The 144179-nt window shown below is 38.3% G+C and overlaps 1 protein-coding gene and 1 long non-coding RNA gene across 3 annotated transcripts; both read left to right on the top strand.

Annotated features, from left to right (window-relative positions):
- Positions 1-31767: 31767 nt before the first annotated feature.
- On the top strand, positions 31768-135580 carry oprl1 (opiate receptor-like 1). 2 transcript variants are annotated; one of them, XM_044352388.1, is made up of 6 exons: positions 31768-32425; positions 40403-40615; positions 105148-105235; positions 105946-106128; positions 107640-107730; positions 134886-135580. In XM_044352388.1, exons 2-6 carry the CDS (start codon positions 40410-40412, stop codon positions 135431-135433), a joined length of 1116 nt encoding a protein of 371 aa, XP_044208323.1. In that variant the 5' UTR covers positions 31768-32425; positions 40403-40409; the 3' UTR covers positions 135434-135580. The 2 variants fall into 2 exon arrangements, with proteins under 2 accessions (XP_044208323.1, XP_044208322.1); XM_044352387.1 differs by having other exon boundaries at positions 40372-40615.
- Positions 68509-72323, top strand: LOC122982815. Its single transcript, XR_006403540.1, has 4 exons — positions 68509-68952; positions 69478-69650; positions 70985-71047; positions 71345-72323. It is a non-coding gene; the product is annotated as an uncharacterized LOC122982815 (long non-coding RNA).
- Positions 135581-144179: the final 8599 nt, after the last annotated feature.

Raw genomic sequence — 144179 nt, 5'->3', positions numbered from 1 at the left:
CTACGTTACAGCTTGTGACGTGACATATGTACAATACTTTCTGCTAACAAAGTTATGGTTTTGTTTGCTGTTGCCATGATGACAAAGGTTGTGTAGCTTTAAGAAAGCACTAATTACATTTCAAGTGATAATTTAACCCAAACTATGATCTTTCCCTAACCCTAACCAAGTGATTTTTGTGCCTAAACTTAACCAGACCAGACCTTGATGTCACACCATAAAACATTTTTATTTTTAACAGTGATTTTATGCTCCTATTTTAGAAAACAGCATATTATACTATTATGGGTTTTTCAGAGAAAGCAATTATGGGTCGCTCTGGAGTGCAGGTATAATCGACCTATGTGGTTGTTTAATTATGAGGATGTGTTGGAGTGAATGCCATACTGTGGCAAAAAGCTTTTTGGAGGATGTCAAACATTTTTGTCATTCTGTCTCAGCGTGTCAGTCTTTTTCTCATTACTCTTTTATCTCTGTTATTAACTCACACATTCTTCCACTCTTACTCTTCCAGTTTTCATTTGGTGAGAGACACTGTCCATTACTGTTTGTGTGTTTTTCTGCCTTTTTGCTCATTCACCTTCAGAGTGCTTATTCTTAATTCAACTCAATTCATATCAGTTACTTTAGTGGCAAAACTTTATCAAAGACAACAATGGCGAGGTAGATGAGTATGTAATTTTCTTTCTTACTGTTACTCTCTTCTTTGTGAATCCTAATCTTCTCCGTCTTTTTATTTCTTTTGCCATGATGTTGCCTAAATGCTAATAATTCAACAGTCATAGTTGCTGTTCTCTTGAGAGTTGTAAATTAGGATACAACAGGAAGAACAGAAAACATAATACAGTTTAAATGGAAAATACACTTTTTTCCTATTCTTTTATCCTTGTGTTCTCTACTCCTCTTCATTCTCTGCAATGTAACACCGCCTCCAACCCTCATAGATGTACAGCTGGCAGTGTCTATTTTCAGGAGTGTTACGGACATTTGGGGATATGATGGTGTGGTGTTTTAATAACCCTGCTTGTCAGAATCAATCCAAATCTCATCAGACCGAATGAAAAGTGACGGGGAGACGGAGGGAACCAAGAGCTTGTTTACAGCTGTCTGGGAGCTGTCCAAAACAATTGGCTAAACTGTCCCGGGTCAGTTTTCACCTCATTACGTCTCCTTCTCTCTCAGATCTTTCTCTCTCTGTCTGTCTGTATGAATGCTCATGTTGCTCATTGTCATTTATGCCGGATTGTTTCTGGCCTCATTTTATCTTTTCTTTGATGTGCTGGAGCCAATAGCTAATTGAGCTGATCAGAATGTTTTTGTTGTTATGCTAAAGAGAAGGCTAAAAAAAGTATTACAAAAGAAAAAAAAGACATCTTAGAAATGGAAGTGAATAGCATTATATGAATTGGATTGACTTATATTGTGGAGAGACCCAATTTAATACCCATGTTCAGTAGAGCACACCATGAGAGACAACAAAAGGTCTGCTAGCTTTCTTTTACATAAACACTAACACAACCTGCTGCAATAGGCTCCCACTTACAGAGTACATTATTAACACCCTTTAGAATTAATAAAGTACTCTCTCTACAACCCGACAGACCTGGCAATCCCTGGCTTCCCATTTGACTCATCCTCTACTAGGGGTGTGCCCGAATACAAATATGTTATTCGGCAAAACACAAATAGTGGGGTTTTTTTTAAACAAATATTTGTTTCATACAAATATTTTAAGAATTATTTGTTTTTGTGAAGAAAAAAACAAACAAATACCAGCATGCAGGTCAGTTACATCGCTATCTGAGTCTCTGTCCTCTGCTCCACTGTTACGTCTATCAGCAGGTCAGGGAGTCACATCCACCTGCTACATGACGCACATTTAATAAAAACAAAAACAGGATTTTTAAGCCTCTTTCTGCTTTGGTTTGAATACAAATACAAATAATTTTGCTGCCTCAACACATACAGATACAAGTACAAATACTGGGCCCTCTGCACATCCCTATCTTCCACATTGAGATAGTCCACATCAGAAATACATTGGTCTTTTTAAAAAATGGTTAATATGACTTAAGGAGCACGATGTTGTTATAAAGCCACAACACATTTTAAGGAGGAAGTTGGGGTGTCTGATGTTGACAAACAATCATATCCTAACATAACCAAGTAGTTTTAGTTACCTAACTTAATCAAACCTTAACCACTCATATGAGAACCAATGTGGCATAGAGAGTAGACATCTTTCCACAACCATTACAAATCACTGTTAAAAAATAATTATGTTTTATGTCTGGTTAGGCTCAAAAACCAATTGGTTAGGGTTTGGGAAAGATCATGGTTTGGTTTAAAATGATCACTCGAAACGTGGTGTGGGTTAAAGTTACCACTTCCTTAAAATTTGTCGTCATGGTAACAGTAAACAACAGAACGATCAGTTACGTTTTTTAAAAACTGTCCTAGTGGTTGTAAACGTGACAGTCACGGTTGGAAACAGGAAGCGAACAGCAGTCTCTTGCAGTTAAGTCCACTTTTTGCCATCTATTTATCTCGCCATCCACCCAACCCGCCTCCTCCTAATATGGAAATTTGTCACCTAATATAGACGTCATCTGAACTGCATCACTTCTCCGGTATAATTACTGTGGCCGCTAGATGGCTTCTGTTCCTCAAACATAACTACAGGTTGTTTTTGGCTACTGAAATTATGTCCTATATTGTCATTTTTCTTGGGAAGAGTGGCTGGTTTGAAACGATTTTCTCATATTTTGTTCTCTTTCTATAAATCGTCTTTCATTTCTTTAATGTTTAGACTCATGGGACCAACAAAAACACTACCCACTTTCTCTCTCTCTCTCTCCTTTTAACATAATCCCATTTGAGTTGCAATAACAATAAAATGCTCTTATATTGTCCTATTTCTGACTTCATCTTCCAGTAAAACACTCCTGCTCTCTGATTCCCTCTTCATTATTCTCCATTCCTGAATTGCAGTGGCAATAAAACGGTCTCCCAGTTTACTCTGTCTTTCGATCTCTGACAAATGTTGTTCCGACTCACCTCTCACTGCAGCATTGTGTTTTCAACAACAGAAATTGTTTCACTTATTTCCTATGTCCTTAACGGCAATAGAAGAATAGAGTACTTTATCTTTAAGAACATCTTTTTCTGTCCACAACAGTACTGAAAGGTACAAGTCAAGTAGCTATTCTTTTTTGTCAAAAAATTACATATCTTTAAAGTACAAAATGGGGAAAAAGCATTCTCCGTCGACCTGTCTTGTTCTCACTGTCTAGTTATTGAAGTGATAACAGCAATTATGTCTTTTTCTTCTCCCTGTCTGCTGATATCTAAGTGTAATGGCTAGAAAATACTTCTCTTTTTCTCCTCTCTTGCTGAGCTGCAAGAGCAATAACATACCTCCAATATTCTCTCCCTCTCTATAATTCCCTCCATCAGTAGTTCTGCATCACCCTCCCACATGGGTAGCAGCACAAGTTATCACTTCAAAGATGAAATATACCTGGGGACTGAGTGTGTACCCTGACCAAAACAAGGCTCTCTTTTTTTTTTTTCCTTTCTTAAATATAGTCTAGTTACATTTAGTTTGAATCAGGTGGGACACAACTTTTTTCCTGCATGACAGCTTGTATGTTGGAGGTTTATGAAGACAGTCAGCTGTGTCCAAATCCTTTAAACAAACACAGATATTGCAAAGTGAAGTTGCACTTGAAGTGAGATACACACTGGCCACTTCACATCAAATAGCATAGCAATTCAAAACATAGAAGATCACTGCTTGTCACCAAGTCACTCCCATCATTCAACACTCCCAACTTTAGTCTTCCAGATCTATCCAAATAGAAGTACAGATGTGGCCGAAAATATTGGTACCCTTCCACCTTTTTTTTAAAAAAAACAAAAAAACCTATACTTTCTCTGTTTCTGTTTCTCCACTCCTCCACTGGTAGTTCGGCCCACTCTTCTAGAGCAAACTGCTCCAGTTCTGTCAGGTTTGATGGGTGCTGTCTCCCAACTGCAAGTTTCAGCTCTGTCCACAAATGTTCAATGGGATTCAGATCAGGACTCATAGCAGGCCACTTCAGAACAGTCCAACATATTCTTCTCATCCACTCTTGAGTGCTTTTTGATGTATGTTTGGGGTCATTATCCTTCTGGAAGACCCATGACCTGTGACTAAGACACAGCTTTCTGACACAGGGCTGTATGTTTTGCTCCAAAATACCTTTACAGTCTTCTGAATTCATTGTGTCCTGCACAGATTCAAGGCACCCAGTGCCTGAGGCAGCAAAGCAACCCCAAAACATCACTGAGCCTCCTTCATCTTTCACAGTAGACATGGTGTTCTTTTCTTTGAAGGCGTCATTTTTTCTTCTGTAAATATAGGGTTGGTGTGATTTACCAAAAAACTGTAATTTTGTTTCATCTGTCCAAAGCACATTCTCCCAGAAGGACTGTGGCTTGTCAACATGCATTTTGGCAAAGTCCAGTCTGGCTTTTTTGTGTCTCCCTCTTAGAAGTAATGTCTTCCTTGGTCCTCTAACATGGAGCCCATTTTCATTCAGACAGCGATGGATAGTGCGACTTGAAACTATTGTACCTTGAACTTGAAGATCAGCTTGGATCTGTATTGAAGTTTTCCTTGGTTCTTTCTCATCTATTCAAGCAATCCTTCCATTCAATCTTGGGCCAACTTTCCTCTTGCAACCATGTCCAAAGATGTTGGCTACAGTTCTACGGGTCTTAAACTTCTTAATAAAATTGGCAACAGTGATCACAAGAACATCAAGCTCTTTGGAGATGGTCTTGTAACCTTTACGCTAGCTATTACCTTTTTTCTAATGTCTTCAGACCACTCTCTAGTTTTCCTTCTGTTTTCCATGTTCAATGTGATGCACACAGTGGCACAAAACAGAAGAGTGAATAATTTTCCTTTTAAAACTGTCTACATGAATGATTACAAGATTGAAAACACCTGTGATGCTAATTAAAACACAGTAGTCTGCTTAAAGTATCACTACAGATAAATTATTTCTTACAACTTCTAAAGGGTACCAATAATTTTGTCCAGACTATTTTAGAGTGTCTTTGTAGAATAAGCATGAATTCAGTTATTTTCACAACTTTTTTGTTTTTTATCCACTGCTTGAAAATCACAAGTTTTATATCAGAAGAAGCAAAGATGAAAAGTTAGCATGAGAAAATGCATCTTTGTCAATTGAGTGAGTCTCAGTTGACATCTCCGATTATCGATTAATCTGCCTATTATTCAGTAGTCAGAAAACACTGAAAAATGCTCATTATGATTTCAAGAGTCCAAGGTGTCATCTTCAAATCCTCACATTAAAAAAAAAATGAACATAATGTTTGGTAGTTTTACTTGAAAAATGACTGAAACACACACACGCACACACACACACACACACACACACACACAGGAATTCCATGTGAAAATAATATAAATGCTAGAATGAGGTCACCTTTGGTGACAGTTTGTTGTTTGTTGCTTTCCAAATTCATCAACACTTTCTGGAAGAACTTCTTGGGGATAGTTCAGGTAGAGTGTGTAAATCACTCCAAAAATCATGGCACATCCAAAGGAAATACTTCGCAGCTCACATAGCAGTTCCACACCCTCAATCACCACTCCAGCATCCTCTGGCTTGTCCTCTTCATAAGCGCCTTCTTTGCAAATCATGTAAAGCCCCACGATGGTCTTTGCAAGCTCTTTCTCAGCTTCCTCACTGTTGATATTCTAATGGCAAAAAACAATTGACCATTTTGAAATAAAGAAAACACTGCAGGTTTAATACTGAAATCTCACAGTAAAATGTTTATACTATCCAGTTACTCCTTGATGAGAGTGTTGCTGTCCTCATTAAAAGGACGACACACACACACTTCTAAGGACACAGTCCCTCTTGAGGTCAGTGTCCTCACTCTGCAGAAGAAGGCATATTAAATATTACGAGTTTCAACCTTTCAAGACATTTTCCAGGACATTGTTCATAACCCTCTTATTCTCACCACAGTGGTTATTTTATTGACACTTGACTAAAGAAGCAGCAGCATGTTGATGTACAAGGTATCCTTCTCTGTTTGAGCTATCAGATTTGAGAAACCTGCAGCAAAAATTGGTATTATCTAGTCGTCCTAGTAGGAGCATTGCAACAAAACACATACTGGGCAAAAAAATGTTGCACACTTGTAATTTAGAATGTAGGATATCCCCACTCTTAGCTCAGGGTGTAACCCTGTGAGGGACCAAAACTCGGGAGAGACTCAGCAACCAAACATTTCTCTGTTTAGGAGTGGCTGAGATTGACAATAAAATGAGGATAGCTGGTCCACCTTAAAAGTCAGCCCGGTCAGGTTAGGCTAACCATTGTTGCTAACTTCACGGCGAACCTCCTTCACTTTTCCAGTAGTTGGTTAAACAGCAGATGAGACTTGGTCTTGAGAAGCTGCAGCATTTATTAACTGACATACTGTAGCTTGTGCTGTACATTTACTGCCAGATTGACGACTTACTGCTAACTTTTTTCTCTGCTCTGCTCGCATTCACCTTCACTTTTCTGCTGCTCGCTCTCTCCTCTCACTCATCCACACACTTGCTGTGCATACAGATTACGCACTGCCCTATTCCTATTAGCAGCTTACTACTCATATAACAGTATCTTTCATGTAGATGTTCTCTTCATACATCCATGGTAGATGCCCTTTGAAGAATGAAGAGTGGGAGGATTTTGGGATCTGATGCACTAGTCGATGACTCAAAATAATTCTAAGATAATGTAGGGTGTTATCATGCTTGCACAGTGTGCAAATGAAAATCATTAGTAGCCCATTGATATTAATGATTATGTGAAATTTTAGCAGCAGTGCTCGTAATTCTGAATTACTATAGAGGAGTGAGTATAATTGAGTTTAGAACAAGGTAAACGCATAAAACTTCACATGTACTCCCCTAAATTGAGAGGTTGCTTATACAAGATGTAAGCTAGTTTGTTGTTTGATGTTATGATGTTGTACCTGAAAGTAATGGAAAAATGTTACAAGGTTTGTTTCCAGCCAGGATGAGATATAGCTGGCTGCTTTAATCACATTTTTAAAAAGGAGGAGACAACTCTTAGTTGGACTCAGTGCTCTCATCATTTCATGTGACATCATAGGCTATTCTGTAAAATGACAAAAGGCTGAAATACTTTCAGTGAAAGGTATGATGCAGCAGAGTAATATGGTTTAGTTAATACAGACTGAATCAATGCCATATGTACTTACTTTGATTATGAGGTTGCCTGGAAAAGCTACTCAGTCTAATGTTGCTGTGCCCGAAAATAATGGAAAAACAATGTCACAAGGTTAATTTCTGGCCAAGAGGAGAAGTAGCCAGCTATGCGACAGGAATGGGTAGAGAGAGTTCTTCAAGTTGGCCTTGGTTATCTCTTCCTTTTATGTAAGTTCATAGGCTCCATGATAAAAGGTGTAAAGGCAGTGAGGGTGTGAAGCAGCAGACTTCAGTGGACCCACATGAGGAATTTGAGTTTTAACTAACAAACTAAGCTGATGTTACAGGTCCTGAATGAAGCACTGGGCCCCAACTGGTGCAACACATTTATTTATAGGGGGGGTTACCTGTGCAAAACAGTGGTCAGCAATGCTCATCATCTCTTCATGGCACTAGCTCTGTCTCTGACCTCTGAACTTCACTGTATATACTTGAGCTTAGAGTCCTGCTTTACACATACACTCAATGGACTTATTTTAATCATCTAATACAAAATACTACCAACATTTACATATTTAAGATGCACATTAACATCCTCTACACAACACAGAAAGAACACTGAACTGTCTCGTATTCAGTTAACTTATTCAAAACATCACATTACACATTAAACTCTATTTACAGGATGACCTAGCCAGTCTAACTAGCCCTGTTACCCCTTATATCTGCTGGCTAGGAAATACAGTAAACCTAGCTTTCCAGCCTATATTTCTACAGGCTTACATGTGTTACTTGGCTGGCTAACTGCCTGTATTCTAGCAATATTCCTACTTTTAAACACAAGAAATAGTAAAATGCTATTAACTAGGGATGTCAATTTCCGTTAATTTTGCTTTTGATAGACCGACACCCATTAACCGGTAACTAACCAGTTAATTTTTTAATGAATTAACTAATCGTTAGCATGATTTGCTTACACCTCCAGCACATACATACACACATCCCAGCCCCACATGTACATTTAAATTCTCATTGTATCCAACCCCAAGCCAATCTTCAGTGCCCATAACACATAATAGTTTACTGTGTTTTGTCACTGTAGCAGTTCTTAACTGTGCAAAACATTCAACACAGTGGTCAATCTCGTGGCACTAGCTAAATCTCTCACATCTGAACTTCACTGTATGCTGCGAAAGCAATGCATGTTGACAGCTTAACTCAGAGCGCCCTCACTGCTAACTAACATAACATTATCTTCTAAAAATGTAATACCAGTAAATTCTCAGATACTTGCTAACCTAAATTCACCAACCTCTCAAAATATAAATGCCTATAAATCCTGTCTTTATGAGTTGACAAGGGCATTGATATGGATTATCGGATACCGAGGACCAAAGAACACAATAGTTCCCAAATTTGGGAAAAGCAAGCTGCATTTCTTGAACGCATTTTAACAAGCCTTTGAAATGATACAGACTTTGTGACGTTAGGACACAGCCTGCCCAGAAATGTGGACTTAAAGAATCAGCACTTAATGGAGACACGTTTATTATCTGGTTTACTTTGATCCCTCAAGGCCTGTCCATGGTGCATCACGGCCACAGCATCTCTCCATTGCAAAAACCATTAAACACAGCAAAGTTCAATCACCTCGCCAAGGTATCCACACAGACAGCTGATGCCATTTTATGTTTGTGTGCTTGTGCGCCATCAGTTTGAATGTTGAGGCATCCCAGACAAATTTAGCACGCATGCAGAAGAAACAAGCTGCGTCTCCAGGCTGCAGGCCCTCTGACAATTAGTCTGTCTTCACTCCACTCTCTGCTCTGTCTTCTCTCTGTCTGTGCTTCCTGTCTCCACCTCGTTTGTCTTTTGCTCCCATTTTATCTATTTCAGTGCCTTTTCCTGGGGCAGACAGACATTATAATCTTTAGTCTATTTTTCTATTTCTCTGTCTATTTCACTGCAAACAAATGAGATCATTGTTCAAAAAGGCTGAAGGACTGTTTCTCCATGCATTTCACACTATTATCCACCAGGTGGGAAATATGCTCGATTACTTTATATGTGTTTCCAAACCAACATAGTTTCTAGATATGACAGATGGTGGAAGGATTGAAAGACTGAAGGTGAAAAGACCATTCCAACATGTTTAACCTCCTCAGAAAACTAAAAGTGATGACAGAGGTAAGATGGTGAAGTTACACCTGTACAACAGAAAGTCACCACGTAGCATATACTTGCACTGTAATTACATAAAATATTCTGTATCTTTACATGATGTCTTACAAAAGCCTACAACATCACAGTCCCACAGCAAACCCTCTGGATGCATACTTGTTACATGTCTCTGATGCAATGTATTAAAAGTGACTGGTAAATATCTTTATTTTTGCTAAAGGCAGCGGTGTTCACCGGATCCTGTACCATAACTGTATAACTAAGTGTTCATCCCTTTGTAAAACAATCTATATTTGTAACTTCTCTTGAATCTTTTATTATAATGATTATTTTACTTTTTTTTTAGGCCTATGTATAGTAGTGGAATGCCTTTTTGTGTCACTCGGCTTGCTCCTCCTTGCTGACGATGATACATGTCCAGACAAGAGATTAAGCCCAGTCTCAGAATAAAATTCCCTTTTGACTATATTTATAATTCCGTTCACTACATATGTCATGGATTTAAATATAACTATATTGAACTTTATGCAGCTTCAAATGATCCTACTGTTTTCCAAATCAATTATTAAGTGATTCTGCAGGAATAATTAAGAGATTAACATGAACCTCCAAGGAGGCAAGCTGAACTTTACTGAGGCCCGTTTAAAGGATAAGGCTGGCACTTTTCTATAGTTTTCTTACTGTCAACAAATTTCATGTGCAGAACCAAACCAACAATGAAGTGATCTACTTACAAGTATTGTGTGTGTGTATCCAAAGCCCGATATATCTTATTCCTCTGTAGACCTCCATTGCTGTCCATTAAAAACCGCACCACGACTCACTGACATGACCACATTACGGTCACATTAGTTTGTTTAGAAATGACTCGGAAGACTAAAACAGCGATCACGTTTCAGTCTCGGAATAGTAGTTTGGAGGAATTTTACAGAGGAATTAAGCTTTACCAGGCCTTCGATACACATACAATACTTGTAAGAAGGATCAATTAAATGTTGATTTGGTTCTGATATGTGGACAATAAGAAAAATATAGAAAATTGCCAGCCATATCCTTTAACAGCACTGTTCAAAAGCAACGTGAGGTGAATTTAGCTTGTTTTATTAAAAGCACTTTATAAACTTAACTACCTCAAATTATAACTGTATTTATTTCTGTCCAACTAATATTTCTCAGCTAACCAGTTATCAGACAGTTCTCTACAGAGTGTCTCCCTCTCTCTCGCCTTGGTTAATGCTGTTTTTTTTCCCTCCCTCATGAATAATTTATACTGAACCAAGTCACTGCAGCGCAATATATTAAAAATGGCATGTAGGCTACAGTGGGTCCTTAGCAGCAGTGCACTGGCAGCTGAGGAGGCGAATAAATCCGTACCCTGCTATCAAAGTCCAACACATCCTCATAATTAAACGACCAAATACAGGAGGTCGATTGTACCAGGCACTCCAGAGCAACCCATAGGAGCCTTTTCTAATATGCCACCTCTATCGGCAGCTTTCCAAAACCGTTACAAATCACTGTTAAAAGATGATTATGTTTTATCATGTGACAACGCTGTGCTTAAGGTGCTTAAGGTTTAGGCACAAAAACCACTTGGTTAAGGTTAGGGAAAGATTGTGGTTTGAATTAAAATTATCACTTTGAAAGTGGTGTGGGTTAAAATTACTACTTTACCTTATAGTTAGGCAACCTTCGTCATCACGACAATTGTAGTTATGGTCTTAAAAAAAATTGTCCCAACTTGCGGTTGGAAACTGGAAGGGAACAGCGGTCTCCTGCAGCTAAGTCTACTTTTTGCCATCTATCTATCTAGTCATCCACTGAATCCACCACCTCCAAATATTGAAATTTGTCACCTGATATAGACATCATCTGATGTGTCACTTCTGCGGTCATAATTGCTATCGCCACTAGATGGCGTCTGTCACACAAACATAACCATAGGTCGTTTTTGGCTACTGAATTTACGACCTATACTGTCGTTTTTCTTGGGAGGACGGGCTGCAAAGTCAATTGTAATTAAGCTGATGGGTGGATGCCACTAAACTCAGTCTATTACACCAAATGGCCCACGTCCTACAGAACTGCATGACTTGTTTTAAATGTTTATCATCGTTTATTACACCATCATCTTTAATATTGCCATAATATAAACTGGCATATGCACTGCCAATTTAAGCATTTACATTTTGGCAGGGCAACAACCATAAATACAACAGACTCAGGTGTAACAGATATGAAATGTGACATTCATGAAGTCAATTCTCTTGAGATTTTACATCTTGTCAGCCTGTGGCAGAAAATGTATTTTCCTGCCTTTGTCCCCTTGGTCTGTTTCCTGTCCCTACACACTTGTCACTCATGTTGATGAAGTGTCATCCAGCCTCACACTGAGGTAACTTGTGTTTGTAAAGCCTCTACGGATGTTCAGGAAGCAGTTGATCTGCGGTTTGTGAATAAAATGAGCAGGGCTACTGCTTATGTTTACTGTGGTTTTGAATATTTTACTTTGCTCTTCTTTCTTCCCTTTGTGATATTTTGTTGACTTGGCTTTAGCTACTGATGGCATCTCTGTTCTATCATCCCTATTATCACTGTAAAGACAAAGTATTCAAAAATGGGATTTTTGGCGCGACACAGACTTACAACCTAAGAATATATATTTTTTATTCTTTGATATTATAATGTACAAAATAGCATATTTGGATATTCATAGCCCAAGGAGGGAACATCCTACATTATTTTCCACTTGCTAATGGGATGTTACAGATTTGATCTGTTCAAAGTATACTTTTTCAACTGTATAAATGTCCTTGAGCAAGGAACTGCATCTCTGCATACCCCACGTAATCACTTGTAACAACAATATAATATGCCAATTACAAGTAAATACAAACAAATACATGGAAAACCACACCAATGGCATCTACAGGCTGTTGTATTCTTTATACTTCACAGTATGGTGTTGGACAAAATCCACTACTCTTAGAGCCTTACCAACAGTAGGGCTTAAAATTAAACTTGGTCCTAAAGGGACAAATGTGCAACAAGGGAGAGTGACATTGAAATGAACAAGGCTCATCCTCGGTAAATTTGAATACGACCCTAGAGGAAAGCATATAGTGGATAATTAAAAGGGTCTGTCCTGTGAGCATGAATGTTTTCAATAAATTTCATCACAGTCTGACCAGCAGATATTTATTGTGTACTGGTCAAACTTTTGACCTGATAAAAGGTCAGTGGTTCACCAAAAATGCCAGGATTCATCCTCTGAGGACCATGAACATCAGTAGCAAAAAGTCTAGTGAATAGTTTCATTGTCATAGACTAAAGTGTTGGGAAATCTTTACTGTGACTATACAGGTGGTCACCAAAGTCATTGTAAATTATCATCTGGGCACTATGAATATTTTCATAACAGTACTACAGCAAGAAAGTCAAAAAATATGCCAGTATTTTTCAATGTTACCAAATCAAATGATGAAATGACTTGTTATATTGTCATGTTCTTTCAGTAGTCTTCAGCAGTGAGGTCTATGACTTGTATCAGTGACCAGTAGGAGTCAGTGGCCTCTCCCTGGTTTTGTTTCAGTTTCAGAAGATCCTCCAAAGACTGACAGACTGACTGATGAGGTCTGCCTCCTCTGAGCAGGCCTGTGGCTGACACAGCCAAACACTTCCTCAGCCAGTGAAATGGAGTGGAAACAGATCAGACAGGCTGTGTTGTTCTGCCAACCACGATCCATTTAACACACAACATTCAGCCTTGGGATGTGATTTTTTTTCCTTAAAGAGAAAAAAATCTCCTTAGTGGTGGAAATAATTCCTGTTTCAAGGATCTTGCTAAAATTTGAAACAAATAAAAAGTTCTGTGTGCATCCTATGGTAGGGTAATACAACTGTAATGTCAGTAGATGCGTATATTCTCTTCATCTTTTGCACTTGACACTCTTCTTATATTTAACACATCATTCTTTCATGATTTCTTCATGCACTGTGAGGCTACAATTAGACTATCTGCTAAGATGTTCCCTGTAGCTGTTTGTACCCAATGAAGTCTGTGGTCCATCGTCAAGAGATTAACGGCTGAGCTGATGAGGTCTTGAAGCTCCAATGAGAAAGATGTAAAAGTCCAACCATTATCACCCCGAATCATTAAGAGATGCTGCAACATCAGTACAGTACCATCCCTAAACATACAGGTTAGTAGCTGGGTATGCCAGAGGGGCTATCTCTTCAAGTTTTCATTTAGTTAATGGTAATAATATTACAATAATGTTATCCTGGCAACACAAAAACACAAACAGTCAGATGATGACACAGTTTCAACTCTTCCCCAGCCAGTACTGAATGCAGACTGAGAGCAGCCTAATCAGACTAACATTAGCCCTTCTTTTATGAGCAAAGAATCTGTTGATGGAGTATCAACAGAAGCATCAGCCACAGCTACTCCTGTAGCAGCCGGCTACAATGTTGACAGTAATGTTGGTCAAGTGAAGAGCGTGACTGCTGGTCTGAGGAGCAAATGCTATTTTTGCTCCTAACAATCTCCTCTCAATTTAGCATGTTAGAAAACTCACGCTGGAGCCATTTCTAAGTAACTGTGTTATGAATTTTTAAACCAATTTGTGTGGTAATCATCAGCAATATCTCATATTATCTTTTATACCCGTAGAAATTGATTGATTTTCTGATACCTGCAATACACAGACAAGTGTGAAAAAGGGGAGTGCCAGCACTTATTTTTCTCCACTTCATGCATTTGTATTTTGTATTCACGTTTGATTGTCAGCATTTAAATCTTGTGGCAATGATGTCCTCAAGAACCACCAAATGTCCCGAGGAAAGATCTTTTTGAAGATTTAAAACCTACCAATTATGGGTTATTCCTTTGGTGTAGACTCACAAAAAAACATTTGCTGACTGTGCAGTGAAAGTTTCATCCCATCCAAAAATAATTACATTTCATTTAATATCTACATATAGTTTCAGTTCCAAATTCAATGGGTCAGATCCTTTGAACTTCAGAAAGTAACTATTAGTTACAAATGCTCTTTATTTTTGCCCCTAGAATTTTGGGCTTCTGTTATGGTTTTGTTGAAGTTTTTTTTACTAGTAAATCAAAAGCATCTGCATCATTTAGAAGTGCATGAACACTCTTGTGATTGCAAATCGCCAATGAAAGTAGAGAATGTGGAGGTATTGAACTGTGAACGAGCTGCAGGGACCAAACCTCAAACTAGCATGTGGTCTAGTGAGGCTGGGAAAGAGGGCTGATTACACCGAAGAGATAAAGGTATAATCGGTGAATGAAAGCTAAAGGAGGGCTGTTTATGCAGCTGGATTATAAATGGGTTCTACAGCAACCACCACTCATATCGTGCAACTTTCATGCTTGGCTGTGGAGCTGTGGAAATCGCAAATAGTAATTCATTTGTTCTACAATTATTCATCAAATTAGACTGATCCACGCTGTTTTTTGGAGACCATATTAGCAAGAAATAAAGAATCTCTTTTACAATCACTTGTAAATGTGTCTTTCCTCAGTATACTGCAGCTAATCAGTCATACCTTTTATACTGAAAAAAGTGTGAGTTGTACTTGACATTTTTGATTTTCAAGGTTTGTGAGGCATTCAGGACGTGTCTGTCAATTTCTGTATTGTCTCTTTACAGTGATTGTTGTAGAGAACTCACAAAGACTACACTGGTACTGTAAATAACAAAGATTCACTCCTTCAGCGAATGCCCACATAGAAGCAAAATGGTTCACACTTATGGATTCTTTATGGATTTATTCCATATTAACAACAAACATAGTTTCTTTGTATTGTAAAGGAATAAATACACATAACACATGTAAATTTATATAACACATGACAAATCAAACATTTAAAAGCTCTCAAATTTGAGTGTCCAAAGTATTGTCAGCAAAATGTATATGTGTATCCAGGGAAGAAACACTTATTGGACTATACTGGTATTGATACATTAGCATGTTTGTATTTTAAAGTTGCAGCTAGTTTGACATTCATTTTAACTCGTGCTTTATATACTGTTTAAATTATAATGTATCATCTGTATCATATTTCATTAGCTGGTCATGTGTATGCAAAATCTTTATCTGCAAAGCAATTGTCAATTACAGTATGTGCAAGAGTAAATAGTACAGTTTTGCCTTTGAAATGTAATGAGGGAAAAGTATAAAGCTCTACGTTTGGTGCAAATACCTAAAAATTGTACTTAACTATGGTATTTGCAAAGGTTGATACTTGAGTAAATATACCAATACTGCTTTCCAGATGAGTGAATGACTGAATGAATATTTATTTTATTCAAGTATAAGACACTATTTTTACCTACAGAGGCAAGAAGAACAGAACAAAAAGAAAACAAGTCAATACATGGTTGTGTATACATATGTGTCAAACACACTGTATCAAATATAACTTAACAAATGAAACGGTCAACTTTCTTGTACGTTGATGACGGATACATCTACATAAAACTGGTTCCCATTAAAGTAACGGAGCCCATATCACCTTTGCTCTGCCTGCACCTGTTGCCAGCATTTTAGAGCCTGTTGAGTCCAGAGGAGTGACAGCTGAAGCAACGAGGTGTTTCCCCTCTGAGAGAACCTGTGGCTGACAGACAAACACCTCCTCAGCAAGCATAATGAGGTGGAAGCAGGTAGGACGGACAGCCTTTCTTGGTTTTTTGTCCCATGAGGCAAACTTTGTTTTACCACTGTGTTGTCCATTCAGATTTATTTGGCCCAGCAGGTTCCTGATGTCAGGACATGGGATGAAATTACAGCCCAAAAGTAGACTCAGGTGTGTTCTTTGTTTAGATGATTAGTTTATATATACCAGAGTTCTGGTATTCCATTCCACTGAATTTCAATTGCAAGATCTGGTACGTTTACATACCACATGAGTCATATGGGGGTAGAAGACTTGCTGAAGGAGGAGTGTTTCTTTGAGTTTACCTTAAATCTGACTTCAAGATGTGTACCTTTGAGCATTATTTTGCGACAACACAACTAGTTTGGAGACAATCCTAGTACAGTAAGCAGCTTACACAATTGTAATGTGAAAACTGGAAGCCTCCAGTGCACATACACTGAGAATAGACAAAAAAATCAAAGCTGGCATAATGAGGGGTCTTCTTTCTGGCAACATTGCCAGTTCTCTGTTTAAAAGGGGCTACTTACTTAGGAGATATCTTGTGTCCAGCAGTTAGACTTTTGAAGAGTAAAACATTGCACATATATATATATATATATATATATATATATATATATATATGTGTGTGTGTGTGTGTGTGTGTGTGTGTGTGTCACATATAGTTATTCACAGCAGAGTCGTTTTATATATTTTACAACATGTATGGAGGGGATTTTTAATTATGGAAGCTTCTAGACCAATAAAGAGTAATTATCTACTGTTAATAAGTGACCATTAGTGCATACAGCACATTGATGATTGTCTGTCATATATGGACTTTAGCTTAGATCCAGCTCAGACAGAGAGAGTGACATTGATGTATGAGTCTGATGTAAAACAATTCACAGCCGCCAGATTTAGACTACATTTTACACTACGGAGCACTACCTGTCTTCTTATTAACATCGGCCTGTTTCACAGACAAAGGGGCTTCATACTGCAGATCAAATATCAAGAACACAGAAAATTCAAAGCAGCAGGTCTGGGTCTGAAAGGTTTTATTTCTCCTTCTTTCACTTTGGTATTAACCTAAATTTAAATTCCGCAATGCTTGTCCATCCCTGTGGGCATCACTTCACACTGCCTTAACTCAAGAGTATTATGAAGAAGGAATTCATTCATCCCCACTGCAATTAGTTTACTTAATTTGCCCATGAAATGATACAGCGTCTACCGCCTGTAGAAGCAGTTTGTGTTTAGCACTGGAGACCGCTGTAATTGCACTATGAATGTGAATCGGAGGCTAATTATGCTCTGTATATGGTTTGCATGAGTGGTAGACAGATTACATTACTCAGAGTGGACATAAATTATATAGATTGAAATGTACAGTATAAACAGCCATGTATACACTAATGGGACGTAGAGAAGGGCTATTATATTGATGAGAACAGGACTTCATTATCTCATCATTTCAAGGCAGCAAACTGTGTTTTTGTTGTAAGGATGTAACAAAAAATTGTTTTCTGGAATCACAGCAGTTCACAACTGTTTCTGCTCCTCTATGTTAGAAAGACAAGTAGCTTAAATTGCATCAGCCAGCACAATATTAGAGGCTCATTTGTCATAGAACAATGGTTCCCAACTGGTTGGGCACAGCCTGGTAATCTGCAACATAGGTTATCTTCATATTAACAAGAAATAAATAAATACGTAAATAAAAATAGACAAGGAGATGAAGCAACAAGGAAAACAGTATGAGTAAGTATGAAAATAAACTTCAATTGTGTTAATTTAAAATGACTACTTGTTTTAATGTAAATGTAATATAACAAGCCGGTCCACCTTGAGAACACTTTTATTCTCTTTATCATTTTTATCAATTGATTGTCTTGTTCCTCTTATTATTAGACATACTATTATCAAACCTACCTCCAATCATTTTATACGATTACACTAAACTAAACATTCATATACTACTATGCATATCAAGCATCAGAATATCTAGGACACGGGTTTGATATTGTTATTAGATAGATAGATAGATAGATATGTACATAGAGATTGTACTAATGAAGCAATAAAAGTATATAATATATAATAAAATACACAGTGTGCAATTTGCAATATGTGACTTGTATTATCTAAAAATGTAAAATGAAAAAAAAAATACATCTATGAATATAAACATATATACATATGCATACCTAAATGTACATGTATAAAAATGTGTACACCCATATACAGATAAATACACGGCATACAATATTATACTGTACATACACCACAGTAATTATTTATGCGCATTAAACATTAAACATGTGGGAGCTGACAGATAGGATTTCCTGCAGCATTCAGTTCTGCACTATGGTGGGATCAGCCTGTGACTGTTGGTGCTCTGCCGAACCTCCTCCAGGGCATGAAGTGGGTGTGTGGGATTGTTCATTATTGAGTTCAGCTTTGAGAGCATTCTCACCTCTCCCACCTGCTGAATCGTATCCAGTTCAGTCTCAATGATGGAGCGATGGAGCTCACTTTCCTGATCAGTTCGTTAATTCTGCTCCTGCCTGCTGTGTGAGCACCCTCCCTCCAGCACACTACACCGAAGAACAGAGCACTGGCCACCACAGTCTGGTAGGAGGTGCACAGTAGAGACCTGCAGATGTTAAAGGATCTCTTTGACTTTGCCATTTTTTGTACAGTGCCTCCATGTGGGTGGTCCAGGCCAGCTTGTTGTCCAGCTGTACTCCAAGATATCTGTAGCTAGAGACAAGTTCCACCTCAGTACCCTGAATGGTAACTGGAACTGGTTTGGGCCTGTTCCTCCTAAAATCCACAACCATCTCAGTCTTTGAGATGTTGAGCTGTAGATGGTTGTGGTTGCACCAATCCACAAAGTCCCTAATGATGCCCCTGCACTCTTCCATCCTCCACATCCTCCCTCGATACAACTAACAACTGCTGAGTCATCCAGAAATTTCTGAAGAAAGCAGTTTTCTGAGTTATATTGGAAGTCTGACGTGTACAGGGTAAACAGGAATGGGGACACGACATTTCCTTGTAGGGCCCCTGTGCTGCCAGGACTTTTCCAGAGACACAGTTCTGTAGGTGCATGTACTGTGGTCTGCAGGTCAGATAGTCCATGACCCAAGAGACTAGTGCTGACTCCACCTGCATCCTCCTCATCTTCTCCCCTGGCAGCCCTGACTGGATTGTACTGAAGGCACTAGAAAAATAATTCTCACAGTTGCACCAAAGCTGTCCAGATGTGCATGGAACCTCTGGAAGATGTAGATGAGGGCATCATCCACACCTATGTTAGCCTAGTATGTAAACTATAGAGGATCCATGTACGTACTCACCCTGGGCCTAATGTGAGAGAGAACCAGTCTCTCCAGGGTCTTCATGATATGTGAGGTGAGGGCTACAGGCCTGTAGTCATTGGAGTCAGTAGGACGTCTCTTTTTGGGAACAAGGACCAAGCAGCATGTTTTCCACAGTGTGAAAATCTTCTGTAGATGCAGGCACAGGTTGAATAAGTGTGTAAGAATTCCACACAGCTGTCTGGACCAGGTCTTCAGCAGCCTGGGGCTAACTCCATCAGGTCCAACCACTTTTCTGCTTCAGTTTGTCCAGTTCCCTCCTGACCTGAGATGAGTGAAGTGTCATAGGTGAGGTTATAGATGAGATGGGAGGAGTATGAGCCACAGGCAACAGACAAGGTGGGGTGGAGCTGTCAAATGTGTTAAAAAAAAATAGATTTAGGTCATCAGCCAGGTCCTGATCTACATCAAGCAGAGATCCTTCCCTCTGCTCTAGGCCTGTGATCTTCCTCATGTCAGTCCAGACCTGTTTCACTCCTTCCTGCTGCAGCTGTTGTGCTTGTAGGCTTGTTTTCTCTCCTTGCTCTTCACCTTCAGAAGGCTTTCAGGTTGCTGGTAAGCGAAGGTTTATTGTTAGGAAAACACTGAATTTCTTTGCTGGGTATGTCATTATTAACACAGAAATTGACACAGTGACGCAATCTGTAAGTCCTTCAATATCCTCCCCATATGACTCACAGAAAATATCTCAATAGTCTGTTGATTCCAGGCAGCACTGCAGAGACTCCTTTGCCTCCTGGGACCAGCATTTCAAAGTTCTGGTGGTGACATGTATTGTTTTAACAACTAGGGTGTAGGTGGGAGAAGGATGAACCAGGCTGTGGTCTGATCCACTGAGGGGGGACTGTGCAGTGTCTTGTACACTAGCATACAAAAGGTCCAGAGTCTTATCTCCCCTGGTTGCGCAATCGACAAGCTGTTCAATTTTACAAGTTTGTTCAAAGCTTGGTGAGTACTTCTGCATATGTGGAAAAATGTCAAATGAAGCCTTTTGTGGCACCAGAGGGAGCTTCACAAAATCTGATAAACAGCCTGAACTGGCATCTTATCTTATAATATAGACAGGAACCTTCTGTTTAACAGAATTCACTGTTATAATAGTGGTTTGAGGGGAAAATGTATTTTGTTGCAGTGCCGTGATTGGCCACTGACACACATTGGCAACAAGGCTGACTGTCCACACGCTCTCTTAATATATCAATTACAGAAACCCTCAACATAAATTCCCCCAGGTGAGGTTGGTGGAACAGAGGCTATAGCGCGAAAAAAACGCAGGACTTCAGCTGTCTATAATAATCTTGAAGCCAGCAACCACTGGTCACCACTGCAACTTTAGTCCTGCAGTAGCTGGCTTTATAAAGGAACTCCACACATTTTTTAACTACTAAATTTAGATTTAAAAATCTTCTTTTTTTTTAAGCATTATCAACTAATTTCTTGTTGACATGTGATGCTATATGGTGATTGTAGTATGCACATGTTGTGTGAAAAAACAAATTTTTCTGCTCAAAATGATGACATAATAGCTAAGCCTCATAGGTATAAGACACTCACAACAACGACAGGAGAGGCTCTCGTAATAGCGCTGCTGTTTGATATTGGCATTATAATTTGACATTCAGGCATAAAAGATGAAAAAAAAAATATTTCGAGTTACATACAGAGCTTCTGGCTGCCTGTTTCATCTAATGAAATGACATGTCTGCTTGGAATACACCTTGTTACTTATGTGTGTTTTCACATGTTGAGTGATTCTGTAATTATTCCACAGGACTGACAAACTCATAAAAACAGAAGCAGCTGGTTCTGGCTCTTTGTCTCTGCAGCTCTTACCTTGCAGTCTGATTATTATATCTTGAACAATCTGCCTGCACGCTGCCTGCAACCGGTGACTCAGGTTAGTTAAACACTACACTACTTTACCTCTCTCCTTCTCTGTATCCTCCTCTCTTTATGATGCTTCTCTTTCTTCTTCTTTGCCTCTCTGTCCCTCTCTCTATGCTCCAGGTTACACTAAATAATTCATCAAAACACTAACTACATGTGTAAACACATAAACAACCCTAACCTGCCCCACTCGCTCTCTACCTCCCACTAAGGCTGAACGTTAGTGCCCCCTATGGCCAGTACAAGAAAACACCAGCAGGTTTGACAACTCCTTCTCCACCTCCCTGCCACTTTTACACACGAGTGCCTGTTGGTGTGTTTTTCAGGAGACAGGACAACAGTGCTGCAGCCAGAATGCATGAATCCCTCATCAGGTTTCACAGGGTACTTTGGAAATGTCCTCGAGCAAGGCACTGAACCCCCTCTTCTTATTACTCTTATTAATCTTACTGGTTGTACTTAATATGTTGGTTTTTGAAAAGCACTCTACAAATAAAGAGTGCCATCATTATATTCTTGAAGATCAAACTCCGAAGACTGATCTGATATTTTAATGTGTTAACAGAAGAGTACTAAATCCATTTTGACATTTACACGCAGAGGTAAATGTCATCAATATTCGATCTGTCTCTTTTTCAGAAAACTGGCCAAAGAAGATACTCCTGAAATAAAAATGTAGACCTACATATTAAATAAAGGCACCTATAGTCAAGCTATAGTGATCTATAATACACACCTCAAGCACTGAATCCTGTATACGCTGAGCAAGACCAGAGCTGAACATAATACCTGTTCATGGTGTGAGTTACTCTGGTGCTAAAATATCTAAAATAAAAAGGCAAAATGTTTTATTCCGGCTTCATGAAATGATACCTGATCGATGAGACTCCTCGAGGGCACAGAAGAAAATATCAGTGGCAAATACAAGGATATGAGAACCATTTTTTACACTTTTATTTCAACTTTTGTGTAACCTGGGAGGCTGCGTGAATCTTTGATGCAATAAAAATGAATCAAAAATAAACCAAGCAAGATGATAATGAGCAAAATACCAAGTTTTCAGTTTCAGCTAAAATGTCATTTATTTCATTCAGAGGATAAAGCAGAAATCCCCAGGGGTGAACGGTAAATCTAAGGGCAAACGCAGGGTGCCGAGGAGAGTATCATTAATCTAGATATTCCCAATAGAAGTGTGTTTTCACAGCAAAACTGGCCAAAGAACGTGCACGTTGATACTCTTAAATCTCTTCAAATATGTCTGATTAGACTACCCAGTCTAGTCTACCAGTCTACCTAGAATTTTTATGCTTATTAGCATACAAAAATGAGACATCCATTACAGACCATTTACAAGCTCTGAGCAATAAAATAGAAGAAATTCCATTTGTGAGGTGAAGGAACCACTGTTTTCTCCCACAAAAAGCCTTCTATAAAGAACATTATGAGTTCCCATCAAAGTTATGACCTACTGTATATCTTAAAACCTTTGTCTCTGTTTTTAAGGAATAAAAATCACATGTGCTTTTGAAAAATGGTCTGCTGAATCTCAGGCAACCATCTTTTCACCAAAAATGGACAAACGGTGAGTAACATTTGTGTCCCGTCACAGAATCTGCTGGCGGGATGTTCTGCCAAGAATTACAATACTGTCTAGGTGAAGTGTCCTATAAAGCTAAAGCCTGAGCTCCTGCTTTTGATGCATGAACACACTACTTTTTAAGCATTATGACTGATTGCTAGCAGGCCCAGAGGTTCCCACTTTACATTTTTTGCTGCTTTCCTGTTGTCTTTCATTTTCATTAAGTCCAACATTTAATAGTTTTGTTTAAACTACTATTTAGTGTGTGCTAATTACAGTATAATCAAAAGTAGCATATAAAGATACATGATAAATCATTTTTATATTGAAATAACAATTTGAAAGAGTACATTTTTTACATCACAAGAGCAACAATTTTTACATAGTTTGTGTAATTAAAGTCAAGTCATTTTTATTAATATAGCCCAATATCACAAATCACACATTTGCCTCAGCTGGCTTTACAATCTGTACAGCAATACAACACCCTCTATCCAAATGTTGTAATAAGCTGTAGAAAGTGAAAGTTTAAGCCAGTGACTGTTGATTTCACTGGCTATAATGACAACTTCTTCTATGTTTTTATGCTCCCTTGCTGCAAAAGTATTTCCTCTTGATGAAATCTGAACTTTGGGCAGTAAATGTACTGACCTTTGTGTAAAATATTCAAGATAAACTCTCTTCAATTCCCTTAAATTATTCATCCCTTGCAACATCTTTGCAAAATAAACATATAAAGGCTGAGTCTCAATTTTTTACCTTAAGGCACAACCTGTGTCTAGCCTTATAGCCTTAAGCCTTCCTTGTCGATATTTACAATTTTTTGTCTGCTGCCATTCTGCTGAGTAGATTTATCAAGTATCCTTGTAGTTCTCTGTTGAAGGCTACTCCAACAGAAGTGAGGGTTAAGGAGAAAATGAGATTAATCCAAAATGACTTTGGAGCTTTATGCACTCCAGCTGTAGATGCAGCTGTTCTTTAGGCTTCAAGTCAAGTCATCACAAATTTGACTCATGGGGCCTCAATTTTGGCACATTTCTTCAATCATTCGTCATCATTCAAATAACAAGAACTTTATAAAGGAACTGCACTTTGCCATCTTCCACTTTTCATGAGCCCTTCTGCTCATCCATCTGGTTTAGTTTGACTAATCGATGAAGAAAAGTGCCAACAAAACAAAATGTGTTCATCAATTTTCCCAATTGATGAAAGCTGGGGCATGGAAGCATGGAGGAGGCTATGCTGTAGGAATGCTACCTTTCTGCTTTTGATGTAAAGTATCTAGATATATGAATGATCAGGTCAGAATCTGTTTTCAAAATTAAGCCATGGTGAAGAGCAGAGTTTACAACTTTTTTTTTTTTTCTGAGTGAGTCTGAGCTGATGCATTTTAGATTTTAGGAAGAAGAGAGACAAAATGGAACTGAATAAGTGCCACACGGGATGCACTCAGTGTCACGCAGAGATAATGTTTCCAACAACCTTGAGCTTCTGTGAAAGCAGCTTTCATTTCTTTCTTTGGTTTCATATTAATAACATTGGAAAAAAAAATGTCTACTTGATCCTACGTGTAACCTCAGCCTCAACCTGCCACTTAGAATACACTGGCTATTTTACAAAGCAATAATGAAAGTGAATTCATCTGACTTTTGTGTGGAGGATGTTTATGTGATTATTTTGCTGTAAATATGGTCATAGATAAGAAAAATACAAACACAAGCAGCAAAATCTTGAGGACCAGTTCAATAGATGGAGCTGTTAAATAGTCCAAAACCTTTTTAAGATGCGATTTTATCCTAATATATGACATTCCTGACAAAAAATGGCAACTACAGACGTAGATGGGGAGGACTACATATCTACCCTCAATGAGGACAATTCAAGAAAGTCATAATATCTATATCCAAGAGTTAAGCAACCCTTTGTTCCTACTGCTATCACTGGGTCTTAACAGCCTTAACCATCTGTGCAATCAGTAATGACAGCAACAGACACTGTTGCATCAGATTTCAGCTCAAAAATGTACGAATGTATTTGAGAAGTTGACATTTCAAATAACGAATGAGAAAAAGTAGTGAAAATCCTACTACTATAGTTTGTTTCAGGGTTTGTTGGAGCCTCTGGAAGTCTCCCACGGGGCAGCTTTCAAGAGCTGGCCAATCAGAACAGAGTGGGCGTGTTCAGACCAAAACCAGCACTGCTTAAAAAAACACACCCCTGCCACTCATTTGAATGGGGTGGAGGGGTCATCCGGCAAAAAGTTGAAATGGGCTCAACTATTGCCACAATGCAATCCGACATCATCCAACAAGGGCAGCGTTGGCCAATCAAATACATGCAAGCGCACATTCCTGGTGGATAACGTTTGTAACGTGGACACCATATTCAACTGTTTACCTCGAGATGGTTGCAATGAAAGATAGAACTTTTACTGCTGTGATAACTTTCCAGAAAAATCCTGTCTGTGAGTAAAACAAACTGCCTTGCAGTGTTTTGGCTTTTGATAAGTGCTTAAATGCATTAATCTGTAGCTCCAACTCGACTTCCTGGATCATGTTTCATTAGGTGATCACCACGCAATGCGTGTCGGTTAGATTTGTGTCCGACTTGATCCCGACTTGCTCTGACGTCATGCACACGAGGACAACGATAACCTCACGAGATCAAGGCGGCCGCAGTTTTTAGAGCCAGGCGCCACAGCTTCTCTCCATCGAGACCTCAGGGCATGATGGGAAACGCCTGGCTGTCACCTGATTGGCTCAGGTGTTTGATCAACAACATGACGTTTTATCTCCGTTTGTTTGTTTGTTTTTAGAGAGAGGCTGAACTGAGAGGTTGTGTAAAGGGTCAGTATAAGATAAATAACAATAATAATAATAAGTTTTTTTAGTATAGCACCTTTCACAGAAATAAAATTCACAAAGTGTCTCACAGGGATAAAAGTTAAAATTAAGACCTCAAAAACATTGCCACAAATTAAAGTTAACAAAACAAAACACAGGCAGCAGGTTACCTCAAGAAGAAACAAACAAACGAACAATCACTTCACAACACACTCAACTCAAGATGACACAAAAGCCAATTTAAAAAGATAAGTCTTCAGTTGTTTTTTAAAAGCATCTATGGAGAATGCAGACCGAATATGTAAAGGAACAGAGTTCCATAGTGTTGGAGCCACATTTGCAAAGGCACAATCACCTTTAGTTTTCAGCTGAGAGCGAGGGACAACCAGTAGGTCCTGGTCAGAAGACCTAAGTGACCTACTGGTGATATAGGGATGGATAAGATTATTGATTTACTCAGGTGTCTGCCCATGCAGGGCTCTATATGTGATAACAAGAACCTTAAAATGAATCCTAAAACGGATGGGAAGCCAATGCAAAGAACTTAAAATAGATGTAATGTGAGTCATCCTGCTGGACCTGGTTAACAGCCTTGCAGCAGCATTTTGGTCCATTTGTAGACGGTTCAGAGATGATTTGCTGTGTGAAGATGGAATTACAATAGTCCAAGCGGGATGATATGAAAGCCTGAATGACCATTTCATTTAAATAAGGAGTCGTTTGAACTTTAAAACATGCAAAAATATTCCAGCAGAGCCCCAGATTTAAACTATAGACCTGGAAATGTGCATCATATTTCCCCTTTAAATAATTTATTTGATTTATCTTGTTGAGCACTATTTGAAATACACCATCAAACTTGTTTCATGGTCTTGATTTTTCTTCTTAAGATATTCCATCTACTTTTCAGCAGCGAGATAATAAGAATAAGGCCTAAAGAGTAGATTACATGGTTGTCACTCTAATACATAGCAATGTGTCTCTAAGGACTGCAATCCTAGTCAGAAAAGTATTTTTGAGGAGTAGGTTTCAGCATCAGTTTGTGTCTCCTCTCCTTAGCAATCTATAAAAACTGCCTGAACTCTTTGAATTTGATTGCAAAGCTGATTGGACAACAGCTCTCAACTCTTTATTATTATTATTATTATTTATCTGTGTTGCATAGTTTTTTTTGGATCTACTGGTAGTGCATGTTCTGTGTTTGCCATTCAGGGCGGTGACCACAGCCACTACTAACGTCACATGCACAGGAATGGTCTGTCCAAACTTTTGACATATATGCATATAAACCCAATGCCGCCAGTACAGAATGATAAATCCATTATTCATACTCATATGACAATATAAGGAATTCTCAGGGGAGAAGCTGGGATAACATGTGAGTCCAGGTCAGCAGAGGTCCATCTGCTCCGGGGGAAGTGTGTTTAATGAGTCCTCTGTGGTCTCCTGGTTCCTTGAGCCTTTGGAGCCTTTAGGTAGCAACGATAAATAAACGACATTATAGAACACAAAAAACAATTCCCACCGGCGTTTCTGTTACTTCAGTATCTTTATCATCTTTATCTGGGGAGTTTGCTGAGTGTATATATATATATATATATATATATATATATATATATATATATATATATATATATATATGCTCTTTTTCAGTCACTTATTTCATAATCACACACAAACACATTTTACAGCAGCTACAGTGTTCACAAGAGTTCATCGATTTAGGTCATTGTGTAAAATAAGCATTGTTTATTAGTAATTCCACCCAAACTGTGACATTATGGATTTATAATAATACCGTATTTATCTAACAGGACATAGTTCACTGTCAAAAGGTGTTTGTAACAGCTTTTAGAAAACTACTAATTTGTATCTTTAATGTGCAATTTGTCATTTTTGGTCTCTCTGAGCTAATGAATATCTACTTTTTCTTTATTGTTCTGATTCTGTAATGCTCACTAATGCTACTGATGCAGGCCAAGAAATAGATCTGCCTTGAGTCTTGTTATTGGCCTAAAGTCCTTTTTGTTGTTGTTGTTTTGTTAGTTTTCTTTTTCTTGGAACTGTTAAAAGGCATCTGCAGTTAACTGTATCTTTGTCATGTGTCATTGCACATTATGATAGACCTTTTCAAAAAAAAATTTGAGCATGACATCACATGCAAGAGTCAGTGGACGGCTGGAGTGATCATGTGTGCTTGTCAGCTGTGTTCAATTCGTGCTCCTTTCAGACTGTCAAGACTTTAAACAATCTGTGTAGAAGCTGGTCTTCATATTTAGGATGTCTGATCCTTTGTAGCTTTCAATAATCTTCAGACCACCTTTATATTTAGTGATGTTTCATAATTACCTGTCATTTCACTATACATAAAACTGCTTCAGCCATCGCCAAAGTAACGTATGCTCTAAACTGAAGCTGTAAAAACAATGAAAAATGACTAAGCCATGCTAGTGCCACACACACACACACACACACACACACACACACACACAGGTTAGGTCTGGAAGCAATCTTCCACGATAAAAATTATCATCATCTACAGACATAATCTAGTATTTCAAGCACAGGTAAATTGAAAAAAAAAAGACATTTCTAGGGAATCACCCTGGTTTCCAAAAACTAATTTGGAGGCAGTTGGTACAGAACACAGAGAGCTTGCAGTATGTGTGTAAACAGATAAGCGCTTTATATTACTGTGTCTCAGCCAGAACCTGGTTGTTTTTGTGATCTGAAGGACTCAAATGAACCAATCTGATGCCAGACAGAGAACCCAGCAGAGAGACCCATGGAGTCCTGAGTTTACTGCTTGACCAGGCATCAAACGGACACAGTTACAGCCAGAAAACCACTAATTTAAGACTCGCCAACACACACACACACACACACACAATAGTTCATTAGCTGCAATTTGGCTGATTGGATCAGCTCAGGTCACAAAAACAACATATGACTTTGGCTGTTGAAGAAAAAAGTCCACTTTAAATCACTGTGACAGTGTTGAAAACACTGCTGACCTTTTCCCGGGTTCATTTTCTTGTTTGGTTATTTTTCTTTTCCAGTGAAAAGGTGCTGTGCGTTCTGTAAAAATGTCTGAGAGATCTGTTTGATGTCAACTGTGTACTGTACGTGTGTGGCTGCCATTACAACCTAATGCTTTGATTTTTTACTGATATATAAGTGTATTTAAGTGTTGAGAAGATGACTCACAAATGTAGTCATTGCTATCACTCTTTACTCTGCTATAGTTGTAATATGATCACTGTAACTTGTTCAGATTTTGATAAAAAATGATTATTGTATTGCATAATATGTAGTGCATTTTTCCACTGTGAAACCTGAAACAGCATATTCTTTTTTTCCTAATGTTACTGCAGTGCAGCTTCTACAAAACCAATCTGTTTCTGTCAAGGAGGAGTTCAGTAATGTTTCTCACCAGGATCTATAACAGGCTGAGGTACTGCATGGTTTGTTTTATAATCTGGAGATTCAACAGTTTCCTTGTGCTGCGGTGGACAGCTGTTTTTGAACCTGGGGCAATTTGCACATATTGCTCACATGCAGATCCCAAATGCTGCCATCATTAAATCTCACAAATGATTGTTGTTTGTTTATTGTAGGTAAGTTTCAAGCTCATGCATGAATCACAAGTATGTAATATTTGTTTTGAACAGTACAGTGTGTCAAAGTAAACATGGGAGGAAATAATCTCTTTGTATTTGGTGAAATGGTTAGCTGAACACGAATTATATTTTGGATTGATATTCTTATCTTCATGCAATGAATATTCAAAACACAAAAATAACTCTACTTATTACAGCCTCATCTGCCAATTAATACTTTATTTATGATTTAAGACAAGGCAAAAACAATTTTGTTGTTCATTGTATGCTGCAGTTTTCTCCTGGCCATTTCCAGCTGACTTCACTGAGTTCACTTTTGTTCAACTTCAACCACTGAATTTTCACCACTGGCCAAAAGAAACACTGATGAATTTAGAAATACAGAAGTCCTTATTCTAGCACTACAATGTCACACAACCGGAGTATAAACCACACGTGGTTGCTCTGCTTAAAAGGCCTATTTATTTATCACCCACATCAGAGCCATGACATCACCTTTTTTGGCCTATGTACTGGAACATTTCCCCTGACAGAAAGCTAATGTGACCATACCTTGTTAATGGGAGGTCATGAGTTGACAGGAAGAGGTTGTATCACTCTATGATCATGTGTTTATGTCACCCTCTTTAGATGTTTGACTGCAGGTTCTGCTTTATCATCCTTCAGGATCAAACTAAGAAAACACGGATGACACACAGTATAAACACACATGTATATACAAACGGTTACACTGAACACTGTAGCCTATAGTGACACAATGTATGTAGGTTCAGGGCGCACAAACATGCACAGAGCAGTTCGTCTTTCTGATCCAAATGCGCATACAAGATGGGATAGGGGGCTTCTTGTCACATGGGTAAGTTGTCCCATTGTTAATATTTTCACCGTCAAAGGGCGCTACTTAAAAGTGGAATACTAGTTTTGTGCATCTACTTGGTCAGGGAAGGATTTACCATTTTTCACCTTCAAAGTAAAAAAAAAAAAATTGAACTTGACATTTTTGGTAATAATCTTCTTCGAGTTATAAATCTTCACAAGTATTCACCCTACCACCTGATGTGATGCTAAGGGCAGTGAGGCAGGTGAAGTTGGCAAATAAATCAATCAGGAGTACAGCGTAGGATTATAACGTTAACTACCATACGCTGGCTCGATACTGCAAGACATTCACTGCAGCTGAAACAGAAAGTCATACAGCCATCCCAACTACGGTGGTTGGGTATAAATCTCCACGGCAGGTTTTTAGCCCCAGACTTGGAGCTGCGGCTTGAGCAGGACCTCTATTTTGGTTTGTCGCCAACTGAAGTGAGAAAGCTAGCATATGACTTTGCGGTGGCACGGGAACTCCGGTTTCCACCAGCCTGGGCTGAAAAAGAATAAGCCAGCAGCGAGTGGTTTACATGCTGCTTAAAGTGGCACCCTACATTCCCTCTTAGAAAGCCAGAGGCAACTAGTCTTGCCAGGGCAAGTGCTTTTAACAGCGTAATTTAGGTGTGCCAGAACTGCGATTCCGATGATGAGTCTGACTAGTAAGATTTGAGATTTCTTTGTTTTATTTGAAATGATTTTCCAATTGTTGTAGTTGGGGCTGATTTAAAAGCCACGTTCCTATACTGATTCAAGTTCAAAGATTAATCAATCTTTTTTTCTGTAGAAAAACAACAACAATGAACTGGTTCTTGTTTTATTTGTTACAAAATCCAGTGTAACGTCTTACCCCACATAGTGTGACAGCTTACCTGCTGATGGGGAAACGTGTCAAATGTACCGCCAAGCGGCTGCTGCCAGGGCTGAGAAATGAAGCCAGTGTGGAAGTGCCAAAAACTGCAGTTCCTTGAATGACCACTTGAGGCTCCAAAAGCGAGTCAGTCCCCATAGACCCCCATGTTAAAATGCCCAACTTTACAGCGGAAATAAACATGTTTACAGCCTGGTACAAACAACGGTTTTGGTCTCGGTAGCTAATTTCCACTTTCATGACAACTGTACGGGGCATGATTTTTTTTTATAACTCACGCATTTAAATTTTATGAAGGCATAAAGTTATGCTTAATGAAAAACATGGCTGCTTTGAGTAACAGGTCCGCTAGCCGCTAGGTGGCTTGTTTCAGCCATTCGGCCTGCCTCTTTGCCCATTTTCGATTGGCTGGGAGTTAGGCAGCGTCACACACTGCCAAGATGGCGATGGTCGGAGCTGCTCACTTTGAGCTTCAAAACTGCTCTTCAGAAACCAACAGGTGACGTCATGGTAACTACGTCCATATTTTTATACAGTCTATGGTACACACTCATTGTTTTAATGTCTATAACTCTGTACTGAAATAAGATATGAAAATGAAGTGAACACAAAATACATGCCTGAGACTTTGTTCTTTCATCTGGTATGCAACTTTAACAATCTGATGTATTGACCCCAAGATATATAAAAGGGTGTGAAAAGTGTGACAAGATGCCCCGGTCTCCCCTACTATAGTGCGGAGATGGAGAAGAGAGGAGGAGGGGGTGGGGTGGGGGGGTGTTGAGCCCTCATCGATCTGTCCGAGAGAGAGAGAGAGAGAGAGGGAGGGAGAGGGAGAGAGAGTCAAGAAAAGAGTGGAAGAAAGCGCAGCGCCTGGCTGCATCTTTATCCCAGCAGACCCCTCCCCTCTCTCTCTCTCTCTCTCTCTCACACACACACACACACCTCTCTCTCTTTCCCTCTCTCTCTCTCCTCTCTCTCTCTGTCTGTCTCTCCGTCTGCCTGCCAGCTGATGATGACTGGAGGTGAAGCCGTTTTTTCTCTCCCCTCGTCATCCCGGGGAAACCTGGACGGACGGACGGACTGACGGCGGTTTTGGATTTTTGGCTACTTCTTGGTGATGACAGCGGGAGGAAACAGCGAATTTAAAGAAAACACACCAAAACCGAGAGAAAGAGGGGACAGAACCCAGCACAGTGCACAGTAACGCAGAGAGAAACATAACAACTTCCAGTGTCCTCAGGGCGGTCTGCGGGGTGCTTTGGAGCTGTTGACACCGGAAAGGTAGGATGTTGCACAGCCGGCTGCAACAATATAAAAACAAATACAACATTTATTCACATCTTCATATATGTGCATATGCATCTGTATTCTGGACCACCACGGTGCGCACTGCGTGTGAAAACGCGCCTCTGTCCGTCTGCAGTCTGTCACTGTGTTTATGTTGAGCTGCTTCAGCTGGAAGGTTGCCATAACCCACTGTATAGATAGCTCACTGATGGTGGCGGCGCACGGCGCGTGCGTGACGTACTTATTTTAAAGTGTTATATTTGCGTCGGTTTACGGTGCACATATGTGTTTGCGGTGCGGTGTGTGGTGTTTGTGTTTGTAACACTTGTTTCACCTTGTGGTGCGTTTAAGTGACGGTTACATGTAAGAGAGAGGAGGATGTTTGGTGCATTTAACTGTGTTTAATTAAAACACCTGCTCTGATTGAGGTGCATCAGTGTCTACTTTTGTAAGTGTGTGTGGGAGCTTCTTGCGTTTTCTTTCAACACTTTGTCATGGTGTCTCTACTGCAAAAGCGTGTGTGTTTGTCTGATTGAGTGACTGTAACAGTTACTGCTGAGGTACTTTGCAGTAGATCCGTTTGGAAGTGTGTTAATGACAAAAATGCGCATGAAACAAATTCAAGAGCACTTTTGGGAGGTTACACACGTCAGTAAAGTACAGAAGTTGTGAGAGATCTTGTTTGAGATTTGGAGAAGTTCAGAAAATGATGCTTGGTAACAATTTTTGATTAACAGGTTTCAACAGGACACATGTGTATCTTAGTTATCAGTCTCAAATTTATTTCACAGTCAACTTGTATGTTTGTGGATGAAACCTCCTGTGGTGTTTCACAGGGTGGAGTTAGATGACTGTTTACTTCCAGGTCAAACCCACTGCAGTTTGTTTTGCTGACAGGTGAACTTCGCATGTGAGGGGTAAAGAAAGCAGCTTTGAAGATAGCGAGGAAAGAATAACTTGCACAAACAATTCACAATCTTCTGTCCTCACGGCTATTCTCCTGATTCTGACCTGACTTATGGATGCGTCCCTGCATCCTCAAGTCATGACTTACAGATGAATATGTGCTTAAGTTTGTTTTGAGCTTTTTCTACAGTCATCAATAAACTTCTGTAGAGTTGCAGTATAGTTTAGCTTTATTAGAAGCATTACAGCGAACTGTCTTCTAAATAATCATAATATGGTCCCAAACTCTTATTGGAAGAAATGCAGGAGGTCTGTCTTTGATTTACAAAAACAAAAAGGAGAAACAAACAAAAAAAAACCCTCTATATACAGCCAAATCAAGTCACAGTTTTAGCCACTTAGCCTCTTTAACTAATAAATTTGGCTAAGTGATCGATCGATAGGTTAGATCTCAACAATCTCAAATTAAAATCCACTTACTTGCTTGTTCCAAAGCTTGTGACCAATTCACACAGCCTTCATCTGCAGATGGAGTTTACTCAGTTGTCATGAAGGTGCAGATATTCAAACTTCCCATTACTCTGAGCCAAGATTAAAAGTTGAGCTTTTTCACAGATGGTATTATGTTATGATATCTTGTATCTATTCTTTATTTAGACAAATTCACCAGCACTATTGTCTCTTTGCAGATGAATGCAGTCATCTCTTAGCGCTTAAAGATGAAAGCATATTTGTGTGTAGTATATAATGCCAGGGATGCTGCATTTTCCAGTAATGACTAATGAACTAATCCCACATTAAAAAACCACAACAAAACAAAAAAAAAAAGCTGATCAACTAAGAGCACAGCAGTCAACTGATCAGTATCCGCTAATAGCGAGCTCTAATACAGTATGTGGTCATACTTCATAAACTGCTCATAGTGAAGAACAATAGATATAGAGCTCACAGTTACCTCATTAGAAGGGAACCTTGGCTCAGTTTTGGAGTTTGTTGTTATGACTCACGGGACAGACGTGCTGCTGACATGTGCAGCAAGAAAAGCAGAACAGAAGAAGACATCTGTGGACTTAGAGAAGCCAGTGAACACATCATCTCATTAAACTCCACTTAGACAAAAGACTGTGGTTGCAACAGAGACAAAACAGAAACTGTGATTGTATCTTTTTGTGTAACTGTAACCACTGTGAACTGAGAAAAAGCTGACAGGTCAAAAATAAGCAGACACTACATCTCCCTCCATAGTTTACCTGAACTGTATAGATTTAGTAAGAACTGTTTGTGTTACATGTTTCCTCTGAAGAAGGACTTTGAACTCGCTGGTATCCAGCACAAAGGATTGTTCTGTAACATACTGATCTATTGTGTGTATATCTAGTTAGTAATATTTAATGCCTGTTTGTCAATTTGACAATCATTCCAGTTTAATGCCCCCTACTTCTAAGTGGTTTTCCAACATTTCTACTGTTTTCGTTGTGGGATTTCTTCATCATTGAAGGTCTAGGTATCAATTACATTTGGTGTTTCTTTACTTCACATTCTGTGTATAGTAAATATACAGCAACTGGGCTGTTTTATAAAGATTTCGGTTACATAACAACATTTAAATAATTATACAGGTCCCAACCAAGTACTGAAATATAGTCATGGAGATGCAATTCAACAGTTATACAGTAGGTAGCTAAGGCTATGTTCACATCACAGGCTTTAATGCTCAATTCAGACACCATCCACTGAACTGAAATGTGTTACAAGAATAAAAACCATAACATAATTTGTGCAACAGTTAAATCATAAACACGGATGACATGGCTTCGCTTATGATATATGTAAGTTCCTTCCAGTTTGGCTTAAATAGAAGCATCTCCATAACAAATTTGAAACTTTCTCGTCTCTCTGTTGACCCCTGTTGTTGTTATTTCTCTCCTCCGTGTTTATTTTTACCACACTGTGAGGTGCAGACGCTGAATGATGACCAGAGGCAATATGTGCAGAGGAGTGAAACGTTAAAAAAAAACAAAAAAAAAAACAACAACACATGAATTCCGGCAGACAAAACACACTTGTTTTGCTGCTCAGTGTTAAAGGACTCAGCGAAGACCCCAAAATTATCGAATAAAGAGCAGGGACGGGTGAGGCTTATTGCAAGTCACACCCGCTCTCTACAGAAACACCATTCAGCATAGATGAATCAGATTAGACAAAGTAATTAATTAATAACACAAATGCCATCTGAGGTTGGAAACAGTAATGAACTGCCACGATGAATCAGAGTTACTGCCGCTCGATTAATTATGTCATCCTGTTGCATCCTGTTACATGTATTCACATTATCATAGTTAACAGAAACACGCACTGATCCATATTTGGTTTTGCAGTCTTTTTAGGGAAAAAAAAACATTTGGGTATGCACATAATTTCTGAAATTATTTTAGGGATCATAACTTCATAACCTGGATACACAAACAGTTGCTGTAGCTTTACTTTCCAACATGCACCTTGTAATAAAAACATTAGTCTTATTAGTGCTACTTTGTTCTCTCACACGTAGTGGAAACGGTACAGCGGCCCACCCAGAGTGGCACTGCAGCCTTACATGGACACACACTCGAGACTCTAAGTTTAACTGCTTATTCATCAAAGCTCAAGCAGCCAAAACACACACACACACACACACACACACACACACACACACACGTACACTGCTGCTGCATTAGAGATTGAACCTGGGAAACAAAACACACAGTGTCTGGATGAGGAAGGTGGATATCAAGAGAGGGAAGCAGGAAAGGAGAAAAAAGGGATGTCAACAGAGAAGAAGGGGAGAGATGAGGATGGGAGGATGGGGAAAAAAATAGAGAGATATTAGAGCATGTATAACCCATGTGTATTGAGCCTGGAAGTAACCCTAGGGAAATTCAGCAGCACAGCAGAGTTACTTTGCTGTTTTGATTTGATGAATATTCATGATCGAGCAGAGAGGGAGAGGGGAGGGAGCCTGGTTCATGGCGGCAGTTTGAGGTGTTGCTGCTGCAGATCACATGGGGGGGGTGGCGGGGGGGAGGGGTGGAGGGGGGTTGCAGAGAAAGAGAGTAGACAAACTCTGATATAGCTCATCCTTTTGTGCTATAGACCTCCACTGATGTCTAAAAACCGGGTGATTCGTTTCATCGTTTTGATGGGCATTGAAGTTTATTTTGAGTCAATCCCGTATACACCGGCCTCCAACCATCCATCCGTTTTCTGCTGCTTATCCAGATCCAGGTCCAGGTGGCAGCAGGCTAACCATTGTAGCCTTCTCCCTAGTTACATCCTCCAGCTCTCACTTCCCAAGGTGTACCCTGGCAAGATAGAATATGTAATCCCTCCAACATGTTCTGGGTTGCACTCAGGTCTCCTCCCAGTTGGATGTTCTTGAAATACCTCCACAGTAAGGTAGCTAAGTGACGTCCTACTCAGATGTCTAAACCACCTCAGCTGACTTCCCTTTGGCATAAAGGAGCTCTGATCTCCTTCTGAGCCTCTTACCCTGTCCCTAAGGGTGAGCCCAGACACCCTGTGAGGGAAACTCATTTCAACTGCTTGTACGTGTGATCTTATTCCCTCAGTCACTATCCAAACCTCATGATCATAAGTGAGGTTTGGAAAGTAGATTGAGAGCTTTACCTGTAGGCTTAGCTCCCTCTTTGCCACAACAATCCAGTCCAGCATCTGTATTACTGCTGACACAGCCCACCAGTCCATTTATCGATCTTATGCTCCATTTTACCTTCACTCATAAACAAGACTGAGAGGTACTTGAACTGCCTCACAAGGAAAAGGAACTCACTCCCCAAAACAAAATCTTTCATTTTTCAGCACACCTCAGACTCGGAGGCTTGGTGGCTTTAATCTCTGTCGTTTCACACTCAGACACAAAGTGCTTACTGGCAGTCACAGCATGATGAAGCCAGCTGAGCCACACAGCAGAGATGCAATACATCGGCCTGATGCAGTGGGTACTGACTAGTGTACCAAATGTGTCTGATTCGAGACCTCCCAGTTGTCACTCACGTCTCAGATTTGTTCAGTGATTCAAATAGCTTTTCTGTTAGAAAAACAGTTGTCAAATCAGAGCTTAATAGGTTGAATTAAGAGTGAGGACGTCATCATCCTACATAGCTAGCAACATAGCTAAAAATGCTAACAGCAAACGAGCAACCGCAACCACAGCATCCATGTTAACCGAAGATGACATCAGTGGACAGGAATGTCACTTACTTGAGATTATTTAGGGCAAAACAAAACAAAACTGCCTCCCTAACAAAAAAATGACGTGAAGACAATGTCAAGCTGAAAGAATGAAAAGAAAAAAAACAAACAAAAAACAAACAAAAGGCTAAAATTGTGTATTAATCCGCTGCTGAAAATAGTCCCCAACAAATAAACTATTTCCTCCTGTTTGAGTAATGTTAGCCACAAACTATAGTACCCAGCTTTTTTTTTTTTAAAGCAAATCATATGTATTTGTGACTTGTGTATTTGTGTTGATTTACACCTTCAATAGGAACCGCTGGACTCAGGGCTTAGAGTCACATACAGGGTTTGGAGATCAGAGATGGACGTGTTTTTGGTTTTGGTCCTTGACAATAAGAAAAATAACCTATAGAATAACACAGTTTCTTGTTGGTGGATGGACATGTTTGTTTTGTGTTCTGCTTTAAAATGATCACTAATAAAAAAGTCAAATATACAACCACAGCCACTCTCTCTCTTTTCACCGAATTAACTCTCATAAATATTGATGTCACCCCCCCAACACACACACTTCTCTCGCGCCCTCTTTCTTTCCTTTAGTCTCTCCCTCACACATCTTGGCATTAATATATTCTTCACGTGGCAGTGCATTAATAGAAAATTCGATGCTGTCAATTCCTCTCCTCCTTATTTTGCTGCTCCTCTTTTTAGTTTCTTCCTTCCCTTGACTTCTTTTCTTCCTTCCCCTCCTCCCATCTACTTTCCATTTTCCCCCCTATTTGCTCATTATTCTTCCTAGATAAATCCTGAATCAAGCTTCTTCCTTCCTTCCACACTCTCTCTTTTTTTTCCTTTTGATCTTTCTCTCTTTGTGCTTTCCTTCATTGTCATCCATTTCTTCCTTCCTTTCCTCCCCTCTCTTTCCTTTTACCTCTCCTTCTTGTTTCCATTTATTCGCCCTACCCCCTCCTTTCCATTTTTTCCCCATCTGTCCTTTCTGCTTTATTTATCTGCCCCACCACGGTTTGAAGCAACCTTTGTTTATGTTCACTTGCAAAGCAGGAAGTAGTGTCATATTGTTATTCTGCCATAACAAAATCCTAGTGATTGGGTGCACAAAATCAAAGTTTGCATCATGTCTCCTACTGTCTTTTATTTAAACCATGGAGATGATCTTCCTGTAACCTTAGATGTAGTTGTCCCAACTTGAAAGAAAAAGTAAATTAAAAAAAAAAACACTGCTGGTGTCGTTTCATTCTCCCAGAAAAGAAACACCAGATCATCAGAAATTGCAATTCACACATAATTCTTAGTCATTTTTGAAAGAATAGGTCCTTGATATCAGACAGAAGTAGATTGATTGATTTGATTTTGTCACTGATTTTGTCAGCTAAAATGACAATTAACTAATTTTAAAATGAGAATTGTATAAAAGATGTCTATATACATATTATTGTGCTGATAGACTGAGGCTAAAGCTGCATGTCCCAGGCAAAATGAAAGCATCCTCACTAGGGCTTGGTGTAGTTAAAAAAAATACAATACCAGTACCCTTAAAGTGATACCAATACCAGTAGAGTACTTCATTCTGCATCCATCATGTGAATGGAAGCAATCAGTTGCGTAAAATGCCACCATTTCCTCCCCATCCAAATGATTTTCACACAAATACTTTTTAAAAGTGTTCAAATGATTGAAATATGTATGAAATAACTGTACAAAACGGTACAATGAAGTATTATCACCACAGACTGAATGGGTTGTAGCTGCTGCGATAGTGGGCCAATCACACGTCACATTAAATTGAAAAATGCTTGCAGTTATTGGCTGCAAGCACAACCATACAAATAGTTTTTTTTTTTCTAGATATGGTTACAAAAAGGATCAAATGCAGGTGTCGTTTGACTGGAGAGGTTTCTGTACTACTTAGTACTGGGTTATTTTGGTTGATACCTTAAAAGTATTGAGTACTGACACCCAGCCCTAATCCTCACTATATGATCCATGTAGAAGACATGGAAATAAAGAAAAGGCATTTTCTAGTATTACAGTGTAGAACTAGTTAGTCATATTATTATATGTATGACAAGGAAAAATATAAGCTGGGGTTGCTGGGGTGTAAAGGTCCCTAAATCCAATAAAGAGCAGTAATGTTTAACCAAGCCTACACTCTGATATAGTCCAGGACCAGTTCCCACACATTAAAGAAATATAACACAGTGGATGTGCTAGACGAGAACAGAGTGTTTTAAAAACCAGTAACCAGTAACCCCACAAAGTAATATTAATATGAAAAACCCCTGACTTTGGAAGGCATGTTGGGTTAGATTACTACTATAGATTGTAAGCTAGTTAGCCAAGCATGCTAACATTTGCAGCTGACGTTAGAGCAAACAAACACACTGTTTAATTAATCCATTACACTTTTTCTCTTGTATTTTGGTTTTGGTAAAGGTTAAAAAAAAAGAAACCACTATCCAAACTCTTTATATACGGAATACCACTCTTACTGCAGCCCCATGTTTCAACAGAAATCCAAAGCATGCAAAGTTGCCAAGCTATGATTGGACAGTTGCAGTCAATTGTGGTTACTCTTCTTCTACACTTTGGTGACAGGCAAAAGTCAATGCTGTAAGTCAATGTGACTGTGTGCTGGAGGCAAACCATTTCAAAGATTAGACTGGTAATTTTGAGACATTAGCACATTATCATAAATTTATAGATACAGTGGCTCTGTCAAAAAGTTTCTAAAGATGATATGTGGCTCTAACCAAGCCTCCACTCCTACTACCCTACAGACTGGAGCAAACCTCCCTCTCTTTGCTCTAGTTCAGAGATGGAGTTCCCGGACGACCTCCTGCTGGACGAGCTGAGCCACCTGGAGCTCTACAACAACTCGCTCTTCCAGAGCAACTTCAGTGCTTACAACGAGACCGATGCCTTACTGCCGACTGGAGTGAAGGTCACCATCGTGGTCGTCTATATGATTGTCTGTGTCATCGGCCTTGTGGGCAACTTCCTGGTCATGTATGTCATCATAAGGTAAGAGATACATGAGTTTCTGCATGTATATAATATGTTGCATTGAACCTATTTCCAAAATAAAGCAACATGTTTCAACTATTTGCTAGGAATGAGGGTCAGATTGCTACCCTAGAGTGAAGAAGACACTATAGCTTCAAGAAAATTCTTGACACAAGTTGATTTGCATTTGAATTGATCTCACTTTGCCGGCTTTAATTTTTGTTTTTAGCTCAGTCTTGTTGAAAATGATGTATATGAGATTCTATCGTCTCAAAAGTTATATAATTGAGAAACCTCTACGGCTCAGACTTCCAGTTAAATCACGGCACATTTTCAGAAAAAATCCTCTGAAAGCCTTTGAAGTCAGGAATGATGATATGATCGCTGTTGCTATAGCAATCAAAACTAAAGGAATGAAATACTTCTATAATACATCTATAAATAATCTAGTCTAAACATATAAATAGTCTTTTTGATCTTTTCAGCCGTTTTACAGAAGAGTCAGTGCTCAGTGTCACAACAGCTGCTCTGTCTCCCACCATCTGTCCTATACTGGTGCTGAATTATAAGTCCATAAATCAATACATTAATTGATGTAAAATTATTCAGTGTTAATATTGATAATAATTTATGTCATTTATCAAGTAAAAGCACCAAAATGCTGCTTTTCTGTGTATGTTTTTACTGTAAACTGAAAAGATTTGTACTCCTTATGAGCACTAGTCCTTATTTTTTACATATTTTAGACCAGTGGTTCCCAATCTGGGGTTCTGGACCCTCCCCACCTTCCCAAGGAGTGAAGATGATGCATAGAATGGGAACGTCAAACAAATCTACAAAATATTCAAATAAACCAGTACTAGAAAGAATAATCACTGTTGTTTTTTTCATTGTATGTACCCTATCACTCAATTCAGGCAAATTAGATGTTTTTACCTAATATATAAAAAGCGAAGAAGACACAAAGCTCGCAATTTGTAATACCTTAAAGTCCAAAAAAAGTCATGGTGTCATCTGTGTCATTTTTGTTTAATGTAGACTTTTTTTTATTTGTATATCAGCTCTTTGACCGTGCCAGATTGGAGCACTGGAGCCTATCTTGGGACTCGACTCAGACTCGACTCAGAGCCCCCATGACCCCCATTATGCTTAGGGCCTCCAAATGGTTAGCAGCGGCCCTGCACACAAGTCATTCTTAGCAGAAAAAAGAAAAACATAAGGAAAAAGAATATAGTAACTGTACGACCCACAGGTCAGATATGATATGTGTGTTTGTATGAGGTCAAATGTTTCATGCACTTTAAAGCAGGTTTTTCAGAAACTGCCCAACAGAGAAATAAAGGACATGAAAGTGGCCAAAAATAAAATGTGTGCGCGTGTGTGTACACATCTTTTCATTGTGCAGATATTTTTTATCAAAAGCCTGGCAGACAAATGTCTTGTCCTGAATGTCAGTGTGTGTGTGTGTACATGCACAATATTCCCCTGTGGATTTCACTGAAACAAGCGTAGGTGGACACATGGGTGTTTTGTGAGTTAGTGCATGTGTGGTCATGGTTCAGCCTTGTGGGCAGCTGCTGTCTGCTCATGTATATCATGTTTAACCAGGAGACTGTGTATATGTGTGTGTGTGTGTGTGTTTGTGACTTTGTTGTTGGGGTGCTTTGCTGTAGTTTTGCTCAGTATTAAGGCTCAACACTTGTTTGCTCGAGACAGATGTCATGTCAAATCTGCATAACAGATGATTGACAACACTGTCCTTGTTTGTTGTATATCAAACTAAAAAAAACATGGTGGGTGTCATGGAAACGTTGACAAATTTCTCCCTGAACTGTCCGCCAAAACAAGTTTCTGAATATCTATCTGAAGAAAAAACAAACCATGTAGTTACAGAATTATTGTTCATTATATGCAGATGAACAGCTTCAATGCTCCTTGACATTGAATCTCCAAATCACTGGGACTCTAATAGAGGGATGAACTGTATTCTTCCTTGAAATATTCCCTTATGTGGTGCTTTATTGATGGTGATGGAGAGCATTGTTTTAACAAATCATTCATCGACATCATTCATCATTTTCATAATCATTAAACCATTCAGTAACCCGTCGTTTACTGTATGGAAGAATCTGTATTCTTAATGTTTCTGCACAAATTTATTCAGGTTTCTCCTTTAATTTTTCACCCATCTGGAGTTTTGAAAGCAAATGAGTCTACAGTGTTTTACATCTATAATCTTTAAGCAAAAACTGAGCCTGTGAGATCTAGAGCGGTTTTATGCAGCTGACAGTAGAGTTTGTAGTGCTTTTATAAGATAGAGTTTTTCTTACACATTTAATAGCCCGTTTGATTCGCTGTAGGTTCAACTCAAGCTGCATTGATTCTTTTAAATTACTTCTTTTCAGATCAAATATCACCCCCAGATTCCTTTAAAGTACAACAGATTGAACAACCAACAAATACTAGTGAGATATTAATCCTGTTCTTCAGCTTCTTCCTGTGTCATATGAAACTTCACAAAGCACTGGACTGGTGGTTTTAATCAGAAGTTTCTACAGGATCGGAATGCGCTAACTTTCACAACCTTGATTTTACTCTAGACATGCATTATCTGTTAGGCATTATAGGTGTCTTATTTGATTCCAACCTTAACTTTGAAATCTGTGTTAGCAACGTTGTCCAGTCTTGCTTTTATCATCTAAGAGATACACCAATCCATCATACATGCTTTCATTTCCTCATGTTTAGATTACAGTAATGGTCTCCTAGCTGACATAAATCAGACAACAATTCACAGACTCCAAATTGTACAGAGTACAGTGGCTAGACGACTAAAAAAAAAAAAAAAAACAGCTACAGAATCGATTTTAAGATTTTACTCATTACTTTTAAAGCACTTCATGGCCTGACTCCAGGCTATATGTCTGAATTACTGTTGCCTTATCAACCTGCACGCAGTCTGAGCTCTTCAGGCAGGAACCTATTAGCTAGTCTCCTGGTATAACACTAAAGAGAACCAAGCCTGACAAACTCAGACTTGCAAATCCAGTATCTCCTTTTTTTGTTTGTTTCTGAAATCATATTTTTTACCCAAAGGCCTTTTAAATAACCTCTTTTACATCACTCTACCTCTCTCTTTTATATTGCCTCTAAAAATGTATTTGGTCATAGTCGTATTCGGTTTGGGTAAATTTGTCCACATGTGTGTGTTTATGTGTGTATGCAGTAGGGGTGTGCCCGAATATAAATACATTATTGATCAAAGCACATATAGTGGGTTTTATACGAATATTTGTTTCATACAAATATTTTAAAAATTATTTGTTGGGGGTGTTCCCCAGAGATAAAGCTGAGCTACTGACACATGTAAACTGCTCCCAAGTGACTCTCTATAACCTGTTGTTCCCCTTCTCCTTTCCACAAAGTTAGGTTGTAAAAAATAGGCAATAAATGAAAAGTGCAAAGCAATAATTGCCTTTGAAGTTCCTCCCTACACATTACATGGTGTGCTGTCTCTGTGTTATGGGTGTATAAATAGGTAGAGGTCTGTCTGCAATGAGGCGATGAGTAAAGTTTTAGCTCAGTAGTCAGCGCAGTCATCTATGATCTGGGAGTTCAAAACCCAGTGTGGGGACCTACTTTGTAAGATAGTTTATTCATGAATTCTTATTATAACACTTTAATTTCCTGAAATTAAAAGTGTAATAAAAACAAAAACAGGATTTTTATCCACTTTTATTCGAATACAAATACAAATACTGGGATCTCTGCACATCCCTAGTTTGCAGGTTGATTTATATGGGAAATTAATGTGATGTAATGTAACATGTATGTTGCATTTGAACTTTGTAATCTCTGGTTTTGATAAGTTCTATATAAATAAATTTTCTGTGTTTTGTTTTCACAGTGTTGTAAAATGATTGCAAGGTTTAAAGTGTGCAGCAAGTGAGGTGGGAGCTCACAGTAACGCTGTTTGTGCATGTGTGTTACAAGGCTGTCTCCACGCTTGCTGCATCGCCTCGACTGTAGATAATTACTTTCTGTGTTACACCTTTTCTCATTCTGACACTAACAGGAGTTCTGTAGACAGACATATGAGTGTCACACACACACACACACACACACACACACTGGGAATTATTCTATCTGCACACATGATATTCACACCAATACATACGCTACTTAACACACGAAACACACACACTTTCTGAAACACACAAACCAGTAGTGAATCACAGCTGTAGTCAGCTCGCCCTCCTGCTCAGCGGTGTCAGCTCTCAGCAGTTGCCCTCAGTAAAGATGGCTGCCCCCGACAATTCGCCCTCATCACGGGTATCAGAGGGCAGTAGCCTCCGTCATCTAACTGTGTCAGGTTGCGTGAAAGGGCTGATTACACAAGATAGCCAACCACAACACTTGCCATGACCAAATGAATAAAAGCAGAGGTGCTCTCATTAGCCTCTAACCCTCAGTTGAAAATCCACTGATGAATTTCTGTGATCATATTAGATACTTTTCCTCACACAGGTTCAGACGTTTACTGCAGTTTGTGACATGTTTCATGACAAGCATAAAGAAGCCAAAGAACGGTTAACACGACACTATTGGAGACATCTTCTGAACGCCCACATCTACTGCAGGGGTTAATTGTGTGAGCAAAAAAAAAAAACAGAAAAGAAAAATGTAGGTAGAGGTAGATTGGTCAGAAGTTATATCTTAAAAATAAAAGTATTGATAAGTATTTTTTAAAAAATAGCATTTTTATTTAAATGCATGGATTGTGTGAATTGGCTACTTGCATGACATTTATATTATTTACCCAACACGTATCCTAATGTGTACATAAAAGCTGTGCTACACTCCACATTTTAACCATTTTACAAGTGCACAGAAGCAGCCTCAGTGCGAGGAGAAGGGCTGAAGCTGGAGAAGGAAACAAGCAACAATATAAATCTGAGTGCGAGCAGACAGTTTGAGCAGAAACAGAGCAAATCTAAGCACAAAGCAGGAGTTGTTTGAGTGTGAGGGCAGGGTTTGAGGGGAAGCATTACAAAAACTGAATTTGAAATCAATAATTAATGCTCTCAAATTGAAAGACCACGCTCTTGAATAAAAGAGGACAAAAGTTAAATATTGTCATTTCTGTTCTAATGAGGGATAAGTGCTTAAAACATTGGCCTTATTTGGTGTTAATGAATATTGCATTCACAGACGTGCATGCAGTGTGTAAACTGTTTATTTCTACCAACAGGTTTTGAAGGTTTGTTATATTATCTTGATTATTTATTCCTTCTGGAAACACTGAATCACCTCCTTATTTGCTGCCTGTGTTGACATCCAAGTTTGTGCCAAGTTGGAAAGATAACCTTCTTTACTCCTCATTACATACAGTTCTTCTCATGTCCTACTTACAGAGACCACTTAGTGGAATAGTGATTTTTTTGTTTTTCCTTCTGCTAGTAACACATTTATAGTGTATCAAATATGATGTAATGTGGCAAAATGTGGGAAGCACATAGTGTGGGGAAGAAATGCCAAATTCCTTAGCCCAAGTATAAACCATGCAGAAGTAATTCCTTGTGTAAATGTAAAAAAGTAAATTCATTAAATACATAAAATGTAGATTGCTACTTTTATAAGCTAAGCCATGGAGTACTGATATCATATAGAATTAAAGCACTGTATCAAAAATTTAAATCAAAAGTTTATCAGAAAGTTATCTCATCTGATTGTGTGTGTTTTTACACTACTTCACATAAATACAGTATACTGTATATATGTACATTATGTATACTTTACAGTATAAATTCTCCAATAGTTAAAACTCTACAGGTGAATCAAACTGGCTCTTGGAGGCTTAAAGAGCTTGAAAGCATTAAAGAATAATCACAGACCGAGCGCAGGTCAGAGCATCAGCCGAGTGCTTTGAATTTAAAGATGTCCAATTATCCCAAAGACTTAAAGAATGGAGACCAATATGTCTCTGCTAGACTCAGTATTAAGGTGATGGATTGTGGGTAATTACCAGGGATGGACTCATATTTTATCTAGAAGGTATGGAGCAGGTTCAGGAGCTCAAGTCCCGTAACTGTGGGCCACATGACGCACTCACTTATTTATGTAGAATGAATGCAGAGAGAAAAAAGAAAATACCAAATGAAAAATAAATTAAGCTGATTTGGGACTTTGTGCACCAGATGTGACATTTTGCAGTTTTAAGAAATTCTCACAGTTAAGAAAAGTCTGAGTCATTCTTTTAAAGCAGACAGGAAGGGGTGATATTTAACCTGCACAAACACATGCACCACCCCCACCCATCCACCCACCCATCCACCCACCCACACATACAGACACACTTTACTACTGTTGTGTTCTCACAACTTTGTTTTCTTGACCATCATGTATGAGTCCTCTGCCCACACATCCATCTGTGTACCATCTATGATGTTAACTGTTGTTTACTGCCACCATCTTTGTCAGTTATTTTAGCACTAAAATCCCAGTTTGGCCAGAGGGGCACAGCTAAGGTTGGTCTAGCAAGTGGCAAATATCACAGCTTATGATGATGAAAGCCTAATTGTCTAATCTTCTGGGAAAGTAGTAAATTGGCTCTGGTTTAATTCAGCCCTCAGAAAACTTGGATGTTATATATGTGTGCTGAAATTGCAAATGGTGGGGATAAAAGGTTCAGAAACATAATATTAACTAAGAAAAAAGAAAGAAGACAATCACAGAAAGAGACAATAATAAAGGTAAAATACAAAAAAGTCGCAATTAACGAAAATAATGATCACAGAACAGGACCCTGCCACTCAATACCTGGACATCCAGACTACTGAATATGATCAATTTCCAATCTGTGAGAAAACGTATGAAAAGTCCTTTAAAAGGTTCTTCTTTATTATAATGAAGTTCTTTGTTATAATGAAGTTAAAAATGTCTGGAGGCTATAAATAATGTAAGGTGAATAATTATTATGATTTTCAGTGTGAGAGCTGAGAAGCTCAGAAAGCTCTGATACTTTATTTCAGTTTAAAAGCACGGGGGGGATGTAATGTTGGATATAATACACACTAGATCATGTTTTTATACAGTTTGTGGCTAGTATGGGGAGTTTTCATACTGCACTGCCTCTGCACTTCTTCACAGTTACAGCTAAGGAAATGAAGTCACTCTTAAAGTCAAATGGAAAGATGTGACATTCAACCAACAGAAAAACAAACACACACTGTTATGTATCACTGTTAAACGTCTCCCTCATGAGTCTAGTTAGATCCGATGGAGGAGAAACAGAGGAAAAACAAAGACAAACATGGGCATGTTGTGTTCAGGTGTCGGGTGTGATGGAGGGAGGCAGGGACAGTGGGAGGCCAGCATTGTGAGAGAGGCAGAAAGAGACAAAGAAAGAAAGATTGACAAATACACAAAGGAACACTGGGATTCGTCCAGTGGTTCACTTGATTATTTAGTCCACAAACAGAGACGCAGATTGATTGAAATGCCCACAAGGATTATGTCAACTGGACTCCTCCCAGGATAAAGATAAAGGAAATCAAAATTTCAAATGGAGAACAAGAACATGAGGAAAGATACATCAATAGAATATACACAATGTGTTGATGGCAGCAGGCACAGAATAGTGCAGTGAGAACCAAGAACTGCCTTCTTATCTATTACTTGTCATTTCCAGTCTACAGTGTCTTACTATTTATATTAAATATGACATACTGATTAAAATCAGCTTTGATTATTTGTATCTGTAGCTTCTAATTTTTTTGAGTCAACTGGCCGTGAGGTGATCCCTTCATTTGCTTTCAAAAAGGCGAGTTAAGCTGAAGTTAACCTGAAGCTTCAGCAGTTTGCATTCGTCAAATCAAGTGAGTGTCTTCCAAATTGACAGTGTTTTTAAATTCTCTTTTTGGCAAGCAGTACTTCCTTGCTGAGCTGGAGTGGAAGAATAGTTCTTGGTTGTCCAACCATATTACCTGACAAGAACGCTGATACGATCTGCAAACCCTGAACGGATTTTGTTCAGTGGCGTATTTAACTTGCAACATCTGGACATTGTAAACACTCTGTTTTTAAAGGGAACAATTTAGTTTACAGTCCACAAAAAGCTAACATTAGTAGCTTGTCTTTTATGGAAAGCAAACTCTTGTCTCCTGTATTAATGTCTGACACGCTACACACCCATCCATGTATCGCCTGCACCCATCCGACCTCCACAACCTTACTTTCCACCTTTACATAAAGGACACACTATGTCCTGTTAACACTAAAGGTTGGAAAAACACCCATCTTTTACATTGGAGTCATGTGAAGACATACACACTTCAGGGCCAGTATGGACTGAATTAAAATGAATTAGTTGAACAAGCTGTCACTTTCTCACATTGAATGGGCACAAGCAATATACAGATATAGTAGACATCTGCACGTCCACACTGTACTTGAGTAATTTGCTCTATGCAATGTCAAACTCTGCAAAGTTTGTTTATAAGTGGACTTTCTGAGGAAGAGAGAAGAAAGGGAAAATGTTATTATTCATGCAAGAACCATGCATAAGATTTGAAATGGCAGAGTTAATGACAGATGGAAAGAGAGCGCGGCAGACAACGTATTCCTACTACACCTTTCCTTTATAAACAAAAATCATTAACAATGAAAGGCACTAAGGAAAAGCCATCGAGCAGCGTTAATTGAGGTTGAGTGTCTGTCAGGAAATTCTTAACTCATCGTCTTTTTGCTTTTTGTTCCAAGACATACTTTAACACTTGTCCTGACAGCTCTGCAAGCTTAATGTGTTTTCAGCTCTCAGCGCTGTCAGACAACAGTAGAAAAAAGAGTTTTAATTTTCACTAGCAGAGCACCGCAGTGCAGGCATGTTTTTTGGCTCATAGCAACAGCAGGAGCCACAAGCAGGGATTCCTACGAGCATCTGTTTAGTGCCACAGGCCCCCCAAAAAAGAAGGTGGACCATAGGGAGACACAAACATCATGCTGAATTCAGCACAGAGCAGCCCAGAGATAAAGAGAAGAGAGACAGAGTATGGAAGACTGAAGCTGTGTTTCACATGGTGCAGTTTTCTTTTCTTTTCTTTTTTTTTTTTTTTTTTGTGGGGGAAAAAGTGCTGCCTGGAGGGATTTTTTTAAGGGAAAAGGATTCTGTTTCCATAACAACAGACCGATCCACGTTGTACATTTTAGGACATCATCAGCCCTTAGCATCAGTTCTGAAACATCACAATGAAATCGTCTCTTAAAGCAAAAAAACATCAGGTGATATTAAAAAAACAATAACAATAATAATAAGGAAAAAACAAATGATCAAATCTAAGGTGTTGTGCGACTGTACCAATGGGTCTTGGAACCAAAAAGCTCAGAAAGTAAAGGATCATTCATTTTCTGCATAGACAATATGAGGTGACTGACAGTTGGGACATGTCCAAGCCCCAGATGAAGATGAAACAGTTCTGGTTCAAGGGGATTTTTGTTAAGAAACATCCAGTCACAGAACTCGATATTCTGTTGTGCATCTGCTAATGGTGATCTGAAAATAAAGATTGCACTTTGTAGAAAACTGATAGAACATTCAACAGTTTAAATCAGCCATAAAATACATAATATGTATTTTATGGCTGTAATATTGTTAAATTATTCCCAAAAGACTGTCATGTTTCTATGTTTAGGAACACTGAGGATTAAAAGAAGAAATTTATGTATTAATTGATTTTGATATGGTGAAAATGTTAGGCAACAATTGCATACTTACACACCCAGCAGACACAGGGCAACATTAGCATTCATTTGGAGTCTGGCCACCCTCACTCTCATTTTAGCTCTAGTTTGGTCTCCACCAACTCCTGAGTTTGGCTCTTTAACTGCTTAATCTTCCACTTTCCTCACCAGTAAGTCCATCTCTTTGTCTGTCTATTGTTTGGAGAGCTGAGCTGTTTGATTTATCAGATTCTTTTTTTTGTGCTGAAAACAGCTGCCTACTGCTACCAAATAACAAGGCTGATTAGAGCAGTGAGACCAAACCAAAACAATAAAGTTGTTAAAACTAAAACAATGAACTGAAAGACACTGAAATGCTTTGAAGAGCTGAAGGGGACTGCAGCCTTAGTGATAATTCTCTGTGGGTTTGCGGCTACATGACTCCTTTCAAGTTAATTGTAGTCTTTTGACCAATAGTTAATATAAAAGTAATGATAAGTACAGCTTTAAAATGGAAATTTAAAGTGGAAAAAAATACTTCTGGAACCACCGACTCATCCCACTTTAAAACTAACTCCCACTGATGTTGAGAACTGCTATGATTGACTTTTTTTTAACTTTTGTAATCTGCTGGTGTCAGAATATTAGTTTGATTTTTTTAAGTGCAGCTCTAGAGGAGTGTTTTGATGTGTATCGTTTGCTTTAACAATGAAAGACGGCATGTGAAGTGTCTATGAATAGCTGACTCTGTGTGTATTTGAAGAAAAAAGAGATATTAAGATGTTTTCAACATTTTTTTGAGAGCTTCATGAAAAAAAAAAAACACAAATCAGGGGGTCACTGGATGTCAGGGAGGGACATGTTTCACATCATTTTCAAGTCAGTCATTATTAGTTCAAGTAAATGAATAAAAAAAAAACATATGTAGCATCCAATAAAACAATATATCACATGAACGATTTGAAGAAAACCAAGCAGTAAAACAACAAACAAATCCAGTAAAAAAAAAGGTGAAAGGTGATATAGCTCAGCTGTGCAACACATAATAACAATGTTCATATTGTTGTTGGCTGACCAGACTGAGCAAGGTGGATCTATGGAGCGAGAACAGGATGTAAGTGAAGGAAGAGAATACACATAAGGGCAATAGGAACAGAAGAAGGATGTCAAGTAAATCTTAACTGTCCCCGGAGAGCAGTAGAGAACACACCTGAGCCAATTAAATGCTGTATACTGATTGGCTAAGTAGTCACAATGAATCTGGATGTTGCTGTTTTTCGTTTGAATCCCCAGATGGAAACATGGAGGACAGAGTGGAATTCACTAAGAAGGAAGTGTTTATTCTCTGTTATTCTCTGTTCCCTACGGACATGTTGTCAGGGGTAGTAGAATAATAGAGAGAAAAATGAGAGGAAAGAAGGAAATTAGTTGAAGTGATGACACTTCTTCTTTTTCCAGTCTCCATTTGTTCACCCCCAGATGTTGATATATCGTTTATGCATGTACATAAGGTATTTGGTGCGTTCTTATATATGTATGTGCTGTTCTATGGTGTTAAAAAAAAGTATTTCTTGGAAACTGAAAACTTATTTCTAAATCCAGTTGTTAAACACTTCTCTCTGCCTAAGATCCTTAAAATGGCCAGAATTTTAGTTACAAAGTGGTGAGTCAGTGTGGATCAGTTTTGACCATCTGCTGTAAAGCAGATCTGGCATTGAACTGAGTTTTTAGTACCAGAGAGTCTAATTAGATTGTGACTGGGCTCTGAGCTTCACAGAGTGGCCCAGATAGCAAATCTCTGATGGTAAACAGGCTGCTGGTCTGTGAGCTGATGGACTGTGAGCTTGTTGATTTATTTATTCAAGTCCACCATGTAAAAAAGGAGAAAAAAAAAAACTTCAAACACAATATTTGAACAGATTTTGTCTTGATTTTTAACTAAATATTGTATCTGAATACTTTTTTATTTTGTTTTACCACACCTTTATTCTGGATTCTGGACCTTTATTTCTTTGAATATGTTGCACCCACAACTATATGATATGTGACGATGTGATTACTTGTGTTACCAGCTTATATTTGACAATATAAAGGTAGTTTAATTAATACTTTACATTTTGGTTCGAAGTTCAAACTGCAAATAACTGGATCACTTGAAGAGAGAGAGAAAGAGAAAATATTTTATTTTACAAGCAGACCTTAATCTGTGTAAAAGTAAACTGAAAAGAAGGTGATTTTTTCGATGGCTGGTGTGATGAACATGTAGACTGTTGAGGTGATATCTTGGGCATTGGCAACTGCATCTCCTGTGGGCCCCGAGGTCATCCTTATGACATTTTGTGCTGCCATTCTGTCGATAAGGACTGTGTTATTTTGCTGTTCTTTGACAAAAATATGTGTGTGTGTATGTGTTCGTGGTTGTTGTAGTGTGCAAATGATTTTATAGCTGCCAGGTCAAAAATGAAAGTGAGATAATCTTCATACCCTGGTGTTGTACAGCTGTCATGGAAATGTGAACAAAGGCAGTGTTTCACTTTTTCTAATGTTCTATGTAAAGTCATCAAATTTCAAGTTGAGAAAAAGCTCATTAAGGGAGTTTTCTCTGCTGTTGAACATAGCGACTTAACCCTTAAGACAGCATAAGGGTTAAAAATGATGTGGTATTATGAAGTGAAGAGCAAAATGGAATGAAAATGCAAATAAGCTACTGCTTATTTACCACTGCAAACACTGGTTTTACAGCTTATTTTTCGTTGGTTTAAATGACAGATGTGTGTGCGGTGTTTTGCTCAGCTTTCATGGCTGCTGGTGGACCGGCCCTCTACAGGACAATGATCTCTCGGTCCACTCTGCTGTTGTTGTGGTGACGTCAGACACTTGTATCAATCCAAAAGTGTCTCTCTGAATAGAGACATCAAACATTCATACTTTGGCTCAGAGACATGAAGCTGACTGAATAGGTAATTACACAGATGGCCTGAGTGTGAGTGTGTTTGTCACAAAAAAAAAAGAAAAGAAAAGAAAACACCCACACACACACACACACACACACACACACACACACAGTGTTGGTTTTGACCTCTCAGTCAGCTCAGGACCAATTAAAATTTTTGTATGCGTGTGTGTCTTTGTGTGTGTGTGCCCTTTTCATTCAGCATCATTACCAAGGTCAAATTCAAATGTTTTTTGTGTGTATCTTCATCTATCTCTGTATCTTTCAGAGAAAAATTCATTCCGACCCCAATAATGGTATGTCCAGATCCAGGGTGTTATTCAGAGTTGTTTTTAGTGAAAATAGATTGAAGATGAGAAGAGAGACAGAAATAGGGGAAGGTCAATAAACAGAGAGACATACAAAGACAAGCTAAGACAAATAAAGGCCACAGAGAGAAAAAGATGCGAAATGAAAGAGAATCAGGGAGAAAGAGTGGGAAGCATCCAATGTCACATTATCTGATATCCTCTCGTTTTTCATCTCCTCTGTAGTCCCCTTTACTTATCAGAGTATGTGTGTGTGTGTGTTATCTGCATTCAGCAATAGTCATTATCCTCCTCCTGACTAAGTCTGTTTAGTTTTTTCCTTCAGTCGTCACACAGGTTTGTCTGCAGGTTGCTGCTCTGATTTTTACTTTGGAGAATGATGCATCTGGACACGGCTGTTTTACTTAACATAGACTGACAGACTTTTGGGTAAAGGTTAAAAACAAGACTGAGAGTTGACAGCCATGCTAGCGGTGCTGTGCGCGCCGCTAACACTAGGTAGGAAGGGAAGGGGAACATGACAGGAGAGAGGAGAGTAAACGGCAAATGAGGCAAAAAGAGAAGGAGAGAAAGAAAGGGCGGAAATGAAGAGGTAAAGAAGGAACAAGCGAAGAAACAAAAAGGGGTGAAAGTTAAGAAAACAATGCTATTGCTGTAAGCTTTTATTTTCTGTTATCTTTAAATATTTTAACCGTTACTGCAGTGCCACCATTACATCTGTTGATACAGCAAAAAGCATAAATCATTGTTGGTGATTAATTGTGTCACATTTATTTCAATATTTCATGAGATTTTACGGGTTCTATGTGTTAGATTTGAAGGTATTTGCTATTTGAAATATTAGCAAAAATGTATTTTTAGCCAAATAGGTATATATCAGGGGCCTGTGCCACAAAGCTATTATGATGTTGTCAAGCTAACTTGATGGATTTGCTCACGCGTGCTCCTCAAACCTATTCCACTTAGGGATTCAAGACTGTTGCTTTTCATGAAAGGTGGCAGATGGTTGTTATATTGATGCCTTTTGTCATGAAATCTTGCCCTCCATATTTAGGTGAAGTGTTTCTCGGTAGCAGCGTTATGTGTGTGTAAACAAAGCCGCCGAGATAACTGACTAACAACATAATCTAATTTCGAGACGCAGGCCTCAGATCCTGATGATTCTTCATAGTGGTAGGAATGATTGGAAGATGAATGTAGTTTATTGGAGAATGCATAGAAGCACTTTGACTACAGTTTACTCACTGATTTAATAACATTAAAGACATTAACAGGAATTGCACGCAAGCACGCAAGCATAAAAAAGATCCTCAAGTTAAAGTAAACAATGAGTGGTTATAATTAAAGACGGCTCTGAATCAGTCATCAAATGAATTGATGTAGCTTTTTAATATCTTCGAATATGTGATATGGGGCCAAGCGCTTCCTCTGAATGAAATTACCAAATGTACCCATAATTTATCTCATGCTAGTAGTAGTACTAGTAGTAGTATTAGTAGTAGTAGTAGTTCACCATTGAGAACCATGACCATCCAAACAAACAAATATTAATGTACAGCTCCTTACAGGCGAGAAACAGTCATAATATTAAGATATAAGGAAGCGTCTCATTTTATTGAGTGTCTTCATCAATAACACTATGTTATCGATTATGACTAATACATGTCATGGAGGCAGCAGATGTGTTATATTATTTAGCAGGACTGCGTGGTAAGCAAAAGCAGTATCAGTAAATACTGAAACATCAAAAATAATAATAATAATAATTGCGATCTGGAGCACCCGTTAATTTACTTTATGGTTTGTATAAGGGTCTGTCTGATATCCAGAACATATCTGATAAAGCTGAGTGACCTTATAGTGAACATAACTACTATAATATTCTGTTACTTTAATAAGTAATAAAAGATACTACTGAATACATCATCAGTATTGCATTCATACATGACCTTGGTTTTAATTTACCATACAATAACCGCTGTGGCTATTGAACAGATCAGCCTGAAGATTATACTACAGGGATCGTGCAGCTGTGCATCCCATTATGACCAGCAAATTTACTGTTTGCTATGTTCCAGTCTGAGCCGTAAATCCCAGTAGGCACCTCATTCAACAAAAAAAGTCTGGTATACACCACCTGCCCACCACCACACACAAACACATATCTTACATTCTTTACCTCTCTATTACATCTTGATGGTAACTGCTCTTGCACGGTTGAAAGCGTTGGGAAAAGGGACTGCTGGTCTGTGCATTAGAGAGACATACGAAAAAGAAAAAAAAAAAGTGCTGTCATGTCATCCGTGTGCGAATCCTTGATAGGAAGCGAACCAGCAGAGAGAAGAGGCTGTGGATGGCTGTCATGTCATATCTGCTAGTTCTTGACCCTTTGACCTGGAATACTCTGCAGATTGGAGTGGATGACGTGTGTGTATCTTTTTTTTTGTTCTCTGTTTTTTTTTTGTCTCTAATTTATTGGCATAAAAAAGAAAGACATTGCAAAATCTGCTCGTATAATGATCGTATTAAAGTCAAAACAGATAAAGGACTGTTCCTTCCTGTTTGTTTATGGCTGTTACGCTATGAATGCATAAGTGTATGTCTGCGAGTGTTTCTGTCTGTACCTGTTGTGTGTGTGCTAGTTAGCCTGTGTGTGTGTGTGTGTGTGTGTGTGTGAGACACAGGGTAATGACTGTGCCTTCCTCCTTCCTAATGACCACGGTGAATTATGAGCCCATTTACTTTTGCACTGCAAATCAATCCCTCGTACAGAGAACAGAGGGTGTCTGCATAAGTGTGTGTGTGTGTGTGTGTGTGTGTGTGAGACACCAACAGACACCAAATATAGCTGGTTGTCACATGACTTCTCACAGACACACACTCTCATTTGCATATTTTCAGGACATGCACACTAGCTCTTCTTTCTGCCTTGTGTCCTATCTGTCTTTCTCTATTCGTTTTTTAATTTCAATGCACTTTAGTGGCATCACTGTTCAGATTAACAGGTGTATCAAAATATCTACACAAAACTGAATGAAATTATAATATAACAAGACAATATATGGATACATTAAGCACTCACAATGACTTGCACACATGCAACAGCTCATGTTATAATCTGATTATTAGCTTTATTGGTAACTTTAAAAAAAAAAAAGGCCCACTTCATTCAACATTCTGAAAAAGACACTTGTCCCATGTCTTATTCAGAGTCAAAAGCACGTGGATGTTTCCCTCCAATAGTAAATGTTGGTTTATTTTTTATCATGACTGCAATCTTACCTTTTCCCTAGCTTTTATGCCTAGCCAAACCTTTACCAAAGCAATGACAAATCAGCAAATTTAGCTCAAACCTCGCAGAGTACGCCTAGTAGTTGGGTCGGATCAATGTTGGATCACGTTCCCACCACAAACAAACCGCTTCAGAGTTCAAAAGGGTCTTGGTAGGATTGTTTTGGTCAGCACAAGTATGAGTATGACTGCTGTGTTAAAACCTGCCCAAACGAATCAATGAACCAGGGTCTGATTCAACTGGACTAAAAAGCTAAGACATAAAAAAGAGGTTTTTCCTTAATTGTTGGACTGTTTTTTTTTTTTAGATTCATGAGTCCACAGGCCCATGACATTCAATTAATATTTTTTTTCAGATCATGCTGGTTAACTGTCACTTAACATATTGCAAAAAATATGTCATCAGAGCTGTAGCTGGAAGTAGCCAGACCTGTGAATCACAGGCCCACACTCTTTCTTCAGTGATTCAAATAGATCTCCTGCTGAGGTCACTGACAGCTGTTTCCACCAGTTGAAAAACAACTGAGACAATCTTAATTTTGTCGGTCGGTTTAAGAATGAGATTTTGATCTTATTGTACCCAAACCAGAAAAAAAGGTGACAACCGTGGATGAAGTATATGCAGCTGTACAGGTTTTCTTAAGTCAATTTACAGAAATAACAGCTCTTAAACTGGCATATTTCTTTGGTTGAAATGAAAGATGCAGTAAAAATTATATTAGTGGTACAGATTTTGTGTACTGATTAGCATGACTATGAATCTTGTATTATTATTCGTTTTATTTTGGTTGGTAAATCAAAGAAGCTACTAAAATGAGCATTAGTTTGAGCACAATCCTCCATCGCTACAATCATAGGTGGATTTTGCCCTTAAAAAAAAAAAACTTAAAAGCTTTTGCCTGCAGGTTCATTCTGTTTTCAGTCTCACATCCTTCCCGGTATTGTCTCAGAGAGCACTCAAGCCCACAAGCTCAGCTCTTAAAAACACATCACCTACCTGAAAGTTCACCTGATGTAGAAGGCTTTTTGTGACCACAAAGTGACATTACAGCCTTGTCACTTCTAAAATGGTTCTGGGACACAGACCGAGTGCTCAGATGAAACTCAAAAGAACACTGTCTTCTCTTCAAAGCACTGGATGTTCAAGACGGCTTCAAGACTGTTTGTGTTTGTGTGACAATATGCTGCAGTCAGAGGTGATGGCTGCCAAAACCCAAAATCCACCCTAAGAACAGTTGTGAAACTGTCATCCTGTCAAATGAATCTTGATGACTCAGTTATAGTTTGTTCTTAAGGGGCTGTCATCAGGGATAGTGACTCTGGCTCTTGTGGTTTGCTTTCTTCCCTTTAGCACAGGTGCTTGTGATACTGCCGCAGCATGACTAAGCACCCTGGAGAGAAAAAAAAAAGAGAGTTAATTTATTGCAATCTGTATTGTGAATTTAGATATGATGTGGATTGGTTTGTCAGTGCACCTCTCACTTTACTATACTGTGTTTATGTGTAGCTTTAAACATATGATTTATGCTGCATATTTCTATAGTATGGTACAATGCAGTTGAAAGTTTAGATATATAGATGGTTAAATAGATAATTATGGTTCAATAGATAATGTTGTATTTGTATCTTTAATGCACAGACTGATGTGCTCTTTGTAGTCAAGATGCATTACTGCATTACTTTTGATTTGGATAAAAACATGACTGCATACAGCAGCAACAACGGCTGAAGCTATATGTCCACCCTCCAGACTTACGGACTGAGCCCTTGCAGACTTCATACCGTGATGTGTTCATCATCATCATCATCATCACGTCGAATCTGTGAGGGTGCTGGGCAATGATTATATTACATTTGACTTCCTTCATTTCCATGGTAATGAATCAAAAGTCCTGTAACCCATCTCAAAGTCAATTTTTTTTTCTTTTGATTAGTTTGAAGTCAAGCTGTGTGTGAAATCTGTAACTTTTCTGAAGGCTTATGATATGATAACACTAAGCAGCAGGACACATGGCGATACTCCAAGCCTACTAGTATTCATTCTCAACTCTCAGTCATGTTTTAGTTGCTTTTGATGTTGACATTTTTTTGCATTTACAGAGACCCTGATAAGTATTTTCCCCAAAGCAAGATAGTTCTAAATCAAAGTAAAGAAAAATCTCTTTTGTCATACTGTATCTGTGCTCTCCCTTAAAGTACCAGGCAGTTAATGGTCACCCTGTCTAACCTTAACTGCCACTTGATGATTAAAGATTCCAAAATTAGATTGACTTTGACATCAATTGCAGGAAAAAAAAAAACCCACCTAATGAGCAATGAAGGTGACAGACAATCTGTCAGCGTCTGTGCTGGCACCATGTGAAAACCAGCAGATTCTATGACACCTGTGTCATTGAAAAGACTTCCTACCACTTGCCAAAAAGACTTTTTAAAGTGATACCACTAAAACCAATGACATGAGAGGAGAGATGGAGCTGGATCTCAAATATAAGTGAATGTGATTTCTGTAGGATTTCACATTACATTCGATTAGATTATTGGTTGCTATAATTCAACAGGTTATTCTGCATATTATGTTGATGTATGCTAAAATCTTGTTCCATGTGGCCCCCTTTAAACTTTGAGTACCTGCCCCTCTAAAGGTATCTGCAAACTATAATAGTCTTTGCACACCAAGTCCGTTTTTTTCATATGCATTTTTTTAATCCATCATCCGACAAAAATCATTACGCACAGAAACCTTGCACACTGAGTCCGATGCGTTTTATTACTATATTCGTTGCGAAAATTCGCAATACGAGGCAAAATGTAGTCGTCAAGCAGTGAGGATGATTTTTTTGGTTGTGGAAAAGAAAGAACCACACAGTAAAGAGGAGACCACCAATTTCCACGATCCAATTGATCGTGAACAGCAGCTGGCAGCACACACACATCTGATCACAGGTGATGACAGGTGATCAGCCTTTCGACTGGATCTGCAGATATTCAGGGCACAACCTCAAAACGCTGTAACATACAGACAAGATCATGGTCAATAGTTGTCCTGTGATCAGTCTGTGTATGACTTCTCTGCTGGAGCTGATAGTATCAGTGTTTCCAGGCTGTGTCGTTTGGCTCTGAGTGGTCAAACAACTCTGTAAAGGCTTTTGACAGATGCAAAAAAACACAGAAAATCGAACCTGCTCCGAAAACTTTAATGACGGACGAAACTTTCGGAGCGGTGTGTAAACATGATTGACACAACGTGACGTCGTATTTATTTTTAACATGTGACAATTTCAGATGAAAAAAACAGACTTGGTGTGCAAAGACCTTAACTCTGATACTAATGAGGAGCCAGAAGTGATGGGATGTACAGTAATGGTCTATATTTATATACTATTTTATCTTTTTGACTTCTTCCTCTCCTCTTCTTCCTCCTCGTCTCCTTTTTCTTTTGTGCATGATATTTAATTTTGAGTATGGAGATATTATATGAAATCAAGTAAATTGATTGAATTGAAAGTGGAGTCCTTAGCTTTAACAGGCCAAACTGTTCACTTTCTATTTATTCTTATCATTTCATTAATCTCTTTCCTTTTCCTTCTTCTTCTTCTTGCTCAGTATCTCTCTTCTACATGTCTTTAGTGCAAGGAGGAGTAATTTGCCAAAATTGACTAAATCTCTATCAATTTTTCTTTCCTTCATTCTTTGATTCTATTCCTGATTCTCTCTCAACCTCTCCTCTCTCACCATATGTTTCTCTCTATCTCGGGCTGGTTTAACAGTGTTATATAATGAGATCAGAGTCATTATCTAATGTGTGTTGAAGTGGATTTTAACAAACCATTTTTTCAAGCGTAGATTTTACTTAAGTGGTTCACAGTCAGCCAGTATAAGAGCTTGAATTTTACAGCAGGATTTTCTCAAGCAATGAATTTTTAGACTGTTCCAAAAACAAATGTCACATCTTGTTTTAATTTAGACGTACATATGTGCACTGAAGCCAACACAGCTGGAGCTGCAAGGTGTAGCTTTTACTATATTACAATCACAGGAAATGAATATCAAAAATACATTACTGAAAATTTCAAGTGTTGAAGTGTTAATGTGTCTGTGAGTCAGTGAAAGAGTGAGGGAGTGTATGACTGCATCTGTATCCTAAAAATATATTTACATATTACATATTTATTTTGCTAAATAGTATAAGAGGAAACATAATGGCTGGCTTCTATGTCAGCATAATTCATTGTAAGAAATATATGCCTGGAATGTGAACAAAACCTCACAAATGATAAAATTGGTGTTTTTTTTCTTTTGTTTTTTCAGGAAAAAGCTGAGTTAATGCCAAATATTGTACCTGCTATGTTGTACTGATGCTTTAAACCACACAATTATTGTCCTAAACCAAAGCAAACATGTTTATTTCTCGCCTTCTCTCTCTCTGTATGACATGAAGATTGAAATATGCAGCTTATTTCCTTTTAAAACCTGATCAGTGGAGCTGTGTATTGGAGTGGTCAGAAGAAAAAAGAAAGAATGAATGAGAGATCAGATGGAAGTCCCTCATTATCCATTTTCATTCTTTGATCTTGGTTGTCATCTTCATTTTCCATCTCTGCAGTTCTCTCTTTTTTCTTTCTTTGGGCCTGTCTGCCATCTTTTCTTTAACTGGGAGTGGAAGTGTTAATGAGCACTGTGAACTTCATGACATCTGAAGGGGAAAAAAGGGGCTTTTTATACATTTGTGTTGACCTTTGACTTTAAACTGTTTATGTATTTACATCGTATCTAATGGTAGAAAACTTCTGAATACAAAAGAAACGTAGGACAGAGGAGAAATAGAAATAATGAAACTTGTCTCGTTAGCCATGGATACACCAGATAGTGACTTTTTCCTAGAGATCCATAGCAGAACTGAACAAATGAACAGTTGGTGTTTTTAATGCAAAGCACCCTTAGTCCAACTGTGAAGACACTTCTCTGATACTCATGCCTTTTTTATTTTATTTTCAACTTGGAGAGACTAGTCAATTATCTGCTTGAATTTCACAGTTTGCCTACTCATCCTACTCTGACAACTGGCTTTTTTCAAAATACAGAAAATAGCTAAATGCTATGTGAAAGAAATAAAAGGAGCCTCAGTTCCCTACCGAGTCCCCACTGTGAGACCATCTCCAGAGAGTTGGTCCAAAAATGTTATGTTGATAAAATTTTATACTGTTATGATGTCAATTATTTATGTTAAACATGGTCAGTTCAAAACTTGAGATGAACATATGTAAAAATGGTTTCTTAAAGTATTTTGCGACGTTACCTCTAATTCCTCCTTGGATGATGTCAGATTGTTCGCAAATACCCACAAACCTTGTCACTAAGGTTGTTCCACAGGCTGTTCACATTGGAGTTCAAATGTGTACGGATGTATTTGACAAGTTTCCATTTTGAGTAATGAACGAGAAAAAGAAATAAAATCCTTCTACTACTGTTGGTTTATGTAGTTTCAGGAAGCTGGCCAATCAGAACAGAGTGGGGGCCTTAAAGAGACAGGAGCTAAATTGGCCTGTTTCAGACAGAGGCTGAACTGAGGGGCTGCATAAAGGACCATTATGAGTTTTTTGAACTGTAAATCATGGAAATATATTCCAGTAGAGCCCCAGAATATAAATATAGACCTATAAATATAGATCATTATAGGTGATGCAACTCTAGTTCCTCAGTGTTATCACTTTGGTGAACATTTGGTTATCATATTTATACCTACTAAGGTCCATTGGGTAGAAGGTCCCTATTAGTGAACATGACAGAAAATAAATGAATCAGGACGGAAGTAGTTTGGCACTAAGAGGATTGGCGACATGAAACCCCACAGGACAAAGAGGAATAAATCTATGTTAAATGCAGTCAAGCAGCTTTAGCCAGATTGTAAAAAAGAGTAAAAAAAAAAGAGTCTCTTTACTCCTCCTGAGTGCAACTACATCAGTGGTCAGTGGAGAGTAACCTCTACAGCATCTCTACACCTGTGATAATGGCAGTTAAGGTGACCCAGAAATTACACTGAAATCAATGTGAGGAGTCGTTCTCAGTCAGAAAGCAGTTCCAGCGATATCAACATATAGGGCCCCATCTTACGCCCGGCGCAAAGTGGCGCCAAGCGCAGCACAAGTGTCTTTGTTATTTTAAGACTGATGCAGTTGTCATTTTCCCTTCCAGCGCCCACGTTGTTTAAATAGCAAATGCACTTGCACCCATCAGAGCGCCCATAGGTGTGTTGCATTGCTGTTTTGAGGCAGAAGAGAGCGATTGCGCTATTGACCAACAAAAACCCTTAAACTATTTTCAGTCCAGCAGAGTAATGACTATCTTCAGTCCTTTGTTTAACTAAATAAAGACTTATTTTTAAGAGACACTTTGTGCCTACACAACGTGCGTAACTCTGCTTTGTTACACACACAGGACGCACAGCAGCGCACAAACATGCAAAAGATTACAAGTAGAAGGATTACAATGTGAAAAAATATTCGCAGTGATGACAGATAAAACTTATTTAAAAATTTTTTGGTCATATCGTGGCAATACATGGAGGTATTTAAACAGACAGACAACAATGGATCAGACACAGATTGACTGTCCTGCTGCATCAATACATGATGACATGAGGAACATATGAGGAAATAAATGAGGTGACAATAATGATTAAACTAAAGAAGGGAATAAATCTGGACAGCTTCTATCTGCTGCCAGCAGCAGGATCAGCACCTTGGAGAGCTCAACAAGTCCTGATAACTGTGTTGATGATTCTTTACATGATTAAAATTAATGATTTAATTTTTGAACAATATTTAACAAATATTCTTTAACGTTTCTGAGAGTACAGTGATCAGGTTTTCATACTTTCAGCAATTAAAACCCCAATGATTTGACCTGTTACTCCATGACTGAACAAAACGATTTTAAAGAAACTGAAGAAAGCTGCAATAAAAAAAAAAAAAAAACCTTTTCAAAAACCAAACGAAAATACATTCACAACAAATTAATGAACAGGATCTTAAACTGGTGGTCTGGGCCCACGGGAGGGTCCAGGAGCAGCAGGGGCCAGTGTGCTCGTTATGGATTGTGCGCTTTACTTTGTGCATGAACAGTTCCGTTTCCTCTGCAGAGAAGTGTCCCTTCTGGCAAATGCGCAATCACAAGAGCAATCCGCCATGTTGCAAGTGCACCTGGCTCTTAAAGAGAATGGGAAATGACACTCTGATTGGTTTATTACATGTTACGCTGAAAACACACCCATGATTAATTAGGAGACTATGGACAAACCCTTTGAACCATGCACCTGGTGCCATTTTCAACCATTTTTCCGCCATTAAAATAGCAAAAGTGGATTTGGACACACCCTCAATGCATGTGTGCCATGTGCTTCAGACCATGTGCTTTAGATTGTTAAAATAGGGCCCATACAGTCATTCAGAGGGTGTAACATGCTGCTGGAGCATTTATCTGATCCCTAATCAGTGCAACCACTGAATGATCTGTGAGTGTGAAAGCATTGATCCGTGTGGGTGAGGGAGTAGTGTGACTGAGAGCCTGACTCTGTAAAGAGTTCATCCATGCAAGTCATCCATGTTATATGCATCATGCGGTGTCTCTGCATAATGCTGTGCAGTGCAAATGTAGGATTGTTTTTTGGTTATTTTTAAGCACTGACTTCAAAGATCTAGAAGTCCTTCAGCATCTTGTTTTTGACAGATTTTTTTTTGTGTATGGGGAAATCAATCAGTTTGTTTCAGAACAGATTACATGGCACAAAACAAGAAGATGACAGCTTCTGGCAAAAACCAAAACAAAAAGTGTTTCACTTGTGTATATGACAGAGCAACATGTGGTTTGGCAGAGACATATCATTTCTTCACACTGGCAATAGATTGGAGTTGGATGGGGGGTAGATTCATCTACACACACATAGGACACACACTGTCTTGGTGGGGTTAACAGTGTGTGCAATCATCTCTGCTCTGGGCCTCTGCAAGCCATTTCCCTTAATGAGGGCCTCAGATGGCGAAACAGAGCCAGACCATTTACCATCATCACGGCTAATTTCTGCTCTGCCCAGCTCGAACATGGCACCACTTCTACCCCTGATCGAGCCTTTTACCACCAGGATTTTAGACTTTCATTTGATTTTTAACAATGGAAGCCAGGATGATTTCTGAAAGGGAGCGCCTTTATATTACAGTTGGGGTCAGTATGTATGGGGTTTGATGGGGAATGAATGGAGGAAATCAGTGTGGATATACGGTGGTGATTTATGCAGTTTTTATGAGTGAAATGTCAGAGTTGTGATGTCAGCGAAACAAAAATGAAAATGTCCTTTATGGGGTTGAACCTAAAAATAATTACGAATAAGAGCATCAGCCAGTTGATTATTAAGTCTGAATCATTATTTTGTTAACAACAAATGATGAACATCTTGTTGACAATACAATTTCTTACTCAAGGTCTACTTACTCACTTGCTCTGAATATTACACATTTCTCATCAGCAGATGACGTTTGCTCTGTTGCCATGAAAGTGTAAATGTTAGAAATTCTAGGATTCTGAGCACTTTTCCTAAGTTGTGTTCACATAGGAAGGGAAACAAATTTTTGCCTCACATCATTCATGCAAATTTTACCGCTGAACCATTTAAGCAGTCCATGTTGATTCATCCCAAAACATCCAATGTACAGACGTAGCAACTCTGTCTCCTAGAAATTCCGTTCATATACCACTAAACTGTTTTCAAATTGCTAACAAACGTAATCGCTGCCTGGATTATGTTCATAGTTATAATTTTTTTTTCATATCAGTCAATATCGATATATATCACGATATGAATCAGTTCATATTTTTGAACTTCAAAGTTCCCTTAAACTTAAATTTCTGTTAGGATTTCCTTTAAGTGGATTCAAAATGTGAAAAATGACCAAGAATTGTATGGACTTCAAACAGAAAATGAATTCTAATAATTATACAAAAATAAATTTAAATATTCTCAATATAAACTCTTGGTTGTGCAACAACCTTCAAGCATTACAGGACACTAAAAAGTACACTTACACACACTTGGTTTCCAAAAATGTAATTTCAGAACACACTCTTTGCTTTTCTTTGGTTTTTGGGTCCATTACTTTCATAAGCATCTTTAATAAGGCCTTTTGCAAGAAAAAAAGCAACAGCATGTGATACATCTGTGTGTCTTTTTGCTTTTTTATCGTAGGGTGTAATGCTAGAAAACACAGACAGCACAGTTTGTTGCTGCAGCTTTTCTCTTAGCAGCTTCTTGATCGCTCCAGGAGACAGGTTTGCTGGTGGTTGTGACTGTAAACACTTGCACTCTGCTTGCGGTATCGGGTGACAATGTTTCAGGTGATGAAATAACTTCATGGTATTTCCCATTTTAGTTGGCACATGTTTTTTGGCAGAGTTTACAATATACGCTCCATTCGGTTGCGAGTTGCAGTCAAAGTACCGTAAGGACCATAAAAAGTTTAATATTGCTGTAGTTTCTACTTGTGTGTATTGTACTGTGAGATTGGATATTTTGGTGGGGAAAAAATAAGAGCTAAGTTTACTGTGAACATTCCACTTATACGGTTTTCGCAACTTGCCAAATACATCAATTAAGAACATTTTCTCATTTTGTTGAGAAAATATCATTCCGCCAATATTATGTTCCTACCAAAACAAATTTGCTGTTGCAATTTAGTTGCAACATAATTTCTAGGAGACAGTGTGGGACGTACGTGCTCAGCTCAGCCTCTGACTGAACTTACCAGGAACTCTATTTCTTTTCTCATTTCCCTGTAGTCTCTCTCCTTTTTCCTTTCGTCTCGGTACATTTATGAAGTATATTCAAAGGGCGAACAATTTCCCTCAAGTTCAAATATTTTTAACTACTGCAGTTGCTTTTCTTCCTCAGTTTGTACCATCCTGAGGGAATTAATACTCACTTACTTGTTTCCATTGACCAGTCAAGCAATCATGCTGCTTCTCAAATTTACCTCACATTCTGTCTGTACATACAGTCAAGACGGGAACGTTCTGTGTCATATGGTGGCGAGTAAGTGGACCAAGTTTACTTACAAACACATACTGTATGTCACATTATTTCATGCATAATGTATAACAGGTTTTAAAATTTTTAAAATTTAAAATTTATCAAGTGTTTCACAAAATGTTGATTGCTTATCAACTTATTCGCTACTTTTAAAAGGTACAAGATGTATTGACTTTACTGACTGATGTAAAGTCAGTGAGTGATTTCGAAACATGAGGTCACCATTCACATCCTGTTTTCTACGGTCAACACTGGTTGAACACAAGCTTTTCCTGATATAGTAGTTTTAGTTGCCTTCACCAAACCTTTAGCATAATGGTGGCAGATCAGAAAGTTCTCAAATGAATCATTTTTGTAATGGTCATATGCATGTAGTTTGGGTTAGAAGAGTTGTTGATCAGAAAAGTGATGCTCAGAATTCCTGCATAACTTCTTGGGGAAAAACAATCATATAATTCATCTTGTTGTATTGATTATCTTTCTGTTTTTTGAAAATATAATGTTGACTTGAAAATTAAATATGCTACGTGTCACTAAACTTCTCAGCCGCTCTTGGCGACGTTGCCTAACACCCTCAGCAAATCTAATTTTAAAAATATTGGAATTCATTAAAATCCCATCAGTGGTGTTTGTGTGGCTGTGTGTCATTAACAGGCAGACAAGCAAACAAATCAAATCGCAGTCCGCCTGCAGTTTCATCCTGGAGGACGCATAGAGAGGACTGAAATGAGAATCATGAGGTTAAAAAAAAAAAAGGAAAGCAAAGGAGGAGCAGAAAGACAACAAGGTTAATAAGAGGAAAAGGTCTTGAAGGACTGGAGCCAAGAGCTGAACCGAGAGGAGGGAGTAGAGAGACACAGACGAGTGCATTTGTGGCCATCGGCTTAATTGGGTACTTGTTGGTGTAAGCAGGCAAGCTAAAGAGGGAGATGAGTCTGCGGAGTGGCCTGACCTGCAACATGTCTTTTACTGTTGACAAAAAGAAAAAGAAGAAGAAGAAAATATATATATATATATATACTACAAAGACAAAAATGTCTGGAAGAGGAAAAACTGAAAGCTGAAGCTTCCTTTTTGATCGTTAATAATGGGTAAATGAAAAATGCCCCTTTTTCTCTCAACTAAAAGATTTTTATCCAGAAAAGCGACATTAGACTCACACTTCATAGATTCACCGAACCTTTTGTGCATTGTGCAATTTAAGTTGTCTGTCTGATTTTTTAAGCTATACCGTGTCCTTTTCATTTATTTTAAAGACTCTATTTCGACCAAATGAGAAATGTTCTGAGCGATCAGGCTATATTATCTTTTCCACAGCTCTTCTTAAACCTGCATTAGCCAAGGCATCCTCATAATTAAACGACCACATAGGTTGATTGTACCAGCACACTCCAGAATGACCCATAGGAGCATTTTCTAATATACCGCCTCTATCAGTGCTTTCCAAAACCGTTACAAATCACTGCAAAAAAATAATTATGGTTTATGGTGTGACAATGCTGTGGATAAGGTCTTGTTAGGTTTAGGCACAAAAACCACTTGGTTAGGGTTTGGGAAAGATCATAGTTTGGGTTAAAATGATCACTTGAAACATGATGTGGGTTAAAGTTACTCCATCCTTACAGTCAGGCAATCTTCGTTGTCATGGCAACAGTAAACGCCATGACAATTGTAGTTACAGTTTTTAACAAACTGTCCCGACTCGCAGTTGGGAACACGACAGTCGTGGTTGGAAACTGGAAGCGAACATCAGTCACCTGCAGCTAAGTCCACTTTTTGCCATCTATCTATCTAGCCATCCACCCTATCCACCTCCTCTTAATATGGACATTTGTCACCATATATACATCATGTGAACTGCATCACTTCTTCAGGTCATAACTACTACTTACTACCACTACTGTCGTTTTTCTTTTGAGGACGGGCTGGCATTAGCTGATCTTTTGGCCACTTGAGGGCTGCGGAAACTAGTAGTGAAAACAGCACTGAAATATCATCACCTTTCAAGTTGGTATGTTGAACAGTTGCTTATTTACACATCCAGCAGTTAAGGAGCAACATTATTATTCATTTGGAGTCGTGTTTCTGTCCACCTGGTGAATGTAAGTCCAATATTCACTCTCATTTAGCTCTGTTTTTGCTCTCTACCAACTCCTGAGGGAAATATCTGGCTCTTAAGCTGCTAAATGCTCCACTATGTTCACCAGCTAGCTGATGTGTCTGTCTGCCATTTGGTGCTGAGCAGGTAGCGTTAAGTGGGTTTTTAGAGCTTTTTCTGTCTGAAAATAGCTGCCTGCTAAAGCAACAACGACACTATGAGAGCACTGAGAGTGAACCAAAACAGTAAAGTTGTAGCCGGACAGCTTAACATCGAGCTGAAATTCACAAAACTCCATAAATAAGCTGAGGGGAGCTGCAGAGTCACTGATAATGCTCTGTAGGTTCATCAATATGAGCACCACCTCTCTCAGTACACAGTCATTTAATACATTGTATCAAAACAAACCCTTATTCAAATGTTAATGTCATCAATTAGATGAGAAGAAAAGGCTTGTAGACGGGTAGAAGAAAGAGAAAGAAGAGGGAGATGAATGTACCTATGCAGTATGTTGGGTAATTGAATTGTTGATGAAGGAGGGCAAGAGGAGGAGGAGGAGGGTTGAGACAAGTGGGAGAAGTGGTGGAAGGTGAACTGAAGAGGACAGAGAGGTGGGTAAGGAGATACAAGGCGATGGAGGGGGCAAAAAGAAGAAAGGGTGGAATAGGAGTATGAGAGGACTGATGAGTGAAGGGTCGAGCTCTTTAATTGGGTACTTGTTGGTGTGGAGTGTTGGTGGGTGGGGGGTGGAGGTGGTGGGCAGAGAGAGAAAAGGGAAGAAATGAGAAGAAATGCCTCTTTGAATGAGAAATATTTTATGAATTGAATGAAACATGGATTTTATTAGTGAGCGTTTGCATGACTCAGCTGTTTTCTCAAAGTATTCATAAAAAAAAAGCCGTAAAGTTTCTCAGACTATTCTGAAATGTATTGAAGACTGTAAATCTGCAAGTGTAGGAGGCATGTTAAAGTGCTGAAGTAGCAGCAAGGGAGGTTGAAAAGTTTCTCTCGACAAAGTAATAATGCCTCAACGCTGAGACAGTTTTTGGAATTTCCCAATTGTTGGATATAAAGGAAGGATGAATTCAGGTGGAGGAAATGCAGGATAAAAACATGGAGAATTAGGAAGAACAATAGAAGAACTGAAGGGGGAGACAAAATGATAGCAATGGGGGAATGATTGAGAAAGGAGGAGAATGGGAGTGAGCAGGTAAAGGATAGGTTTATATTTTTTCCAAGTGTCCTAAAACAATCATCAGGAGCCAAAATGAAAATTGACATATGATTTTTTTGCTGTAATCATTCCTCCTGTTCATACTGACCATTAGAAGATCCCTTCATAATACACTTACAATGGAAGTGATGGAGGACAAAATCCGCAGTCCGCCTTCTCCTTCTGAAAAGGAAAACACTGCCTGTCAAAATGTGAAAGATATCCACTTTATTTGACTAACTCAGATGGCTGAAACCTCATTTTAACTTTGGATAAACCTTTTGTAGTATCCTGAGACTTCTGGTGTTATCTAGAGGGAGGTCTAGGCTCCAGGTGTGGGTTACCTGACAGGAAGTCCTGGCAGGAAGTCTATATACAAGAAGTGATGGCATGTGATTCTTGCTATGTCTGTGATCCATACAATGTGCCTTGGTGTCCTGCGTCCTCCTTGACTTTTCCGGGATCACAATGTTATATCTTTAAATAGATTGTTTCACCAAAGGAGGACTGTGGATTTTGGTGGGGATCTTCGAATGGTCAGTATGAACAGAAGGAACGATTATAGCAAGAAAAACATGTGTTAATGTTCATTTAGGCACCTGACTATTGTTTTAAGACAAATTTAAATGACACATGAAAAGGTTCAAAATTGGCGGATCTCCTGCATGCACAATCGGACTTTGGTGTATACACTTCACACAGTTTGAAATTGTAAAGTTGTGTTATTTGTAGGCGAGACTGTGAGTCCGGGTTCCCTTTGAAGTAAAAGAAGAAAAGCAAAGGAGGAAGGCAAGGGTGAGTAGGATTAGAAAGAACAGATAGAAGTTGAGAAACAGATATAACGAGGGATGAGATAGAAAATAATTGGAGAGAAACAGGAAGATAAAACACTGAGATTGGAGAGTAAACTGAGGTTTTAATGCAGGACTGTTATCATCATGAATCCCTGCGAAGTATGAATGGGTAAATAGGAGGAAAATTGTAAAGTACTTGGTCTGTTAAGAAAGGTAGAAAAACGCTTTATTAATGCAGTCCATTTACAAAGTAGGAAAACAAAACACTCAAAGTCAATTTGTTGTTTTCTGATTCTAGAGTCTGTGTATAGAAAGAAACAGTAAGTGAGGAAAAAGGTTAAAGAGTAGGAGAAGAAATGAAGCAAGAAGTGGAGAGAGACTCATAGAGAGAAGCAGAAGAAGCGACAGAGAGTAAATTTGAGTTGACAAGAGGCAGAGGGAGGGGTGGGAAACATCAAGGGAAAGAAGGGGGAGGGAAGGACAAAACAAGGAAGATAAAGATGTGAGAGGATGCAGAGGTGATGAATGGAGAAGAGCGAGGCTTCTCAGCCGCATACATTCCATCATGAGGGTGAAGAGGTGATTCACAGCCTTACAGGGAAACTGCAACAGGATTGTGTTGGAGAGGATGAATGATGAGATGGATGAGACGCTGAGAGACCAACAGACTTTCTTAAGGACGGATACAGCGGAGATAAAACTGAGACTGTCCTCACCAGGTAAAACGACAGTGCTGATCATTTGTTAAAATGTGGAAATGGACCTTTACTGTATAACAAAAGTGGAAGTAGTGTGATGTTATACTGGTGCAACAAGTCTACAGTTAGAATTATTGTGGAAAAACTGAAAATAATTGTGTACACAGTGTGTTTTTTCCCTGTTTCGTCATGTACTCAAGTTCCAATTTGTTGAACTTTCAAACCCTTTGTGAGAACAGTCAGAGACTGAAGGCTACTGTTTGTGTTGTGAGACACAATGAGAGAGATATTAAAAAGGTATGTTTCTGAATGTATGAACTTACTAATCATTGTCATTAGATCCTACACACTCCCCTTCTCCCCCATGAATAAATGCTGAACAAAGCCCAGAACCCTAGCTGAGCAAGGACAGTGAAGTATTGTCCTTGGTTTACCTGCTTATTATTTTCTTACATACATACATTTTTTAGCACAGAGAATAGTGAAACATGCTCAGAGCCCCAAGGTTATGTTTTCAAAGTGTATGTTATGTACAACCAAAGTCCAAAGCCCAAGAATATTCAATTTGTTGTCACAGAAGACCGGAAAGTATTTTCATTTGAGAAGCAGAAACTATTAAATTGTTTAAAAAATACTTAAACAATTATTTGATTATCAAAATCGTGTCAATTAGTTTTCTGTCAGTTATCTAATTAATGCAAATAGTTTCAGCTCTTATTATATAACATCAAAAGGAGTTTCCATTTTACAATTATTCACAGGTTGGGTCTTTTAGGGAAGATTCTGATATTTTTATTTTATTTTTTAGACTAAATAGCTTAAAATGTGGCTGTTTTTAGGCACAAAATGAAATACACTACAATGAAGCCCCTTTCACACATACAGTCTATCCATTAAATGTTCAGGATTAGTTCCTGTATGTGGTCAGGTATGAATGGGAGCAGGGATCGATATTTGGGGAAATCTGTACCGCCAATTTGCCACCTCAAGTCCTAGTAACATTTCAGGGTAAATGCTGGTTGTGAATGAAAGCAGTAACATCACAGGGACAAGCATGTAAAGGGTTACATCTATCTGACTAAAGACACTTTCACGTAGAGTGAGTGAACCAATAACAAGACTCCACCGATGACGTATTTGAATTAGTGACTTGTTTACGGTTGCCTTGCCAATGCTTTCGCAAGTGAATACAAGTTCTCTTGTTTGCAAACCAGCCCCTTTTTTCAAGCTGGACACCTGACAAAAACAGCTCCTCGTCCACCATGTTCCTGAAAATAATGAGAGATGTCTTCTGCCAAGTACATCCGCCCTTGCTCCCATCTCCTTCGTCTTCTGTTGTGTTTTATGGTGGTTGGCATCCGTAAGTGTTGCGTGACTGTCATCTGCTGGACTGTCCCTTGCCCCATGTATTCTGGCATCGCAATGGCATGTGTGCAAAGGTGCAGGACGGAAATGTTCCTGAAAGTAGTTGCATGTGTGAAAATCACTAGCGGTGCTTGAAAGGTTGTCCAAGTAATTTACTGGAAACTATGTGTGAAACTGCTACTAAAAGGGATTCTCCACCAAAGAGACCTGGCAGTGTAGAGAAGCAACAGTTAGACCATAATGTAAGAAGATTCATTTTTTATGGACTTCTTTATTTTTTCATAATTATTTTTTAAACACTTATTCTTAGTCTTATATGTTGGTGGCTAGTAAAAACCATCTTGGGTGGATGGGGTTACAGTGTGCTGGGGAATTTTAGGCCTATGACCCCAGTCAAGTCTCTTTCCAACAGTCAACTTTGGTAGCTTTTAACCATGACAACGATCTTTCCTGAACAAGTACTTTTAGTGGCCTAAAATTCACTATATCTTAAGGTTGTAGTTGGCAGATCAGAAAATATTCATTTGAGTTGTGTTTGGAAAAGTCATATGGGGCGTGTCAGAAGACATTGACAGACGAGCTTGTATGCCATTTAAATATGACGACATACTGACCTCATTTCCATCCAATGTGTAATCTTACAGCAGTCTCGGGAGCGGAACTCTCATCTATATGTAAATATTGTGGACTACGAAAAAGGCCATGAAAAACCATGAAACACCAGAAGGTCTGAAACACTTCACCCTTTAAATAGACTTCATGATACGTGTGAACTAACCAGTCATGACAAGGCAATCAAATTTTCTTTATAGCAGGGTAGAGCAAATTCACCTTTGGTATTTATCTAGCAGTCCTTTGTGATCCACAAAGAGAGATTTAAAGGAAATCTGCTGGATTGTTTTTTGGCGCCCACGTAGAGGGTTCTGTTCTCCTGCAGGAAATGGAGCTTTCACTGGCTGATGATGTTTTATCCACTTAACTTAACTTTTTTTTGGACTTTAGGCAGACACTTGAGGCAAAACAAAACCACTTCCCAACAACTGTCTATTATTATCTCATCATTTCGCACAAATTGTACAAAGGTGCCAGTTTAAGTGGTAATCATGTTGTGTTAATGTTTAAAATAATACATGCAGTACTACTACTACTACTACTACTACTACTAATAACAATACATACAGTTTTGACAATTTTCTCCTCTCAGATTATCCTGATTAGCAGCAGATTAACGGGCCACAGGTCATTGGTCTGTCCCTCTCCTGCTCCAGAAAGTAATTAGATGGGCTTTGAATTTATCCATTGAGACACGGAGTACCATCAAACCCTATCCAAACTAATTTCACACATGATTACATCCGTGCCCTCAGAACAATAGTGTGATGATAGGTGTGATGAGGACTTACAGGGAATGCGGATCCAGACAGGAGATAGTCAGGGATAGTACAGTTTGGATTGAACACAAGACTGACTTCTTTGAAATATTTGCACAGTAGAGGCAGCTTGTTGCACAAAAACAAACAAAGAAACCCTAGTAGAAGCAACTGATTTTTGTTTTCTTTTGTGCATCGCACAACCCTCAGTCCATGTCTAGCCAATTTCAAACACATGTACAACAAATGATGTGATGGATTAAGGTTTAAAATAGGGTCATGGAGTCACAAATGGTGTAAAATAGATAGATAGGTAGATACAGAGAGAGAGAGAGAGAGAGAGAGAGAGAGAGAGAGACCGCCTGCCCCATGAGGATAAATAAAGAGCTAGCTAGCCAGCAGTCTCACAGCAGCAGAGATTTCTAAAGGAATAGAAATGGATACAACAAACAAAAATAAAAAAATACTAATAAAAATATGCATATGTGCAATGGAATGGTATGCAACTGGTATGCATAATTTTAGGGGTCAGAGTAAAACAAGAAAAGACAGAAGACAGTGTATATGGTAAAACTTACTTCGGGGAAGATTTAACATGAAGTACTATCAGGGCTGCTAAATTTTGCATCACAGCTTCTTATAAATGCTTCTTATAAATTTTGCAGTATATTTACTAATACTTTTGATGTAAGTGGGAACAGCTGCAGCCGAGCACACTGCTGCTAATTATGATCTGATGCTGGGCTTAAGACACATCTTGTGTATGTCTGGAAATAACTAAAAAGCTCTTCCTGCAAAAGAAAGTGTAAATAGGAAGGAAAGGCATGTTATATAATGCTGTTCACTCAACAAAAAAGTGTTTAATAATTTTTAACTGCGGTATTGCTGTTAATTTATGAGATTTTCCTCCTAATACTTCTTTGTCAACATCCTCTACCACTCTGACAATGCATCTGCAAATGTTTTTTTTACCTGCTTTCCACAGATCTTCTATCAACAACACAAAACTCTCTGCTGCAGACCTCAGCCAGCAGTGACAACTAGTTCCAGGTCTCATTTGTATAAATTTCCTTTCTCGTCATCCATATTTTGCAGTCTTACACAACACAGCAAACACTTAAACACACATGACATTTTACCTGACTAAAATAGCAGTGAGACACCATAGTAAATGATCACAAATGCTTTCTGACTTCTCTGACTCATCTGACTTGGTAGATAAACCCCTGCAGTGTAAAATTAGGAGCATGGCACTCAACCTTACCTGGTGCCATCAGGAATAATTGGGTGAATAAATAAAGTGGTGATAACAAATTGCTGGGAAAGTTTCCGAGGATAACTTTAAAACCTTTTCTGGCCTTTTTCCAGACTTCAGTGTCTCCTGAAAACAAATTTTCCAAAAGCTGAAACAACCTTACTTCACCCTCTTACACATACAGTCACAGAATTGCAAGATACTGCATTTTAAGTTCTGACCTTCTGTGAGCTGTTCAAAAGTAAAAGCCAGAGCTGTTAATGCAGTCCACCATTTTTGTTTTTCAGTTTGACATTGCCTTGCTGCTGTTTTCTGCAGAGGAAGAATTTTTGCCCTCACCGGTTACTAGTGACTGATATTTCTGCTTGCTTTGATGTCATTTTCACTCAACACAGAGGTTTCATTAGTATTCACACAATTAGCATAATGTAAGCAGGTTTATAGATGATATAGATAATACACGTTTCTAATGCAAATATGCTATGCTAAACAATGTGTTTATGTGAAGTCATTTAGGTGACAGTTTCCACAACAGAAAGTAAAGTTCCCAGTGTGTTAATTTTTTCATGTGAAAACCTTTTGTCATTATAACAGTTGTAACATGGACACATAGACTTTTCACTCTGTCAGAAAGATTCAGGACTAATCAAAAAACATTCCCGGCTAAAGCCCTGGAAGCCCGATGATGACGACGCCAATGACCATCAAAACAGATCTATAATACAGTAATATCAACATATCATTTCTAAAATAACACAAAATATGGATTAGAAAGAAATATTCAAATATACAAAACATCAGAGAGTGAAACATCCCTGACCGTGATGAAATATGAATATGAAGACATCTATTAAGGCTGGACTGCAGGTGAAATAAAATTATATTATATAATTTCCTGTGGGAGCAGTGAATAACGAGGCAATGCGAGCTGCATCAGCCTCCTATAGCTTTCCAAATAGATATGACTCTTACATGAGTAATTTCAAATGCTTGTCTCTGATTGCAACGGAAACTAAACACAAAAAGCAGCCTGGAAAGGATATTATGGTTAACTGCACAGGGTTCCTCATCATTAAAATGTGTTTTAAAAGGAGAAAAGAAATAAAAAGACTCAGAATAATCAGAGGCGAGCGCTGAGGGAACACAGGAGGAGAGATAGAAACGGGTAGGGTGAGGTGAGAGGGGGCTTTAATTGCTACAGATACTATCCTGTGACACAAAGGTCACAGGTTCGCTCCCTTGCAGCCGCCAGGTCTTTATCAACAACCTTGATGAGGACCCTGGGTCTTTGCCCGCTTGTGGCTGACAAAATCCTTGGCTGTAATGTCCGCAGGAGTCGAAAGGTTTCACGATAATACACAACATATTTTCCAGGAGACAGCAGTCAGAAATCATCAGGCCAGCGCTCTAATGCTTTTGGCAGAGCTCTGAGCAAAGGCTGGCCGGCTGGCAGCAGCAATGAAAAGGCTGTTAAATGAGGAGATGCCGGCCGAGCAAACACGCTCAGCGCTTCCAATGCTCCGCATCCGGATTTATAGAAAAATCATTCATTATTTACAGGCTGCGGACGGCCCGCGTTACTACACTGCTGTGTGGGAGGGAGGGCGTTGCATGACTCCAAGTGTTTGTATGTAGGCTATGTGTGTGTGTGTGGGTGTATGTTCGTTCACACACACACACACACATGTGGCTGCTGCTGACAGTGGCAGAAACTATGACAGAATGAGAGGTGAGGCTCTAATGAACATCTCATCCCAGGGTACAGTCCTCCTCTCTCTCTCTCTGTTAAATCGTCAGATCTCAGTTCGTGACTCTGTCTTCAAGATAATGAGTGCAGGATGGAACCTTCTGTATGCATGGCGGAGTCTGCGTGTGTGAACCAGAGGGAGAGAAGGCCTTCATGTGTCTTTATAAAGGCTCCTCTCTGCTTCTAGGATTCGAGGGTCCACATTTTATTCAGTTGTATTGCAACATGTCTCCTGTCTGTGTGTCTAATACTTGACAAGATTCATGTGGAGTTACTATCAGCTTTGATCACACGGTACGTCATAATCAGCAGGAGGAAATTTTGTGCTTTGATTGTAAGTTGTTAGAGACAAGGTCAAGTGATCCGGTGTCCCTGTTTTAATTATTGATTTATCAGATTTTTCCTCAAAATCCCTTTTTATATCAAAATTCTTCTCTCTTCTTTTCCTTTAAAAATTTAAAAATATTCTTGATGAACATAATTTATTACAGAAATAGATCCAATCAAATGTGTTTTGGGGACATTAGCTAATGCTGCCCATCATATAAAACCACACCAGAGTAATATAAGATGTGTGCTTGGATTTCAGCTGGCAAAAAACTTTTATCCAATTTTTTATTTTTTAATATTTACCCTTAAACTCCTCCTTCCCATCTTCACCTAACAGATGGATGAGGAGTGTTACAGCTCCATATCGCACTGTATTCACTAAGCCACGCCCGGTGTTGAGCAGTGCAATCATATCTGTAAGATTTGATTCAAATCTCTCTCATAATTAAACCATATTCCATTTCACTCGGAAATATGTCACATGACTGAAGCTAAAGATGCTGCAGTTTCTGTTTCACTGTGCCTTCTCAGGAATCAATGACATGAACTGTTGCTCTTTAGCATGTCAGCTGCTTCTTCATTGGTTGAGGATAAAGCTGCTACCAGAGTTGATGTCCTTTCAGACTGGTTTTCACTGTCTTCAAGTCCCCTTTTGATGTGAATATTAATTGGCAAAATACTTAGATTCGTTATCACACCTTTATCTTTCCTCCCTCTGTTTCATTGGCAAAGAGCGACAGAGAACCTACAGGCGTATAGCAGGCTTCTCATTTTAGCTGACTGTTGCTGTCTCTGGTTAAAATGACAAACATAAGTAGATCAGCTGTAGCTAATTTACATTAATTCCGTAACAGCTATAATGAAATGTTTGGTTGTTCACTGGTTGATGTACTCTCTGCAGCTGAGGACTGTACTTATAACCAGAGAGCTCTTGTGAGTGAAAATACACAGTTTCTGTCTTTTCAGCTGACAAAAGGTAATTAGATCTTGGAGTTGTAGTTATTTTAACCTTTAAGTTACTTGCAAATTCTGAAAGATAAATCTATAGTAATATGATGTGAAAAGGTGATTAGATGGTATAAATGAAAAGCAGAGGCGCGGCCTTGTACGTTGGATTGCATTGAAATGAATCCCCTGAATTGATAGAACACAATATAGTAAACACATAAACTGAGTGAATAACACTGTATGTACACTAACATTCCTCGAGTCTCCTTAACACTGCCATGGCTCGAAGTTGTATAAACCGTGTGGCTTGGTGGAGACTCTCATTAACTCTGCATGCACTCCAGATAAAAGCACCAACCAAATGGCATGTTATGTTACAATTTTTTAGAAGAAGTCACTTATCTGAGCCAGGGATAAATTTAAAGATTAGGAGATGATAAATCCCTTTTGGCAAGTGATTTGAAAACCTCTGAGACTAATTTGCTGGTGAATTATGTGGCTGATTGAGGATCAACAACGTTTACAAAGGCAGGTTCTCAGTCACAGGTTTTGAAATGCTATAAACACAAGTAAGAGAAGTGACACAGGCAGCCAATTCAAACAAATCTATTCACATAATAATGTCCTTTGAGTGATATGAAGTGTATCGAGGATTAGCTAAGATATTTTGTGATTTAATTTGAAGGTAGAGCACATTTGATTCTATTTTAACACAATTTACTCGAGCCTTTTTAATGTAAACTGAGACAAATTAACATGAGCAGGTATCCCAAAGGTTTAAAAAAAAAAAAGAAAAGGTCTTTGAGATTAAAATCAATGAGATTTCCACTGTAAAGATGCCCTTAACTAGATGTACCAGTGGTAGACTTGATGGCATTTTATCACATTTTAAGGACATTTCAATCAGTCTGGTCATGCAGGATCCATTTTCAAACAGTGAACAATGTTCCAGTCACATATAACATATATACATTAGTGTTCACTTCTCAGCTGAGCAGCGTTTATGGAGCAATGTTTTGTTTTTTCTAGTATTAGTAATACTATAAAGTATTTACTATAAAACTACAAAATCTTGGCTCTAGAGCTGACACAGAGAGATCCACCAACTTCAGCTGGATTGTATTCAAACAGTTCCATAGGTCTTACAAGTTACGCAACCGATGCCAAAGATGAATTGGTACAATCTCCTTAACACACAAACAGCCATAGTATAGTCACTCTGTTATACTGCAACCTGATTACCGTATTTCCTCAAATAGTGGTTGATTACCTCAACTGTAGAGGGTACCAGGCCTTTACTGGAAGCAGGCTTATATTAAAGAGAGGCCTTTATTTCTAATTCTAATTCTATTTGTTCTGATAAAAAAAATTTTCTGCAATACCGGTAATCCACTTACTCCGATGTCTGGAAAAATAATTGTAGCACTTGAGTTCCACATCAAACGTTTTGGCAGTGCACCACTTACCCGTAGCATGCGGGTAGCGTGCTCATGGATGTATGCTCGCTGGCTTAGCCAAGTTACCCTGTAATATCTCTGCCGTCATCCCTGTATTTAAACAATATCATGTCTTCTCTGTCCCCCTCCCCTCTCTGTGATGCTCGACTAGAGGCCAGCACATGTACTCACAGAACTGGAGTTACATCCAGGTAACTACTATTTATGCTTAACTGACATGCACATTACATAACATGCACCAGGAGTTTATCCACCCTTCTTTTTCCCCAGCCTGTTTTTTGGGCCGGCCATTATTTGTTTGTGTTGACCACGCCCCCAGCCGTTATCTGAGACCTGGCTTTTAATTGACTGCCGTCTTTTATTTGAGGAAATACGGCATCAAAAACTAACCAATTATAAGCAGCAAAGAAGTTGTTTTACTCCGATGAAGACCTTGAAAGAAGTTGCTCACATTTGCAGACAGGAAACATTCTGCCCACAACCCAACCCTAGAGGACACATGTATTGATTGCCTTATTCCTCCTTTAAATTGTGAGCATCTAAATGCATCCTTAATCAAAATGTTGTCATTATGCATGGTTATAAATTAGCAGCAGGCCTTATTATAAAACAGTGAGATATGGTCTGTGCTTAGAATAAATCAAGGCTGCTAGAGTAATGCTGATGTCACCACCATAAATTATGTTTTAAATTTTGTTTTCCAGTTTTCCAACACAGTATGTTCCTTTACGCTTGAAAAGGGTGTTTTTAAGGAAAAGGGTGTTTTGTAAAAAGGACATCAGAGAGTAGAAGTGGAGGATGTGATTTATATTGTTACAAGTGGACCTTACTTGATGGATTATTAAACCACTGATCATGTTTTCTTGTAAAAGGTGCTCTGTGCACCCTGCAGTCTGTTTTACAGCCTGCTTTGAATGTCCTGAGATTATCTAATTGTCCATCTAAACCATTGTGCGGATATGTTGATTTTACATTTGAAGAGCTCTATTTTATGAGCTAACCTGCTCAGAGTTTGCAGACGTTTTACTAGTACTACTCAAAAGTAGAAACACTTTCTCATTCAAGTGAATGTGTGTCCAAACTATTGACTGGACTGTAGCTAATAAAAATGTTTGATGGTTGGTGCTTTTCATGTGCAGCAGTCTTCTGAAAACTGTCCCTGCCTTTAACGAAGCACATTTGGCACTTCTAGTACATTAATTCATCTTCAGTTTACTTGTTGCTCTGTAGCAGGAATATTAAACAAGGAATAATTAAGAAATAATCAGTAATAATAATTATAATTCCCCTCACAATGCATGGAGGGTTCCATTCCAAGTCCAGAACCCTGAGACTGTACACTAAGTGGAACGAGGGAGGCTGAGGACTAGTGAGCATCAGAGCCACTGTCCAGGACGAAACAACCAAGATCCAGGAATACATCAGGAAGATGGCTCCCAAAGATGAACTGCTAAGTGAATACCTCAGGCAGCAGAAACCCAATGATGCAGAGGAGGAGGAGGAACCATAATGGTGGGACAAGCCCCTACATGGCATGTACCACCAACAGATAGATGAAGTGGCTGATATCAAGACATCCTACCAGTGGCTGGAAAAGGCTGCACAGAAGCACTAATCATGGCAGCATAAGAACAGGCACTTAGTACAAGATCAATAGAGGCGGGGATCTATCACACCAGACAGGACCCCAGGTGCAGGCTGTGCAAAGATGCTCCTGAGACAGTTCAGCACATTTTAGCAGGGTGTAAAATGCAGGCAGGAACAGCGTACATGGAACACCATAACCAAGTGACTGGCATAGTGTACAGGAACATCTGCACTGAGTATGAGTTGGAGGTCCCAAGGTCACAATGGTGGCAGTGGTGATAGATGTAGCAATTTCAAGCAACAGCAACATCAGGACGAGAAGCTCGAAAAATACCAAGGGCTGAAAGAGCAACAGTGATGCCAGTGGTAATCAGATCACTGGGAGGCTGTAACCCACAAACTGGGAGAGTGGCTCCAGCAGATTCCAAGTACAACATCTGAGGTCTCTGTCCAGAAGAGCACAGTCCTAGGAACAGCTAAGATACTTGAGAACCCTCAAACTCCCAGGCCTCTGGTAGAGGACCTGAGCTTGAGGAAGACACACCACCACCATCCCCATGGGAGGGGGGTGAGAGGGAGATTTTTTTATATATGGATACATTGAGTAACACTTTCAGTTTCACCTGCTGCATTTTTCTTTATTCTACTGTTTCTTGCTTTGAAGCTCGGTGTCGTCCTCTGGTCTTTATTTTACTAAAAGTTAAAGAATGAGATTGAGAGGGAAAGTAGACAACAGCGGCAGCTGTGACCATTTTAAAGGTTAACGAGTGTGGGACTGAATCTAATTGCCACCTTCTTGTTTCCTGTTTGGACAGCAACACAGATGTTCAGTGGAGTTTACACTTGATAAAATGTTTACCTCAAGGGCTCATTTAAAGCTAGGGTTGAATTATTTATTGTTCTTATATCCAAATTGCAATTTGAAAGAGTGCAATTTTAATTTTTCACAATGTCTTAAAATTCAAACATTTTGGCTTGTGACTGCCTAAAATTAATAATAGCAATGTTAAACAGTGATTTAACATTTTTTTCTTTCTTATACTTTAAGAGTTGAACATTTCATTTGTAATGTTAAGCATACCAGTAATGTAATATCTTAGTAAATGTGAATACAATTATCATAGTGTTACACATTTCTCTAATGATGTATAACTATATTTCTATTTCTATGAAAAATAGAAATTGCTCGACTCCAATTTGTTCGGTGATTCAAATAGGCCTGGTGCTGTGCTTTTTGACGACTGGATTAAGAATGGGAATGTTATCTTTCCCTGTGAAATTATTAGATAGAAAAATTGATAGAAAAATTACTGAAAATGGATAAGATTGTGACTTAATATGTGATTATTTCCTTTCAACTGAACTTCAGGCTTGTATTCGGAGAGGGGTTGTTTAGTTGTGTTTTGCTCAAACCAGTCAATAGTGACTGATGTATCTGTCTAGCCAAAATCATTTGCTAGGAGCTATACAGATTTAAGAGGTTTTTTTGTTTGTTTGTTTTTCTGTAAGTGGACTTTTAACAACAATCAGAATATTGTTTTGAAAAATTACATGTACCATCACTAAATTGTTCAGCCCAGCTTAAAACATCACATCACATCTATCTGTGTCCTTACCCGACATCAAAATTTCACTTTAGCTAGCAGGGCTAATCTTAGACATCTCAGTCAGTGAGGATGACAGAAAGCTCCTCTCTTCGCAGCCATCCTTAGTGAATAAAACTGATGAGATCAAAAATCTTTCTTTGTGTTCATGTGGCTCTCTTTTGAGTGATGTTCACCTCTGAATACAAGACCAAGAGTGAGTCTTTTGAGGACTCCAAATGTTGGTCGGAAAAAATTACAGCAGCTTTACTGTGGATTTTCCCAAGACGATTACAGTATTTGGGAGTAAACTGCATCTTAGACTGTCTGGTCAGCTCAGAGCTTCTGTGGAGCTGTGGTCAAATGGATCAGTTTGATAATATCGCCAAAAATAAGTAGTTAGTGAAGATTTCCAGTAATACAACTATGAGAATACAAAAGCATTTGCTGACAAAATAGAATTAAATATCAATGACTTTAGGTGCAGAAGACTGGAAAAGTTACCATAAAAATAAAAACGCCACTGTAGAGGATAGTCAGTTCATTTTCTTTCATTTCCAGGAGAAAGGAAGACAGACTTCTTTTCTTATTTCAGGGACAAACCTTTCTTGAATTCCAGAGACATGAGGTGAGTGTGTCACCCCAGGACCTACAGTACACGAAATGACCCAGGACCTACAGTACACGAAATGACCTCTTGGCCCAAGTGGGGGTCTGACAACATGGCACTGACCAGAATCAAACACTGTGTCAAAACTCTTGGAAAAGCCAGATGGCTAACTAAATTATCACCTGAACTAAAAGCATAAATGACCTTTGGGGTCACCAGAGAAAGGACCAGATAACTCCACACGAACAGGACCACTGGACTGTTAAGATTCCCTTTTTGGGTCTCGCTTATCACATGAACTGTCATGAATTTGAGAGTACATTCCTGACTGACTTGACATTGATAGATCCCCTGTTAGCCCTTTCTTTACACCAATGCCTGAATTAATGTGAAGCAAAGTACTGATCATTACTTGAACCAGATAATAGTACTTAGCCTAAGATTTCAAGAATAATGATATAACTTTGTTAGCATAACTAAAATATTAAAATTCAATTTTATTCCATGTTTCACCATGTGACAACATTTCCCTCTGTTGACTGGTATATAGCAAAGTCTTTGTAACACTAAAGAGTATGGGTTGTTTCATAAAACTGCATTCATTTCACCTAAACTCTTGCTTTAATCTTGGTGCATTTATTATATATTATATACACTTAAACTTTTGAGAAGGTTCAAGATATAATGTTTGAAGAATTTCAGGTTGATTTTTTTCTATATTATGAAATAACAGTTATGTGGAATTTATATTTTAAGCCATGTGTTCTGAAAATATAGTCACTACAAAATGTTATGTTTATAGTCACCTAATTGTTGTTTTAACTTTACATCACTATAATATATTGTTTTATAGTTCAATCAATGAAGAATGTCAGGTTTTTTCTAAATATTATGAAATAAGCATTAAATTTAAAGGTTTAATGCATATTCATATATAAACTTTGTTTTCTGAATAGTCTTATAATACCATGATATCTATAATTTTGAAAGTGGGCAATAATGATGCTTTAAGTGTGCATGTAAACCCTAAATTTAATTCCCCAAGAATAAGGATTCGTAAATCCACCATTTCAGTAACACCATGTTTTACTTTGGAGAATAAAGAAAATTAATATTCATTAGAACATGCCTTCAGACACCGATAAAAAGCTGAAAGGAATCTCCTCAACAGGTTCTTGAACTGTTTTCTTTAAATTCTTTAAATTTTGTTCTTACATACCTGAAGTATGCTCACAATTTTAATCCTTTATTGAAAAGTTCAGTTATTTTTGCTTTTATAATTTTTTAACAAGAAACCTTATGTTTTAACATGTGGCTTTTTCCTTTTGAAGTTTATCTGGCCATAGTAATTACTCTAGCCAATTAAAGCAGCCAGAATAAATTTTCTGACACTCAGCAAGATCACAAAGACTCAGTGAAAGCCTCAGTTCACTCACATCGCTCTGAAGAAGACAGAGACGCCTAAGTCGGACCTCATTTTGCAATAATGACTCACTCGCTGTACATTATCCCTCTTATTACATGGCTATTTACTAAATAAATCAATAACTAAGAATTGATTCAAAAATGATTTTATTGTTAGATTCTATGGTTGGAACTGCATCCATAGCAACGTAAACTCTAAGATTAGCCTACTTAGTGTTAGAATTCACATTAAACTGAACATTTCCATGGTGAAGTGAGACAAGATGAATGGGACTTCTTTGGGAATACTGATGTGGACGTCTCTGTCCTCATTCACCTCTACGTTTCCTTCTTACCAGGGTTTTGCAGTTGACACACCTGGAAACACTAGTAACAATTGTGTTTCCAGGTGTGTCAACTGCAAAACCCCGGTTTATTACCACTGGTAGCAAATTTACTATAATCGCTACCATTTATTGCTTAAGTTAGTATGTAGTGATTGGCAACTAGGAGAGGCACTCTATAACTTGCTCCACTTGTCCCTCTCTGTAATGATTAGAATCCAGTAGTTTGTTTTTTTTGTTTTGTTTTGTTTTGAGTGTTGTGAATGAGCTGCAGTATGTAATTTTACCAGGCTTCTTTCTGCGGATTGATATGATTGGACATGGCTGAATTGAGGAGCTGCATAAAAGACCAATATAAGATAAATAAGGAGGTTTTTAAATTGCAAATCATGCAAAGATGTAACAGTACAGAACCCCAGAATATAAATTATAGGACCTGAAAATGTGCATGATATGTCTCCTTTAAAAGATATCTAGAATCCTGTGGGATTCCTGTAGAACTGAGTGTTTTCATATTGTGCTATTGGGATTGGGACTGGACAAAAAAAAAAAAAAGAGAAAATTGGATTTTAGATGTTTAGTTGATCTCCAATTTCTATCAACTATTTTGGAGTAACAGGGTATATTTCAGACACTGTTTTCTTCATGGCCTGATTCATACTGATGCTCTTGCAACTTTTCAATCATAGAGTGATATTGTAACAGTCCTTGGGAATGAATAGGAAGTGCTTTTGTAAAATAAAAACGCCTGGCTTATTGTGCTGAAGTAGATAGGACATCTTAGGAGACACAATGAGTATCTATTCTCCCTCTTCTCCCATTTTATCTCGGAGCGTTAGCTAACAGCATCAGGGGAAATTACTTTCAACCAATGTTTTTTTTAAGAATGTACTCAATCAGTCAGAAAAGTATATCTCTCCCGCTGACAATTTATTATTTTCACCAGTTGGGAAGCTGATATTTGATGTGTGTGTGTATGTGTATTAAAAACAGAAGTACAGATCAAGCCCATATTTGGGAGGAGGATGTACAACCTGAAATTGCACCATGGACAATTACTAGGAGATTAATTTGGATTTTTTTTTTTGGATCTTGACAATTGAATGAACTTGTGTCAGGCAGAGAAAGCACATACAAAGTACTAAAACAGGCAATAAACTCATGTTTAGGGAGAGATTTCACTGCTGTTTTGGGGTCATTTTCAGTAACAGCACTGATCAAATAGTCAACCAATAAACACATTCAATCAAGGAAGTGGAAAATACACTTAAAGACATATATAACTGTTGGTAGTGGTAAAGTCTGTGTAAGGAAACACCTGTAAGTTCTGTTTTGTATTTGATGTAACATTTATTTTTTACCAACATTTCAGGTATGTACATTTGTGCTTTCACAGAGGGTTTAAGCGTAGAGGAGGTAGCCAATCAGTCAATAAAGCCTGTCAGTGGACTGCAGGAAAAGTGGCATGAGGTCCAGGCACAAGGAGAAGCTACATTGTCCTTCCTCTTTTTGTTTGAAGCTCTGTTAGCAGTGCTGAGAGCTTAGCTCAGTTCCAGTACAATGTCAAATATCATTTGTCTAGACTGTCCTTGCCAGAAAAATTATGAGCGTTTGTCTTTCACTGATAAGACCCTCTTATTGCCATGAAACAAAGGTGGAAGTAGCATGATATTGTTGAGAAAAAAACACCTGAGAGAGAAGCTCAGGGTAGACAGATGGAAATGTGAGTTTGATGCAAGAGACCCCTGTTTGCATTCTTCTTTTTTACTGGGACACATTTTCAACCTAACCCTTAAAAAGTTGTTTTGTTTTTTTTTTTGTGTGCCTAAATGTAACCAAACGGACACTGATAAACTACAGTACATGTATGTTGTCTTGCAGATACTAGATAGGGGTGTCAGATCAGAAAACACTCTCATGAGTTGTTTTGGAAAGCAGTGACAAATGATATTTGGTGTTGTTTTTAGTTTTGAAGACTTGCTGAATAGCCAATAAATACCATCATATCGTAGTAACGTTAAGTTAGACTAATGTTATATATCTGGAAACTCAGATTCAGCTTTAATCGGATTGAAGGTGTTAAACATTTGTGCAATATGGTAAAAACAGAACTGCAACATGCCTCAACATGAAAACAACTGCTCACAATGATACAAGGCAAATCTCCAATGTGTAGTCTTAGTGACCAGTCACACCAGAAAGCAAAATTTGTGTTTATTATTTGACTTTATCCATGTCATTCATACATAAATCAGTGGCAGCCCCATAAGATAACTAGTTTACTCGCTACGTGTAAATTTTTTAAAGATTAAAACCAAAATAAAAATGTGCTTAGAGCTAGGGGTTAGGGAATGAATTCAGTGTAAATAATACAAAATAAAACAAAGCAAAATTTCCCAAGGGACTTTGCATCCATCTCGGATATTCTGCCAGATGCTAACTGTTATTATAATACTGAGAGATACACAGGTGTCATACTAATGAATTCAACCTGTGATAATCCCTGAAGGTGAATCGTCCTGGTGTCAGTATGGTGTTTGATGACGGTGTTGGTGTGTGTGCATCAGAAGAGTAGCGTTGGAGTTCACTCAATTGAGCTTTCACTGAAATGTGTGAGTGTGTTTGTAGTGTCCACTCGTGCTCATCATTGCTACTCAAGTCACTTTTTCTCTGGATTGAATTCTGATTGGCTTAATAAAGTAGGTTTTTGATGCATAAAAAGCATGTGTTACATGTTTTGTGTGTGTATTTGTGTATCATTATGACCAGTGTGACTGCAATGAATGAGATGAGTGAGAGTGAACTGACACTCACTTAACAACTTTACCCCATTAGCCATTAAAAATACATCTCAATGGTTTATAGCCAGTTAGACCATTAAACCATGGGACTTGTTGAGATTAAAAGTGGAAATTAAATGGACGTCATTATCTTTAGCCTTTTAAGGGTAATTGGGAAAATGAAGCTTTATCAAGGGTCAGATTCAATATTATTATCTTGATTTTTGTTGCTGAAATTTTAGTCATGCATGATGGACTGCTGAGATTAAGAAAATGCAGCCTAAACTGTGTGGGGGATTTTTTTAAGAAGGTCAGATGAATATATGCCCATACAGTCTGCGTGTGTGTGTGTGTGTGTGTGTGTTTCTAGTGGTATGGTTCAAAATATGATCCTCTGTCATGAAAAACGTTGCACCACAGAGGGCTGAAATTTGCGTTTTCAAGTGTCTCGGTGCTATCATTTAGCGCCACCTGACCTATTCTGCAACTTCTCTCATTTTTTTATTACTCTCTGTTTATTGGTTTTATCTATAAAATTGAGATGAAAAAGATAAATATTTAAAATTAACATTTTTTTTTCTGTTCAGCTATAAAAAATATGAAAAACAATTATTTTATTTCTACATGAAATTGAGAAAACAAATCAAATCCCTGTACATAAAAGCTGCATGAAAAGTACATATTTACAGAGTCTTCTGAGTCTTTGTATTTCCAAAGTGCTTTTTAGGTATTATATGACCCACTTGGATCAGTACTTTAAGTATCATGTCAGGAGGGAATAGTTTGGAAAGCCTGAAGTTTCATCTCTCTGACATCCTCATGTTCAGTATCAACCTCCTCCATTCACTCTCATGTGCTCTTATGTGAAGATGAAAAAAAAAAATTTTCTTAGCTTTCCTCGCCTTTGATTTCAGTTCTTATTTCACTCTTGCTTCTTCTGGCACTTATCTGTCATATGCTTACATAAGGCATATAGGGATATTTTGGGCTTTTACTTTCAGGGCAAAGTTTTACAGTTCATCACCGTCTTCACAGTTATATGCTTGTGATACTGATATAAAAGGGAATGGTGTGTATCCTATGTGTGTTGCTCAGGATCACTGCTTTATAGCCTTATATTTAAATAGAAAGATGTTCTTGCTTGCTATAGTGTGATGGACTGAGGAAGGTGAACACATACAGCGAGTTTAATTCAAATCAAGATCGACACAAAAGGTAAACATGTTGCCAAAACCATCAGAAATCATCATCTAAAGCAGGGCCGTTTCTGGACATTTTGGTACCTAAGGTGAGATATCCACTAGCGTCCGTGAGGGGATTTTATCTTTTTATTAGAATATTTTCAAACAATTCAAGTAATTTTATGATAGCTGCATAATTATTTTAAATGTTACTTTATTCAGCTTCACTCACCTGTTCTGTGTCATTTCAAGGAAAGGAAAGGGGCAGGAGTAACCAGATTACTAATATGTGATTCTTACACATCAGAGAACCTGAGGTTCATTTAAACATAAGAATATTAATGATAAAGTTTCAGTCTATAGAGTCTGCTTGTAGTCTCCTCTCGGTATCAGGTATTTCATGCGGGTGCACTGGATGTCAATGTGACAGATGTTTAACAGTAGATCAGGCATCTGGAATTAATTAAAAAAACATTTCTTCTTTCTCATTGGCACCCATCCAGCTGGCGGTTACCTATAGTTGCACGCCAACTCAACTATGCCAAAAAATGCTCTGCTCTATCTAAACCAACACACAATCACAATCGTGCTACTAATTGTTGACATTTCTTTCATTGGACAGAACGAATTACCTCACCTTCCTTGGGCACCACATCGATGTTCAACATCAAGATCTTTAGTTATTATTTATCTTTAGTTAATTTTAGAATCCATTTTAAAATTTTGGTGCTCACTTATACAACTCTACATGGCCAGGCTTCACAGTATATTATGGACTTTGAACCTTGGACTTTTAAGACTCGGGGGGATCGTGCTTTCCAGTAAGCAGGCCCTAAGCTTTGGAATAGTCTCCTAATAAGCTTGAGGTCCTTGGAGACTGTGGACTCTTTTAAAAAGCAGCTAAAAACCCATCTGTTCAGACAGGCATTCGGGTAGCGTGCAGGATTTCATGTTTTAATTTGTCTCTTACGTCTGTTCCCCTTGTATATTTTATCCGGTGTCTTTGTTTTATTTATTTGATCTGATTTAATTGTATTTGATGTTATCCTTTGACTGCAAAGCACTTTGTGACTGGTGTCTGTGAAAGGTGCCATATAAATAAACATTGCTTGCTTTCTTAATTTAGTTTAGTTTATTCATTTGACAATTTTAAAACAACATTTAAAAAGGACAGATTACATGGTTGCAACACTATGTGCCTGCGCAATTAAAAGAACATCAAGGATAACACAATAAAGTCATGGGACTCATTTCCATTGTGGTCCTTGTTGTAGTTTGATGTTATGGAGGTGTGTGCGTGTGTGCACGTACGTGCATATGGGGGTAGTGGAGTAAGGCATTGGCAGCATTTATAAGCACAAAAAAAATAATTGGAGACAACAAACATTTAGCAAAAAGCCTGTGTTACAAACTGGGGCTGTGGAGCTGGAAAGACGTGTGTTTACCAGGAAAGTAAGGTGCGGTAAATAGATGCTATCAAATTGCATTATGGGAAGGGTAGCATCCAGAGTTTTTGGAGCTTGAGCCATACAAGGGACTAAAAGTGTTTTTCTTTTATCCACTGCTACTTTGCTTTTGACCATTTGTTTGTGATCTTTCTCTGGCAAGTACCCAAACTTTAATGAAGTGAAATATAAATCCCCCAATTTTATGAAAGATCAAGTCTGAAAGATCCCCTCCAGACATGTTTTAGGACATGTAAAAATTCCCTGCTTGAAATAATAAAGTGTGTCTGACATGTTTTGCCCACAAACATGTTCAGGTACCTCGTTAAAAATCCTCATTGATTGAAATTGAAATAAATTTTTGTCTCACTCTATTCAATCAAATTTGACATTTCTTTGACATTTCTGTCAGTGTTAATTCACGAGAAAGAGACAACCTAAAAGTATTGATGTTAGCTGTAGCTTTTAGTTAGCCAGCAACATTACACACACAACTCTGATTGTGTAGAGTTTTTCTACGGGGCAGCTCAGACTCCCAAATCTACCAGAAAATCAGGTTCTTCTTTTAAATTTTGTGTTTTATTTTTCCTATTGTGTCTGTGTGATCATTAAGGTGGATTCATAAAATCTGGGGATAAGCTCATATTTCTTCTGTTCAGGTTAAAACATTTTCAACGTGTGTAACTCTTTCCATTGACATCACATGAAATCCCACCACTTCTAAAATTTGCTTTACCTTCAGTCTCAAAACACTGAACATTTGGTACCAGGACAAAAAGGGGATGTACCGGCACAAATGAAACATATTTGTCTTATGTTATTGTGCTTAGGAGGAGCGCACTGATGAATTTTTTAATACATATGGCGACAATGTGTAGAACACTTCCTTTGGCTGCCAAAAAGCAAAGTTCAGCTTTGTAGGCATACATGACTGAATTCCTAAAGAGTTGATGTCAAAAAGAGCATTATAATCCTCACAATACATGGCAACACTCTACATCTTGACATCAGCATATATGTTTCCATAATCCCTCTTGCTATACACTTGAATCCCCTTTCAGCTAGGCAGAGATAATAGTACATCCATTGGACTGCTTTCAGAATGCTTAAAGACCTTGAAGAATAGGGCTGATGATGTCACTAGAAGAGGGCTGTGATAATAACACTGTGCCGGTACCTCCGCCGTGGCATCTGGCAGCTATGAATTAGATTGCGCGATTGTCATCGAGAAAGCTTTCTTTCAAGAGCTCTTCCCTGTGAAGACACACAGGGATATGAAAGGTTTTAGACTGTAGCAGGACAGAGATAAATAGGTCTTTATGAACTGTGCCATGAAAGCACGGAAAGAGAGTGGATGAGATACAGGAAAACAAAGAAGAAAGAAAAGGATTTATTGTAAAAGTGATTAATATCCTGTTGATATAATAGAATCAAAGAGCATATTCATAGAGGTCCATTTAAGGTCCGCTTGTTCTGGAGCTTTTGCCTATATGACAGTTTTCATCAGGAAGTGCACTTTCTTCAGTTGCATGGAACTTGTATTTGTTCAGATGTAAACCAGAAGCCACTCCATCTACGAAGCTGAACAAGGAGTGTGGGCAAACTCCTGCTTTCACTCTGAATACACTTAAAATATCTTTGTATTATTCTGTGCAAAGGGTCAGGTCTGCCTCACACAATCGGCTTTTATGCTGCAAGTTACAGCAAAAGAAGTACATACATAATTTCACAGCAGAGGGGCTGGTATTATTTATGCTGTGAAGAAGCATTCATCTGCAGTGAAAAGCCTAAACGCGTAGTATGAGTTTTACTGTCAGAATGACTCACTGTGAGTGTTTGTTCCCAGATCAACAGGCTTACTGGCAGCAAAGGGTCACAGAGCTACAGAGCTCAGAGTAGATGGTATAAAACATTTCTTTCACCCTGGAAACATTTGTGCTACAAGAGAAGAAAGAAAGAGCCTGAAGGGAGACTTTGGGCCCTATTTTAACAATCTAAAGTGCACGGTCTGAAGCGAATGGCACAATTGCATTGAGGGTGTGTCCAAATCCACTTTTGCTATTTTATCAGCGGAAAAACAGTCCATGCACCAGGTGCATTGTTCAAAGGGGTTGTCCATAGTCTCCTAATTAATCATGGGTGTGTTTTGGGCATAACATGCAATAAACCAATTAGAGTGTCATCTCCCATTCCCTTTAAAAGCCAGATGCACTTGCACCATGGCGGGTTGCTATTATGATGATGTATTTGCCAAGTAGTAAGAAGGAGCACTTCTCTGCAGAGGAAACAGATCTGTTCATGCGCAAAGTCAAAGTGCACAATCCATAACAAGCACACTTGCCCCTGCTCCTGGACCCTCCCGTGGGCCCAGACCACCAGTTTAAGATCCTATTCATTACTTTGTTGCAAATGTATTTTCGTTTGGTTTTTGATAAAGTTTATTTTTTTAATTACAGATTTGGCTTCTTTAAAATCGTTTTGTCATGGAGTAACAGGTCAAATCAGTGGGGTTTTAATTGCTGAAAGTATGGAAACCTGATCACAGTACTCTCAAAAATGTTAAAGAATATTTGTTAAATATTGTTCAAAAATGTAATCATTCATTTTAATCATGTAAAGAATCATCAACACAGTTATCAGGACTTGTTGAGCTCTCCAAGGTGCTGATCCTGCTGCTGGCAGCAGCTAGAAGCTGTGCAGATTTATTTCCTTCTTTAGTTTAATCATTGGTGTCACCTCATTTATTTCCTCGTATGTTCCTCATGTCATCATGTATTGATGCAGCAGGAAAGTCAATCTGTGTGTGATCCGTTGTTGTCCGTCTGTTTAAATACCTCTGTGTATTGCGATGATTTGGTAAAATAATTAGACAATTTTATCTGTCATTGCTGCGATAAGTTAAATATTATGCCCAACCATTATGACATGTATTTTTTAAATTATGCTGATATACACAATAATAATTCTTCACATTGTAATCCTTTTACTTGTAATCTTTTGCATGTCTGTGTGCTGTTGCGCGTCCTGTGCGCCCGCCTATGTAGACGCATATTACTGTCTTGATAATGCACCCTTAAAAGAGTGAACAGTGAAACACTGCGCCATTGACTTCAGACCAGGTTTTTGTTGGTCAATAGTGCAATCACTCTCTATTGCCTCAAGATAGCAATGTGCCAACAATGGACCAGACCACACCTCACTTAAAGACCAACACACCCAACACACACCCATGGGTGCAAGTGCATTAGCTATTTAAACAACGTGGGTGCTGGAGGGGAAAATGACAACTGCGTCGGTCTTAAACTAACAAAGACACTTGCGCTGCGCTTGGCGCTACTTTGCGCCGTGAGTAAGATAGGGCTCACTGTCTTTGTTGAGGCATTTCATAAAAAAACAGCAATACAACATACTCTATCCTTAGACCTTCAATTCAGATAAGGGAAGAGTCTGATCAGGAGGACATCGAGCAGCTTCCAGGTACCACCAAACAGAGAGGATATCATGTCATGTGATACAAATGTCACAAATGTCAACCGTATGGTGGCACTAGAAAAAAGGCAGGGGATCGCCAAAATCAGTAGGATTCAGCCTCTTGTGATTATTGAATCTCTGTACAAATGTTCATGGCAATCCATCTAAAACTTTTTGAGATATATCAGTCTGGACTAAACTGGTGGATATAAAGACTGACTGACATTGCCATCCCTAAAGCCATGCTGCCAGTATATCTGAAAATTAATTAAAGTTCTATCAGAGGAGTAAAATTACTTTTAGTCTCTTACTTTCTTCCTTGTTATTAAGCTGTCACTCTACCCTAACCCTGAATCTCAAGTGAGAAAGGAGCAGTGTTGCCTTCTAGGTAGAAAACAAGTGGAGATTTCTGACTGTAAAGTTTAGTGAGGAACTGCTCATCTCTTTGAGTCAAACAGAAAATGTGAAACTCTGTCTGTGCAACAAGAATGACTTGGACTGCTAAGTGTTTAGATCAGCAATTAGATAATATTTCTTGGGTTTTGGCTGCTGTGTCAAAGGGAAAAGACTTATGAAGCACTTATTACCATCAAAATGTCATGGATAATTACTAGTTTTAGTTTTAAACTGCTATCCACATGTTCCGTGTCCTATCAATCGATTGTACTCAAATAACACACACATAGGTGCCAAGGCCACAGCATGAGCTCCCAAAGTCAAGAATAAGTACGCACGAGCACACACACTTATGCTAGTGTGTGACAGCTCATTCAAGCTGACACAGTGCAGACCGGCAGCGTGTGAATAATTCAAACAGATTATTAATATTTGAAATCGAACAGCATAGCAGATGAAAAAGTCATCAGATTCCAGATTCAGACTCCTTTCATCCTCCCTCCTCCTCCCTCTTTTAATGGACAGAAGATGCAGAGTGAGAGAAGGAGAGAAAGAGAGAAAGAGAAAAAAGTCATACCTTAAGATGTGAAGAAAATGAGTAGAGTGTGATCGAGGAAGGACAAGACAGAAAATTAGCCCTTATGACACTGGTAGTGCAATTAAGTCAAAAGGACAACATCATCTGCAAAGAAATAATGTTACATGACTCAATGCAATGCTACATATTATGCAGCCTTTAGATTACTATCAATTATCCAATCAGAGAAACACAGAAATGAGGCCAATTTGTGCATGAAATGCCTTGACAAAGTAAAACCATCCAGGTAATAACATCAGAACTTTTCTTAAAAATCCATGAATATACCACTGTGAACAGCTTAGAAAAAGAGCAAAGTAAATGATCAAAAGTACCAATATTCAGCATAACTGGGATTTTTTTCTCCATCATATGCAAAGGGATCATTCCATCCATGTAACAAGCCCACACAGACAAATACCAGTCACCCAAAAATGACATATAGCTATAGTAATTATGAACCTGAGTAGTGTACACGTTATTATTGTAGCCATGACGACAAAGGTAGCCTAACTTTAAGGAAGTAGTAACTTTGCCACAGCAAAACTGGTGTTTGCCTTCTAACTGTGAATATTAAGCTTCCAAGTCATGTTGGGACAGTTTTTTAAAAACCGTAGCTACAGTCGTCGCCTAACCTTAACCCCATGGTTATTATTGTTGCCATGACAATGATGGTCACGTAACTCTAAGGGAGTAGTGACTTTAACCCACACCACGTTTCTCAACCCTCAACAAAGTGATAATTTTAACCCAAACCATGATCTTTCCCGTAACCTAACCAAGTGTTTTTTTTTTTTGCCTAAACCTAACCAGACCTTTACCACAGCGTTGTCACGTCGATAGAGGGACCAGATTAGGAAACACTCCTGTATGTCGTTCTTGAGTGTACATGGTCAAACGACATATTTGGTCTTAAGTAAGTTCTTGTACAGCTACTTGCTTTACAAAAAAAAAGTTTGTTTATATTGTTAAAATATGTTTATACAGTATTCCTCAAAATAAACTATCTATGTAACCATGTATTGGTGTTAAAAGTCTGGTATCATATTGGAATTAGTATCAAAAATGTACCACTGTAGGTATGTTTGTAATATCAGAGGAGTATGAAAGAAAGTTTGATTAAAAAATAAGCTATTGACAGTGTGATTTTTTCTGACCTCATTTCTTGGATGGCTCTGTTGTTATCAAGAGAGCTGTGCTTCTCTGATTGGATTTGGTACAAAATATCTATGTATATCTGGGTATTAAGATGATAAACATCTTATATGAAATATAGGAAATAAACCTAACAAAGTGTGCTCTACACTGTGTTTTCTGCTGCAATCTGATACGAGTCTCGCACTTTCAGGTGTGCAAAGAGTTTTTTAGTTTGACTGCAATTTTGGTAACAAAATGCTTTCACAGATGTCACCATAGGTTAAGTTGCTGCTCTTGTACTTTTCATACAGTATATTAGTCATGTCAACCCAAAACTAACTAACTGACTAACTAACTAAGAACATCTTATTCAGCAGTGGTGTTGTTTTACAGATATTCACAAATCACTGACTCAAATTAAGTCTAATTGTGTGCAACTAGTGCAATCTAAAAGAGTAAAGACGGTATTGTAACACTAATATAATTTCAACCATAATTTGTTTTTGCACTCAACCTCTGATCCTTAGATGTGCGATTTTAATCTCCCTCTTGTGATAAAAAAAAATGGATTCACTGATGGATGAATTGCAAAATCTTGACCTTATAGCCCTCAATTATACACCATGCACCAGTGAATTCAGCAGATTTCATTATCCGCCGCAAATGTGTTTCCCTAAAAGTTCAGAAGGGTAATCCATTAATTGCATTTATTAATTACAAGATCACAGTTGCATTCAAATAAAGGTGAAAGGTGAAGAAAAAAATAAAGTAAAGCAAAAAAGCAAAATGGAAAGATGTGATCAGAGGGGGAAGAGAGAGAAAATAAACACAGAACTGTGAGGCAGAAAGAGCTGCAGAAACACAGAGAGAAATAATTTAATTATTTGTTATAAATCATTTGACATGACATTAAATGTTAATACAGTGAGCTGAGTTGAAAGCTGCTGCTCAGTGCCATTGTTTGAGAAACAGAAAGAAAGAATGAAAGAAAAATAATACAGCACATGTGAGGAGATGTGTGTGTTTTTTTTATATATTTATGTCTGTTACCATTTGTAAATAAAGAGATAGAAGCGATTTTGCTTATATATGAGAGCTGCAAAATAATAATATGCATATCAGTCATGGTGAGAACAGCGGAGTGTCTCCATCTTTCTTTCAGTTGTTTGGCTAGATGATGTTATTTGCCTCAGGTGGCACCAAGGAAGAACATACTTTGGTTGATTATTTTCATAAAAGTGCAGAAAATGAGCCAAAACCAATATGAATATCACATGCAGTAGCTTTTGCTTTGAAAGATGGCTAGAACAAAATTAATTCTAATTTTTGTTCTAATATTAAAGCTGCAGCCGGCGAGGATCGGGCCCTCACACCTTTATGCATGTTGGGGCATGCTGCAGTCATTCTGTTATGTGTGCAGTACGCGGTGCTGGAGATGACATGTTGGAAATTGTGTATACATTTGATGAACTATATGTCATTTACCCTTCACTTCCTGTTGCCTGTAGGCACTACTACATAAGTGAAATATTAATACAGCAATACATTTACCAGAGAGCAACTGACACGGAAATACATTTTCATGTATATATTGGACATATTGGACATTGCATGTAGGAGATAACTATCACTTCCTGTGTCCACTATGTGGTGCTAGAGAACACCCACTAACTATATGTCATGTTGCTGTATATCATTTGTAGTAAATTTCATGTGAATCGGATGATGTTAGTCACATAAAGTTGACTTCTTTTTGCCAGTAGGCGGTGCTACACAAGTGGTTCATTAATGCAGCAATACATTTGGTTGAGGTCACTTGACATGCATATGCATTTTCATGAATATTGGAAGTTGCACGAAGGACTGCCTTCCTGTTGTCAGTAGGTGGCGCTATTATTATGACTCAATATTGACATATAGATGTGTTTAGGCCTGGACTCTTATCAAGCATGTGAAATTTGGGGCACATTGGACAATGTAAAGTAGAATTACAACAATTTCCTGTCTCATGTATTGGGCAAAATTGACAAGCACGCCACTCCAAGGGTATTCCATGAAAATTCAAAAGCTTCACAACTTAGCATCAAAAAGGTCTTTAGATGTCACCTACCAAATTTGAAGCCACTCGGGTCAAATCTCTAGGAGGAGTTTGTTAGAATACAATGCCTGTCAATGGCTTCACTTTGCAACACAGTAAATTCAAAATGGCTGACTTCCTGTTGGACTTAAGGTATGGCTCCAAGAGGCTTTTTGGTATTGCATCTGCCTAGCAAATTTCATACATCTAAGTCAAATTTAAAGGTGTGGGCTTTGACTTTGAAATTTTCAAGGCGGGGCCCTTAAGCCATTTTGCCACACCGAAGCCCAAGACCCATATGAGATATCATGTTACACCACTTCTGATGCATTTGCAAAGTCTCTTGATTTTTTGAGCACCTCTAGTGCCTTAAAAATGGTTAATTAGGGGGGGCAATAGAGCCGACGTGCCATGCCCATGCCCAACTGTGATATCAAATCGAATTGGCTGACTTCCTGCCTGGCAAAAAAAAAAATCAAAAAATATATATTCTGTCCAGAACGATGAGAGCAATGATCCCACCAAAGCTCATGAACATCCAAGCAACTTTATCCCAACATAGCCCTGCGTTTGGAGGCGCTATGGAGCCTGCTGTCCAAAAACATGGGCCCAATCATTATAATTTTCACCAGTTCTGGCGTGCGTGCCAATTTTCATGAGTTTTCGATCATCCGAAGCCCCTCAAAAATGCAATAGCCTACTATAATAATAGACACCTGAAAGAATAGTATTTGCATATTCATAGATTATATACAGTAAATATAGGCATATTCATAGGGAGAGTATTTTATATACATCTTAAGACATGAAGGGAAATCTTTACGCTACAAGGGACTAGTCATGTTTGTGGGTTTAGGCCACTTAAACATTTAGTTAAGGATAAGACAGATGGTGGTTGTGGTAAAATCTTGGGGGGAGGGCAGTCAGTACTCTCTGTCTCTTGCTGAGTTTGAATGTGTTGCCAGTCAGCAGTGTGCAGATACATCCAGTAAAAAAACATTTCTTTATTGTGTTGATAAAAAAATAAATCAGGGTGCAAACAAATTTGCATTGCAACTTAGTTGTATATAAACATAATTTTTAGGAAACAGGATCCAATCACACCTGTAGCTGCCAGCCCAAAATCCCTATGAATCGCAGTATATTAGTTGTGTCTTAATGTATGACACAGATGTGGAGGTTGGGGTGGAGGATTGGCGTCTATCAAGTCAGTTCACTTTTTTAAAACCCTAACCATATCTTTCCAACCCTAACTATAAAAACGGCACATATGGCACTGAACATCATTTGGGGTTTTGAAGAATCTCCCAATATCAGCTTTGTGTCTGGCAATATGGGTTGGGAAATGCAAATGCCAGTATGCTGGTATTAGCTCGCAGATTGGATTTTGTTCAGAAGGTAATATCAGCCTTAGTGTTTATATGGGGACATCAAAGAAGACAGACGATAGCTGAGGAATTAACTGGCAGGAGGGTGAAAACAGAGTGAGAGAGGCATAAAGCACTAAATCATCTTTAATGGATGGTTAAATATTTTATGCTGAATTTGGAGGTAGTGGAACGGATTGTGGAAAGTGCAATGAATGCTAACAGAAACCGATCGAGTCTAATGGATCAGCGTCTTAGCTGCATTTCAGGAATGTAAGTAATATGCACTGAGGGGGATGAAGCATTAGGACCGACTGCTCAGCTTGGAGCAGTTTGAATCCCGAGAAAAAGCTTTGATCTTATGTTGGATTCACTGTTGAATCCTGTTGTCAGTCAATTAATCGATTAGATGATCTACAACAAATTAATTGAAATTCACTTATTAAAGAATAGGTTCACATTTTTTAAAGTCTATATTAAAACAATACTCACTTGCATACGGTACCAGTCAAAAGTTTGGACACACTTTCCCATCACTTGAATGAATATGTGTCTTTTTAATGGTAATTTAAGGAAAGGCCACAATGCTGATACAAGTGCTCTCAATACTGTCTCAAACATGGAGTTGCCTGACTGTTGCCCTCCTTGAAACTAAATCAAAAAGAGAAATACGCATATAGAATACACTCCTTATACATCTTTGTAGCAGGGCAGTATGTGAATATCTCTTAGTATGAATTAATCTACACTGTATGTGAACGACTGTATGACTTCTCCTTGCTCGGGGCTTGACTCTGTGCCCTTTCTTTTCTCATCTTGCCCTCTTTATTTTCTTCTTCCTCTTCTCTCTGCTACTGCTGCTGCCGCCAGGAGTCTTGAACTCATAATTATAATGCAGTTATACTTTCACTGAACGTCAGAGAAGGAGAAAGAAAGGAATGGAAGTAGAGAAAACAAGATAGTGTAGGGGAAAAGGGCAGAATATCAAGAGACTGTTTCAATAGTGAAAGAGAGGAAAAAATGATTGTATTTGAACTGGAGTGCCAGAAGTCCAGAAGACAAGAGACCTAGAGACTTAAAGAGAGAGGACAAGATGTTCTGGAGGGGAGAGAAAGATAGAGGGATTGCTGGGTAGTCAAGGTCCCTGATGTAAAGAAGGGAGGAAAGCTGAACAGCCATGAAATATTCTCTCTGAAGACTCTCTACTTGCCTGCAATTTTAAGCAGAGAGAAGGAGGGGAGGAATGTAAGAGAGAGAGAGAGAGAGGTGGTGGTGGAGGAGGAGGACAAGTAGGCAGCGAAAGAGAGAGACAGAGAACCAAGATTAGAGTAGATGAAGCAAGATATGGATGTGGTTGAGAGGGAATAAAGTAGAAGAAGAACGGGACAGGGCGGGAAGGAAAGAGGGGTGTGGGTAGAAAGGGAGGGAGGAGACGAGGAGAAAAGGAAGAGTGTGATGAAAGATGGACTGAGAGATTGAAGGGAGCTGAAATCTATTCAGAAAGCAAGGAATGAGGTTATAAAGAGCTGGATTTAGAGAGAAGTGGAGAAGTGACGCAGAAGAGGAATTGAGAAAGGGGTGGGGAAGATGCGATGAGAGGGAGGAAGAAGGAAGAGAAAGAAAAAGAGAAATGGAATAGAGGGATATCTTTGAAAGCAACAGTATAAAGGCAAATGTGAAAGCAAGACACTGAAAGAGGAGGAAACCAACAGAAAAGATATCAGAAAAAGATGAAGAGATAGAGTATTTTGCAAGCCTTAAAATGTTTGAGTTCAAAGGACGAGCCAGCATTGATGCTGCTACTTTGGTAACGCTAGCAGACATATTAACAGAAAGCTACATTACTGTGTTATTCTGGGTACATAAAGCAACCTTCCTGTACTTGAAAATACGCATTTGGACAACTGCATTGCATTACAATAACAGCAAACTAACTGCAAACTAAATACACAATACAAACTCAATACATGACACATTAAATGTTTACCATTATCATCTACGGCATCCTCAAGTACAATTAAACCCACCTGGGTTGTGGGAGAGCCCTCTGATTGGACAGATTGACTCAGCATTTGACCAATCAGATTCAGCTGTAAAACAAGGTCAAAATTCATGCTTGTAAATGTAGTTTGTAGTTGTAACTTCAGTGTTGCATACATAGCTAGGAAATGTGTGTGTCCATTTCTCATGTAACTTCACTGTCGCACACAAAAGTAGGAAATTTGTTAGTCTGTCTATTTTATCGATTATAGTCTGTCTACAGGTGTTGGGGAATATTACTGTTAATGTGGAAAAAGTTGTTCTTTTGTGGCTCCAAATAGATCTGCATAAAAACTATTGACTATATCATAAAGATGGACATAGCGAGGTGTGAGGTGTGCCATCTTTTCTGTTTGGAGCCAGGACCTTCCAAATATGGAGTGTAGGGTCTTTCACACTCTGGAAACATGCCCCACTACCTCAGTCAGAAGCATAAGCTATGTCACTAGAATCACAGAGTGGTGCACACTTGGGCTAACGTTAGCTACTTTGGCTAAATTGTGCTACCAAGGCAGATTATTGTAATCAAGTTATATTAAACTTAGTGAAATATTGCCACAACAGTCTGACTTGAGTCCCAGAGCCTGGGAGAGCAGCAGGCAAACTGCCAATCACAGCTGTCAATCAACACCCACACAGCAGACATCAACGCTACTATAAGTCTTCAAATCTTATTAACAGAGCAATAATTTCTAAAATGACCACCAGCACACTCATTAGAGGGCCCAAATGTAATAACTAAGACCATAATGAATCATTGAAAAAACAAAACAAAGACATTTTGTAAATGAGAGTCAACTGGAGCCAGCATCTAGCGGCCGTCTGTGGCGTTACACTACCTACCACTACTACGTAACTTCAACATTGGCTTCTGCCTCAAGCCGTGGTTGTTGCTGCTTGGCAAAAACTGATAAACTGCAGATGCACGACAGACAAAGGCAGGAAAGATGAGAGAAGTGAAAAGCAAGAGGAGCTAAGGATGTGGAGACGGATAAAAAGTGAAGAGGAGGAAAGATGCAGAAAACCAAAAAGAAGGTAATGAGACAGACGAAAGGATAAGAGACTGAAAGACTCGGATGTTGAGATGCAAAGGGAATGGATGAGTGAGAGACCTAAAAAGAGAGAGGGGTGTTGAGTATGGTGAACATCTTCTACAATTGGAGATGGGGGGGGCACATGAGGAGGAAAAAGAGGCAGAGGAGGAGACAGAGAGAATGGAAGAAAGAAAGAAGGGGATGCGTTTAGGGAAAAAAAAGGGAGAGTGTAAGAGTGCAAAAGAGCCTGAGGCTGGACTAAATGAAGGAGGGGCGACACAGAAACATTTGGCTGCAATGCGTTTTTGTAAGTTTTATATAAGTTTTATCAAGGGCAGCTGATGCAGAAAAGACCTCGGTTTGTTCATAAATCAAAGAGACAAAAAACCTGCAGAGTTAAAGCAGATAAAGAGAGCAGATATTATGATATTTTTTATCATCATTTATATATATATATATCACGTTTTTACCACAGAAGTCAATAAAGTATATCAAACAGAATCTGGAGGCAGCAAGTGAACATTTTTATTTATTTGTTTTTGAGGGTGTGTGTGTGAGAGAGCGAGAGACCCAAAAACATCAAAATATAAAAGTAACAATCCCAAAAATGTAAGATGAGAGACACAAGCCAGCTAGATGTAATAAAAAGAAGGGGAACCCTTGGGGCAGTGTTCCCTCCAGGCTACCAACAGATAATTGACAATTAAATCTGACAGAAACAAAACCGTAGAAACAGGACAATCAAACTCATATTTTAGAAATAAAGTAGAAACACAAACCGTTGGGTCACATCAGGCTGCTGTTTGTTGAGTTGATACAGTACTTGATGTCACCTAAGGTGAAAAGACTGTTCAAGACAAAAGCCACAAAGCCCAGCAGAGCATAACATCCCCAACCTTTCCTGTAGCATCAAAATCTGTCCAAAATGTCAATACTGCGCCACGATATCTCATAAACTTTTTGATTGAGACACCCTCAATCAAACACGCTCACAGCCTTTTCTCTTCTCTGTCTTTTAAAACAATTATAGCCCCATTACCAGTGATACTTCAAAAAAAGCTAATTCATCGGTATGGTTTTTGATTTATCCAACAGTTTAGGCAGCCAGAAGTGCAACGAATGTTGTTGCGTCTTGCATTTGAGTCTTGTTAATGTTCGAAAAACTGCCCAATTTAAAAGGCTCCCTGTGGAGGGTTTGACCACTAGCGGTGCTTTAATGAAACACTTTAATGAGCATGTTGCTTTATTGTTAGTAAAAGCGTTTTGTCTGAACACACCATCAGACAATCACACTTACTGTTTACTTTTAGAGTCTTGTGTGCATTACTTCTGATTGGTCTACATGTATGCACAGCTGGAAAATGTACTTCTGACTGTTTCATCTACTACAGGATTATAAACATTTTAGACTTGGAAATAAAAGTCTAAAATTTCAACTTACGACAAGCTGAACTCATGATTAAGACTGGAAAATGTAGATGAACACCACTGGTAACTGCAGTTGAACCCCATTCCCGTAGATACATACATAAAATGTTATTAGATTGGATTTAAAACCTGAGAGATTAAGGTTGAAACAAGGCATTAACACTACCAGGTTCAGAGGCTTGATTCCCACTGTGGCCAAGTCTTTTCCCACAAGGAGCTTTGAATAAAAGCGCATACCAAATCTCATTATAACCAGCAGCACCTATAGCAGAGAGACAAGGCACCTGCAGCCACACAAAGCATCTGTTTGACATGCAGGCTGCGGACTGGATTAAACACTGAATTGGCTGCAAAGTGTTGATTAGGGTGTTAATATGTGTGTGAACTAAAATGAGCCGCTTATCTCAGGTTTTTCTCATTTGACCGAACCAACCTGTGTGTGTGTGTGTCTCTGCTTCTGCTCTCCTCAGATACACTAAGATGAAGACGGCCACTAACATCTACATCTTTAACCTGGCTCTGGCTGACTCCTTGTTCCTGGCTACTTTACCTTTCCAGGTAGGAATTTATCAACCATCTGCAACATAATATACAACAGAAAAAAGTATTTTTGCAAAAGTATTTAAAAGTGTTCTCCTTGGTGTTTTACATTGTTTCTTCAACGAACAAAGACTCATGAAAATGATTATTATTGTTGCAAGGTTTTTCCATAACCGTTTAAAGCTCAAATTATGTATTTAATGTAATATGCAAGAGGCATATGTTACACATACTACAGTAAAAACCATTCATATTAAAACATTATCATCATTTCAGTGATTTATTGCTTTGTGCCTTATCATGCGATGCCACTGCAGCGAGTATATTGTCTGGTAAAATATTACTTTAGAGCATCATTACTGTTAAAAGAAGACCCATCTTTTCACAACAATAAATCCTCACAAACTCATTGTGCCTTGAAGATTGCTTGTATTTTTTTTTAATTTCTCTCTTATTTATCATTTTGTAGTTTTAAAATGTGCTGTGTAAATACTGACTTGAGCTGAACGATTCAATGCTCTCAATGTCGCTTTAAAAAAACAAGTTTTGCTCTCCTCTCAACAGCTGGATGTTAACAAGACTTTAACAGTCATTAGCTGCTCTGTCTTCCACTGCACTGATTTGTTTCCACTTCAATGAATTATTAACCGTCCAAAGTCATATATCAGAGGAAGTTCTCCCTTCAGCTGTATATCTGTGTTCATTCTTTGATTTCCCGATGTTACCAGGGCACTGACGTGTTTCTGGGCTTCTGGCCATTCGGGAATGCTCTGTGCAAGGCCGTTGTGTCTATCGACTACTACAACATGTTCACCAGCACCTTCACCCTGACAGTGATGAGTATGGATAGGTACGTGGCCGTCTGCCACCCTGTCAAAGCTCTGGACATGAGGACTCCTCACAAGGCCAAGGTAAACCGTTTCATTTCAAAGTGAGACATTCACCTCTCCAAGACCTTCACACCTCTTTTATTCTACTCTCGAAGTCGGTTGACATGAGATCTATCTGCGAATAGAGCATAATGTTACGTAACCAGGTAATTCTGATTGTCTGGTATCATGACAAAGTTATTCGTCATCTTCATATGTCAAACAGCTGTACAATAATTGTAGTTAATAAAGACTCCAGCACTGGTGTTACGCTGTGTTGCATGACCTGTAAGTTTATTTTTATTGGGGTATACTTTGGCCAGGAATGTCTTGACACCTTTGTGTGTGATGGTATGAGACATTAAAAGGTGTGAGAAGCTATTCCTGCAATTTCTGCAACTGACTTTGACAGGTAAACACTCTGTCCTATGATGACATCTTAAGAAACATGTGTTTTCAAGAACTGATGAAAATATGACAAAATGAGGAAAAACTAAAGCGTTGCAGAAGATGATTTGACAGTTTTTTCTGTCCAATTTTCTTTATCACAGTAATCCTGCCAGATTTCTTTGATGAAAGGAAAAAAAAAACTTTTACAGCAGCTGGAAACTGTGGCCACAAGCGCATGTTAAACTATTTGTCCTTGTAGATATTTTCACGCGTCAAATAAAGGTCAACTTTGACTAATAAGCTTTAATAAAGGCTGTATTCCATTCAGGTATTTCAGTTCCAGGCCCTGGTATTGTGTATGCTGCTTTACTGCCACGTCACTACTGAGACCAGCCTGGTATCACCAAATGGTGTATGAATAACACATCAAATTCAAAAGTCATATTGAGTTTAATGACCACGCATTTTTTGCTTTTCATCGTGTCATTTCGCACCATTCAGGTCTCCAAAAATGACCTATAGTTATGTTTGAGTGACAGGGGACGTGACGCATTTCAGATGAAGTCAATATAATGTGACTTTCTTTTCTTTTGTAAGGTGATTTTGGCTCATTAGGAGGAGGCGGGTTGGATGGATGGTTAGACAGTCAGTCAGTTTGCAAAAAATTGCAAAAGTAACAGGAGAGCAAAAAGTTGCAAAAGAGGCAGGACAATTTTAATGTCACATCAGGACATTTTAACCTGGCATTTTTACCATCACATCTGGCATTTTACTTCCATTAAACTGGACATTTTTGCCGTACATTTTTTACTGCATTTTAACTCAAAACATGATCCTTCTCTAACCCTAACCAAGTGGTTTTTGTGCTTAAACCTAACTAACAGCATTAAATGACATGCAAAAAGCTTAAAATACATAAAAGAAAACACAAAATGTCCTTAAAATTGATGTATTATTTATACACCATCCCATGAGATTACATTGCTGAGACAACTTAATGCAAGCTTTCATCGTGTTCTGTTATCTAAGCTATAACAAGTATGAATATCAGCATACATTATATATAAGCTATAAATTAACTCTTGCTTGCATCCTTCCTAGTTTTCCTATTGCCTACAGTTACTCTGTAACCATCATCACCATGTGATGTACTATGTCTTCAGGTGGTGAATATCTGTGTGTGGGTGTTGGCTTCAGCCTTTGGTGTCCCAGCCATGGTCATGGGGAATGTAGAGGAGGAGCAAGAACATAACAGTAAGTAATTTACACACACATACACACACACACACACACACACACACACAGCTGTGTTGTGTGAATGAAAGGTTCTGGATTAGAGAGAGAGGTTTGGAGGCTAGTACAAGGGTGTGTGTGTGTATGTAAGTGTGTGTGTGTGTGTAAATGTGTATACCTGCACACATACTGCACGGCATGCATGCACTGACCTATACACACATCCATGCTCCCTCACTATACGTGTACATAAGAACAAAACATACTTGCAGTACACATCATCATGCATACTGTACATTCACATATATTATATTTGTGACTGTGATAGTTTTTATTTACATATCTAATTAACAGCTGTACTTTTATGGATTCGGCTGCTGAAGGTGGGTGAAAAAAAAGCAAAATGCTTCAAGCTATATTTAAAAAAAAATGCTCACAGGGTGTGATGTGAGTGAACTTGTTCACAAGTATTATAGCTGTCCCAGTTTTTATTGCTTTTATTGCACAGCATCTGACTATTGTGTGATGTCCCCTTTCCTCTTCATTTCCTATCAATCAAGTGCAAAGTGATTTCAAATCAATTGCCTGCAAAGCGACTCATGATGCTCAATGTTATGAAAATTTTCACAGTGGGTGCGTGTTTGTGCAGTGTCTGGCCAAGTAGATCTTTTTAAAATGTTTGTTTTGTTGAGGGAACAATGAAATAACAGCATACTGCTGAGTCACTAGATGATTTTTAAAAACTGTAAGTTGGTCCAATTAAGGGTTTAATATGAGATTTTGCACAAAGTCCTTTTAGTGTAGCATAACTGAATGATGGCAGTTCACAATACTGGATGTTTTTAAATGAAATAAACAAACATACACATCATGTGTAAACTGTCATTTATATCAATAAAGTATCTGTAACTGAATTAAATACAACTGCAGAAAACCATAATTACATTTATTTTAATGACATTATAATACAAATAAAGCAGAACCCTAATCCATTAAACAAGGCATTTATTTACAACTAGAATGGACAGCAAGGAACAAACTGACTCAAAAAAAACCTCACTGCCTCAGTGTAATGCTGCTCATCATAATTTAATAAATTTGAACCCAAGCTGCATGATGCAATATCCATTAATGATGGAGAAGAAATGAATAATGGATTTCCAAATCTACAGAACTATTGCCAGCATCATATGGAGACTAAACTTCAGAAAACATGTGTTTTTTGTGAAATATCAGCCTTCAGATCCAGCTACACGGTTTGTCAGAAAAATATTACTGTTAATGCTGTTCCCATTGTACCTTGCAGGCCTGTCCCTTCATCACATAATCTGAGAGGTTGACTGCTTATAAATCTTGCAAAAAGCTAGTAACAAAACTATACCAGTATCTTAAATCATGCTATAAGTATTTTTGCTGGAACTGGCCTCCAGGTTTATGTTTGAATAAAGCTGGGCGGTTTTGTTTCTGTTGCTGCTCTAAAGAGACGAGTAGATTAGCAACCTTGGACCTGCAGCTGCCACAGATTCCCCCATGAAGAGTTCTCAGTTTTGCTGCTATAACCTAAATGCCCCACTGCCCTTGTAAATATATTCAAATCTGATCAGTTTAACCTTCATAATGAGGCTATAACTCTCCACGCTTGAGAACTCATTGTTGCTTTTGCCCATTTATCTGCTGTTTCATTGCCTTCTACTCCAACATGAGCTGATAACCAGAGAAATTCAACTGTACATGCAATTTTATAGAGCATCACCTATAGTTCGCTAATTAAATCTGATCCAGCCTTTTAGCGCTCCCTTCCAGGATGTACAGCTGAACTCCATTTCCTTTAATGAGATGTCAATCAGCCTGGTGCACAAGCGCTCCATGCAGGTTAATTGTGCTGTTCTTCTTCCACGACCTCAATGATTTGATCAAAAGGTGCTTAGCCCGATCTTTATGGTTCATGTCACTGTTATTCAGTGTTTGCACAGCCTTCAAGTTATCACTTGTAGAGCATTCTTCATCACTCCTAGTTGTATTTGAATATGACTAGACCTTTTTAGTGTTTTTAAGGCTAAGGTTAAGGCTGCAGCAAGACTAGGTTAAATACATATAGAGAAAAATTTAATTCACATTTAGTTCATATTCTAATAGCACTGTAATAATTGTATGATTTAATCATCATTTCACATTCACAAAGATACAAATAAATTAAGTTAAAACCAGAAAAAACTTGTGAATACAAATTCTTCAAATTTGAGAAGGATTGAGAAAATAGTACTCTTGGTCAATGTGATTGCTCTTAAATTTTTCACTGAAAAAGTTTTTAAAAATCATACCCCTTTATGCGTCTTAACTGGATTTTGTCCATAATCTTGTACTGCATATTAACTGGATATTGTGTTCACTCATTTGTAGTGTGTGACTATTGTATTTTTCTCTTTATGTGGTTTCTGTTTATTGTTGTAACAATGTTTATGCTGCTCTTTTGGCCAGGTCACTCTTGAGAGAGGGAGATTTTAATCTCAATGAGACTTTTTACTTGGTTAAATAAAGGATAAAAAGAAGAAGAGATAAGTTAAAATTAGCAAACCGCTCTACAAATAATGTGAGCAAAGAGGAATCAAATGAGAGTCCCAACTTAATGTCATTTAATGCTTGTGCACTCTCAACATTACAAAAACAGAATTCTCCTGTCTCTGGACTGATAAATGATAAAAGAGGGCACCAAATTTCGCACAGGGACTCATCAAAGGTTAGTTGATATAAAAATAATGTTAGACACTTGAAAATCAACTTGTAATGGTAATTATATGAGTGAATGTCATAAACCACCAGGGCACACTGGTGACATCACTGCTGTGAAACTCACCATGGAGTTCGATGTCAGCTTCTATAAAGTAATACGGTTAAGTGTCCCAAATGATATCTAATTAGCCCCCAGTCAGTCAGTTAGATATCCGCACATGAATTGACAGGATGTGTCAGCATGGGAGAGCCAAGCCAAGGTTGATGGGGCTTTAGTCATCCGGATGGTGTAAAGATCGCAGGGGACTTGAATGGCACTGGATGAACGATAAGGCTAGATGTAGGGCAATTTAATGCATGGACCTACTTGCATTCCATACAAGAAAGTGCTTATAATTAAGGTGGTAAAAGGATAAACACTCAGCCTTTAATTGTTTATTACCATACATTCTTGAATATGGCTGACATTGGAGAATCTTCATCCAAGGGGTGAACAGGTTGGAATAAGTGCTGCCTTTGTCAACTGGACAAAAAGGAAGATCTTAAATGTCCACCAGTTTCATATAGTACAGAACAGGATGGCTACAGTATCATTGAAAAATATGTCCCTCAGTTTTAAGCAATGAATGCTTTACCAACCACACTTGATCTTGTCTGATTAAGGTGACTGAGGTGACTGATACCTTATTCCTTTGCCAACAACAATGTGAATTATGCTTGTTGGTTCTCTATACATCTCAGGGACATGGTGAGAGAGTTCTCTGCAGGAAACTTTGTTGTCCACAAATCATACCAACTGTTCTCAGCCATGGCAATAAACCAAGACCATGAACAGACAAATGCTGTTATAAAGGGCAATGGAGGAGTCATTGGCTTTACTGAAGATCCATCAGCACTCAAAAGATGTATGGATGCTGCGCTTGAAGTGAGCCAGCTTGTTCAGGAGTGTGAGAAATCATCAGATGTCAAGAATGAAGCTCAACATCATGATCAGACACACAAGGCTTAGAGGGTATTTGTGGAGAGTAGAAAAGCTAACCACTGTTACACAGGACGTTGGTAATCCTTTTCAGGAAGAGTCAGATAACCTTCTTACCCTTCACACAAAGGACATTGCCAATCCTGATAGTGCTGCGTTAATAGCCACACAATATGAGAGAGGTGCACATCAAAGTCATGTATTCATGACAGCACTTGCATCCTATGTTCAATGCACATTTTTACCAGCCACTTAAGAAGAACAAAGTTGACTTCTTCAAAAGAGAAGCACATTCAAGCATCTCTATTCAGAAGACACTGAAGGAGGACTTCCATCTTTTCTCTCAACTTGTCATCTCTTGTCAAAGAAAGGAGTATGACTTAATAGAATTCTTTCAGCATGAAAATAATCCATTTCCTGCATCTCTGACTGACAATGGGAAGCTTCATATAACCAGGAAATCTCAACTGGCTGAGATGCTTGAATCCAAAGTCAAGATGTCAGATCTTGAAGTAGTGGCAGATGCTGTTGTCTTCAGTGGCTCAGCATCAGTGAATGCCTTGGCACACTGAGCCATAAAAACTTTCAGTCAGCATGTCATGCAAGATGTTAGTCCGGCAGTAAAGGCTTATGCCACAATGAACAAGTGCTCAGATATAATTTTTGATGTATACGTTCCATCTAGTCTGAAGGCTGAGAACAAAGCGAGGGCAGGGAATGAAAAGGAGGGTGACAGACTTCATCAAACCACCCAATAACTGGCACAACAGAGACAACAGAAACAAAATGGATCTCTTTCATTGTCTAGCAGACAAAATTGCTGGTGTCCAAACAACAAATATGATCGTTGTGACCAAAGGACACAATGCACAATCCAATCAAGCAATGTGTCTAAATAATGTATCTCCCTGTACTCCTGAAGAGGCAGATACACAAATATTTGTGCATGCAAAAGATTTAGTCCTAAATTACAACAAGGTATTGATGTTTTAGACAAATGACACTGATGTGATTGTAATAGCAGTATCATGTTTTCCATTCCTGAAAGAGCTAGGTCTTGCAAAGCTGTGGATTGCCTTTGGTCAAGGGCGAAGCCTGAAATGGATCACCATTCATGAGATCTGCTCTGTAACTGTGCTAGAAACAAACAGAAGAATCCTGTTCTTCCATGCTTTTAGTGGTTATGATGTAGTGTCAGTATTTCAAGGCAAAGGAAAAAAAGTCTGCTTTGGACACTTGTAATGTCAACCAGCCATTGGTGACAATGATATGCAGACTTTAGGGAAGTATTTAGTCACCATGTATGACAGGTCCAGTAGTGCTGTAGGAGTTAACAAGACACAACTGGACGTGTTTGCAGGAAAACAGACATATATCTCTATTCCACCAACTCAAGATGCCCTCCTTCAACATGCAAAACGTGCTGCCTTCCAGGCAGGATGCATATGGAGTATGCATCAGTAAATAGGCCACATTAACTGAATCCTAGTGACTGGGGGTGGACAACGTATGGCGAGGGATGGAAGGTTTGCTTGATGACTCTCCAACCTATTGCAAAGTGTTGCCAACAGCTGATGAAATGCAGATGTAAGACCGCAGATGTAAGACAGCAGATGTAAGACTGTGGAATACCATGGAAGATGCAAATGCCATCATTTTAGCCTGAGCTGCACTGCACTTTGTAGCTGTGTGTGCCAGTTGTAAGGTTGATTAAATACACAATGATGCATCCAGATGCCTATTTACCATGAAAGCTGAATCATCAAGTAAAATATTAGGCAACATAGAGTGTCTTAAACTTTCTAAAACTGATAAATAAATCCATCCTACAAACCCAGATGTTGTGCAAATAGAATCTCTATGTTTCAAAACATAGGAAATGACCCCTCAAATATTAATTTTGGACAGTTTGTTTTGATTGTATGAAGATAATTGCATCCAATAGCCATAATTTGGTGGTTATCTTGAAAAATGGCAGCTATATTGAATTTCCGTTTGGCAAATGTTAATTTCTTTATGAGCAGCCTAAAGGTGAACCACATGCTAATGTCATGCTTGTATCACCATCTGAATGATTTTGCACTTAGCTGCCCCACTATAATTAAGGCTTCAACAACAAAATACAGTACATTTTAAACTCCATTGCTGTCATGGCCCGTGAGAGATTTGAGAACATTATTATTCCTTAAGAAAACATTTGTCTTCCATCATATAATTAATTTTCAGCTCACGGCTCTTCTACACAGGAGATGGTCGCACCAGCTGATCAGTCAAATGTGGCATGCCAATTCTTGGAGCAGACACCTACTGACCACTGTAGCAGGGCCCATGCTCACATGCTGGCAATCAGGTGCACCTGATTGGCAGCACCTGGGGGTACCCTGATTGGCAGCACCTGGGGGTACCAGAAGCTCAAAACAAGAGTCAATAGCAACAGCAAAACAAGGCTGTTTGGCATTGGCAGAGAAGATTTTGGCATATTTTTCATGGGCGCAGCCCACATACTCAGCTCTGCTGCTCATCCCCACCCCCCTAATGCATGTTCCTTACAAATGTGGCACCATTTAAAAGGGAAGTAAACAGGCTTTCCAACGGTATAAGATTTATTGCCAAGAAGCATTGTTACAACAAAGAAATAATCTACCAAACACCGATTTCCTTACTCTTTGTGCTATGCTTATCTAACCATCCACCCAACCCACCTCCTCTAAAGAAGGAAAATGTCACCTTATATAGACGTCATTGGTCTCATGGCCTCAAATAATGACGTGGATGGGTTTACATTGTTAATTGAAAGCAAAGTGTACATTGTGCATTGGAACCAGATGCAGAGGGGCGTGACAAAGCGTCGGTATTTGACGCCCTGGGAATGAGAACGGGCTCAAATAAAGCCACAATGAATATTTGTGTAACAGACACCTATGTCTGAATGACAAAGAGTCATTACTTTAACAGAGATAAAAAGCCACATTTGAATTTACACAAATCTGTTGCAAAAGTCTGCTGGATTCTCACCAAATGCTGAACTTTATAAAAGTATGTAACTGTTGGGAAGTTCGGCTCTTTATCACAATCTCTCTCTCTCCTTTTCTCTCTCTCTCTTCATCTCAGTCTCTCTGATACCTGATAACACCTTATGCATAACAGCAGCTTCATTCTCAGTTCGAAATAGACTCGTTTCATTTCTCTTCTTATAGCTTCTTATCAGTTGCTGTTGAGTGGATCCAGCTGGGTCCTTCTTGATACACTGTGCGAGTGAGTGTGTGTACGTGTGTATGCGAGTGTATGTGTTTGTTGCCATAAATCGTCTCGCTTAGGCATGTATGCATATTTTAGTATGGGGCGCACACACACATACACAGATTTATCATCTAATATTAATGAAAAAGTGGAAAATATTCTTCTCCACACATTAAGCTCTGTGTGTGTGTGTGTGTTTCAAAGCAGTGCATTTGCCTTATAGGGTTGTGTGAGAGTGATAATATGCATTTCATGAATGTGTGTGTGTGTGTGTGTGTGTGTGTGTGTGTGTGTGTGTGTGTGTGTGTGTGTGTGTGTGTGTTTGTGACTGTGATCATGCTGGCAACCTTTGATATCATCAGTTTGCTGTTGGAGTTTACAGCTCACAGATGGCAGCTCTCCTCCTAAAAAGGCCAAAAAATCCAAATGGATGTAATAGATGCACATTCAAGACAATCATTTGACCTTAAAGGGACAATTAATTATGTTTACATAAACCCAAAGCAGAAAATGATCAAAACATGTCATTAGGCGGTTGCCAGGGTTGTTAATCAGTAGTAGTTGCCATTAATTCACCAGCTGCTAATATCACCGGCTTTAAAAGGTAAATTTCTTGCCTCTAGTGGCTTGCTTGTTTGATTTATGACAGAGTGACTTTGCTGTTTATGACATTTTTAGCTAAGTTAGAAAGGAGAGGACAAATTTTACTGCAGTTATTGTTGTTCTGAGCAGCTCTGATGTGTTCACTTAAAAATGAAAACAAATACGCCCCCCCGCCCTCCCCTTTTTTGTCTGAAGTTGAAGGGAGGTCTATTGTATAAGCCCCGTGGCTTCTTGATCTTTCGACCCTCTTGATCTCTTGCTTTTTCTTTGTTGAAATGGCAACGTATCACAACTGCTAGTTGTGCATTATTTTGTGTTTAAAGGTTCCTCGTTTGGTTTTTGACCACTCGTGATGCTATGGAGCAATTTTTTGATGAGCGTGTCACCACTGTACTTATATCTCATGCTCAAGGATGCACATCACATATGCATGTGATTGATTCAAAGCACATCCCTTCCTGTAGCTTTAAGCTATTCCACTGATTACCAACAAAAGGCAGGGAAGACGAAGATTGCTAGCCAATGTTAGATGTAAACACTGCAGATTTAAAAATGTTCCATCCAAAAAATCGCTTTGCAAATATTTTACCAGGAAAGAAATGCATTCAACACATTCAGATGCATTTAGCTGTTTTGTAAATATACTAAAATTACCCAAAAGGCTAGTTTTCATCTGTGAAGCATATATTTATACCTTTAGCTAGCAAGAAAACCAGCAAACTGTCTTTGCATAATGTTTTCTAATTATTGAAATCTGTTCTCTTTAAAACTGCATACTGCATAATTCTAAAACACACATATGCATATAAATAAAACAAGTTATTTTACAGCTTGTGATGCTACGGTGACTTCCTGTTTATATAGTCGCTTCTTATTGGATGGCACTACAGATGTTTCCTAGCAACCAATTCACACATTACTAAAGTGATTACTATCTAAGGTTTAATGGTGCAACCTGATAGTAAATGACTAGTTTGAAACTAGCTAATGGTTACTAAGAACTAGTTAGTGATTACAAACAGCTGGTGCCACCCTGTCCAGGTGCCAAATATTAAGTGAGCACTGTTGCTCTTTCTGTGAATGTCTTCTCATGTCTGAATAAACAACACATTTTCATCCCAGGTCGTCAAATACCAACACTTTGTCAATGCCCCTTGGCAGCTGATACCAAGGTACAAGATACCCTTTAGCATCTGTATAAGACGCATCAGGCTTTCAATTAAATCCAATGCAGACCCTTCCACGGCAATGTTACACGCTTAGAACTGGTGTGGTCTGTTTAGGTTTAGGCACAGACACCACTTGATGAAGGTTAGGGAAAGATCCTGATTTGGCTTAAAGTGATCACTTGAAACATCATCATGGTAACGGTAAACACAACAACAAAACACTGTTCGGAGTCATGGCTGGAAACTTGGCACTCACGGTTGGAAGCAGGAGGCGACCATCAGTCTCTTGCAGCAAAGTCCACTTTTTGCCATCCAACTACCTAACCATCCACCCATCCCACCTCCTCTAAAGAAGGCAAATGTCACCTTATATAGATGTCATCAGTCTTATGGTCTCAAATAACCGGAGTTAGTTGAAAGTCCAGTGCATCTCATACAGACGCCAAAGTCTAAATTGGGCATCGGTATCAGATGCAGAGGGGTGATTGTTCTGGGCAAAATTAAATTGTAGCCAACAACAATGTAATGTCAGACTGAATAATAAAGTTGCAAAAATGTCCATTCAGTCTAAATATTAGGCTCGGTCTCATAATAAAAATCTACGGACTGGAAAACATTGGTAAAATCGGAAACAGTGTCTGTGTTAACGTCTCCAGATGCAGCTCTGCCCTCCCCCGCTCTCTCCCCTGTGTGTCAGTGTGCAGATCTGTGTTAAGCTGCTACAAGTCAGTTCGCCTGAATTGAACCAGGTGTGCCAGCTGGCACGCTTGAGGGGACACCAGGTCCCCTGTCATCCTGCAGACACGCTTGCTGCTGCCCTGACTTCACTTTCTTGTCTGTCATTTCTCAGCACTGTTTTACATTTACCTCAATACTGAGCACTCTGTAATGGATTTGTTTAGGTTTAGATAGAGAGAGTGAGAGAGAGGTCCTTTTTTTAATGATAGCATTAACAGAAATAACCAAACTCAGTCTGAGTTTTCCATTTCTGACTTGGGCCAGTTTCATATGTGGTACTGAATCTGATACTGGAATTGTGGCGATGTGACCTTTATTTAATTTATTTCACTTCTATAAAGATATAGTTCACAAGTTAATTTTAAACAAGTAGAAGATTTGCCCTATTTGAATGGCTGTCTGTGCAAATGTTACTTCAGTTCTTCATTTGTGAAGAAGAATCTCTATAAGAAAAAGGCTAGAATGGAAGTCATTATGGACTGGCGTTTGACTACGCAATTATCTGGAATGTTGCTTCAATATAAACAAAACTTGAGATGATGTAACCAGTATGTGTTTCAAAGCATATTAAAAGAGATGAACGAAGCCAAATGAGAATGTTAAAATAACGTCCAAACACTCTAAGCAGCCTTGACTGAACAATGATATATTTATTATTTTGGATACTTTGTCAGCATCAGTTATGAGGTGCTAGATTTTTTTTTTTACTTCAAACTTGTCAAATAGTTTACTCTTTGTTGTTGTATAACTCTCCTCCTCTACTGCTGCAGTTTTTTGGGATCCCCCAGGGCTCTATCTTGGGTCCCTTAATCTTCATTTACATGCTTCTAGTGTTGGATGAACAAAAGCTATCTCACATTCAATGATTTTATGACAGAGTTCTTCCACTAGCACGCTACTGCAGTAAATCTTGGGTTTAACATATAGACTAATGTGAAGTTACAAAGCCATATTTTCTGTCCAATTTTAAATGCAGGCCTGTCATTTTATTCTCAAATAACTTAAGTGGTACTATAATATGTAATTCCACAAGTAACATCACTGAGATCAGGTATTTTTCTTTCATCCACAGACCTGGAGAAGGTTATTAATGTTTTTGTTTGTTTGTTTCTTTAGATTTTCTCCAGGCTTGATTACAAATTGATTGCAACTGCATCCCCTAAATCCTAGCCTGAAAAAAAATATTCTGACTAGTGCAGAATGATGCTGCAGGCTGCCAACACGCTCCAAGAGAGGAGATCTTGTTATTCCAATCCATGCTGCCCTTCAATCGCTGCCTGTCAATTTTAGAATTGATTTTGCCACTGGTTTTTAAAGCTTTGCATGGTCAGGTTCTTGCTTATATGTGTGAATTGATTTCCCCCTCTTGATTCAGCCCTGAGATCCTCTGGCAGCTCTTCTCACTGCTCCCAAATCTGTCAGTGTCTTTTAAATCAATATTTAAAAGCCATTCTCTCTCGAGACTTTCTCCTATTATTTATTTGAGTAATTACTTCTTTGTATTATTTTACTTTTATACTTTTATACTCTCTGTTACTGTGTTATCTTTGGCGCATTGCAATGTTGTTTTTGAGAATTACTGCATATGAGAAAGTCTACAATGAAGAATTGAAAGGTGGAAAAAACAACAATTATGCTTCTAATATTTATGTTCATGCTAAACAAAGAAAATAACTCACTGAAACAGTCATGAGTCTCCTGATACATGCTCACAAATTGCACAGTTATTATCAGTGCTATTTTGTAGTTAAATAGAGTTATATGTTGTAGCTAGAAGGCAAATCGGAGATCTAGTGGTTAGATATTGATCCAGTCTCAGCCTGCAGCTATGGTCTAATCCTGTAATCATTTTTATTAGTCTACTCTTCAGCTGAGCTACAGCTACAGAGTTCTCTCTGCTTTCCTCTGTTTTTTTTTTTCTTTTTATCTTGTTTGCACGTGCCTCTTTTCTTCTTCTTTCTTTGTCTCTCATTTCATTCTTATCTCCTTGATCTCATTTAATTCATTCTCATCTCATTCATTCCATTATTTCTGATTTGCTTCATTTCATCTACATGTGATTCTCATTCTCATTCTCATTGTTTTCACCCACATTTCCTCCATTTCATTCTCATTTCATCTACATTTTATGTATTTCATTCTCATCTCATTCATTCCGTTGCCGTGTCTTTCCCATCACACTGATATCATTCACATCTTATTCTCATTTCCTTCATTTCATTTTCACTCCACTCCCATCTCATTCTTTTCATTACCGTCTCATTCTCATTTGCTTTGTTTCATTTACATGTGATTCTCATTCTCTTTCATTTCATTCTCATTTCATTTCCGTCTTCAACAGTTCATTCACATTTCCTTCATTTCATTCCCATTTCATTGTCATTTCACCTACATTTATTTTATTCTCATTTCATTCACATCACTCTCATCTCCTCCATTTAATTCAGATATAATTCTAATTTCATTCCCGTTCTTTCAGTTCTCTTTTATCACATATCATCGCTACATCTCCCTCTTTATATAACCTCAATTTCCTTTCTCCTCCCTCTCTCCCTTTCTTTTACATCTCATTCTTTCATTCTCACCTCATTAAGTTCATCCCCAACTCATTCTCATCAGCTTATATTAACTTACATGTCATTCTCATCCCCTTCATTTCATTTTCATATAATTCGCATCTCTTTTTTATTCTCATTTTACTCTTATTCTTTCAGTTGTCCACTTCTTATTGCCACATCATCCTCTTTGCTTATTCTCTCCTTTCTTCTGATCTTTCACCTTGGCCTGCCCTTTAGATTTTTGTTTATCGTCTGTGTCCTCACATACAATGAATTGACATTCAGGAATAATAAAGGTTCACTACACTCCCAGTTATTTTTCTCTACTCTCTTCTTCCTGTCTCCTCTAAACAAACAGAGAGGGGGAAGAGCAGCTTCATAACCTGACAGCTGCAGGGAAAGTCACGGCATGCCGCTCTCAGTAATTGGGGTCAAAAGCCTTGCCCAAGGACACAGTGGCAGGAAGGAGGCTATAATCAGCAGCCACCATGCTGTCACTAGTAGATGCTCTGACCAATCCGTTCCAGAGACTGTTGCAGAAGCTGCCACTTAGTTTTTAGGCACACTTGTTACGCTGTTTGAGTAGTTACACAGAACTTCAGTATTTGTTCTTCTCCTTCATATATTAGCTTTGGCTTAGTTTACATTTAGACATTTTTTACCCTTCTTTTGACTTTGTTTACATTTGGGGATTCATACACTTATTTTTTTCAAGAATATCATTCCAACAACCTAAAGTGTCCAGTCGTCACACAAAATATTACATTTGTCATTTATTTTCCAATGCCAAAAATTAACTTTACACATTCTTACAAGGTTCTTCTCAATCAGCATCAAAGGCAATTTTACAGTCAACTTTGTTTTTTATTAACAATGACTGAAATCGTGAAGCAAGAAACCTATCAGAATCTTAACCATAAAGGTGGCAGATCAGAAAATATATATGCATATGTATACAAACAGTCACATGGATAGTTTGGCAGACAATGGCAAACCATTTGGGGACCAGTTTGGGGGACTTGCATTGAGCACACAGTTATCCTCATGTTCACAATAATGCATGCATTTACATATCTACTTAAGTTGTTTCTCTTTGGGATACCATGGGATTTGTATACAGTCTTCTGAAGGAAGACATTGTTTTTTTTTTCTTTTTCAATGGGCAAAGTCATTGGCTATATAATAGTTTCTTGCTTAGTTAGGTAATGCACCTTTCTTAACAGGGTAACAAATGTGGTGAACAACAACTTGACCAAAGGTAACAAAACCATAAAGAATAAAATAAAATTAAAATTAAAAATTAGAAATATTCAAGAAAAGTGACAAATAATCAGTATCATCAAAGACAATTTAGCAGTAGTGACTTACAGTGAGTCATCATTGTGTAGACTTGCTGTTGGCTGGTTTTACAGTCCACCTCCACTGCCCACTAACTGAACCACCCTCGGTATAGTGAACACATAAACAGAGATGGAGACAGGGCAAGGTTGTGGGGGCTGAAATGAGACTGAGCCGAGGTCTATCGGAGGAGAAGAAATGAACAGAAGGAAAAACAAATAAGATGCACCCGGATGAACAATTCCAACCAACCAGGGATTGCTGTTGGGTCATGTAATACACTTATGTATTTATGTAAAGTCATGGATTATAATGGAATCTTGCTCTTTATATAATGTAGTGGAAGAGAAGACAATAGCAGCATTCCCACTAGGTATAGGATAGGAGATGAGATGTCAAAGTTCATTTCCTTGTCTATTGTCTTCTTTTGCTTATTTCTACATACTCTGAGCTACAGTATGTAAACCTTAATCATTGAGTAACTAGAAACACAAATGAATATGCTTATATAATACCATTATAGTAACAATACATAATTAACGTTGCCATGCTTCATCATCTGTGATGGCATGGTGTATCTTTTATGAGCAATTTACTATAAAAGCATTGATACATACAGTATAATGAGGTAATGTCAATGCCTTAGTGTGATGATACTGATAAGTTTTAATGTGATTGTTGGTGCATTAGTTTTAAATTTAACCATTTGTATCTAGAGAAAGATTATGCTAAGAAAGTATATTTCATGACCATTATTATTTACGTACAGTAACTGAAAACTTATCATTAGTAAGTATCATAAACATCAGTACAAATAGTTTCTACTCCTGGACTCTCAGGGTAGCTATTGGAAGTTTCAAAAAACCAAAGTCATTCCTCTCAATAGAGCACATACTGTACTTCCACCAATGCCATGTTAGTTCTATATTTAGCTCCTATTTTATATTTGTTTCCCAGCATGATATTATCATTCTGCAGTGGAAAGAATAATGTGTCCTTCTGCCAGGAATGCCACTGTGCTTTTTTACTAAACTGCCTCCTGGGTCGGATGCTTCTTTTCTAGTTTTTAGTCTTTTTCTATTTAATATTCAGTACAATGTTGAAAAGAAAAGCAAAATCAAGAATATGCTCTTTTCTTAGCATATATGTGGGAATCATTTTTAGTGTAGATTCAGATGCATAACCACAAAATGCAGATAAAGTTAAAAAATAATGCCTAATATGTCATCATTAGGGAGGGGCAGAGAATTTGGCTGAACTGAATTTTTAAAACCAAGCAGACAGAAATAAACTAGAAAAATCAATTTTTACACACAATATATGTATTGTTGGAAAAATCACCTGTATACATCATATACCAACATTGACCTATGTGATTATGTGTACAGTATAAAAAAAACTATTTAGTGTGTAGTTACCCTTTAATGCCTATCAGTATCAATGTAAACATATCTCTCAGCACTAGTATTGGTTAAACAGTACTGGGTATATAGAGACAGAGGTCTACATGGATTTTAAAGACATTTGACTGCAGGTACATGATGTATGAGGGAGAAGTAAGTATTAGCACTGCATTAGAGAGTCTCATACTAATACTATCTCACTAATGGTGAGTCAAGGTTGTTGTTAAAGAAGTGACAGCGACATTAAAATGTGAGTCAGACGAAGCTGACAAAGATAAAATCAGTATCAACTTTACATGTTGTCAGTGGATCTGATCCTCCGTTCTGCAGGATTTACAGGAACGCATTAAGATTGTCCCTCAGTTCAGTTTATCTGCAGTAATGAAATGTTTGAGTGAAATAAAAATAACAGTGATTAAGTGTGATGGAAGAAAACTGTAACAAAAGAGCCATTCACAGGACACTGACTAATACCATTTATAATCTGTGTGTATGTGTGTGTGTGTGCAGTGTAGATTTGCGCCCCCTTCTCTGCTGACCCAACTAGATAAAACTTTTATGACAAGCGCTGTATCGCCTGAGGATAGACACACAAACATACTCACATGCATACACACACCAACTCACAATACACACATACAGACGACAGATATGTCCATGGACACAGACACACACAATACAACATGATAAGATACACACAGATCGGATAAACTATACATGTACCAACTTGTGGAGATGTCAAAAACACAGTACTCACACATACACACATGCATGCATGCACGCACATGCACACACACAACCTTGTGACAGTCATACAGGTGATCTTTCTCTCTCCATTAGTTTAACCTGAAACTACACTGTGAGATGAGCTGTAATACCTACATGTCATATACTGTCACTTTAAACACACACACACTCACACACAGACAGGTTATATAAGCCAATGCTTGCCTCTGTCCATTAGTAAGCTTGAAGTGGCAGCAGGTAAACAAGCATGAGTCTGAAACCTGAATTTAAGTCTAAATTAGTGTCTTTCAACCTTTTCAACTGTCCAAAACCAAACAGTTCTTGCCCACGAACTGTCTGACAGGATAATGAACACACAGAGGGATGAACTCTGACTCTGGGGACTTTTATGTTATTTTATGTTATTTTGCAGGATGGTTAGTGGAACAGGCCTAAGGCAGAATACATTCTTTAGTTCACAAGAGAAAGGAATCAACCACAAAGACTGAAATCATTAAGAACCTGTGACCTACACAAAATGATCTCAACCCTCAACGGGTTAAAAAGGCCAGACCGCATCACATCATTTTTGTTGTTTTAAAACTGGTTCCTTCATTCTATATGGAGTTACCCTCCATGATCTGCTTTTAAAAATTGTTGATCAGGTTTGTCATTGGTTGTCAGTGCCTTTGCTGTCAAATTTGATATAAGAGAAAGCACTCAAGAGACTTAAACTTCCAACAAGGCTGCATGATTCTCTACATTAGTAATTTTAATAATAGAAAATTAAAAAATGTGTCTGGATCAGTATCAAAGTAATGACAGACAATCACTGTGTTTTCTTGATCATATACAGGCTTTAAAATGAAAATCTAGTCTCGCAGTATCTTACAAGCCCAGTTTTCAATACAAGATTTTAGTCTGAAAACATCATATTTTACAATAAATACCATAGAGACTTGTGAAAGAGCTAATTGTCATCTTAGTGAGCTGGTTTTGGAGGGGAAACTCAAGTCCAGGTAGCATGAAAATGTCTTAAAGGAGACATATCATGCACATTCTCAGGTTCCTCAACTGGAATATCTTTGCAAAAAACTCCATATTTATCTGATACCAGCCCTTTATGCAGCCCCTCAGTTCAGCCTCTGTCTGAAACAGGCTGTTTTATTTCCTTTCTCTTTAAGGCCCCCCTCCCAATGATTGAACAGCTTCCGGCAGTTCTGGAGGCTACATAAACAAAAGTACTTCTTTACTTGAGATGGAAACTTCTAAAACACATCCGTACATGTTCGAACTGAATCTGATCTGAAAAATGGGAGTGGGCAACGTGAACAACCCAAGAAAAAACCTTAGCAACAAAGGCTAAGGAACAGACATCCAACATCATAACAGAATAAAAATAACAGAAAATAACAAAAAAACAAATGTCCCCTTTATATTAGTCTTTATGAAACCAGTGGTCAAATAGCGGTTGTACTGATAATCTCTGAGGTGGAACAATATCCATCTAGAGCCACGAGGTTTTCATGCAAGAGCAAGTAAACAAGGGCAAACAGAGCTTATAAATGAACCAAGCTCAGCTACTGCCAGAGCCATTTATCAGCCAGGAGCTACAGAAGCTAACACAGACACAGCTGGAAGCCTCAAGATACACTTAATGTGTGGATAAGTTCACATATAAACATATGGCCTGAGGCTTATTATGTACTTGTCCATGTACAGACCTGATGTAAAGGCTGTTTCTGTCTTTCCACTGTTGTTTTTTTTTTTTTTTTATTTGCCATTGCAAACTTTCACTCTATCTAATCTGAATTATAAACTCAGCCACTGCTGCTCTAAGCCTAAATATCCCAATATGATGTGATCTTCACTGTTTCTTAAAAGCAGGAAAGCTGTGAGAAACCAGGTGGGGAAAAACTGAAATAGAAAGGAAGAGAACATAGTTCAAATACCCATCTGACAAAACTGCTGAAGAAAATGCAGAACAAACTATGAATAAACAATGAAAAAGAGAAACACTGTGATGTTGCCCAGAGAATACAACTGAAAGGCAAATGACACTTAACAGCTGTTAAAACAGTAAAATGTCCTTGAATATCCAACAAGGTAGGCAAATAAAGAACATCCGGCAAAATGTCCCTCTCAACATGAGCAGCAACTGTGCTTATTTTCATTATTCAGAGTATATTTTCTATTTAATTGATTCCCAGAGGACAAAATAATGTATTCAAATTTCCTCTTTAGCCTTGCTAGCTGTGTGGCTGTAGGCATGGCAACTATTGGATGCATCGCCATAAAAATTGGCACAGATATCCAAGGTTTCACGAGGATAGATCTTAATGACGTTAATGATCTTCTGACTTTACCTCTAGGGCCAACAACAGGTCACACTTGTCAATTATCCACTGAAATATATCAACATCCACTCGATGGATTGGCACAAAATTTGGTGCAAACATTCACAAGACTTAAGGGATTCCCTGACTTTCCATCTAACACCATCATCAGGTCAAAATTTTAATTTGTTCAATACTCTAACAACTCTAACACTAATGACATCCCAGTAGCTTTAGCTGTACTTTTAGTGCTAATTAGAAAATGTTAGCAAGATATCACACTAAGATGAGGTCTGTAGTAAACATTACTGGCTAGTAGAGTACAGCCTCACAGAGCTGCTGGTGTGGCTGTAGTCTTGTTTTTAATCTAGTCGATGACTGTCTATAAGATGTCCAAAAAAATGACAATTGCCCATCACACATTCCCAGAGCCTAAAATTATGCCATCAAATATACTTTTTTTTAGTCAAGTACCCCAAATTTACAGAATTTATAATGACAACAAACCAAAAGATGCAGAGATTTAAGAAGCTGGATGTTTATGGTCATAATTTCCTTCTAGAAAAATGTGTTGTAAAGGCTTAAGGGTGTTGTAGAATATTGCCATCTATTGTCATCACGATTATCACAATATCTAAACAGCTGATTGGCCTCGTACATTTTACAACCAGCCCTAATTCTTGTTTTGCTTTCACTTTAGTAAAAGTCATTTTTTTCCAATGCTGCCTTGTGCATTTAAAGGTTGATACACATTATTATTAACAAAGCAAGGTAATGACATGTGACATCATTTAATTTTACATATCGTTGCTTTTTCAGTGAATTCCATTTACATTGATGAACCGTGGTGGAAGAAATTACTTATGACTCCACTAGTGGGATTTTATTATCACATCCTACTACTGTATATTTCCCTCATCATTTCTCATACGTTCAACTCGTCTTCAACTAGTAAAACGTTGTTTTACTAGTGAAGGACTGAAAATATCAATAGTAACATCTGAAAGTTGGGAGTCAGCAGCTTCTGGTTTGGTTATTTAACTGAGGTGACAAGTTTTTTTAGTGTTCAGTTAGGAGGGCAGCAGGATCCAATCGATGCAAGACCACAACTATTGTCCACAGACAGAAAATGGGAGGTAAAAGGGGAAGAGATGGAAAAAAGGGTGAAATGAGAAGTGAGAAAGTGAGAAAAGGGGAAAGGAAGAAGAAAAATAAGGAGAGGAGAGAAGAATTCTGTTTTGCTCAGATTGAAATTGAAAGAAAAGGGGCAGCAGGAGGAGATTAGCGCCAGGAGAGAGAGCACAAGAAATAAAAAAGCCAAAGAGCAGAGAAAGACCAATAGGAGAAAGGAAACTGAATGAACAGTTATTTTCTGCAGAGAATAAAAGGTGAGAGGGGAAAATATTGCAAGGAGCAACCAAGGGAGTTACAAAAACATGAAATGTTAGGTCTAAAAATGAAGAGAATTACCAGGAAAGAAGGACACTGAGTGACAACATGAAGAAACCAAAAAAAATATGAAAGAGATAAGAAAAGGAACAAATTAAGTCTAGAAAAGAAAGAAAAAGAGAATCTTCAGAGAGAGGCAGAGGACGGCAAAACGGGAAAACCAAAGGCAAGACATTTTGGAGGGGAGGAGGAAGAACAGACAGTGGTTCAAGCAAAAATGAATGAAAAGAGAAAATAATAGACCTGAACCAGAGGTGAGGAAAATAAGAGAGCAAAAGCAAGGTATTGAAAAGAAATAGATGAGGAGAGCAGTGAAAGAAAGCGAGAGATGATCCAAGGTGGAGGAAAAGAGAAAATAAAAAGGTAGGCAAAATGCAATTGAGGGGGAAATAAGAGATAAATGAAAAGAACGAGAGAAGAGGTGGAGAGAATCATCAACTGTGAAATGGAAACCGGGATGGGACACAGATTCCCGGTTATATATGAAAGAAAGAATATGGGGGGGAACTGACAGAGATCATGTGGAGAGACAAAGAAAGAAAGTGATGAAATTACAGGACAAACGAAAGAATTAATAATTGATAAAACATTGGCGTTGTATTTGAATCTCCACATCTCAATGTTGATGCCATTTTAAGCTTTTCGTATGTCATTCAATGCCACATTAAATGGCCTTTATCAGTTGAATAATTATGTTTTATTTTGTGACAACACTGTGGTAAAGGTCTGCTTAGGTTAAGGCACAAAAACCACTTAGAATTATAAAAAGATCATGGTTTGAGTTAAAATAAATATTTCGTCGCCAGAAAAACAGCTGCAAATCTGGTTCCTAAGGTGTAAATATATAAACATAAATATAGGTAATTTATGACCTAATGTGTTGTTTTTCTTGGAAGGACAGTCGCAGATGGATATGTAGCATGTTTAATTTCCATGCAGGAGATCATAGTTTGCATCCTGGCGTAATCCAGGGTTTTGCAGAATCGTTCAATGTCAACGTCATTTTTCTTTTTGTTACAGCTATATGAAACCTTGATTCACTTATTATTTGTTTACTCATTGGTAGGTCTTGTTTGATAAAGCAGTGGTGTGTGTGGTCTGTTGATTGAAACAGGAATGTCAAAAGTTAATGATAGCTCTTGCCTACCATCCCAAAAGAGGGGTTTGATTCCTGGGAGCGCTATGTCTGGTGAAACTAAACTCTGACCGTGTTCCTGGGCGAGAAGCCAGTGAGGGATCATGTTCTTGGTCGGTGGGGATGCAGGTGAAACGAGGCAGTTGAAAAAGAAGCTACTAGTGGCAAGGACTGCAGCACAGCACAGAGGGATTTTGATGTTTAAATGTTTAAGAAAATTTATAAAAATCTTAGAAATTGATAGAATTTGACAAAGGACATGATGAAAAATCCACTGAAAATGGTGGAGAGCACCTAATCTAAGCTAAACTATGAGTTAAACAGTCTTTGTCGTAGCAACAAACATAACAATTTACTTCTTCCAATATGAAGACGTGAACTCATTTGACATTAAGCCTTGAATTAATGAGGGTTAATCTGGGCTAACTGTGAATGCTGTTTCATTGCACGGTTTAAAAATACGACAACAGCGGCACGTATAGAAACAGGAGCAAGTAAAAGTCAACGATTGACATTTGAAAAGGTGAGATATTTCGAAACAGCCATTGAGTGATTGCTACTAACAGCTATCGAGTGATTGCGGCTTGACCTTTTCTCACGCAGTGTTCAGCACTGCAGACAAGCTTTAATAGAGCAGCAACAAATCCCGACTCTGAGATTTCCACCTATCAGACATCAGCTCCTCAGAGATATGAAAGCTGAGGTATTTCAAGTCTCCTGTCAAAAGCCAACTGGAAGGTGCATATATGCAGTGTGCACAAGTCACGTTTAATTTTCAGTAATGTACATCTTTGCGTGTATTTTTATGTGTGGGGAATGTTTGTGCATTAATCCACCAGGCAGAAGACAGCATCCCTCCAGAGAATTAAGTAATGAAGTTTTGTTTATTCATAGGGAATATGTGTTGGTGTGTGCATATGTGTATGTTTTGACACATCACATCTAAAAGAGTGGGCAAATATAATCATAATGCGTCATATGCTTGTGCACACAAGTGTGTCGCTACATTTAAATATGTTAATAGTCTGTTTGTTAATGTGTTAATGCAGCAGTGTCTTACTGTCATGTACAGTATGCATAATAGAGTGGAGGAGCAGCTACAAAGATGCTGCAGTGTTGTTTATCTAAGGAGATAATTGCAAATACATCAAGAAAAACAGCAAACTGTTATTGCACTTATTGGTTACATTGATCTAAATATAGTTTTAATTATAATATCAATATTTCTCACATCAAAATGTGTAATAGCTACGTAAGTCCACAGTGCAAAACCGTTTTATCTTCACAATATTGGCGCTAAAATTGTGAGATGTCAAGGTTTTTTTTTTTTTTTGGTCTATTCTTTTCTATTGGCCTGCATTCACATCATGTGACTGTCAAGTTTCTGTCTGCTCAAACAAAAAAAAAGGCTGTTTCAAGAAAGATTATTTTGTATTGATGTACTCAGCCATATATTCTTGGAAATATAAAATTAAATGAGCAACTCAGCGGCAATTTGAAATGAAATGAAGCCCATCTACAGCAGACAACCCAAAACAGTAATCAAATGCACCAAGTCCACCCACAACACAATGCCCTTCACTAGCAGTCTGCTGCCCAAAGCTGACAAAAAAAACTTTATTTATTGAAATCAAAGGAGAGATAATTAAAACTGATGGCCATAACATTAACCTATCGTATTGTTGAGTTATCAAAGACACTGTCATGTTTTTGTGTGAATTGCAAAGCTTCAAATTAAAATCTAAAATCTATGTTTTTTATTGAAAGAACATCAACAAACAGTTACATAAAACCATAGCGATCCATAGCGATCACCATAGCAACCATAGAAAGCCTGCAAAAATCTTCTTAATGACCTACAAACTGAACATCATGTACATTCACTGAACAAAGATTATGAAAATAAAATGCACATTTCTCACTAGAAATGTTATCAAAACTCATTTTAATGATGAAGCTATTTTAAAATATTGCATTTTCCACTGAGAATGAAAGGAATAGCAGCCATCTTTTTGTTGTTGTTGTTGTTGTTTTTGCAGACATAAACTTGACAGTCACATGACATGGATGCAGGCCAATAGAAAAGAATAGGCCGAAAAAAACCCGAGACATCTCACAATTTTAGAGCTATTATTGTGAAACTAATACATTTTGTGCTGTGGACCAACGTAGCTATTACACATTTTGATGTTAAAGTGGGTTGACTACACATACACACAGCATTCAGCAATAGATTTAAGTCTGATATACACACATATACACAGCTAAAAACATTCTATAGTTGAATGACTCTTCAAATGCATAGCGTGCAAGTTTATTTCCACTTTTGATGCAGTTTTACATGCTTGTATATTTACATTTGTCTGTTGTTATGGAGGACGTGTGTGCGTGTGGTGAAGCTGTAGTTATCGAGGTCTGGATGTTGTGGTATATATATATTAGTGTACTGACAAGCTGTCAGCCTGTCTGAGCAGAATGAGATCACAGATAATAAATTGAAGTGTCTGCAAGGTTCGCTGTCAGAAATGTCAGCACTGTCTGAAAAATAGAGAGAAAGAGACAGAGAGGAAGCGGTTACCTCAAGATGAAGATGAGGAAGATCAAATGAAGGCAGAAATGAGAAGATGATCTATGGTCACGTTAGCGGTTCCATAAGGCTGTAATGTTCATCACATTTCAGAAAACAAAACTATAAATAGATGGGAAAATGGAGCAACAACAAAGCTTTCCTTTTATGTGCTATTCTTACCATGTTGGCATTTAGTCCTTGACAGATTCAGCACCTGAAATGGAACTATCTGACCTCTGACCCTCCATGAAGAGGGATTATTTCCCTGCAGATATCAATAGAGCTTCACATAAATAACATTATTATATTTCCCAGTGTTGAATCCCTTTACCTCTGAGTTAAAACCCACCTGGTGCTTCATTTCTAACACATTCTCCCCTCAGGGAACAGAGAGCATCTACGGCAATTGTTATAAAACACATAAACTTCACAGCCCTATCAAGCAGGTTATTACTATTCCTGTCCCTTCACAGAGACTTTTACTGTGTTTTTGATCAATGGCTGGAGTGCAGCAGTAATAGAGCTGGGGCTATGGCTTCAGTTTTTACTGGGAACACCCACACACTATAAATTGTGCACACTCGGCCCTGCGAGATGCATCGGATAAAAGCATCCACCAAATGGAATAATAGATCAACTTTTTCTTTCAACAGCCCCTATTCCTATTTGTTTGATCTGCCTTTATCTCCACTATTTATGCAGTTTATTCTGCAGTGTGTGTGTGTGTGTATGTGTCTGTATGTCCTGCCTTATCCTCCCATTGGTGCAAACATAGTTTATAATTAAAAACAAAAACACTGCATTTATGTTTCTTTTATAGCCAGAACACTTTTTTGTGACTTTGGTGGAGAAAATATAACATATTATATAATATATAATGTACAGACCTGCCAACACTCCCATTTTTCCTGGGTTTCTCCCGCTGTGCTCCTGTTTTGTTGTTTCTCCCAGGAAACTCCCGGGAGAATTTGCATGGCCCTCAAACTTTATTATGAATAACTGTCATACACACGGATCCATAAGTTTTGTCTGTTTGTCTGATGTTACCCAAATTGCCAGAACGTTTATGAAACACAATCTACACACACAATTTCAACCCATCTGTCACCACAACCCAATTCAAGGGCGTGTGCATAGCTGCTCTCTGTGCAGACAGTCTTTCCTCCTGTCTTCTGTCCCCCTCCCTCTGCTGCTGATGTGATTCACTGCCTGCAGATACCGCTGGTAGAGAGGAGGGGCTGGTTTGTCTCAGCCTGCAGCGAAGTTTATAAGAATTAGCCAGATTTTAAGATATGTGACAAACTCAGATAAACAGTTAGGCTACATACAGACAGCTTTTGTGTTATTAGCTTAACCAGCACACTGTAAAACATACTGGCAGTGGTGGGGACACTGCCGGTAAAACAATTGAAAATATTGCTCCTCTACATGTTTATGCTTGTTGAACAGGTGGCTTGATAAAGTGCTTATTGGCTTGTCTCCCACAACGGTTTTGTTGCACTCACAGTAACAAATGTAGTTGTCGTCATCTCGAGTATAACATTGTCCTTCACCACCCCAAACCTCCCGAATTTTGAAACCTAAATGTTGGCAGGTAAATGCAAAATAATGTTTCTAAAGTTAAATATGGAGAATGTAAATATGGGGGGAAAACAGGCAATAATTTATTTAAAATTCATTAAAAACACACTTGTTAGTGCAGGATAATTGTTATAATCAGAGTAACTAAAAGGCACACAAAGCTGGCTGAAGTGTTCACGTGCTACACTTAAAAGCCTCATTGCCATCTCTGAAATTTTGAGTCAGATTGATTTCTTGGCCTTGCAAACGTCCTCAGGATTTTAAAAAAAATCAAATATTTATTCTCTGCTCACTTCAGAGTTATGATTAAAACATCGAATTCATTTGATGTTAGAAATCCCGGAAGCAGATCACGTCTAAAACATAATCAATCACTGTTTGGGCTATTTGTAGTTTCTTTGACAAATGGGTTGTCAAGAAATTTGTATGTACGGGAGATTTTACTCCTTCCCATCCCTCTTTGTGCTCTGCCAGGCTCAGAGCACGCTGTCACCAGCCTGACTAAGCAAGAAAGTATTAAACTGCTGTTGCAGGCAGGCAGCTCAGTGCTTTATATCTCTTAAAGGTGCAATATACGACATTCAGCCCCACTACATGTTGCACTAGAGAAACATGTAGTGGATCAAGATTGAATATGGATCAAGATTCTGTCACTGCATTGCCTATTTCTCACCTCAAGTGTTTTCAGAAACATATTTTAGTGTACTGTTTAGCTGTAAACAAACAACACACATAGGGATTGTGACTTCATTCTCTGCTCAGGACGCCATTACTACACTATATCTTTACATAGCAAATAGTTGTTTGCTGACATCTAGTGGGGCTGAATGTCATATATTGTACCTCTAAGTTTCAAAATGTCAGGTTTTCAGTAAGTGCTATGTTTAATCTGATGATCATACTTCAATTAAAACAAGTGTAATTGAATTTCTTCCAGCCATACCACAGTATACTCTTTAAAATGTTAATCAGAATTTATGATTTATAAAGCGTGATATTGTTTCATAAAATTATGTCACATTTCAAAGCCATGAATTCAGCAGATCTTACTGTATTTTAAATAAGAATGGATTTTTTTTTTCCTTTTCACCAAATTTTTGGTTTGACTGAATCTCTTGTAATTGATAGAAGCCAGTCTTCAGTAGATGAGAGGATAAGTGTGTGTTTGTGTGTAAACCCACAACCTGAGCAAATGTCAGATCAGCCACAATGAGTGAAAACACCTGTGTGGGTGCGCAGAGTCATTATTTCCCAGAAATCTTTTGAGCTCATTAGTAAACAATGCACCACTTGGAGCTGCAGCAAATTTCTGCTTATTCGCTGGAGGTTAAGAGGTTCAGTGTTTGTTTTTTTTAACAGTCACTCACGGCTGTTTAGGAGTCAACTTTGTATTTTCCTGTTAATTTGTGATTAACAGCTTCCTGCTTGTTAAGAGGATTTTCCCCCCAGTGTTCAAACCCAACACCTGAGTTTCATTTGGGCAAATGAGGTGAATTTGTTCAGTCTTATCAGGAGGACTGTGATGCTTTTCTCTGCTAAATTTTGGCAAAAAATTCAGGTGTTTTTTTGTTACAAATATTGAAAAATTAACTCTCATTGTGGCTGTTCCCCCTTGCTTAATATTAATTCAAAGCAAAATACAAATACAAATTTATCTTCCTTACACAACTTTTGCTGTTATAATGCAATTTGTTTTAATATATTTTTATGGAATAGTTACTTTTACCTTTTGTGATGCAAAATTTGACCAACTGCAGTCAATTGGAACCCTGCCTTTTCTAAAACTAGTCATACTTAATTGTTTCTTTTATTGTACCTGCCACAACCTAACTATATAGGTTCAGACGCATTTATCCTCTAGTGTTCTTTCTTCCTCCCCCTTTAGGCGAAGACTGTATTATGATTAAATTGCTCTTCCTATGAAAACTGACTCATTGCTAATTTATCCTTCCATACTTTGCCTTCTTGTCATCATGTCCTATACTATAGCTGCAGATATATTTTTTCTGTCTTCTAATCTCTGGCTTCTATTGTTAGAATCATTGCCTAATCTACACTAGTGATTTGCATTTTTAATGTAAACATTAGTGTTCAGATATCCCCCACACTGTTCCCTGTATTATACAAAGTAGGCTTTATCCCAGTTTAATTGCATAATGTGTAAATAAAGGTTTATTTTTGGAAATAAGCTTGTTTGCGGTCAACTCAGAAAACTGATATCAGTTTCCTCTTTAACCTAGAGACTTTGTCAAAAGTAGTAGTCCTTGGTAGCTAACAAGCTAGTCACCAATTCATCCAGGAGTCACCAGGGCTTTGTTCATGGTAGTGATAGGACAGAGGTGAAACCTTGAAACCCCACTGAGGTCAGGACATTTGAGATACTGCAGTTACTGCTCCCAACAACTCAAGAAATAGCTCCAATGCTAAAGTGATTATATCACAAGACTGGCAGTTTTTCCCTGTTTTTGGTCTTTATACCAACACATTCTGGACCTACCGTATTACTGGGCTGGGCATTATCCCTACCACTTGTCCAGTCCTCTCTCACATGTTTTTTCTCCATATATTTCACTTGTTTTCTTTTATTTCTCTTCTGCTCTTCCTCTTATCCAATGTGTCTAGGCGTTGAGTGCATCGTGGTTTTACCTGAACCAAGGAGTCACTGGGATCCTGTCTTCGGCACCTGCGTCTTCCTCTTCTCCTTCCTCATCCCTGTGGCTATCATCAGCATCTGTTACAGCCTGATGGTCAAGCGCCTGCGCAACGTTCGTATCCTGTCTGGCTCCAAGGAAAAGGACCGCAACCTGCGGCGCATCACCAGGATGGTCCTGGTGGTGGTGGCAGCATTTGTTGTGTGTTGGACCCCAATCCAGATCATGGTCCTGGCTCAGTCGCTGGGATTCAACCTGAGCAGCTTGTTTACGCTGGTCCTGATGCACTTCTGCATTGCACTAGGTTATGTCAACAGCAGCTTGAATCCTGTGCTCTACGCCTTCCTTGATGAGAACTTCAAACGCTGCTTCCGTGAGTTCTGCCACCCATCGCCATTCCGCCTTGACACCCAGCAGTCAGGTAGGATGAGGAGCATTGCAAGGGAGGTGGCAGCTGCCTATAGCTGCAAGGCCGGAGATGGCGGGGGACCTGGCGGAGGGACACCTAATCCAGCATGACTAGGCGTGGAGCTCCCATTGGTGGGGGTAGACCCCCCACAGAGGGGAGAGAACCAGGGGACAGGGAACTCCAACACAGAATTGACTCAGATTACAGCTCTCTAGCGGCACGAGCCCCCCCATCCCCCAACTAGAAGACTGGCCTGGGGTGGGGGGGAGGGAGATGTGGAGGGTGGGGTCGAAGGGAAAAGAATTTAGGAATAAGTTGGGCTTGAAGAACATCGGACCCGGAAGTTGAGAGTTTGGGTGGGAAGGGCTGTGGACATCTGGGTAGGGGATGGTGCCAGATATGAGAGTAGTTCAAACCACTGTGGATCCTTAATCTTAGAATGAATATGACCCTAACTCCACTGAGGCTGTCAGATATTGGAGTGGGGCTATGGACTTTAGGAAACCTCAGTAAAACTTCTTTAACTATCTTGAGGGTTGGCAGCATTTTTGACATTTATTGCAGGTCCAAAAACAACAGCCTCACGAACAAAAAACAGATCTGCCAACTCATGCTGGTACCCAGTTGCTGCATCTCTAGAAAGATACCCGACTCTGTACTTGGGTATGAGAGGGCAGGGGTTGGAACTGGATGTTTTGAGAGGGTTTATAAGCAGCATGGGATTAAGAGAGGCAGCTGGAGATACCAAACCTCTGACACCACCATGCACTACTTTGATGCTTGTAAAAAGAATAAAAATGACATTGGAAGCATGGATTGTGGCTATCTTATGGTAAGGACCACAGACTTAAGCCTTGCCAAGGAACAGAAAAGCTTTCTGGAAGTGTGAAAAGGAGGTTCAACACTTTCACTACAGTTTATTGTATCTTTATAAGTTGATGTTTCAGTCTAAAGAACTCTCTGTCATGAGTGGCGGGAAGTGGTGGACATAAAGCCCTGTGCTACCAGTACAGGGTCTTTATTTTGATTATTTCACTATGAATGGGTCTACATAATAGTAACATGCTGCTGAGCCCCTATCAAGATGGGCACAAAAAGTGTAATGTGATAATATTTGAGACTGGGGACAGGACATTGGATGTAATATCTGCAGGTATTAGCTATGTAAGGAAAAGAACAATGTGCAACAAGCTACTCTTGAACGATATTTCATAAACAGTGTCTCAGGACCCAGAATGGGTCACATGAATGTTATTTCTGACAGGGACAACATTTCGTAATGTGTCCTGACTCAAAGTAAACCTAAGAAATCCTGTTCTAAAACAAGTTTCTTAGAGTTTTGTGATTTTTCAAAACTTTCTATGATCACCTTTGGGGTGTTGTAAATTTAGAATTTAGGGTGGGGTGGGGTTGGGTGGGGTGGGAAGGGAAGCTGGTGGCATTGTAACCTGAAAGAAAACCCAAAAGGAACCACAAGAATCAGTTTCTGGGCAAATCCCAGCAAGGGTATTAACACTTTTCTTCTTCTTGCTGTGTTTTAGGACACAAAACGAGTGCCTGTCTGTGGTGTGTCCACACATGAAATGTCAATTTGCCTGTATCCAAGGGTATAAATATAAACTTTTAATGTGACCAGGGAAAAAAAAATAATGCATTTGTAAAAGCTGTTTCAAGTATTTGTTTCAAGCACTTAGGAAACATATGATGCCTTACAAGCCATCTGATAACAGCAAGGAACAGGGGTGAAAATCATAATTTATCAGATAACAATTAGGTGATTAGTGGTTCTTAATTTGTTGTTCTTAATTAGAATAAAGATTGAAAAACAATCCTCATATTTTGAAATATGCTTACCAGATGATATTTACAACACATCTGTGATTTTACAATAAGACAGTATATGCTCAAATGTTACCCTAAACATGATAGCAGTCACATAGTCTGTCTTGTCTGGTGTTCGTTAAAATGAAGCTCCTCAGAGCTACAGCTGGACAGTGAAGGCAACATCGCTGCAATTACTTGAAAAAAGAAAAAAAAAAGTCAAGATCATGAATGCTTGGTTGTCTATCATTTGAATTTGGTCAATGCAGATGTTGCTTACTGATCCTAGTTTTGATTCTTTGCATATTGTTTGAGTACAAAAAGAAATCATAAAGAGCAGGTTTATGCCTCCATAAATCGTTCTTTTTAAATTATGAGGTATAATTTTTTTTCTGGTTTAAAGATAAAATAAAAACAAAAATATAAATCTTCTCTGCTCTATTCTGGGCCATTATGACTATGAATGGGATCATCAAAAATGTTCCATTCTCATACTTGCTCTTACACCTGCACCTTCCTCCCTGTGTGAAATTACTTTCTTGCAGTGATTACAGATTTCTGCATCACCACTGCGTTTTGCAAAGCTTAGTCAGACTTTTTAAGCACTACCTTTGGCTTGTCATACTCCAAGCCAAACTTTTCTTTCAGATATTGATGAGTGAAATTGTAGAGGACTTTTCGAAACCAGTTCTTGATACCCAGCCCTAATGATCTGTCAGGGACTCAGCTGGCAACTGGTCAGCAACTAAAGCTCTGTCTGTTTTTAATGGTAATATTGATTGATCATCTAAATCAATTTTAGGGATATGATTAGTTTAATAATATAGTATATGATACAGGTGTGGAGTTCCAAGGTCAAGCACAGGTCTAATGTGATGAAGAGAACATGATATATTTCTGCAAAGACAACTAGTTTGAAAGACAATACCGTCTGAGAAATTCTTTCCATGCTTGCAGCATGTGGTTCCTATTAGATACCTAATATGGTAATTAAGCATTTTGAATGAAAGGACAGGGGCAATGTAATCACAGATGTTTTGAAAATGACACATCTGGGTATGCTGTTTTCCCCACATCTGTAGCTTCTGTCAGGTTTGGAGATGAAACTGATCAGGTTCAGGGTCAACAACGGGTTTGGGAGTATTGGTTGTAAACTTTGGGTTTGAGGTATTTTGAGGTTGGGGGCGTTCACACCAGGTGGGGTAGAGTAAGGGTCTTATCAGTGGAGTAATTTTGACTCCCAGTACCACAGTGGCAAAGCAGGAGGAAAGGGGTCACAGTGCTCTGACCCCACTCCAAGGGACAAAGGGGCTCTCTCTCTTCTTAGTGTCTTAAAGTGGAAATCAACCCTGAAACAGAAATCACAAATGGTATTCTCATGATGAAATTTTACTGACAGCATGACAAGACTGACGGGATACATCATTTCAATGTGAACGACCTTTTGGACATTTTAAATGACAAAAAAAAATGATCCAATATGATAATAATTTTTAATGCAAAAGTTTATATGATTTATTTCTATTCATTGTGTTTACATTGTACTATCAGAAAAATCTAACAGTGACAATTTCAAAGACTAAACATTATGGCAGGTATTTTCTCAATATTTGCAAAAAAAAGCATCATGTTAAGACAAACAACTTATACTCTAAAACCTATTTGCATATTTTCTTCTGGCACTGCTTGTGAGAAATAACAAAATAATATCACTTTTTTTCACTTTTTGATGTAAATAAAAATAATGAAAAACAGGTCATTTTCAAGCAGTCAAGATAGTACAATTTTGATAACTGATAAAAAAACCCCTTGCAGCACAGTCAGTCACTCAATTTCCAAGGGATTTAATCAAAATATTATGAATCAGTTTTTGATGTAAAATAAAATCAGCTTCTCAACAATCTTGAACAGGCGTCTGACCAGACATGGTTTCTTTCTTAATTTTTGGGTCTAACTTTAAGAAAGTGGTTTATAATCTGGAGGTTTGTTGTACAGAAGTAAACAAAGTGACAATTTAATTTAAAACTTATGCATTTAAGGATTAACATTGTGAATTCTGTTTTAGGGTTGGTGTCCCCTTTAATTTTATATGTGTGTCACTTGTTACTTACGTAGCAGTTTGATTGGTTAAGCTTTCTTTACTTTGGAGTCAAAACATGTTTGTAATATTTTCTCACTTATTTCTTGAGTTTTATGACAGCAAGTTGATACCATTTGCTGTCATGAAGGGTTATGTTTTACCGTTTTTTGTTTTTTTGTTTTTTCTTGGTAAAGTTGTCTGTGCAAATCAGTTTGTCTGCTGCAGTTACTCTTTGCAGCACATACTGTATTAATCTTTTATTTAGTGTGTCTTCTTTTGTTTGAGAGGAACAATTCTATGAACTTACATTGCCTTAAATATCAAGTGAAGTCTGTTACTGAAGCTCGCTCTCTGGCTGGATAAAAATGTGTTCTAGTTTTTACTGGTGCTTCGCTGTTAGTTTATACTAGTCCAGACCTGTATTCATAAAGCCTCTGAGGACAGGATTCATCAGGCCATTGAGAACAATTCAATATTGAGTATGTATTTCTTAAAATAGCTTTCTTCAGTCATAAATTAAGAGTTTAACTGCAACTTTAGAGTATTTTAATAGGTTTGCATTTTAGGTAAGTGGATATTTGTCTTCTTTATTCTCCTTAAACTTTGGAATACAATACTGCTAGTTGGGAATGCTAAAGTAACCCACCTGCTTAAATGTAAATTGAGGTGATGGATACGCCATTCTGCCATTCTGCATCTCCAACTGAAACCTCTGATTGTATAGAAGTAACAGTCACATTTCATTAAATTCCCACTTTGTCTATTAGCTTCACTTCCAGCTGAGGTAATCACAGTGAACCTCAACATCTGTAGTGCTGCTATCGTGTGTTATACAGCCGATTCATGTCATTTTGTCCAAATTGAAAAAGAGGCTCCATGGTTTGCTGTGTTGCTGTAAATCGGTATCAAGTACTGATGAAGTGTGGATTCTACCATGGTCACAATAAACTGGTGTCATGTATTAATGAAGTGAAGACTACACAGAAAATACGCCTTCATGAAGGGCTGTAAAGTGTCAGCTAATGCACATGTACATGACACACCAAACATAGTTCTGGTCAACAGTTCAACCTTGGTTCTAAATCAGTACACAAGATATAATAAACTGTATGTGTCCATGGTGACATAGTGATTTTCTATAGTTGCCATTTACCAACAGTTACCTCTTATTGGTGAAACAGAGTTTACGATGGGTTAAAATGTCTACATAAACACTTTTTTTTAAAAATGAACACATCTTCTCTTTCTGCTTGTGATAATAGGCCATCATTTATAAACCCAGTAACACTCTATTGTGTTTTCATGAGTGTATTCTCGCTTACTTAGTGTTGTGCATTTGGGAGCCCTGTGCTTCTGTAGTATATTATGATGTGATTCCCTCTTATAAAATGGGGTCAAAAGTGATTTCAGTTGCATCCTAAGTAGTGTGAGTGCACCTTTACCCCATATGACTTTAAACTTTATACCGACAACAACAGAGACAAATGATTTCATAGACAGAGCTATTGTATTCCTAAAGGTTGGGTGATTTGCCAGACTCACAGTGCTAGGAGAAACATTAGACCCAGCTCTAAATGTCACAGATGTGTGTCTACAGATTCTTCTGTGAATGACTTGCTACTTGAGCTCAAAGTATTGATCACCGTGTAGGTCACATAAATGAAAGTCCACCATAACTAAAGCCAGACAATATTAACTTTACTTATTTTGGTCCAGGAAGGTTCAATAAACACTCATGTGATGTCAATCAGTGTTTTCTTCAAATTTTCAAACCACAAAACCAGGCCAACGATTTTGGATGTCAAATTAAAACTAAAATGTATGTCTGAATAAACCTAACATAGGCCATAGTCAGAATAAGCATATTCATACATTTGTTTATTCTTTATTTGTAGCACCTATTTTAAATACTTAAGCCAGGTGTTACAGAAGTCAGATGGACTTCCAGATGTTTTGTTTTTCTACTATGGCTATGAAAATCAATTCAATTAAAATTAGTTCAATAAATGTTATTTGTCCCAGAGGGGCAATTAAAATAGCAGGCATATAAATTGTTTATGGGGAAACCAAGTGCTCAAGATGTATTATACTACAGGTAAATGATAAGATAAAACTGACCAGAAAAAAAGCATTAAAAAATTTTTAAAATGATACATAAGCTCTTTTTTACTTTATTTGGGTTACCCCGCCATAAACCTGATAATGCACTCCAAAGTCATCTGGTATAGAAAATAATGGACTCCACTTTGCTTCCGAAGTGTGCATTATTTTCTTATATTGAAAATTATCACTTACAAATTGTCCAGCCTCCTGTCAGCTCGCTGCTAAAGTTTAGAAACTCAAAAGCGAAGTGAATTGAGTTTCAAATAATCAACAGCAACAAATTTAAAGAGATGAAATGTTTTATAGGCTTGTCTTTACCAGCTATAAATCATAAATTATGGAAAATGTTTTAATTCTAGTGTTAAATTTACAGGATTATTAGTTCTGTTGATTGGAGCTACATTTTTGCCATACTTCTGTTATGCCTGATGATCTAGACTCTTCTGTTTCAAGACAAGTTTTATGAATACAGGTCGTCTTTTGTACAACCTAGCAGACTTTGTGTAGGAAAAATGGCCGGAGCATCAAGGACACTGGCTTTGATATGATTTATCTTTATGAAGACGTGCTAACAGCTGTGAGGCTCTTTGTGCTTAACTGTCACTGTTAAAACTGAAGACGCAACGATATTTTGTATTACTGTTTGGTGTTTTTTGTAGCACAAAACTATATAAAAAGGACAATGACTCCAAGAGGGCGAAAACCCTTTGTATAACAATGCAGAGTGAACATTATTATATTGTCCGTTAGCTCTGTATAGACATTCTGTTTGAATATTACAGTTATGTAAAAGTATAAAACATGGTTCTAATCATCATTTAACGTCTGACCTCTTTCTCTTGTTATTCTTGGTGTATAAATAAAAACTATTTCTCGCCAACTGTAACAGTACGTATCGTTACCTCCGTGCATCTGAACGCAAGGAGATTCCCTTCATTCGTTTACATTTTACGGACCACATGAATGTCAACTGAAAAACCTGTTGAAAATCCAAATCTAGGAAGAAAAAAAAACATACAATGTTGATGTTGTTATTACTATTATTGCTATCAAAAGAGAAAAAAAAACAGTGTCGCATTAGTGTGTTTTTGCTGTGCGGGAGACTGTATGGTATGTATCTATGTATTACTTGTGGACTGCATTTTGCTCACTGCCTGAGTCATGAAATGAAACAGTTCTTAGTGCTAAAATATTACTGAAAGTTTTCTTCAGTGAGAGTTGTTGATGTCAAGGCCCCATCTTTTGAAATTTGTCTCACTCACTCACAATATGGCTGTGATAGTTTCCACACTTCTTATCTCACTTTTGGGGTCAGGTGTTGGTAGGAGCATGAGCTAAATGACCAAATATGTAATGGAATCTGTGTAATGTTTAAATATGACCTGATGCTATCAAGTCATAATTTACTAACTCTGGTGGGATTTGATTATCGGATGTAAATGTGGTCAGAGCTGAGGTGACAGAGCTGTTTCTATCACATGACTCCGGCTGTAGCTACATAAACTAATTTGTTCCCTGTTTTGCTGATGGCAGATTGAAGTACCATGCTAGCTGGCTTGTTGTCAATGCATAGAGAGTTTTTGCTGAAGCTTGAATTTTAAATTGTATATTTTCTTTGCATATGAAATGAATAAACAAATAAATGATGACCGTGACGTGTTTTATTATTTCAAAAGTTAGATTCTAAATGGGATAAATGAGATCAGTCAGATAACAGTCCGGTCTGAATCACAGCACAGTTCCATGTTAATGTTAATTAATAATAATAAAATCCTCATTTTCCTCTCTAGCCATTACCTGTGCAAAAATGGTGGCCATTCTTAATTTTTATATAGTAGTTTTGTATATATTTTGGTGTAAGTACATTCTTCCAAAAATTAAATACAATTATAGTTTTACAAGCAAATTGAAGCTTGATTGGACAGATTCTCCAAACACCTGAGTTAGCCACTAACTCAAATTTAGCTAGTTAGCTTGCGAGCTCGCTCACTGGATAAACAGTTATCTCTAAGTATGTGGCATTTTGTATACATTATTAGATTTTAGTTGTTTTTGTTCAATGAAAAAGGCCTACAGTATAGTCAGGCCTTTCAAAAACAAAGCCCTTCTTATACCTTTGGCTAATCAGGTGTGTATTTGTATCTAAAACACTATAAACACCTATAAACTATAACCTATAAACATCTGTGGAAGCACCGCCATCTTTTCAGATTTACAAGTGTGGAGAATATATTACACAGTTCACTATGGGACGGTTCTTAGGATTCCAAGCAAATCATATCCAGTAGCCTTTGCCTTATGATAGTGCTGTTTGAGTATACCAAGGTTTCAAAGTTACTTTGAAGATGCTCCATGTATTATTCTTACTACCGTGATTATCAGGAAGATGTGGCACTGTCTGTAAACTTAAAACTCAATTCACATAAAAAATATTCTGTAAATGGTGGTATACACCTTAAGAAACATTAGACTGATCTGCGCCTTCAGCCACAACTTCCCGAATCTCCAAACAGATTCTCTTGTCTTTCATCAGAAACTTTTACCATTACGTTACTTAGGTTTAACAATTCCTTGTTATTGATTGACATGACAGTGAGCTTTAAGACGAGTAAGTGGACTGTCAAATACAAAAGATGAACAGCTAACTGGAGGAGGAAGCTTTTCCAAAGTTCATGTGGGAGATCCAAATCAATCAAGCGTGCTTATAGTTATGTACAACCATTATAGAAACACACCAGGCATCGAATGTAATCACAAAAGCAGAATTCTTAGCATGTCTATCCCTTTTCGAATGAGTCATAGTCTTTATACAATTACAGCAGCTGACACTGTCCCCCACTCTGCACACACAC

The sequence above is a fragment of the Thunnus albacares genome, chromosome 5 (assembly GCF_914725855.1).
Source record: "Thunnus albacares chromosome 5, fThuAlb1.1, whole genome shotgun sequence".
In the NCBI taxonomy this organism is placed as follows: Eukaryota; Metazoa; Chordata; class Actinopteri; order Scombriformes; family Scombridae; genus Thunnus; species Thunnus albacares.
Note: the sequence above shows the minus strand (reverse complement) of the source record. Positions and strands in the feature narration are given on the sequence as shown.

Coding starts and splice junctions, on each gene's coding strand:
- oprl1 (XM_044352388.1), top strand. CDS start 40,410: ATGGAGTTCCCGGACGACCTCCTGCTGGACGAGCTGAGCCACCTGGAG. Junction 40,616..105,147: donor GTCATGTATGTCATCATAAG/GTAAGAGATACA, acceptor TGCTCTCCTCAG/ATACACTAAGATGAAGACGG. Junction 106,129..107,639: donor GGACTCCTCACAAGGCCAAG/GTAAACCGTTTC, acceptor CTATGTCTTCAG/GTGGTGAATATCTGTGTGTG.